General features: G+C 28.9%; 3 protein-coding genes and 1 long non-coding RNA gene across 5 annotated transcripts; 1 reads left to right on the plus strand and 3 right to left on the minus strand.

The window, feature by feature from the left end:
- Positions 1-4,754: 4,754 nt before the first annotated feature.
- LOC107448340 (uncharacterized) lies at positions 4,755-29,120 on the minus strand. Of its 2 annotated transcripts, none has more exons than XM_016063496.5 (5): positions 28,982-29,120; positions 22,897-22,950; positions 15,941-15,978; positions 11,003-12,289; positions 4,755-10,115 (listed from the first exon to the last, which is right to left on the minus strand). In XM_016063496.5, exons 2-5 carry the CDS (start codon positions 22,934-22,936, stop codon positions 7,143-7,145), a joined length of 4,338 nt encoding a protein of 1,445 aa, XP_015918982.3. In that variant the 5' UTR covers positions 22,937-22,950; positions 28,982-29,120; the 3' UTR covers positions 4,755-7,142. The 2 variants fall into 2 exon arrangements, with proteins under 2 accessions (XP_015918982.3, XP_042909423.2); XM_043053489.3 differs by lacking the exon at positions 28,982-29,120 and adding an exon at positions 23,597-23,736.
- A 21,258-nt stretch (positions 29,121-50,378) lies between these two features.
- On the minus strand, positions 50,379-53,634 carry LOC107448307 (activator of 90 kDa heat shock protein ATPase homolog 1). The gene has a single exon (XM_016063450.4). It carries the CDS (start codon positions 53,632-53,634, stop codon positions 52,621-52,623), a length of 1,014 nt encoding a protein of 337 aa, XP_015918936.1. The 3' UTR covers positions 50,379-52,620.
- A 199-nt stretch (positions 53,635-53,833) lies between these two features.
- On the plus strand, positions 53,834-79,361 carry nudC (nuclear distribution C, dynein complex regulator). Its single transcript, XM_016063451.4, has 10 exons — positions 53,834-54,311; positions 57,258-57,335; positions 59,057-59,263; positions 62,364-62,438; positions 63,807-63,917; positions 66,175-66,243; positions 67,260-67,385; positions 71,522-71,605; positions 77,252-77,370; positions 79,151-79,361. Exons 1-10 carry the CDS (start codon positions 54,240-54,242, stop codon positions 79,200-79,202), a joined length of 993 nt encoding a protein of 330 aa, XP_015918937.2. The 5' UTR covers positions 53,834-54,239; the 3' UTR covers positions 79,203-79,361.
- An 11,882-nt stretch (positions 79,362-91,243) lies between these two features.
- On the minus strand, positions 91,244-95,075 carry LOC147816682 (uncharacterized). Its single transcript, XR_015428737.1, has 3 exons — positions 94,842-95,075; positions 91,855-92,019; positions 91,244-91,314 (listed from the first exon to the last, which is right to left on the minus strand). It is a non-coding gene; the product is annotated as an uncharacterized LOC147816682 (long non-coding RNA).
- Positions 95,076-144,179: the final 49,104 nt, after the last annotated feature.

Consider the following 144,179-nt stretch of genomic DNA (forward strand, 5'->3'; position numbering starts at 1 on the left):
ATAGCACACTGGCTGATGGAATTATTCAAAATTCAAATATTAGGAGTGCTGATGAGCCATTAAAGGCTTTATAAGTTCGATCCCATGATACATTGGGGTCAAGATTTGATGGAGTTTTGAACAGGTTAGAACGTTCTAAACCATTCTTTGCTTTTTTGTTTATTTTTTACAAACCGCATAATAGAATATGCTGTCTAGAAAAAAGTATAGTTAATTATTATTGTAAATATTTCTTAAATTACTCTGTAATAATAAAAATTAATAATTAATTCTTCATTTTTTTACAGTCTAAAAAGGCATAGAGTCTGAGAAGACATTTGTATATACGTTGATGATTTATATTGTTATTATTTATTCTTATTTATTCATATATATCCTGAGTTGCACTGTGCGCCCAAAATTTTTTGTACATAATAAAACCCTTTCGGCCAATTGATTTTGTTTTTCTTAGAAGTTGTTGTGATTTTAGTTTTTACTACTTTTTTAATGGTTTATCAATAAAAGTAATTCATATTTCTTCCTCAAAGAGGGTTCGTATAATGTACCTGGAAAAAATTAAAAAGTGGCAGTAATATTCATATACTTTTTTTTAATATTATTATGTTTGCAGCTACCAGAATATTTCATTTTCTCTAAGTAAATATATTTAGGTCCGAAGGTGACTGATCTGCAATTTTGATTCGACAGTCAAAACTAATATCAAGAAATTTTTAGCTTTTTTGTAACGAAATTGATACCAGTTATTTATTTTTTCCAGGTGAGTACGAACCCTTTCAAATAGTATAACTTTCACAAATCCTAAAATAGATGGAATTGAAATATAATGAAATAAGATTTTACTAATTTTCATAACTCAGTAACTATATTTGTAATAATACATGTGTTACAGAAATACACACATTTTGAAGAAGATGATATGTAATTGTTACTGTGAATGGCCGAAATTTGTGGTTTTTGACTTCCACCGGTGAATTTTGAGAATCACGCAGTCACTTTGATTAATGTCTGAAATATATACTAGGTCTAATTATATACCACTGCCCGGTATATCCTACACTGATGTTTATTTGAAGGTTCAGTGCCACTACCCGGTGCACCGAGCACTGATGCTATATATAGCACTATATATTATGCGAGATCTCTAGCAACAAATTCAATCGCCACAAAAGTTCCTTTTTTAAGTTTATAGAATTTTCATAACTTCCAAATATCATGAATTTCGGGATTCTTAAATCAGTTTGAAAGTGTGTCTTTATTTCCAAAAACTTTTTTCGTCAGTCCTTTTTTTGAAGTCCTAGTCACTAGTTCTAGTCATAAAAGTAATTTCAAGTATAGTTCGCTTATATATTATTTTAATTTTTGTTTGACGCAGTTTAATCAAACGAACTTCTGCCTCTTTGCAGTCTTAAAAACCCAATATTTACATTAAGTTAAGCAAAATTTAAGTTTTGGCTCGTGGCGAAACCTGCCAAATACAAAATATAAAAAAACTAATTAATTAATAACCTTTACGTGCTTATGGTGATGGCTTTACCTTCTTTATGGCTTTACCTTCTGTGTCGTAAAACACAGTGTTATATCGTGTCTTTGGGTCCTATCTCAGTGTTGCAAAAAATCAGCTTTCTTGAAAACTTTATTAAATGTAAATCACTTTCATCATTTTTTTAAAATTAAATATCAAAATCTAAAGTACATTTTTCTGTACTAAAGATGGTTTTTCACATTCCAAATGAATGAAAAAAATATAAATTTTTATATACATAATGTTTTCAGATACATTAAAAGTGATGCCATTATTTTTTTTTTAATTTTAATTTCTCATGGACATTTTTTAAGCCTGTGTTCATTCCTAGTAAACTTCTTAAGTAATACAATAGCGAAAAATAAAAGAAAAAGAGCAAGAGAGAGACCCCAAACCTTTTAACCCTTGATAATAACTATAAAGGAGTCTAACAAACTTATGACATTTTTAAAAATTTGAGATGTTACCCAAACACAACTAACATCTTTGAAGATTGTAAGCATTAGATTTTTTTAACATTCATCTATATTTCAATAAAAAAATTTAAGAGTATAAGAGAAGTTTAGAATATTAAGAGTACATTTTCTTTTTGTTAAACAAAGTAGCATTACTTAATTACGTTACTTTATTTAACATAAAGCTTAAGGTTTATAAATAAAAGAAACTTTGTTTGCAAATAAAGAAAATGTAAAAATATCCGTGCTCTTAATTCTAAGTCTATAAACGGAATGTCTAGTTACAATGTAACGCGGATTTAAGTTTTGTTATCCAAAGTAGCAGTGCTGATATATAAATTACACAAAAGGCTCGATTAGTAACACTGTCCAAGAAAAAGATAACTTGAAATGTAATTAATAACACCTTATCTGTTAACTACAATGCAGAACTATGGGGACACAGGAAACACAAAAAAATCGTCCCCCTTCTTTTATATTCACTCAAATCAACTGTTTACTAAACACATTTTCGTGAAAATACCAACCCACGTTAAACAGGATTCTGCGAACAAGATTTATTTAAACGCGTTTGACTAAATTTAGTAAACCAAAGCGTTACGGTGAAATTTTAAAAATAGTAACTCTTAAAAGAAATTTGAAATGAAAAGTTCGAAATGATGGTTGAATAACCTTTTGGAGGTTGACAACAGAAAAGGGTGACATTATAGTTAACCCGTTTCTCCCGAATTCGGACGATTCTTCCTTTCACTTATGGCTTATAATAGCAGCAAAGGTCACCAAGACCATCTCTCTTAAACTGACCTTCTTTTGTTCTTTTCCTAACCTTTTCGTTTTCAAATAGCCATGGCTGGGAGCACAAATTCGAGTGACCCATAGACTTTTGAAACTAGTGTTTTTAGTCTACGAAATGTTTGACTTTCTATTCTTCCGTAAAACAGAAAGGGTTACGGAAGTTATCGAGTTATGCTACACGGTAGTTATCGAGAAAAGCTTCCTATCAAAGCTAAAACAGAATTTTTGAGAACTGTTAAAAAATTTATTTTTGAAGGACATTAGATTTGGAGGAGGGGTTGAAGAATTAGAGTATTTAAATACAGCAGTGCATTAATTATATAATTTAAGTTGAGATGTTATGCCTGATAATTTTTAATGGTTACCAAACTGTTTGCCGAAGGTGGCTGGTATAGTCTAATCGTTTAAAGAACTTTTCTGTGGTTCCGCACGAAAAGGTTAAGTAAAACGTTCGAATATACTCTTTGTTTGATTAAATGGAACTGTAAGTTAGCAACAATCAAAATATATTTTTGTTAATATTCGAAAAAGAAAGAATAGTCCGCAGTTTAATTTACAACAATGGTTAATTCTAAACCAATGAAAATTTTTTAATTCTTTACACATCTCGCATGGATTTATTGAAATTTGTAAAGAATTTTAGGGCCGAGGGAGTCAAATGCTCCCTGTAGTCTATGTCCGAATTTAGGACATTAACACTGAGTTGATTCTGGAGTTATAAGAAATTCGACGTAATTTTCCGCCTGAGAGTGAAGAAAACAAAAAATACTAAGTAAAAACAAATGAAAAATCATAATGCCCAACTATCTAAGCTAAAAGACTTTTTGGGCTACTTGCAATCGCAACCAAAGCGAAAGAGTCAAAATTTTATGCATGTTATTTTAATTCCAAAAAATTAAATGCGTAAAAAAAAATTCTATTTCAAAGTGTTGGAAAGCTTAATCTTTATAGCATCTGCATTAACAGCTTTTTTGTAAATTAAATTATTTTAGTTGTCATGCGGGCTTTGTTAAAATTAAAAAAAAATCTAATATTGGAAATTTAGGATGTATCGTAGCTTATTGATTTGTGAAGAAAAAGCAATTTCCGTATTATGGATTGACTAAAAAAAATACATCACCGTATTAGGTAATAAATAAAATTTCATAGATTTGAAAATTGAGTATTTGGCTGTAACTTATTATGTTTGAGGATTTCTTTGGATACCTTATTGAGTGCATAAATTTAAACATTTATTTCCATGGTGCTTTTAATATAAATTTTTAGAATCCGTATCAAAAACAATGTCGGGAAAGCCCAGTTAAAGATAGGGTCACTAATTTATATTTAAGCGAAGAAAAAATAATATTTAAAATAGAGGAAGGAGAAATTAAATACATCGAAGCTTTGTTTGGTGGAAAAAAGTTGGAATCGTATCGAAATATCGCTTTTCATAACATGTACGTATTATAGATTTTTATGGAGGATTTTTTTATTTCCTATAAATTTTCTCCGTCAATACAATAGGTTTTGATGCTATTAATCTCATTTCCCTCGTTGCTGTTTTGTCACACATTGATAATGATTAATATTGATTGATTGATATTGATAATATTAATTTTCCTTATTTCTTGCTAAAAAATTATTTGAAAACATGCTTATATTTTTGGCTTTAATTTAGATAAAGATGTGATTCGATGGTGTTGTCAGCTACTGATGAGTTACAACACTTTTTATTATATATATATATATATCTTTTCGTATTATTATATATTGCATATATTTTTAATAATTCCAGAATTTCAAATTTTTTGGAATTTTTTTTAATTAATCACTATATAGTTTACCACCCTATAATAAACTGCAATAGAATAAAACATTTTAGAATGTTTTCAAAAATCAAGATAGAGAAAGAGACTTTTTAAATTCGTCGAGTAACTAAGTTTGTTGATTTGGGAGAGTTCGCAAACTTCTCGTGCCACAATGCAAAGAGACAACAATTCTTTCTTAATTTTAATGATTTTAATGATGTAAAAAACTAAAATAACATTTCATGTTCACTTTAAGAATACAAAAATGAACTTCATTTGTGTCACACATGATAATGCTCTTGTTAACATTCTGCTTATAAGTCGCACTTGAGACTAGTAGCAGATTGTTACTAAAAATATTCATACACACTTCAAAGCTTCACTTTGAGGGGAATGACATTTTATTTTAATAATTTTTAATTTATGAGGGTTTCCAAAAGGTTACTAACATAATTTATTTGCATTTTATTGCTAATAAAGTTTTAGAACAATATAACTAAAACTAAAACACAAGACAAACTAAACACAAGACAAAAAAAGTACAAATATTTAAATTTAAAAAAAACTCAGAAATTTCGTAATAAATTCCGATTAACACAGAAAATTTCCCCTCTCCCGTTTCTAAAAGGTTCATTTCTCTACGTTTCTCGCCTTAGGTGTGATAAAAATGGATCAAAAGAGAATATTACTATTATTTTTATGCAAAATAAAAAGCATGAAAGCGAGATGTAAGAGTCTTGTCTGAGAGAAACGCATTGCAGGTGCACACTAACTTTTGTGTTAAGCTGTAATTTAATTAACTCTTGTTAGAAACTACTGTCTGCCAAAATGGATCAGATGATATTCCCTAACACTTATATGCAGTAGGCAAATTGAAAGATCCAGCGCTTTTCGAAGTTCGTCATCATTTTTCAATGCGTCAGGCTAATGGAAAAAGTCTAAATGGTTTTCTAATAAGCCTGATAATTATAAGGCTTATTAATTTTAACCCGTATGCATTTAGGCTTATAAAAAATATATGAAAATTAATTCAACTCAATAGGCTAAATTTGTTTAGACTAATTGCAATAAGCTTTACATTATGCCGGCGCTTTGAGTAGAGAAAAAAATAATATATCTGACTAATTTATAAATGAATAAAGCAATTTGAATCAGCTAAAAATTGTTTTTTATCAGCCTATTGCAAATAACCTGAAATAAATCCAGCTAATTGATCAATAAATAAATGAAGTTTTAGCCTAAAAGTAACTAGGGTAATTGCTATAAGCCTAAAAACTGTTTAGGCTGATTGGAAAATACTGGAGACTATTCCAATCAATCTGGCAAATAAGAAAATGACGATGATGCTTTGCAACGAACCGGATTTTCTAATTAGCCAACTATATATGCAACAAAAAAGAAATACAAGATTAGCTCAACCCTTAAACCAACTATTTTTAAACGATATTTCGTATTATTCTAATTTAAAATAATGCATAATGATACCACCCATTAGCAGTACTTTGTGATAAATGAATTCATTATTATTTCTTAAGTGATGTTTAAAAGTTATTCCAGAAAATAAAACACAACATAACAGCTGAAACATACAAACAAGTAAGAATACAAGGAACATTCAAAGAAAGATGGCTTTAAAATGACAGACATAAAAAATGTTCATATCACTGCAGTTATTGAGCTTGGCTCCAAATGTCATACACAGAGCCTGATGATATGTAGGCCAATTCTCGTGCTTTTGGCGATAAATAAATGGCGAGAACGAGGCGTAAAGGTGACAAGTTCATTAGCTCTGATGTTAAGCAAACTAAGATTTCCTTATCGAGTCGTTGGATAATTATGAATAATTATTATGAATTTCATGTGAAGATATATCTCAAGTTAAAATTTTTGATGGTCCCATCAAAAAATTTTGATGATTTATGCTAATTTCAATACGATTCATGATGGTCACCATCATCCAACATTTTCCATTATTCGATCACGGTTTTTGATATGCCAACAAGCTTCCATCATTCCATGAAGAAAAATGTTACTTTAATACTATGATGGTCAACCATCAAGAGAAGTTTGATTCTCATGGACCAACAATCCATGATGATCCGTGATGGTCCTTGATAATTTTAACTAGACATTTCCATGATGGCTTAATGGGGATTCTTGTTGGTTCTCAGGAATATATCATCAAAACAATTAAGTTTTTTTTTCATGTTGGCTCATCATAAATCAATCCGAATAAATAAATTGAGGTGATGGTGGTTCATGTTCGTTCCAAGATTTGATTTCTAAGAAACTATGATGGAAATTTCGGCTGGTTCAACATGAACAAACCATAAAAACAAGTTGCTATTCTTATGTTGGACCATTATAAATCAGTCCATACATTGGGGTGATGGTTACTTATATTGGTTACCATCAAGAAATATAATCGTTCATGATGGTTATTACGAAGATTATGTTGGTCCATCAATAGAAAACCATCAAAAATTTTGACTTGGGATGTCATTCTAACTTCACCTGTTACTGAAACTGTTTCTTAGACTATTTCTTGGTCAGAGAATTGGCCTGATAGATTATATTAAATTAATATTTCTTTAGGATTGGTCTCCACCCATTATAGCTCGATGAAGATCTTGTTGGAGTTTGGGAATTTTGGTTGTATAGAACTGTATCTTCTGGACCAATCATTTGCATATTTAGTCTTAAATTATTTAACCTGGGTTGCCTCGCCTCATTTTGTGCATTTGCTGAACCTTGCTGGGGTACTGATAGTTCATCTTGAACAACCTGTGCAATTTCTTGCAAGGAAGGCGTTTCGTTTAAAATGATTACTTGTTGCCCATTATTCATAGTTGGATGCAAGGAAGATTTATCCTGATTTTGAATCCGCATTCTGCTATCGGAAATGATGGTTGCTGGTTTTTCTCCTATGGGTCTTAGGTCATCATTTATTTGGACTTGTTGATCGTTAGTTTGAATGTTGGAATTTCTGTCAAATTCTCTTATATTCTGTTGTTGAACAACGTTTGGAAATTGAATCAATTCTCTTTGTTGTTCGATATTTTGAGCTAAGGGCCGGAATCTTAAATTTTGCTGGGGTACATTATTATTGAACTGAGGCTGGGAAGAATACTGCTGATTTTGAGTATTTTGCTGATGTCTTCCTTGTTGATATTGCTGCTGATGTCTCGTTTGTTGATATTGTTGCTGCTGTTCTCTTTGATTAAATTGTTGTTGATTATTTAGCTGCTGTCTTGTTTGTTGATATTGTTGTTGCGAATTTTGCTGCTGTCCGCCTTGATTAAATTGCTGTTGATTATTTAGCTGCTGTCTTGTTTGTTGATGTTCTTGCTGCGTATTTTGCTGTTGTCCTCCTAGTTGAAATTGTTGTTGATGATTCTGCTGCACCCTTGTTTGTTGGAATTGTTGCTCTTGATTTTGCTGCTGTCTCGCTGGTTGAAATTGTTGCTGATGGTTTTGCTGTTGTCTCATTTGCTGATGATGTAGCTGTTGATTCTGCTGATGATATTGAATGAGCTCTGGTTGTTTCGCAAAGAGGTGTTGTTCTTGCTCTTGATGACTCTGCTGTATGTTAAAAGGAGGGAAACTTTGCTGGTTTAAAAACTGTTGAGGAACATCGTGTTGAGACTGTTCATTTTGATGCTGAAATTGCTGTTGAGATAGAATTTGTGATTGAATTTGTGACTGGTGATTATTTTCCAAATTATGTTGCTGTGGTTCAAATTGTTGATTGTTATGAAATTGTAAATTAGGTTCTCTGAAAGTGTTTTCTGATTGTTTAGGCTGTTCGAACTGGATTGGAGTGTTTTGTTGTTGCACCCTTTGAATAAGTATTTCCTGTAGCTGAGATAATTGTTTACCAGATCCTTGTTCATTAGTGGGCTGGTTTGATTGAATGCTGTTGATTGTATGAAGTTGCTTTTCTTGCACAGGTTGAAAGTTTTCCTGATTTGATTGAAGGGGAATTCCATTCTGCTGCCTGTTTTGTTGATTACCTTTAAATTCTTCTAATTGTTGTTGTCCTAACTGAGCCTGAAATAATTGTTGATTGTCTTGACTTCCGGTTGGTTTTAATGCACTTTGTTGAGTAAATGTATTTACTGTGTCGTGATTTACTTTAACCTGCAATACTTCATTTAGATTGGAATTTTTATTTACGCTATCGGTTAGCACAAATTGCGAATCTTTGTTGTCTGAAATTTTCGGTGATTCGGGAAATGTTACTTTCTCCACTGGCTCTTGTGCAGTCGTGAAACTATTCGAGTGCTCTGAATTCTTTTGGCTATCGTCAAAGAGAGTGGCGCGATTATTAAACTCACTAAGCAATTCTTCTTCGGCAAAGTTAGGAGTGATAGCTGGTACATCAATAATTTTTTGTTGAGAAAAGGATTTTTCACTATTTCGAATTAAATTAGTATTTGATTGCTTGTTGTTAGTTATTTCAGAATTTACCAAAGTGTTTTCGTTTTGCGTTTGATGGACGTTTGCATTTGGTAAGCTATCAGCTACGCGCTGGCCAACATTGGCATCTAAAGTGCCAATCTGATTAGTTTCAACTCGATCATTGACTAATGCTTGTTGAAATATCTGACCATTATCGAAATCAGTATTTTGTTGTTGAATCGTCCTCTGTTCTTCTTGAGGTATTTCTACTTCATCAGTATCATGGGAGTTGTTTTGAACATTTTGAGTCAAACCAGAGTTATTTTCTTCAAATGCAACTCCTTGGTCAAAGTCTATTTGATCTTGAAAGGCATCTTGAACTTGACCATCCAAAACTTCTTGGCCATAATAAGTTTGGTCACTATCAACGGTGCCAGTTGATTTGGGCAGGGAGCCTACATCTGCACCAATATCGGAATCTGTATTGGTTGTATCGATATCCAAAACTTCTGTGGGAAAATCTATAGGATCAACTAATACTTGCTGATCTGCTTGCTGATTATAATTTTCATTAGAAAAGCTGAAAGACTCATCTTTTCTTTCGGTTAGCAATTGATCTTCGAAATTAGGTGCAGCTGTATTGGCATAATTTTGTGATACACCTGAAAAACTGCCTGTTTCAGAATTAGGTATAGGCTGTCCAATTTGCCGCACATCGTATGCATCGAAGTTTTCATTTTGATATTCACTTTCATCTCTAGAATTGAAGCTCGATACTCCAAACGTTTGACTTGAATCTCCAAAAGAAGAGCCACTGTGTTTTTGTATCTCCGAATTAAAACTGCTTATACTTGTGGATTGTCCACTAGTTTGTGAAGATTCAACTCTTCCACTTAAATCAAATGGTTGAGAGGAGATCTGATCAACTGAAAACAACTTTTCATCTGCAATACCTTGTCCGCTTAGAATCTGAGATGGGTTAATGTCGTCAAGGTTCGCGTAGAGTTCGGCATTTAGATTATAAAAGCTGGGAGTTTCCGCGCAGTTGTAGTTGTACCACCAGTCGCATACAAAGTACTGCTGGTTGAATACTGTACCATTCGGGCAAAGGAAAGAATGTTTGGCACCATTTTCTTCGCAGAAGTGAAACACCTGTAAATTATAAAAATGATAATTACCTTTTTATTCATCTATTTTTGCAAAACGGATAAGCAAAAATACTTTTTTTTTATTAAATACTGTTCAGTCTCCTTACTAAAGCAGGATTTTGAGTCTAAAGTGGGAAATAAAATTTTTTATGTAATTGACTCGAATTTTACACTTAAGATAATATTATTAAACGTTTGACTTTAAAAAAGAGATTTATTAAGTCACTTGGGAGTTCAAAAGTTTTTACTGAAACAAGTATTTACTACATGGCCGTAATAAAGTTTTTTCTTATTGTAAAGTATCATTTTGATTTAATGGAATAAAAGGAAAGAAGGAAATTTATGGACAACCTAATAAAATTAGTGCATATTAGACTTATAATATAATTTATAATAAAAAATACTATATTACTTCAAATAATTGGGAATTTCATCCATGAAAATTCGAACATTTTAACCAAAAATTTGTAAGTAGATAGGAGGTGACTTTAAAAAAGCAATGTAAATTGAATAGTTCCTAGTCTTGTCTTAAAAAGGCAAAGAATTTTAACAATAAATTTAGATCACGATCTCTTTCTCAGTCCAGAATCTTAATCTCTCTATCATCTCGGCAAATTTTTCAAGGTACTTAAAGGATGTTAGTAATTATTCGGCAATTTTCTAAATGTTTATTTTTTTGAAGAACTTCAGCTGCTTTGTTGAGAAAATTATCGGTAGAACCATCAATGAGATGACTAGATAGTGTCTCAAAAGAAACAAAACTTATAAAAATAAACTAGTGGAGAAATATTGCGTTAGATAAAGAAAGCTAAGACCAAATACCATGGCCTGTAGTAGGCTGTAACGCAGTAGAGGAAGAAAATAGAGTTTTAAATAAGAAATGGAACTCACCTGACAAGAAGCATCCATATCACCATATATTCCTGCTGAGTATGGCTGCTGATCACAACTAAAAGATGTAAATGGCACTTGATAAAATATGGGATAATCTTCACCAGGATTACCTGGCACTACTTCCCTAAGGGATTCGATTGGATCATCAGAGCCAATGAATACTGTTTGATCATCCGAGCCGAAGTCACTGGAACCCTCACTTTTCAATGAAAATGCTTGATCTGTTGATGATCTTGAAGGTGTCTGGCTCCACCTATCTGTTCGTTCAGACAGATCCTGGGACTGATATATATCTTGGATAGGAATAGCTTGTTGCGATTGGTCATTGAAAGAAAATACTTGTTGAAATGTATCAACTGCCTTATTGACATTTTCGTTATCCAAATTTGAGACTTCCTGCTGCTGAGGATTGTCAGCAAAATCATTCGGAAAGTCTTCGTCGAGTGCTTTCTGGAATTGGGAATTGTCTTCAAACGCTGTTTGACCGGGAGCGTATTCATAGTTAAAGTTTTCTTGATTAGTGAATCCTAGTGGATCATCATTAGCGAATTGAGATTGCTGTGGGAAGTTTTGTGAAAAATCTTGGGGGACATTGATGTCTTGTTGACTAGCATCAGCCCCACCGGATACGCTTTGTCCAACCGAATCTTCAAAGTGGTCATAAAAATCATCATTTACTTGATCTGCATTTTGTTCAAAATTAGATGGAGAATCCCCACCGATATTGGAGTTCGAAAAGTATGCATACTGATCAGGAGCTTTATCATCTTGGATGTCAGGAGCAACACCAAAGTTATCTATGTTCGGTAGTCTGTCACTTGTAGGATTAATAAATGCTTTTTCATTCAATGAAGGTGAATTTTCTTGTATGGCATCAGCAGGATTATTACTCGAGATTGCACTTTTCTTAGATCCAAACGAACTTTGTGATACCTGATGGTGACTATTGGATAGAATGCTATCGGATACCCTCTTATGCGTCGGTGTTGATTGAGAATTTTGCTGAGTATGATGCTGAATTTCGGTTTCTTGTTTTGCTGATGAGTTCTCTTGAAATGTTTTAACACTCGTGGATGAATCAGAGGATGTAGAGGACGATTTAAATCTTGAACCAAATTGCGCAGTTGAAGAGTGAGGAGAGTCTGCTGGCAATAAACCGTAGACTATTTCATCAGATGACACTGGAACATTTTGTGAAGATTGTGCATTTGATTGATGGGCAGTTTTAACTTGAGACCATGTATTGCTACTTGTACCTTTATCATTTGTTTCAGGTCTTTTTGTCTAAAAATAAATTAATAAAAAGAAAGTTAACAAACTAGGGACAAAACATTTGTTGATTAGTTTAGAAAGGGAATGGTAAATGATCAATTAATATTATTTGCTAAAGGGGAAATGGTATTGATCAAGTTATTTGAGAGAGAAAGGTAACTATATCAAAACAATTTCACTGAAAAGGGAAAAAAAGCTTCATTAGCTTTTTCTTATGTTGAAAAAATTAAAAATTTGAGGTGTTTTGTAATCATGACCTTTACTATATATTTTTGGGATTGATAGTAGGGAAATACATATTCAACCAAAATACATATTCAAACAATAACAGGGAAATACATATTCAACCTTAAGACCTTTTATAAAAAACTAATTAGTACCAGCGTCAAGCTACTCTTCTTAAAGAGTATTTAATTTGAATCCATTTTTCCCTCTCATAGTTTGTTAACTTGGTAAGAGTTCATCATTTAATTTTTTTAATTTGAAAAGTGTCTAAAAGCTGCATTTTCTGAGCTCAAAAAAATTTGCATAACTTCATTGATTCGTCTAAATTAAAAGTTTTTTTAAAAAAAAAAAAAAAAAAAAAAAATTTTTTTTTTAAATGCTTAGGCTATTGGTCCATTTTAAAGCCCAAACAATTCTTTAGGGCAAGGTGATAGATATAATTTATAATTATCGCTACACAGCAACAATCAAAACAATCACAAACTACTATACACAAGAAATTAAAGAAATGTTTTAAAGATTTGAAATATTTGACATAGTTCCTGATCACTTTATATTTGGGTATTCTTGTTGGTGCTTTGTGAGTTTTATCCATTAGAAATATATTGAACAAAAATATATCTAATAGTAATGATTATAATAAGAGTTGTGAGTGGTGTTTCTTATAACTATATAATTGTTTATCCTGGTTTATTCTGAAATTTTGATTGCTGGTGAAAAGTATCAATTCAATTTCATCCCTAAATCATATTATTGCAATTGCAAAATCATATTATTGCAATTTCATCTCTAAATCATAAAAACATTTCAAAAAATTTTACTTTTCTGTTTAGGAAAGACAAGGAAAAAAAAATTTCTCATCGGTTTATTGCTGTGCATTGTTGCAATTAAAGCTCAATACAATCCTTCTTTCTAAAAGATAATTGTTAGCTAACAACCCTGCATCTTTTTTTAGTCAAAAGCGAGTTTTATTAGGAATTCATTGCACTCTTTTTAGTAACTGTTAACGTTAGATTCTTTATGACAGGTAAGCATGAGTAATGATGATATGCTCGGACGAATCAGTGAATTAGCAGTTTGAAAACTTTTAAAAACCACGTATTTTTGCTTGTAGTTACGCTTTTAACCCTTTGACACCGATGTCCCTTTTGTATATTTTTTGATGCCATAATTACAAGCAAAAATATATTTTAGTCTTTTTTAGTTAGAGAAAAAACGGTCTAATAGTAAATAAAAGGTATGCTAAAGTATCGGAATTATATTTGTACTAAAATATAAAATTCAAATAGAGCAGTTTGAGTTTTTTTTCCATTCATATTCAAAAATTTATCAATAATTGTTTGTGTTCATTAAAGGAATTCCATTGATGAATAACTGTTTCTCTTAGATCTAAACAACTGCAAGTAAGTGAAAAGTTGAAAAATTATTGTTTAGAACATTTCATATTTAAAGCAGCAAAAGACTCTTGTGTTACTTGCTGTATTTCAAGATCATAAATTATTAAAATGCTATATATAACATTTTTCATTTATTTTGATATAAGCTAATCAAAATAGTAAAAAAAAAAGTTTGAAAAATATATTTAATAAAAATTCTGGGTCAAAGGATTAAAGCGTTTTTCTATTACTTAAATTAATGTACTCTATTACTCAAACTAATTAAAATCAATGATAATTGAAATTAAAAAATGAAGTTGTATACTAAAATGCCTATTCAACAGGAAAATTGCTTGTTTGCAGTAAAATCTGACTATCATGAGGTGGCTGCGATCAGCATTATTTTCGCTTTCAAATGATGCTGAGTATAGATAAAATTTATTTTAAAGACATATTTCGCTTAATCCAATAACGTTAAATGAACAAGAACAACAAATAATAGCAAATTAAAAAAAATTGGTATTATTTTAATCCTCAAAATATATGCCATTTAATTTTATGTGAAGTGTTAATTAAGAGTATTTCTTTGACATTAATGAATTTTGGTATTTATTTTGTAATAAATAAATAAACCTGAAGAAAAAAGTTGTTTTCAAAGCTTTTTTTTAATGTGTATTTTGCTACTACATTGCTGGTTAAATGAATTACGAAACTCAAAATAGAAATTTGTGTCTTGTTATTATTGCTGAACACAGAGCAATACAATTGCAATAAAATTCTACCTTTTCTCTTAATTGTCTTTCAAAAAACCAATCAAAGCACGCACTTAAGATAATTCAACTGATCAATGAAAGGAAATAAAAAAAACTCGGTCTTTTCCTTGATTGATTTTAGACACAAAGCCATTTAAAAGGTTTTTTGCATCATCAACTTCTGACCTTTTCGCATTAAATACTCGCGTTACTTTAAAATGGCATTGCAATTTACCTGTTTTCTCGCCGCTAGCCGAATGATAAAAATAAAAATGAGCTTTACTGTGGTAAGTTAAATAAAAAAAAAATCGGATAAAACTTTTCCTATTTTTTGTTCCTCAGTAACTGCCCCCGATTTCGTTTAAAATGTGGATTTTGTCATTAAAAATTGCTTTTAAAAAAAATTATTTTTTAAATTAATAATTTAAAAGTAATTTGGTCTTTACTGAGTTGGAATGAATTGCTATTTAAAACTGTTTTTAAATGACATTAAGTTTAAGAAAACGAGCTTTATAAATTAAAAAATAATTGTTTGATTTGAAACTTATCAAGGTATGGTTGAAAATGGTAAAACGTACGAATATAAATAATATTAAAGAATGCAAACTTCTGACCTCTCGCTTGTTATATTAAGACCACATTTTTCACCTGGTAACTTCCTCTTTTATTTGCTTTGATTTTGTTAATCAAAAATCTAATACTGCCAACAAAAAGTATCTTTAGTCAATCCAAAAATGTGCTTTTGTAAATGATTCCGATAATATTTGAATAGCTAATTAACCTATTAGAAATATACCTTTGAATTGAATTTTAGTTAGCATAAATCCAGATATTATATTGAAATCCATTTAGATAAAAAAAAAGTATGATTGCCAACTGTAATTGAGTCTGTTTGGTTGCTCTCAATATGCAGAATTATCAAAGTTTCTTCAGTGTATCTGGTTTTAATAGTTTTCATATCTCCTTCTTTTCTAGTGATTCGGCAGATTATAATAGTGTTTTGTTTCTTCCTCGCTTTAACATTAAATTACGACCCTAAATGTGCAAATTTTGTTTTTACTTCATTTTTGACAAAGATTCTCAAAGTAAATACTAAAGACACTAAAAAACTTATTTTAAGTGAATTTTAAAAAAATAAGAAGAAACGGATTGTATATCGGTAAAATGCTTCGAGCAAAACGTTCATAACTCATAAATTGCAGTTCTTTCTTGCTGATACTGGGTGTGGTCAAGTAAATAAAGAGCCAATAGCAATATTGTTAAAATCTTGTATATAAAATAATTTATTAAAAATTGAAACAAATACTCACTTTTATTGATGCACAAGTGGCCAGATAGAAAATGCTCCCTAAAAAAGTAAATTTATTGGAAATAGCAGTTTTCAAAAACAAATTCAAAATTGAATTAAAAGATAGCTGCTTAGTCAAATAAGTTTAATCATTACTTCACAAAATACACAATACAGGTAAATAAAAATTCAAGAAGTACTAGTTGAAGTAGTTGTAAAACCTACTTTATCGCATACTTTCGGAATTTTTATCAATATTATTATAGGATGACGATTCATTGTATTGATTAATGAATTCAACAGTAGACTCGTATTTTAGACTGGATTATGGGGTGGTTTTAATATAAACAATAGTAAGTAACAAAACAAAAAAGAATGAAAAAAATCTAATTAACGTCTAAATGGATGTCAATCGATCAAATGTAACGTCTTCAGTGACCAATTTATTTGTCAGATGAAATCAGAACATGTTAGACCCATTTGTTTTAGCTTTTTATAATTAAGAAAGTTTAGGGGAAAGTCTTAAATTAATAAAGATTTCACAATTGTACATTAATTTTAAGACATTTTAACTTATTCAAAGGTGGATAAATTTTAGAACTTGCTTAAGGGTAACAAGAAGAAGAATGGTTCATTAAATAACCTATAATTTTACTCAATTACTCCAATAATCATACTCACAAACACTTGCATATATTATATCTTATACAAAAGTGTTTTTGAGTAAATAAGTGCATTTATAGGTCATTTCCTGTTAATAATTTGACATATTTCAATTATTTTATTGGATTAAAAGCAGTGTTATAGTTTAAAATTTCTCTTTACTTAAAAAAAAATATTGCACATCTAAATAAATTTTTTCTAAGGAACACGCTTATATGAAAATGTTACTGATGCGGACATTATGAGTTTTGGCAGCCATTTTATGCTTTTTTATTTTCCTTTATTTATTTACATTTACTAGCTCTGCATAAATCAGTATACCGCAAACTATTACTTTTTACAACTAGTACTCTTACGTCTTTATAATGAGCAAGACTTTGTGCCACTTTGCTTAAATTTGGAATTCACTTCGTAGTAATTACATAATTAATTTTGGCGACTTTCGACGTAAAGGAAAAAATTAATCGCAGTCAGGAACGTATCTTTATGACTAAAGACTAAAAAAATTTTTTTTTAGAAATTGAAAAATTTTTTTTTACATTTTGAAATGATTTTTCTATTTTTTCGCCGTGTTATTAAATTTAGTGAAAACAATTAATACTAGAATTTTGATATTTTTCAAACACATGTTCTTATGTTTGAAGAGGATCAACATATCTTACTTTGTTTAAATTTCTAACCAGTTTTGGTGTAATTAAATAGTAACGTTGCATTTTTACCAAAGAATATCAATCTACTCCAATATTTGTATTTTTTTTTTTTTTTTGCGGTGTAATTGGTAATCTGTCATAATGCTTCGTTCGGAGAAACGAAAAATTAAGGAAATCAATTTATTCTAGAACTAAAGTTCTATTTCATTTACAATTTAAGGACATTTTATTAGTTGCAAATCAACTGAACAAGTTTAACATTTAGCCAGAATTTATTATTAATATAATAGAATGATCACACTCTCACGTCCTTAGTTCTTATGCTTGAATTATATTTATGTCGTAGTTATTAAGTATAAACCAAGTTTATTAAACCAAGTCTAAGCCAAGTTTATTACACCAAGTCTGAACTAAGTTTATTAAACCAGAAATTAAATCAGCCTTTGGAATGTTTTTTGCCTTAAATGGACTCGTTTGTAGCCGTGACAACGTTAGTTTTCGAGAATACTTTTTACTAATAAATATTTCATATTTTAATTTTTTTAGATAGAGCGCTTGCCTCTTTGCGAGGTGACCAAAGTTTGAGTCTAACGATGGCTGGTCAATGCAAATTCTGCTCCCTACTCTCTCTGACCGCAGTACTGAAGTAAAATATTCTCAATAGTAGAAGGATCATGAGCTTTCATGTTAACCGTGAGAGGTTTTCGAGGTTTTTCCCTCAGTGTAAGGCAAATGCAGGTTAGTTCTATCATAAAGTCCTCCACGAAGTCTAATATGTCTCAATACTTGATACAGGAATTCCTCGTCTTCTGGTTTGAGTTAAAATTACAAAGCTACGGAACTGAACATTAAAAGTTGTTTTACACAAAAATAATTCGGCTGTTCAACGTCGGTTACAAAATAAAATTAAAAAAATTAGCCCTATTTTTTCCTTTAAATGCAAAGAATATTTTATTGTAATGGTCTAAATCTATCTTATTAAACTTATTATATCTAAAAATTATACAATTTTATTCCTTTTTCTGTATCATATCAAATACTTATACGCTAAAATTTTTTATTTAATACTAAAATTGTAATAAATTTAAAATATTCGTGTCCATATTTGTCAACCGAATGTCCCCTTTGGATAGATGCTGGCTGCAGTACCCCTCTTAGCCCTACACCACTATCTTAAAACCAAAATTATGACCATTTTTAAAACTATATTACTAGTATCCTAAAAGAAAAAAAAAATATTCTAATTTATTTTGCAATTTCATAACAATTAGAGAACATTCTTACAAAATGATACCTTTTAAAATGAAATTAATTTGTCCTGATTTTCTTACTAGAGACAACAAACAATCTGTAGATTTAATATTCTACATCTTTCATATCGAAAAAAATATAAAGACAGGCACAAACACTCGATAAAAAATTATTTCCTCAACTGTTATTTGAAAATGAAAGTTAATTTCCGTAACATTTTTGAATAAATGCAACTGTTTATTCTTCGTCCGTGCTTTCAACTTTATTAATACATCCCACGTAAAAACTGTTTTAACAGTCAGTTTGAACAATGGGAAGCAAACATGTTTGATTAAACTAGGAATTGATGGTGTTTTCATAGAAAATAGCATTTTAAGAAACGCTTATAATGTTTTTAACTTAATAAATGTAGGATAGCAAAACCCACGCTGTGAAATTAGAAACCATTTTATCGAGTGCATTTTCTATTGATGATGTAGTTTCTGAATATATTGTAAATGCATGAATTATTTATTTATCTTTTATCGTAAGTATGTAAATTCGAATTCTATAAATACGATGAAATATTGAACCCCATTAAAGTTTTGTTTGCATACAATAATATTATTCTGAAACAGGAAATCTACCAGAATTAACCGTTATATAGAACTAATTTAAACTAAAATAAAACTCGATTTTCAAATACGATTTTTTTTTTCAATTTGTAATTTTCTTTCCGTGTTTTTTTAAAACCATTTCTCGCATGCAGCAAATGAGGAACGCAGAATTTTGAATTAAAGAATAAAGATTTTAAATTCATTTAGGTATCCGACTAGTTTCGACAATTTTTTTTTTAAAATAGCAATATAAAATTTTGAAAAACTAGTCTATTTGTTTTATTATGTATAAAAACTAATAAAACTAGCAAAAAAAATTAAATGGCCATTTTTAGGTGAAAATAAGGCATTTTTTGCACGTACGCTAAACGATTTTTAAAAAAATTCTATAACCCGAAAGAAACAATGCTTTGATGATTTTATTTATAAGGATATCAACTATATTTTGAATGTTTATCTTAAAAGCATGTGCATATACTACTGATTTAGGAATCAACGTAGTTAAAAGAGCAAATTTTAAAAATTTAGCACTTGTTTTTGCGAAAGGACATTCATAAAAAATGAAATTCAACTTTTTCTCTTAGTCTGTTGTTCAAAACATGTCTGCTATTATCGTAAATTGCACTCCTGTAAAATTGTAGACAATTACTTAAAAAACAATATGAGATTTAAGGAGGGGTAAAATGTGAAAAATAATAATTTTGAGATAAATGCATTTAAAGTCTTTAACTCATTAGTCTATCCACTGTTATCACCTTGCACAAAAATTGTTATAATTTCGTAAATAATTGCAGTACAAACAAAAGTGAAGTATTTATAGAAAGCTAAAAGGACAGAGATTTTAAATTCATAATAAACTTAAGATCTTTCCTGGAACAACAGCAATGCTTCTGTGTGCTTCAATCAATGTAATGTTATTTATTAACTTTACGGTATCTATGGAATGGTATAATGCAATAATGCAATGGTATAATGCAAATAAATAATTAACAAATTAGTTGTTAGAATTAATCCTCAATTAATTAAAAAACTAAAATACAACGAGTCAAAGGTTATAAAATTATATTTTGGGAAGAGTTTTAAATAATAGGTTTAAAATAATTATAGATTCATAATAATTGGTTTAAAATAATTTGAAAGGTTAAAAAAATCACTGAAGGTTGAATATTTAAGGGACTGAACACGGTTATGTGCATTTAATACTTGATATTCAAATAATCAAGTAAGTATAATCAAGCAATATTAATTAGCTGATAGCAATTAAGAAAGTATAATGCAAAATGAAACGGTATAATATACTACAGCAATTAATGAAATCGATACAATCATTGTACATACAATCCAACGCGCCTGAACATCAGGAAATCTGATTTATTATAACTGCGTATATAAGCCGGTGAACTATGAAATCTGAATTTAATCTAAAATAAATGTTTGAAACAAACAATGCTTTTCTAGTAGAAGGAGAAAATAATTCTTGGATTGAACATGGAAAACACGTTGCTCCAATTGAGATTTGATCACTCTAGCTCAGTGGTTACCAACTAGCTGCCCACGATGCCTTTTTTTGTAGTCCGCGAACTAATATATATTAGTCGTCGTTTTTTTTGCGGACAATTTTCGTAAAAAATCTATATTGGTTTAAAACACTTTTATTTCGTTTACTTAATTTCTTCGTTTCTGTTAAATTTAACATACCAACAGTGCAAAAAAATTTATTTTTCAGGTTTTGCATCCAAGGAAATATTTATTCAAATACAAAAATTATCGTGTATGTTGCTCTTCTTTATTACGTTTTTCGTATTTTGTGAATATAATTTAGTATGTGCGTATCAGAAATTTGTTATTCTCGAAGAAATTCTCAAATTTAACTTTTTGAAACCACTCATTTTGAACGAAATTACTCATTTTGTAAATTTTAAAACGCATAAAAGAGTGAACGAATATCATCTTTTTTTTTTTTAATTCCTTGAATTGAATATCGCATGAGAGGAAAAGAAAAAGAATTAATTTCAAATGCTCGAGAATTTTTTTGTTGTTGCCATAATTCTTAAAGAGTCGAAAAAATGTTAATTTATCGCAGAATTAAATTTAAAAGAAAAATAATCCTGTCACTAAGTTTCTGATTAAGAGAGGATTCAAAATGATACGTAACAAGCATTACTTGTAATGCTTTTTATTTTGCTTTTAATATTAAAAAAACTTTGATAAAACTCTAACAGTAATATTTAATGTTCCTACAAGCATAAAAGAGTCCTACATAAAATTTTGATAAAAAAGCGGCCAGCCATTTGATTGGTGTTTTTAATTGCGGCCCCCGGCCACATGTAAGTTGGAAACCCCTGCTCTAGCTAGTTGAGAAATGGTCGAAATTTCATTTTTTTAAACGCTGATTGAGAATTGAGAAACGCTGATTGTTGGAATTTATTTGTTATCAAGCATAAAGCTCTAGACTAGGTTTAAGTACAAAAGTTGGGAAGCAGTTGGAATATTTTAATTGATGATAAATTCTTTGTAACTATAATATGAAACTAAATTTTGATTTTAATATTGAGGAAACAATTCAGGCATAAAATTCTGGATACGATTTAAAAGAAAAGTTAAAAACTGGAAAGTGGTTAATATTTTGATTAAGGATAAATTATTCTATTTGGTGATCAAATTTCAATACATTTTGCTTTTAGGTGTCAGAAAAGGATTGAATCTTGCATTGTCATTAAGCATGAAGCTTCAGCAGAGATTTAAGAGCTCTAGCTAGTTGGAAAGTGGTCGAAATTTTGATTGGTTCCATGCAGACTCGAGAGTGAATGTTGTAGGTGATAAGTGGGTGAATAATGTTGTAGGTAGCTACTTTATATTCGTCGCACTAGAGTTGCACAATGGACTATCGGCGATGATCTGGGAAACATCCCTGAGGATGATCCGAAAACATGCCATCACAATTTTATTCTTCTGCAGAAGGGATTGCACCCCCGCTTCGGTAGCCGGACGATGTGAGCGCGAAGTCGAGAATTTTACGGTAGAACAGTTTAACGAGGACCAATACCCCACACCCTCGATCCTTACGCAGGTTGATCAAAGTGGTCACCCACCCGCTTATTGTACGCAGCCAGTGATGGTTGAATTCAGTGTTCTACTGTAAACCGTGTCCTTACGAACAGTCCACAACGGGACAAAAACTGTAGCAATAATAAAAGTTACAAACATTTTACTCAAATCATTATTTGCGAAATGCTTTTTCTATTGAGATTTTAGAATATTTATGATTCAAGCCGAATGTAAAGCTTGTGAATAAAAAATATTATTTTTGTGATAAGAAGTTAAGTAATAACGCAAAATCTTATATTTAAGAGGTATGCTATGTTAAATCATATATAAAAGTTATTTTTGATCTAAAGAAAATAAGTTTCTCCACTTTTACCACTTAAACTATTTATTTGTCTAATGATTAAAAATTATTTAAATTAAATTAACTTTTTCTTTCCACACGCTTAAGTTACATATTTATATAGTTGGCGACAAATGACAAATCTATTTCCCCGTGTCGTGTTTGCTTTCATTTGATTCAGCTTAAGAAAAAGTGCATCGTAAACAATACTCTGTTTTTGTCTAAACATAAATATTTAAATTTGTCATTTATCCTTTTATTACTACCCCACACATCCCAGGATTTCAAGGTCTTTTTTTAAAAACATCATCTCAGACCTTTAAATAAAAAATTCAAATAGGCTCTTATTCATAATGACCTTAAACCTTAATTTGATTGCATTAAAATAAGGAAGGATAAAATTATATTTTTATAAATGAAAAAAACTTACCTAAAATCAAAATATTCACTTCAAATCTGAGAATATTCATTGTTCACATGAGCCCTGCCACACAAAAAAAAGAATTGAAATAAATATAGAATTAGAATGGTTGATGAAGAAACTGAATTTCAATAGATTTATAGAATTAAAATGAAGAAAAATAATTAAAATAGTTAATTCAATATTTCACGGTTTCATTATTTTTAGTAGAAACAAAGATTGAAACAAGAATATATTAAAAATTTATTTTTTTACTATTGTTATTATTCATCATTAGTATTATTCACAGTTGTCACATGGCTAATTTTTATAAGTTGTATTATCAACCAATCATAATTTTGATTCTCTTGTATCTTCTCTCTTTCGATTTAACTTTATAATTAAGAAGTTTTAAAAACAATATAAAAGACGAGGGAAGGCATGTTTTCAATACACAACTACATTACATTAAAATTTCATTCGCGTAACTTAACAAGATAGCATAAACTTTGATTTTTTTTTTTCGCAATTGTTGCTGCATCTAGTGATATTTGTCAAAATCTTTTTGTAGCTCTGATACACACTGAGCAAGGTGTTTCGAAACTTTCCCCCTTAATACGCATTCTGAGAAACCGTGTCAAAAATTGAGCTAAAATTAAATTCACGTTATGGATAAATAAATAATAATAAATAAAAGAGATAGCAAGATCTAGATTAAAATTTGACGAACCACTATTGAGGAAGGCGAGCGTGGAGCCTCAAACCTTGTTTGATTGCCGGAGAACAAGAGTATGAGGTGTACGGCGATTATCAGAAACTTTTTCAAATTTCATCATTCCATCAAACTGTGTCAGATGTTTTTAATTTCGTCATTCTCAGTAGCGATTTATCAGATTTTAATAACGTTTTTATTTTCAACTTTGCTTAACTAATTATTGTGACTTCAAACGTCGGTCAATTTCAAATTTTTAACAAGAGTCTATAAATATATATTATGAGCAGTAATGACCGAACACCCAGTATTCTTTTTTTTTTTTTTTTTAAAATCTCGCTTTCACCTAGCCTCACCGACACGGTCACATACAAACAATAATTTATAAAAAGCTTTGAGCGTTCACACGATCTTAGCAATTTACAAGTAAAAAAACTTTAATCAGAGTGTATATTTTTCTTCCACAAAATACGCAGGTTTGTAAGCCTCTATTTTATATATTGGGTTAACAAGTAAGTAATTTTATTTTTTTCGTGTGAAACAAAACGCAATTTTCCTGTACAAAAGAATGAACCTGAATCGTCAGTCAACTTCTTGCCATCTTTCTGGTAACTGCATGATCCCTTGCTCATAGACATTCTGATAATTGTCAGCAAAAAACCAAACCAAATTCGATTTGAAGTCATGGTTATTACTGAAATTATTACCACTTTCTTGTAAACTTCGAAATAAATGATAATCTGATTGATTAAGTCAATATTTAGTAATTTAGCACCAGTTGCTAAAGATGTGTGATGCCACGTGTTGTCGCGATGGAACAGGATTTGCCAATTATGACCTTTTGGCTTTGATTACTTCCTCCAATTTCATAAGCTGTTGGCAATGAACTTTAGAGTAGATAGTTCGGTTTTGGAAGCAGCTCAAAATACACAATACATTTGTATTGAGCTGTAGTGGCTCAGGGAATCGAACCCAGTTCACCGTCCAATGAGGAGAACTGGGTTCGAATCTCCGCGATGGTTGGTCGATACAAATTCCGCGCCCAACTCGCACCGATCACAGTGAAGACGTAAAATATCCTCAGTGGTGGACAGATGGGTTAGAATCCCCTTGCCGCCAGGTTGACTGTGGAAGGTTTTCGCGGTTTTCCTCTCTATGTAACGCAAATGCGGTCTTCTGGATTGGAATCAAACTTACAAGGCTACGGCTTTGAACATTAGTAGTCGTAAACCCTAAAATTGGTTCGGCTATTCAACGACGGTTACAAAATAAAATAAAATACATTTGTATTCGCGCCAAATTAACTACATGATCTTTTACTGGTTTTTATGGTATTATACTTAAACCTTGATCTTTTTCGATTAAATTTATTGTAGACGTTCCATTTTTATCACTAGCTATAATTCGTTTAAAATAAAGGACAACTACATTACGCTTGAAATGTGTATTACAAATATTGATTTGCTGCCCTAAGTGAATTTCTCTCAATTCGTGCGGAAGCCATATATCAAGTTTTTTAACAAGTCTAATCTTTCACACAGTTTTATGACGATTCGATTGAATTATGGCTTTCATTTTGCCATCATCAACTTCAGAAGGTCGACCAGATTGATAGTCTTCTTTCCGTGAAAAACCTCCAGAACGAAACTTTTTAAACCAATTCTGACATGTGCATACTGTTAAACAATCAACACCATAAACTTTCTTGGTGGGTGCCAGCCACTTTCTGTTTTTATGAAAATAAGAAAGTAAAATGTGCCGAAAATGCTTACATTTGCACTCTGTGTGAAAACTGGCCATAAACTAATAACGGACCGGGATAACATGGCTCGTAAGGCAGTCGGCCTATGTCCAAGAGGTCGTGGGTTCGATCTCCGCCTGCGAAAGACTTCCCGTGTAGTAAATGGTAACAGATGCACGTTAAATTTGTCGAGTCACAAAGTCCTCCATGTTCTCATAACAAATCATACCTCAGGGAGTACTGACCCAATAGTTTCCTTGTCTTCTGGATTGGAATCAAAATTACAAGGCTTGGGAGTTGAAGATTAGTAGTCGTAAACCCAAAATTGGATCTGTTGTTCAACGACGGTTATAAAATAAAATAAACTAACAGCTGTTAGCAAAATGACAAGGAATAGCATCCTAAGGGATTCGAATCTCGAAAGAAAAAAGAACTAACAATGACAAAGAGATGGGGGGGGGGAGAAATAATACCCTTCACTGATGCATATCAAAATTATTTTTTGCAACCCCAATGCTTTAAAGTTCGGAAAATTAAACTTTTAATAGAAGTACAGTATGAAAAAAAACTAAATCTAAATCTAATCTAAGACTAACCAAATCTAAAACTTAATCTAATGATTGGACACGTAATAAGACTCAATCTAAATGGTCCGAGAGGGTGACCTTAAATATGCTAATTTGTTAGTGCAGACGATATTTTAAGTTACGAAAATAGACACTAAAACGTATGATTTCTGATCCTGAAAATATAGGGGGTAGCCGAAATGGGGGAAATATGGTCCCAAGTGATTGGCCAAGCGGGGCTGTTTGAAATTTGAACCTTTTAATCTTAATTTTACTTTTTAGGTATTTCGCCGTATCATTTAGAACTCTTTAAACGAAGTGAAAATTTTTTGCACATGCTTTAAAAATTTATTTAAAGATAATTCCATACAGAAATATTTTTTTTAATTATAATAATCTAACGAAATGGGTCGATTAGTCTCCGTGAAATCAAATTTTAAAAAATATCAGTTTTTTGAAACTCGATCTCTCAACGAACTGTTCCAACGATTCCGTTCAGATTTTGTATTTTTTAAAATAAAATTATTATTTATCTACCAACAATTCAAAAGTTTTTCGACCATTATTAAAGAAAGCAATAAAAAATGATGAATACTTATTGAAAATTATCATTTGCGTAGAATTATCTTTGGATAAGCGAGTTTCATAATTGTGTGCAAATTTTTTTTTTAATTTGCTTACTTTGAACAGCTCTCCTCACCAAACTATTGAGACCATATTTCCTAGACTGTGGCGACCAACTATATTTTGGGGATCTGATATCATATTCCGTCGACAGAAAAAAAGGTATGTTTGTTCCGAGAAAATACGTTTTTGTGCATAATTTCGTAAATTAAAATATCGTCTGTTCGAACTAATAAGCACATTTGAGGTCATCTGATTATGAGAAAAAAAGTTTTTCAGAGTGTTTCATTTTTGTTTATTACATACATAGTCATTTATCGTCATTATTGGTCATTTATAGTCATTTGCTGACATAGTCATTTATCATACATCTATAATATATCTATCAATAGGAATTTTAACCTCTACCCTGTAGTTGAAAACTTGAAAACAATGTGTCGCATAATTACAGCCCTAAAAATGTTTTGTTATAATTTAATTCATCCTTAACCCCTTCCCCCCGAAAAAAAGGAAGTATTTATAGCATAATTTCCACCTTAAAACTATGCAGGGCTTATCATAATTACCACCCTAAAATATACAGAGTGTTCCATAATGACCATGCTAAGATGCAAATGGTGCTCTATAATGAGTAATGACCACCCTAAGTATACACGATGTTCCGCAATGATAGCCCTTAATAAACAGAGTGTTACTTAGTGATGATCCTTCACGTCTATTTTTAAAATCCTTAACAAAGCTGAAGTAAAAAAAAAGTATTACCAATGAAAAGTATAAAATTAATATTCAAGCAAGGAAAATAACGTAGTAGAAATCTAACTAAACAATACCGTGAAAGGCCGAACTGAGAACATCAAAATCTGTTTTATCACCGTAGGAAACAGAGAGGAGTTGAAAGGTGGTACTCAGAAATACGTCTGAGTTTCAGCAGGCAATGAAACTGGTTTTGACGTTTTCGACACTGATTTAACAGACTTCGATATCGGTTTCTTTAAAATGGGAGAGGGGGGGATTATGCTTTCAGTCTCAATCAAAAAAACGAGATAAGGACAGTTTCGTTTTTTCCTGCCTTTAAATTTTGACTCATGCCGAAAGTTCTGAATGCTCTTTATATTACATAATGAGTTTAAGAGGAAACAAAAACTGCATGTATATGTATATATTTTAGATATTTTGCTTGAATTTGCCTTCACGAAAATTTTGCTTTCAATTTTAAAACATTTTTTTTTAATGTCGTAAAAAGATACGCAATTTTAAATATAGTCGAAATGTTTATAATTTTTTGAATAATAATGGCAAAAAAATTAAGACAAACTAAAATATAAATCATTTTATACTATATAAATTAAAAATACTTAAAACTAAGGCATAATATATTCAATTATATCAAAAACAAAATAAAGCTTTCAAAATTTAAAGCTTTTTTAAAATGTCTAAGAAGATTCATAAACAAATTTTGTATACTTATTAAATGGCACCCCAGAACAAACAAAATTCAAAAAGAATCTATCTTTTTTTTAAAAAACAAAATCATATGTCAGTCCCCGAATACTATTTTTTTCCATAATAAATTTTAGAAAGTATTTACTAACAGCTATTGAATAATTTATTTATGAAAATTTCTTTCGCTCTAAAGAAACTAAATATGCCCTGAAACATTATTCATCATTACAATAACACATATAAATCACAAATGATGTTTCATGTGACACCTTTCTTTAACATTTCTATTAGCAGTTTCACATTACATGAACATGCTTTGATCTGACGATGCTTTGATCGATACTTTGATCTGACGATTTTCTTATTCCGTATCAGATAAATATCTGATAATCAATCATTAAATGCAATAGTAAATAAATAATATAACAGCAATTATACTATAAATTTAATTATATTATTAATATAAAGATTAACTATACATTTAATAAGCAGATTAATTATATTATGAATAAAGTTTTTAATTATATCAGCAATAAACACTTTAATAATATGATGCCGAAGATTTGAATGATTTTTTTTCCTCCGTGATCAATTTTTTTCTGATTTTTTTTCAAATTTAAAACGAAAAAGCTCAATAAATAAATAAATAATTTAAAAAAAAACTCACTGAAATTTGAAATATAACATTTTGCTTGAATAAGAAAAAAGAAGATTTTGCTTTTAAGCTTAATGTAGAAATATTTAAAAATGTAGAAAAAGACATGAAATTTTAAAGTAGGTCAAAAAATTTTTTAAAAATTTATTGAATACTTAAGAAATGCTGAAAGCGAAATATGATATAGTATATTTTAAGAAATGATGTAATTTGTTAAAAAAAATCTCAGTTCAATATGATTTTTAATAATATTTGTTTACTTTTTAATTCGTTTCTGATTACGTAAAATCATACTATATTACCTGCACCATAAAATAAATTATAATAAGGCATATTTTGAAATTCACTGCTTCCGAAATAATGGATAATCATACCTCTTGGTTTACTTTTAAAAGAATAATCCACACTTTCCAACAAAGATGCGGGAGGGAAAAAAAGAATTCTGAAAACTTCCTCTAAAGATTCATCAAGTGGATGTATCGTCTGCGGCTTTTTATTTAAAAAGAATGATGAGAGGAAGATAGTTCTATTCCATTTTTATACCTGTCTTCGATCTTTATTTCTAGGACACTCTCGCTTTCTCTTCCAGAACGAGGGGGATTGGTCAACCTCAGCCGGTTGTCCAACAAAGTTACGCTTTTTTTCTTCCTTTTTTTTTAGAAAGGGGGAAGAGGAGGATTCTTTTTAAAAACAGCTTGTAACAGTCTTGCTTTCTCTTTCGCTTTTCGTGGGTGGAATTGTCGTGCAAAAGATCCAGTTTGTGCTTACTATAAGTAGAATGCATTCTGATATTCTGAAGATTAGATTCTGTTGGAAAGCAGTTTCTGTTTCAGAAAACCAGCGAGGAGTTTTTTAAAAAAAATTATTATTATTTTTATTTATTTATTTAGTTTTCCTATCAAAAGTTAATATACGTGTATAATACGTGCATAAAAAAAAACAATATTTCTTGTCCCCAGATTTCTCAGGATAAAGAACATTATCATTATTTTCATTGAATATAATAGACCGGCTATATCATCAAAATGGATAAAATTCGCCCAAAAATAAATAAATAAATAAAATAAAATATGAAATTTTTAAAAAAAATCACTGCCAGAACAAGCATTCGAATAAAATGCAAACCGAATTTGAGATGGTTAAATGCCTTGGAAAAAGATATATTAATACGATGACCAAAAATCTAGAGGCAGAGATAGCCTGCTTGGCTGGGCCCTGGACTGACGACAGTGAGGACGGGAGTTCGAATCCAGCAGGCGAAAAATTCCCCGTGTAGTAAATGGTGATTGGTGCGCGTTAAATCTGCCTGGTCACAAAGTCCTCCATGTTCCCATAACAAATTATACCGTACTGGATCAGAGATTGATCGTTCTCTGGTTCAGGTCAAAATAACGATCTGCGTATGAATGAATGGATGTAGGAATGGGTCAACCCTATAAGTAGGTGTGTGACGTATGTATGTGGGAGATTTCGAATTCTTGGCCATAGATGGTGCTACTAGAAAACAAGAACAATCGCCCCCCACCCCTCTGCCTTAATGGCCTACGACAACAACAACAAAAATCTAGACAACAATTTTAGGTAAAAGGCAAACGAGAAAAAAAAACATTTTCATGGGAAGACCAGGGACCACCCCGGGCTGTTGTGTCAACCAAATAGAAGACAATTCCATACACTTAATTATTGTTAAGACGCATTTCCAAAATAGCCCGTTATAGGGCTAAGAAAGTATTATTATTAAAGTATTAAAAGACTTAAAATAAGGTTTTTAGATATTGTATTATTATTTTTAATGGAAATTTTAACTTTCTGTAGAATCCGTTTGGTAGTTTTTAAAAAGAAGCAATTTTATAAGTACTTGTTTTACAGACGATTTTGCGATGAATAAGTTGCTTGGGGCTGATATTACACAAGCAAGATTCTAGCAGTTTTGGACCCCCTCCTCAAAATAAAAGAATAACAAATCCCTTCCCATGTTAACGTAAAAAAAGTCTCAACACTCCCTTCATCTTTTGCTTTAACTTTGACTGTAAAAGATATAATTTTGAAAAAAAAACAACAACAATATTTCATCAAATTTGAAGTATTACTGCGTTCAAAACTCTTGATTTCTGAAACTCTTTGGAGAATATTTTTTAACTTTGCATTTCTCCCGAATTCAATTCTTTTGTTTCAAAATTTTGGTAACATGTATTTACTTTTTTTTTTATCGAAAAAAAAAATCTAAGTTAGGAAGTTTTTGTATGCATTGTTCATACCCTTCTTACCCTCTGGTCAGCAAAAATATGCAAATCATAAAACTACTCTCCCTTTAGATGCTTTTAGATTCGAAACGGAAATTTAATACGGTAGGGTTCATCCTCGAAATGTGTTGAATCATTTGATTGAAATGGGATTGAGAAACAACAAAACTAAATCCATTGCTTGTTGAAGGTTGGAGGTATTCAATTAATCGCCTCTCAACTTCATTATGCTACCTTCGATAATGAAGCAGGCTCGGTCTCGCCTTCATTTGTAGTGATTCGTTAGATTTCGATTTATTATAACTTAAATAGCAATTTTTGATTTTTAAGGCAGATTTTTTTTTTCTTCATTTCCGACGATGATTATAAAATATATATAGTGAGACCTGCCGCTACAGAGCAGCCGGTATACACTTACAGGAATGCAAATATGCCTATTATCCGACAAACATTGAAATTTCCAATTTTTATTCTGTTTTTTTTTTTTAAAAGGTGCCAATGCTGCAAATGCTTCATCAAACTGTAGCCTGGATAAATTTTGCATTCAAACCGATTTTACAAGTTAAGAAAGTTTTGATCCGGACCATTTAAAAGTTTTTTTTTTTTGTAACTTTTTAGAACAAAGTTTCCTTACATAGTTGAAGATATTAAAAATTCTGTTTTCGTAAGCAAATCACTTATGTTTTTACATATTCGAAATATTCATAACTGAAAATATTTTTAGATCTGCTTATTTGGAAGCATTAGAAACTAAAAATATTTATATTTTTGCGCATTTAGAAACATTAGAAATTAAAAATATTCATGTTTTTGTACTTAGACGTATTTGGGAACAATTAAAACAAAAAACAATCTTACCTTTGCTCATTTATTACATAAACTTTGCCAACTAATAATATTACATAACTTGCAAACTATATTACATAAACTTAAAAAACTAATACTATTTTTACTCATGTGTCATTGGAACATTAAAATCATTATTAGTTCTGAGTATTGGAAAACATTGGAAACTTAAAAGTTTTATACTTTAGCGTTTTTGGAAATATTCTAAATGAAAAAATATATTCTCTGTAACTTATTTGGAAACATTGGAAGCTAAAAATATTTATTTATTTCCCGTATTTGGAAACATTGGAAATTTAAAATATTTATAGTTTTGCGAATTAGGAAGCATATTTTATATTTCTGAAACCTTCCAAGGTTTCTGAAATATAAAATAAGAAATAAAATAATAATTAAAATAAAAATTAAAACATAAATTTAATATATAAACTAAAATATAAATTAAAGTTAATTAAACTAAAAAATTAAAATATAAATAAAAATTAATTAAACTGAAAATTTGTATGCGTTTGCACTTTAATAAACTTTGAAATTAATAATATTTTTACTCTTGTGTTATTGGAAACATTGAATGTAAAAATATTTGTACTTTTAAGCAATTTGCAACATTGGAACAAAAGAATAATAATCTTTGAATAATTGAAAAAATTGTAACTACGAATATTATTACTTTTGAATATTTCAAAACAATGGAAATCAAAACTTTTTATACTTTTGCATATTTGGAGACATTGGAAACTAAAAATTTTTATTCTTTTATTCTTATGGCGTATCTAAAAATGTTTGAAACTAAGAAAACTTGTAATTTGAGTATATAGAAACATAAGACACAAAAACATTTTTTTCCTTTGTGTTTTTGGAAACAATTTAAATTATACTTTTGAATTGAAATTTATACTTTTGCGCATTTAGATACATTGGGAAATAAAAAATATTTATCATTTCTTTCACGTATTTGAAAGTACTGGAAAGGAAAAACATTTATTTTTTGCACAATTGGATACAGTGGAAGTTTAAAATATTTATACGTAGCGTATTTGAGGACATTTGAAACTAAAAATGTTTTATATTTTTACGCACTTGAAAACATTCTAAACAAAAAAGTTTAGCTTTTTTTTACGCATTTGAAAACTCTAAAAACAAGAAATAAAAATAATATCGGCAAGATTTGGGTAATAAATAAATATTGTAACATTAATGTCCGTAGTGCATTTTTCTTTCTTTTGTTATTTCGACTTCCATAAGTTCTATTTTGTTCTGTTTATGATAATCGTTTAAAAGAACAATGCTCTTTCACCTAAAGTTATGATTATCAATTTCGGAGCGTGTATCCATCCTTCCTTCCTCTTAAATATGTATCATCATCTTCCGAAGTTTTATTAGGTATCAAGAGAAAATCTCTTTCATTCTAAATAAAGGTTTCATTCTAGGTCATCTCTTTCCCGGATATTTTTGAAGATGAGCAGATGAAATAAAATGATGTTCTTTAATCGAATATTTTCCATTTTTTTTTTTTACATTTATGAAACAGGGTCTTTGTTCATATTTCGCCGCTCTAATCACAAATTCTGTAAAATAAAATTTTTTTATTCCAAATACCATATTTATTGAATAAAAATATGATGTATTTCGGAGCACTTCTGATTGATTTCCTGCCTTTGTTTTCCTCCAATACTGTTAAAATATAGGATGATACAAATATAGGATGATATAAATATATAAATGTGTGTGGTATAATAATATAAATGGGGAAATAAGTTAAAATTAGTTTTCATAATTTGTACCAATTGCGCACTATTCCTGTAAAATGCGTCAGAATAAAAAAAAATGACATGGTGCTTCTAATTTCTACAAAACGTGAAATTAAAAAAAAAAAATGCAAAATAACTTCTTTTTTTTCTTACAACAAACGATTCCAGAAATGACGACAGCTCAAAATCGTTTTTAACTGTTTAATTGAAAAACTTTTGTTTTCGGGACAATTGTCCATCCACTCTTTCGGGATATAAAATAAATAGAATTTTATAACAACACGTATTTTGTGTGCAGCAAAATTTTAAAAATTCTTACAACAATATTTGAAAGCTAATGTACAATAACTAGAAGAAGAAAAAGAGATATCATCCAGAATAACTTATAATCTAATGATTTGATTTTCATTCATTAAGATGCAACGATAATGGTTTAAAGGACGCACTTATACATTCAAAGGTGAAAATCTCCCCCCCCTCCCTTTTTCAGTTTTCCGACATAACGACATAAGCGTAACGTGAGGGGGCACACCTTTTGTTTTTAGAAAACTGTTTGTCTATTTCAAGTTTCATAAATATATTTATATATAAATTTATATATAATAATAAATAAAAAATAAATATGCATAGATACATAAAACTTTAAAAAAAAAAAACGAATCGTTTTCTAAAAACAAAATGCGTGACCCCTTCACTCTACGTCTATGGGGAACGATTTGGCATACATGAAAACATTGAAAACTAATAGTTATACTTTAACGCAATTGAAAACATTGGGAAATAAAAATATATATCCTTTTATTGTATTTGAAAGCATTGGAAAATAAAAATATTAATTTTTCTATTTATTTTATTTTTATTTATTTATTTATTTATTTATTTGCGCATTTAAATACACTGGATCTAAGTTTTTTCAGTTTTTTGAAAGAAAAATCTCTTCAAAAAACTGATAGGGACATTCCCCTAAATTTAAACAAGCCCCCTCCATTTCATCTAACAACAAAAATAAAATAAAATGTAAAATTTTTATTTAAACAAGCCCTAATGCAGTAAGTGCTAAAATCTGCAATGTACTACGTCACAGAACAATTCATGTCCAAGAAGCGATTAAAATTTTATTCGCTGTCAATATTTTTGTTTATAGTCAATAGTTGCTGTCAATAGTTTTTGTCAATAGTTGCAATAGTTGCGTATGAATGCCTTGTCTAGGCATTCATACGCAATTTTATTAAAAATTAATTAATGCTTATTTTTCTTTCATTTTGGTTTGCGAAACAATTTATTAGTGTTTTAAGAAATGGGAATAATTTAACTAGCCCGAGATGTGTGTTTATTTTTTAATAATACTCGCAGATCACTTGCGATTTTTTAATATTAAAATATATGGTCAAGTCGCAATGTAGATCCGATAGTTAGAGAATCGAAACAAGAAAAAGTCGCGAGAAATAATAAAGCAGTTGGAAAGTTTCCAAAAAAGTCGCATTTTTGAATTTTAATTTCTTAAGAATTATTCAAGCGATATCGTATTCATTTTGAATTTCGCCATTTATAATTAAATGGTTAAAATATGTGAGAAAAAAATTGTATACTTTACAATTCAGAATTTTTTCGACCATTATTAAATGAAATATAAAATAATTAATAATTATTAAAAAAATTATTTTTATATGGGATTATCATTAGATAAATGAATTTTATAATTGTGTTCAAAAAGTTTTCAATTCTCTTTAAAAAAAAAACTTCATTCAATATGACGAAATACGCCCAAATATTGACACTATGAGGTTCAAATTTTCGAATGTTCTCCTTGATTACTGAACAATTAGGACCATATTTTTCAAATTTACTTTATTTTATAACAGGCTTTGAATAGCCGAACAATCAATGTTCAACTCCGTAGCCTTGCATTTTGAACCCAAACCCAGAACAAAACAGAAGACAAGGAAACTCCTTGATCCTCCATTGGTACAAAAAGCCTTCCTGGGAGGACTTTTTAAGGGGAACTCACCCGCATTTGCTTTACGTGGAGAGGAAAACCACGAAAACCTCCCATGGTTAGCTCCACGGCAAAGGGAGCTCTAACTCATGATCCGTCTACCACTGAGGATATTTTACGTCAACACTGTGGTCAGTGCTAGTAGGGACAGCTAGTTTTTGTATTTTTGTCAAAGATCCAAATGCTACCAAAAAAAAAAATTAGTTTATGCTGAGAAAGTTCGTTTTGTTGTCGGTTGAAGTATTTTTGAATGATAAAATTTCAAAGATATTGATTTCTTATTTTTCTTATTTTAAGGACTATTCTAGCAATTTCGTTCAAGTTTAAAAATTTACCAGTTAAAAATTACACAGTCTGAAATTAAATAAATAATTCCACATCTGAAAAATCAAAACTTTATTAAATAAAATATTATAAAGTAATAAATATATATGAGAAATAATTTTTTAAGTGAAATTATCTTTGGATAAAAAAGAAATTCATAATTGTGTGCAAAATATTTTTTGATTTTCTTAAATAGTTCCAGAGATAAGGCAAAATAGACCAAAATCGAAATTAACATGAATTGACATGCCTCTACTCTCGACTAAATTACTTTTACCATATTTTCCCGAAATTATTTTGCCATATTTTCTTACATTTTTATTTCGTGTACCATTAATATAAATATGGCACCAGATTTATATTATGGGTACCATATTTGCTACTCCTTATATTTTCATTGACAAAAATCAGAAACCAAAAAAGGTAGTTTCTAAAAAGGAAGTGAACCTTGTTGTGTGTAACCTATAGTAAGCACATATTAATTAGCACATTTGAGGACAACGTTTTAAACCTATAAAATTAGTACTTAGGTTGTGAAAATCCGTTCATTAGAACAAACGTTAATCAGGGTGAAGATCCACTCTGTAACAAGCTTTTGTTCGCCAGAAATTAGATTAACGAAACATAATTGAACAGAGCTGTTTCACCTTCGCTGATCTTATTTATAGGATTGGCGATTAAAGGAAGCTGATCGTGGATGGGTGAAAGAATTAAGGTCGAATCGTGCTTTAATGGCTAATACAACTGATGGGTGAAATGATTACTGATTTACATAAAATAAACATCAGGAAATAAAAAAAAAAAACAATAATCTTTATACAGAAGAACTTACTATTTTAAAATCTAAACTTTTTAAACATCCAAGCACGTGCGGTTAGTTGTCTCAGCAATCACCATAAAGATTACTGTTTAAATAAAGGTTGGTTCAAAACAATTATTCGCGGTAAAGGGTGTAGTTTGTCTACAATGGGTCATTCCAGTTTTGGAAATGACAAGTAACAAATTCGATCTTTGATAAATGTTGCTATAAAAATCTGAAATCGGTATTTACGAGTTTATCAATTAGGAAGCATCCGTAATTTCGCGTTCTTACTACAGAGATTGAGAAATACACGGAATATAATTTTATTGCGGCTATTTACTGCCATTTTCAGTTAACCATCAATAGAGCTATTTTTTTCCTAGTGATGTTATGTTAAATTATTCTTGTGAATAAAATTGATTTATAAATAGAAATTCCTTTAACTTATTCGTTATCATAACGCTCGAATACCCCATCTGGGGAAAAGTCTCCATGTCTTGACCTTTCCGCTTCTCTCTCCTTTTCTTCTGTTATATATATATATATATATATATATATATATATATATATATATATATATATATATATATATATATATATATATATATATATATATATATATATATATATATATATATATATATATATATATATATATATATATATATATATATATATATATATATGAAACCGACGGGTAACAGCCCGACCCAATTTAAGGTTCACGATTACTAAAGTTCAACTCCATAGCCTTGTTGAAACTAATTCAAAAGACAAGGGAACTCCTGGATCAAGTATTAGGAGAAATTTGTCTTCGTGGAGGACTCTTTGATGGAACTAACCAGCATTTACGTTAAAGTTTGAGGAAAACCACGAAAGCCTCCCATGGTTAATCTGCAAATATACTCGATAAAAAAATGATCAAATGCACGAATACCTAACTCACAATACAGAAAATAGCTTCCCAGTGTTCCTCTCTTCTAAATGCCCGTTAACCTTAACTGTTATCCTCATTTTTAATAACAAAGCAAATACCTTCATTGTTACTTTTTTTTAATATATATATATATATTATAAGTCACCAGCATTAGGCCGCAAACACCATAGAATAAAAGATAGCTTTTCATAGCCTTATAAAAGGTTAAAACACGTACCTTCATCGATGTGTCAGCAAATGATCATATTATCGAACCAGCAGATAAATGAACAAATGTATAAGCTAATAGACGAATTAGCAAATCAATGAATGTTTAGGTCATGATACTAACGAAATAATTAATTAGTGAGTTAGCATTTTAGCAATTTTTTGTAAAAAACGAACCAGTATGTTAGCGAACCAGCAAGTCAATCAAAGAAACAATGAAGGTCTGGAATGATGAATCAATTAAATAATGAATGAGCTAATCAAAAAGAGCAAATTAACGAATCATTAATTAAATAGATTAGTGAACAAATGACGAAATTTATGAATCATCGAGTTTGAATAACCGTAAAACAATAAATGCTCAAATCAATGTGTTAATGAATCCACAAATGAACAAATAAGTACTTCAACAATTCACTATTCCAATAATACAATAACTAGCATAAATAATTGAATAGCTGAATCAGTGAATAAGCTAATCAGAAAAAAGTCAGCGAAAGAATGAATTCTTTAGTCAATGAATGAGTATATCAATGAACAAATCAAATAAACTGTAAATCAATGCCCGAAAGAATCAACTAATCAAAAAGCATAGGATGGAGGAATCTTTGAGTCAATAAATCAGGTAAAATGTGACTCACTGAAACAGGGAATCAAAAAATTATTTACTTTTCCATTCGCTGATACGCTTATGTATTAACTCTTCGTCTCAGTGATCGATTGATTCGCTGAATCACAGTTTCAATGATTGAATAATTGTTTCTCTCATTCAATGATTTTCTTATTCGTTGATTCGTTATTTCATGCTAATTAGTTTATTCACTTATTTGTTGATTCCATGATTATTAATTCGCTAATTAATCGATTCTTTAACACTCTGATTCATTGCCCCGCTTATTTATCACTTCAGTCATTCATTTATTGATTAATTTATTCACTGATTCATTGGTTTCCTGATTCATTAATTACATAAATGCGATGATTTCTTGATGTATTGATTATTTTAAATATTGATTCATTGATTTTGTAATTTATTGACTCATAGTTTTATCAATTTCCACATTTATTGATTTGTTTATATGTTCATTCAATAATAAGTTGATCCCTTGATTTACTAATTTTCTCCTTATTTAAATCATTCTCTTAAGTATGCGAAAAATTTTCCTACAGGGCAGATTTATTGCTTTGCTTATTTATTAGTTCACTTATTGATTTAGTCATGAATTTATTGATTAATTTATTCACTGATTAATTGATTTTATAGTTTATTGAATATTTCATTGACTAATACATTGATTATTGTACTAATAGAAATTTATTGATTATTGTAATAACTGATTCGTTGTTTTCATGATTTATTGATTCACTGATTAATCAATTCGCTCATCTCTTGATACGCTTATCAGTTGATTCATTCATAAGTTGACCCTCTGATTTGCTCCTTATTTGATTCGGTATGTCATATTTATAAAAACTTCAAAGCAGAATGACAACAAAAAAAGAAGAAGAAACTGTGGTTACAAAAGGAAAAAATTCTTATTTATGATCTCATGGTTAAAAAGTGATCTTGCATGAAGAAAGTGAGTCTAAAGATCAAAATCTGTGTCACAGAGGTGAAGACCCTTTTTGCAATGAACATTCTTCCAGAAAACCTCAGGTTTAAGCTCCTTTACCCCCTTTAAATATATGGGTTGAAAACACTCACTACAGATACGCATCCAAAGAGTGATGAAATTATTAATTGGACCTACTCTTTTTTTTTTTTTTTTTGGTCCCTCCACAACAGTGATGGACCTTCAGGGCAAAAACTGTCGCAATCACTTCTGTATGGGAAAATGAAGGTATTCGATGTAGCAATCTCGTTTAGGGTTTTCTTTCTCTCTCTTTTACTGAGGAAAGGTGCCCTTCAAGAATAAAGTAATATTTTCTATGAAAAAACTTTTGACACTAGCAGGTGCTTACAGATTGCTATTTTCTCTTTTTGATGAAGTAGATAACACTTACGTTATATGTGTATACTGCAAACAAGATATTGTATTTTATTTATAATTTATAACCGTCGTTGAGCAGCCGACCCAATTTTCGGGTTCATGACAACTAATGTTCAACTCTGTAACCTTGTAATTTTGAACCCAATCCAGAAGACAAAAGAACTCCAGGATAAAGTATTGGGAGAAATTTTGCCTTTCATGGAGGACTGCTTAATGGAACTAAACCCACATTTGCGTTACATGGAGATGAAAACCACGAAAACCTCCCACGGTTAGACTCACGGTAAAGGGAGTCTAACCCATGATCCGTCTACCACTGAGGAAACTCACGTCAGGACTTTCACGTCAGCACTGTGGTCGGTGCTAGCAGGATGCGGATTTGTATCGACCAGCCATCGCTGAGATTCGAACCCGGTTCACCTCATTGGAAGGCGAAAGCTCTATCCCCTGAGCCATCGCGGCTCAAAACATTGTATATATGTTAATGCTAAAATGTAGAAATCAGTTATTCTAAAGATTATCTAGGGTGATCAGTTGAAGTGCCAAAAAATTGTTTAATTTCTTAAATTATTTAGGTGCTCTGCAATGCAAACAACCTAGATAATCTGTACAATACCTACAAAGCACTCGTTAAAGACAAAATAAGATTTTTACCAGAGCTCGCCTTAATTAACATAATGTTATTTATTTAGTTTTCGCTACCTAAAAAATCAAGTGACTATAATCAAACAATCAACAGATGAGTTGATAAAATCAATCATAAATCACTGAATTCTGATACAAAGTATCAAATTATTTAAAATATTATTACAATTATGGAAATTAACATTGTTACATTTATTTATTTTACCATATCTTATGAATCATGTCAGTAAATACAATTAAATAATCAACAAATTAGTTAATAGAATGGGAGAAACAAACTTTTGAACATTAGCAAAAACCGTTAATGCGCACATTAACTAGATAAATTGTAGATGAGTCTTTATTCTGCACTTTAACGTATTATCCTATTTGTACTGCAGATTAAAATATTAATGTGCATATTAACTGCTTTCGAGCTATACATACAGTTAATACATATATACAGTTAATTCCCTATAACTCGAAATATAATATCTCGATTACTATTATAATTCGATTTTTTTATGATTTACCTATCATTTTATTTTCATGATAATTATCATCGATTAATAATTTTTTTTTTAAATTCTTAATTTCTCAAGAGGACTTTATTTTTTTCATTGCTGAAAACTTTTTAAAGTTTTTACTATAGAGATTCAAACAAATTCTGAGTTTTCACTAAACAAGCGATGAAAATACATTTGTTAAACCATGTTACGTTTAGGATTCTTGACATCGCATCACCAAGCGGAGGAAAACCCAATTTCAACAGAGAGATGTGCAAAGCATTCTTAATTTTCTAGTAATTTAAACTTAATTTCGTTATATTAAATAATAAGAACTGATTTACGGTAGATCTTTCTGATTTTTTATCATATGGTCAATTTAAGAACATAATTATTTTTTATGTGAAGGCTACCATTGTGAACCGGAAAATTGTTTACTTTACAAGGGTACTCAGCCCCCCCCCCCTCGGTGTCGCTCACCAACTCCCAGAACTGCTTACTCAGTTCATTTCCGATCGCTTTGCGATCTGAACTCTTACGCTACGCTCGCTCTTCACACATTCCTTGCATGAAGTCTCCGTCATTGCTAACTGTCGCATACATTGAAAAAGTACAATATTTTTATTTAAAACAACACCAGAAAAATTAATTTTATTTTTTGAATGAACTAATGAAAATAAAATAAAATAATGAAAACATCGTTTATAATATGATTTTATATTTCATTTTATCATTATCCATATAATTTTTTAAAAAAATATTTAATTAGAACATACTAACTTTTCTTTTAAACATAATGAATTCGAAATATGAATTTATTCTTTGCCTGGACCAAGTAACTCCATGCCTGTTTTTTATTGTTCGGCAAACCACGGAACTACTTATGCAGTTCATTTAAGATCGCTTTGTGATCCGAGTTCGCTTTACTCGGTATTTCCGCCTTGATCTTGTTAATGCGCTAGGTTTTTACACTTTAATGCCTTTAAAAAATAGTATTAATTAGATTAGACGTCATCCTGCTTGCTATCGCTCATCATTCGAAAACTTTCCGAAATAGCGATGGCGGCAGTAGTAACTATTTTTAATATTGAGATAATAGCCATTATACAATTCTAAACAATAGACTTTTTTCCACTCAAACAATAAAAAGATCTGAAAAACACCTTGTCAGATTTGCAAGCGATTTACATGATTACTCATGATTTACAAATCGATTGGTTCCTGTAGAATAACCCTGAATAAATTTTACTACATCAATTTCATTCATAATTTTTTTTTTTTTTAAATTAGTTGAAAGATATAAAACGTTTGCAAAAATGAGTCTGCAATTGTTTGCCAAAAAATTATTTATGTATTTCCCTCACTTTAAAATATGAGTATGTATTTTAAAATATAAAAAAAAAGAAAAGGAAAAATAAAATTTGGATAAAAACTACCGACAAACAAGTTAAAATTGACGTCCTATATCAAACGAAAAATAAAATATTTTTAAACATATTACAATGTATTAATGTCAGATGCATAAAAAAAAAGCTTGATTGGTGACTGACGCTTCGTTATTTTCCTCGTAAGAGCAATCGCTAAGTTCTAGAATCATACCAAAAATAATAAAATTTCATAAGATTGGTCCACTTATTTTTAGTCTTAGATTACAGCTCCTATTTAAAATAATAGAATAATTGAAAGTTTTAACATTAAAACGTTTCATACTTTATTTATTTTTTTAATAAAACTTTACGTGATCCAAAATATTAGAATATTTCAATCTAAACACTATAATTCATACAAAATGAAGGAAAAAAAGTTACCTGATATTTCGTAGCTTTGCTCTTAACTTTGATCACTGCATATAAACAATCTTGAATGAATAAAAAAGTTTTTGGCAGTCTTTTTCGTCCATTTTACCCCAAATAGACTTAATGTTTAATGCTCTCAACTAATTAAGCATCATTTGAAGGATTTTTTTCTTGTGGGTATTTTCTTTACTGCCCCCATAAATTTAAAATTGGATTAAGGTCCGTTGTAATGCTGAATTGATCCAGCCATATTATAGTTCATTTTAATATATAGCATGTTAAAACTTGTTGGAAAATAAAAACATCCTCAAACAAGTCTTATTCTGACGATAGAATCGTATAAGGCATCGTGTTATATTTCAGAATTAATTCCTTTTTTGATGATGCATATTCTTCCAAGAATATTAACCCTCATGCAGTTCCATCACACTAGCTTCAGATTTTACCGAACGCTTTATGGACTCTATATAAAATGCATCTTATTTCATTCTTCAAACTCGAACGCCTTGATTGCTGTAAAACACACTAAAAGTACTTTCATCACCAAAAAATATTGTTTTCTAATCCTCCAAATTCCATAACAATATTAATTTGCACCATCTTATTCTTAAAAACTTTGGTTTTTCTGGCATAAGTGAATTTGTTCTTGTAACACGAGATTGAAGCTGGAATATATATGAAGATGCCTTCTTTTTTCTTTCCATTTCTGACAAATTACAATTATTATACACACCTGAATCAATTTTCTGTCATCTTTGGCCGAAGTTTTCGGCTAGCATTGCAACGATTATTTCTAAAATTTCCATTCTTTCGGAGTAGTTAAAGATTCTGCAAACGCTTAATTGAGAACAACTCAAACAGTTGGCTATATGTTGTTAATTATTACCTTCATGATATAAGTCATTAACTCGTGGTTTTATTGATTCTGGAATAACACGTAAATGTCTCCTTTTATAACAAATTCCAAGCATAAAACTCAGAAAGAAATAAAAGCCTTTAAAATTATCGTCTGCAACTAATTTGAAATTTCATAAGCTTCTCTTCAATTATTAAAATCAAATATCTCTCATAAAATATTTTAATAATTTGAACCAATTAAAATAAATATTTTATAATTCTGAGATCTGACGATAATTTTTTTAATTATTATCTTTTTTTTTTTTTTAAAGTATGAGCAAGTGCGAAGCTAGTATCGTCGTTAGATTGGAAATGTATTACTCATAGAAATATCGTTTGCTTTTAAAAATGCTTACAAATTTTGTGTTTCATTTTGATTTTTGTATTTCATTTGAAGAAAAAAGATTACTTTAATATTTTGAATAAGATAGGGGACCCAATGTATTTGAGGGACGGAATGAAATTATAGTCACAATTTTCTAAATTTCACACGTAAAGAAAAAAAATCTTAAATGAGCTAAATACCTGCAAAAGATTAATTACTTTCATTTCATTCTTTTTTATAACTTTCAAGAATTTAAATGAATAATAATTCGGGAAAATGTTCTCGATTTGACTGAAACATTGAGGAGGACTTTTAGAGATTTCTAAATATGTGAATCAGAATTCTCGTCTAGAACAAATAATATGGATCCGAAGTTCATCAAGAATAATTTTACCTTCTGAGACCTATAGTCCAGTATATTGGATTACATTTAATACGATTTTTTCATGTAACAAAACTAATATTTTAATTTCTTTTTTCATTTGCATGCCATCACTAAGGGATTTTAAATGTGAAAATATAATTGTTCGGAAATTTTTTTTAATTACAATGAAAAACAATTAGAAGTAAAAAATTTGATTCAAATAACCTTTTTGACAATTTTATGAAACGTAAATATCTTATCATTCAAATCTAGGGGATTTTGCTTCCTGACCGAAATGTGAAGAAATACAGTCTAAAAATATCCTACGTTATGCAGATAAATATTGGAAATAAAAATTTATCACTTTTTATTTAATAAATAAAGTTAACTAAAAAATTCAATTAAATTTAACGAATAAATTTTTTTTTTAATATAAAATATTTTATCGCATTTAGGAGTTTACTATCTAAGCTAAATGGTTCTAAGTAAAAAGTGCCAATTCTGCAATTATTTCAAGTTCGGGTCTTAGGAGGTTAATACTTATTAAGTTTAATGCAAGCTTTCCGTTTAATGCAATAATTTTCGACAGTATATTATTTAATTTAATAATAATTAATATAAACTATAAGGTAGTCATCGAAGTTTGTTACTTTTACATCAAGCCAAATTACTTAATTCTATATCAATCTTGCAAATTAATAGAAAATAGCGATTTAAGAGCTAAGTTTTATTAAACTTGAAAGTAATTTTTTTAACATAATTATTATATATATGAATTCTTATAAATCTTTTATATAGAAAGATAGTTTCGTATTATTCAATTGCTTGTTTTAAGAGTTTTGATAAATACCTTTCTTTTAAGTTAACGATACCAAAAAATTGTAACATCCTCCAAATCAGCTTCCATTAGTTTTAAGAGTAATAAAATTAAATTTCAAAAAAAATCTGTAAACCGTCAAATGTGTTGTCTCAAATTACTTATTCAAAACCACAAATCGCATAACTACATTGTTTTACAGTGTTGAGGAAATAGATATTGAAGTTCCAAAAATTATCAAGTATTATTTCTGCTGTGCAATAAAAAATCACTGGAAGCTATAGAAAATTCAAAATTGAGGTTTTAATATATTAGGCATATTGACATATTGCAAAAAAAAAAGTATTAAAAATTGTCAAATTAATATTGAAAATTAGATATTTTGCAAACCTGAGCCACTCCATCCTTTTTATACAAATAAATAAATAAAAAATTTATTCTTTCCTCAATTTAAAATATTTTTTTAGAAAAAAGAACTATATTTTTTGTCCTTTGGGGGGAAAAGGGGATGAAGTCCGTTAACTTATCGTAAAAAAGAAAATACATAAATAAACAAAAAAAAATTAGGATCTAATTTTTAAAAGCTTTGCACTCTAAGTAAAAATTTAATACTCTAGCTAGCCAGATAGTGGTCAAAATTTCGATGAGAACATGGGGTTCAATTCTGTGAGAAACGGTGAGGAAAATAATGAAACTCCTGTTGAAGTTTCAGTTAACAAAGACACAGATGAGCACTATTTAAAATTTAAGCACAGTAGGTCAGAAAGTGGCCAAAATTTTTATTTGACTTCGTGACAATCGTGTTTTTTTAACAATCAAAATCGATTCGAACCAACACTCTTAAAGTAGTAGGAATTTTGATTTATAACTGATTCATTTTAGCGATAAAATAACGTCTAATTCTGCTAGCAACAATCAGAAAATGATTCACAATTATACTGTCATCGGACATTAGACGTCAATCAAAATCTGAGCATATATGCTCAGATTTTGATAGTACTATCTATACTATATTGATATACTATCTATGATAGTATTTGATTTGGATAGTACTATCCGAAAAGAGGCCGGAATCTCGATTGCAATATTTAAACATTAAAGCCAAGAAAGCAAGTTAATAAAAACGTAGTAATTAATAAAAGGAACATTTTGACGAAAAAGTTCGGGAGCAGACCTGCTTGGTTGGATGGTAGAGGGCATCATTAGATAGATGTTCGAGAAAAACCCGGTCATCATATTCGATTTCACTTTCCCGGTCCTATAAATTGGCCCCTTACCTGGCCTTCAAAACACCTTAAAGGCCCCAGCTCAATAGACGGTCTCTGAAATTCAAAATTAAAGCAGTAAAAAAGCTGTCCTAATCGAAAGCCACAAAACTAGGACACTTAGAAAGTACTCACGAAAAAAGAATATATCCACAGGGGTGCGGGGTCTAATTTTCGTTGCTGATCACGTAACGTCGCCAAATTTTTCAATAATGCTTATGCAACGGAGAAAGTTATCGGCCTCTCTGTACGGGAACAATACATAATGTTAATATAATAGAGCTTATGCAATAAAATGATTTGTCTTTCTATGTGTAGAAAAAAAAACTATGTAATTATCGTCCATAAAAAAAAGACTATAAATACAGTTGTAAAAAAATTAACTCAAGATAATAGTAGGTAAGCGTATGGGCCTCCTTTACACTCTACAAAATGTTAATGAGAACCCCCGCCCAAAAGAAACTGAGAATGCAAAATGAAACTATAATTTTGTGTTGATTAACTTGCGCGACAAAACGAAAACATCCTTAGTAGTAGAATGAGTTTAAATTATTTATTTTGGTTTAGTGAGTTTTAACAGAAGTTACACACTTTTTATTTGCGCACACTCTACGCCAAATAAACAAAAAGATCACCCTAAATAAATTTTGATCGGATCTTCATGTTCTAGGACTCCATCTTAATGGTTTGAGAGGACGACCTCAAATATGGTAACTAATTAGCGCAGACGATATTTTAAATTACGAAATCAGACACAACGTACTTTTTTTTCCTGACGAATTGGGATTTCTGACCCCCGAAATAAGCATCATCCAACTAGGAAATATGGTCGTCCAAAATAGTTTGGTCAGAGGAGAGGACGTTAAATCTGTCGGGTCACAAAATCCTCCATGTTCCCATAACTAATTATACCTCTGGGAGAACTGGATAGGATCGTTCTCTAGTTCAGGTCAAAATTGGTGCGCCGCAGAAGTCTTAATTGTTTGCCATAGATGGAATTGCATCCGTCAGTGCTTTAATAGCCTATGACAACAACATAAAGTACCTCAAATTTCCAAGCTCTCTCTCTTGACAAAAATATAGCAATCGTTTTTGCCGGATTGCGAGTACTCTTCAGATTTCGATGGTCGAATCAACCAATAAAAAAAAAATTAATTAGGGATGGTTCATGTTTGTGTTGGATTTCGTAACTCTACTAAGGGTTAGCAAAAACTAATTAGCTTATTTGGGGTCATCCCCGGAACCTTTAAGATTGGCTCTTCATTCGTAAAAATATAATTATTAGAACAAAAATTCAAGGTGCTGAATTTTTTCTTCAGTTCATTAAATCTCTTTCCAGACGGATATAATCGCTCTGCTACACAGAAGATTAATAATAGAAAAATTGTAGCTAAAGACATTCTTAGTACTGTTTTTAAGTTCCTTAGAACAGAAAACACTTTTTAAAAACCACCCCTTTAAAAAAGAAGCACCTTTAAGGGCTTTAAAAAAACGAAAATAAGCATTTTTAAAAACGCTGCGCACCATGTTATTTACACAATTTCTTTTGATGTACTGTTAATATTTCCTCTTAAAAATTGGCTATAAAGTTAAAGTTGTGTGCAGTAACAATTTATTCCGCTGTATGCTTATTTGAAACTAAATATCAAAGCTAAGTCAATAAGTATGGCAGTTAGAAGCATAGGTTTCTGTAATACTTCTACATGTTAGTTTCACTTAATTTTATTTTAGGTAATTTAAGCGCCGTAAATTTTTACCCATTTTCATTAAAAAATTTGCCATAATGCTTCTTGAGATTAAATAAGTTTATAGTAAAAATTTATTATAACCTATATTGTCTCGTGTAATTGAAAAAACTAAACAAGTGCTTCATGAAAAATTTTGAGAAAAATGGCAGAACAAGTAATTTCCTTCTATTGATACAAATACTAAAGTAGAATTTCAAAAAATTGATCAAACAATTTTTTTTTAATTGCAGAAATTGTAAAATTGAGATTTATTAACATACTATATATAAAATCTCAATTTTAAATTTTTTGTTCGTTACTTTGATTTTTCTATAGCACTGTATAGTTTGTCTAAAGTAAGAACTCCCCTAGCCATTCACCTGGACCCATGGAAGTGACTATAGTAACGAAGCATAATTATTTAAAGTAGGGGTGTGGGGTCATTGTTTAAGACAGGTTTGGGCTCGTGTCTGCGAGAAAGTGGGAACCTTTTTCTTTGGTCTATTGTGTTACCACTAGAGTGAAGAGAAGTTACCCTCTCTGAAATGCACTATTCTTGTTTCCATAGCAGCAGACAGCCTCAGACTTCGTGGCGGGGTAAGTTCTTGCCATAGACAAACTGTAGTATGTATGTATAGTGTCTAATTGGTACGCCTTCATCAGTAGAATGGCAATCAAAATAGGGGAATGCCAGTAGTCAATTCTTCAGAAGAAAGTTAAGTGTGTAGGGCTTCAGCTGTAAATATTGCATCCTACTTTCTTTATTAACAATTATATAATTTTTTTTTTCTGATTTAGACATTTCATTTTTAATTTATGAAATTGCATGAGCATAGGTAATTTTTATTCCCAACATATTAAACAGGTTTAAAACAAGTTTTTAAAACCTAAAAACCATGCCAAGAACTGCATGTGAAATAGGTTTTTTGCAAGTCAAATATGTTTTAAATATTGCAAATTTTAAAAATAAATACACAAAACTTTACTAATTTTAAAGACCAGTACTAAAGTAATTTTCATTAATGCATTAATATGCAATAGATTGGGTGTAATATTTTTTGCTACTAAAGAACCTTAATTGAATATGCTTTTTAAATTACCAATTTGAATAATAAATATTGTATTAATTTTTATATATTTGTAACAGAATTTAAATTTGATGATAATTCTTTTTAGAAATTTAAAGATTATTCATAGAATATACAAAAATTAAGAGAATTTTGGGGTACAATGCAATCATGTAATGCCTATAGTTGCCACAAACTCCCATGATAATAGCATTTAAAATTCATAAAATATAGTGCACTTGCTTTTCAAAAAAATTCAACAGTTTCATTACAATGAAATAGGTTCTAAATGCTGGAAAATAGCAATTAACAATTCTTTATTCAATAAATTTAATTTACAAGATTGCCATTTAATGATAACTACATGCAGAAAACATCAATGCAGTAACTTATATTAAAATTACTTAATCATAAAATTTATAATGCTCATTGAATACTTAATCATAAAATTTATAATGCTTAATTTATAATGTTTTGAACAGTGAATTAAATATCAAAAGAATTTATAACAATTTGATAAGCATATTAATAATGATATAAAGTAAATTTAGATGAAACTTGTAAAAGCAATTCAAATTAAAAAGTTCTGAAACAAACAATCCTCAAAGAACACTTCCTGTAGAAGATAAGATCACAAATATGACTTTTCTACTTTTATAAGAATTTTGACAAATAAATTCAGAAAATGAAACTTTGTATACAGAACTGCCATGCATAATTTTTTGTAACATACATAGTACAAAGAAAAAGCTATTTTTAAGCCAGTATTGAAGGAATTTATTTTGCATGGAATGAAATGTACGGTAGATTAAGTAGGAAAATACAGAAAAAATGTCGATTTTAAAAATAACTTGAATGACAATAATTTGTATTTTAAAGTAGATTTTTTTAAGCAATTTAAAAACAATATTAGTAAGACTAGTTTTGTCTGGCAGAGACTTTTTTTCAAATTTTTGCAAGATCTTTGGTATATCAAGTATTTTCTACCATACATGTCATAAAATTTGAAATATATATATTTTTTTAAAGAAAAGTTAATCTTGTATTATGAGTATTTCCATGTTGCATTAAAATACTTAACATTTAATTAAAAATAATAATTTAAAAGTTTGAGACTGCTGCAAAATTGCTGCCAAAACATCCAATTAAAATACAATTATAAACATGTCTTTATTATTTTTTCAGAACAAATTTTGAAATAATTTCATTGTTGAAGACAGGAAACAAATCTGTGCTTTTTAAAATACTTTGCCATTAGATAATATATATATATATTAAAAAAAAAATAAAAGAACTAAAAATTTATTGTCAAAGTTCTCCATAATTTTCAACCTAAGACAAACTCATCAATAAAACAATTATGTATTACATAACATATTAATTTCATTTATAAAACTAAGAGAAAAATATTAAGTACCTGTTGTAGAGTAATATAAATTAACTTAATAACATAAAAATGAAATAGCAAATAACTAAGTCATTATTTTTATGGAAAAGCAATTTATAACTGCTTTAATATTTTATATAACAATACAAACATATAAGCAACACTGATATATTAAAATTATTTAAAGTAGAAGAATAAATATTCAGTTACAATCTGACTGTTACTATCACTCCATTTTATTTTTTAAAAACATTGATTCAAATTATTAAAAAGTTAGAAATGAAAAAATTAGCTTTACTTTTCAAGAGAATAAGTGTAGTGAAAGTAAAAGTTATAAACCACTCTAAAGTACCTATTAAAAAAAATAAAAAGTTTTATAAACAAGTTTATATAACATTTTAAAATACAATAAATTGCATTACAAACAGAAAAACTTTTATTTACTATCAGAAAGAGATGTTTAAAGAATTTTTTTTCGAAAAAAGTAATATTGCCTAGTAGCTTAATTCATTACTTAACAGTTATCCATGCAAAAAAATTTGCAAAACATTTTAAAATAACATTACTGATTAATTGTAAGTGGTTTATATAATCTTTTAACTAATTGAATTGGTGCAAAACGTTCACTAACAGTGATTTAATTTTGTCCATTCCAGTAGCAAAGAAGCAACAACAATACAAATTTAGCTTCTCAGAAAGATTAATACTCATCAGGGGTCTGTCCAGGCCGAATTTACTACCGTTTAGCAGTACCTTCAAAAATTCAACTTTAGGAAAAACGGTAGTTTCACAAATTCAATTTTAGGAAAAAGGGTAGGTTTTACAAAATACTTTTTCTTAAAATGTTATTTTTGTATCCCTTAAACAACGATAAATCCATATTTTTGTGTTGATTTTTTTTAATATAATCTTTAATTTTTCACAAATTATGTCTAAATTTTCACAAAATAGGTACCTCTCAGAAAAACCTAGACACACCCCTGCTCATTCATTAGCAAGATAACAGACAAAAATATTAGAATACAAAATTGAGGTGTCCTTTAGATTAGAAACTGCATCTTGGAGTTTTTACTGTTCTTAAAAACTTCTATTTTCTATCGCTTTGACCTTGATTTCTTATTAAAAAATCACTCAAATAAGATGGACACACAAATATAAATTTTTAATGACAATTATAAATTTTTTTGCCTAAAAATGATCTTAAAGTGTTAAGAATGATGGTAGCATTTAATAAGATTAAGGAGTACTGCAAAATGATGTGCAGATTCAAAACAATATTAGTCTTATGAAACCGAATTTATGAAGTCACCATAAGAAAAACCTGATTTTAAAATTATAAAAGAAATGTAGAATATTACACACATTGCATATTTTTTCTTTCATCATTAAGATTTTTCTATGTTTCATTTCAAAAATAAAATTCACCAGGGTCAAATAAAAAACTAGCTAACACATTGTTGACACAGCTTGGCAATTGTCAGCAAGTTTTGCCTGATACCAGGCTAAAGAATAACTACGGGGAAACAAAACAAAGATGTAATTTTGGTTACAGTGAAGAACTGGATGCATCTTGATTTGGACACAGAATTGAATTGAAAATATAATTTTAGGTTATTCTTTATTAAACTATTAAAATTTCCTCTGAAAAAACTTAGTCGATAAAATAATTTTCCAAACACTAACTTCAGCCAACCGAGCATTTTGCAAAGGGCCCGAATATTCGTAACATCCTTAATTTTCATTTAATATCTTGACTAAAAAAAAAGAAAAAAAAAGAAGAGCTAATTTAAATCAAAAATTCGTGTTTATAAAGTAAGAATTTTTCTACACCCTGGTTAGAGTTGGGAGTCTTAAAATTTCACAAAAAAAAATTCTTCGTGGATAAAATAATTTTCCAAACATTACGAATATTTCGTAAAGAGGCCAAATGCCGAATATTCGTTACACCTTTAACTTTCATTCATTATCTCAGTTTTTTAAAAAAAGAGCTGATTTAAAGCAAAAATTCATACTTATAAAATAAATACAGGTTTTTTCTACACCCTGGTTAAAGTAGGGAGTTAACCATAAGAATTTGTGACAATATGACAAACATTAACTGATGTTATATAAATTATTTGAATGGAAACCATAGAGAAGCATCAAAATAAAAGTGCTCCAAAACCTAAAGTCCTCTTCATACTCTCCCAGTAAAACCTCTTCCAACCTTCACGGGTATTATCTAATTCAGTCTTTGGTACTCCTACTTGAGTGACAATCACCTCAGTACAGTCCAACTTCTGATTGATATCAATCACAACATCCGAGAAGTGTCCTTCAGGCCAGGATTTGAACCTCCATTTCTGTTGTATTGTTTTATTAGGAACCAGTTTCACAAAATGGCCATGGACATTTCCATCAAAAAACTCAAACTTGCCATCGACTTCGGGTTCGAGGACACAATTCCCTTGGGTGAATGCCTGAACCAACTCCTTAACCGTCAGAGCTCGGTAGAATTCATCGGCGGTGCATTTAAAAGTTTCGGTTGTTTGCAGCTCACCGGTTTCCATTGGTTTCGTCGTTTTTGGGGACTTCACAGAGATCGCTTCGTTGTTGTTAGATTTTTTCACAACTTTCTTTTCGTCAGACGCAGCGGAACTATCTTTGGTGGGTAAGATGAGACCCTGAGAAAATTCTTCCTTCAAGCAGTTGATGTACTTAGCCAATTTCTCCCTTATAATCTCAGCTCCGTTTGTTCGCATGACATCTTTCAAGATATCGGACTCGGAACCGGTGGTTTCAAGTTGCACAGTGATATCTACATCTTTAACATCGTGGTGTTCTTCGCTCAAATTGGGTACTTCAACGGTGCCTTTGACGGTAGATTCACCATTCACGAGACTACCAGACCACTTTAGAGTTAATACCCATTCATAGAAGAAAATGAGTTTAGCTTTGCGATTATTCACCACTGCATCACCCTCGCATTTTGACAATTCGGTTATCTCGCACTTGCCGAAATCGGTTTCAATCTTAATTCCTTCGAGAAGCTCTTTTAATTTATCTTTGGACCAGTGCGATGCATTTTTTTCCGTCCAGTGCCAATTATTTACATTTTTTGCATCAGGCCTTTCTTCAACCAACCATCGTGGGTCTCCTTCTCCCCATTTAGCCATACTCGATAGTTAAAAAAGTTAGCAAATTACTAAGTAAACGATTTAAATACCTCAGAATTTATATGAAGACACTCTTACGAAAGAAAAATTAACTTTTATCTTTCGAAAAACGCGATGAACAAGAAATAAATAACAAAACCCGGCTTAAGAGCAGAATTCTAGAGAAAATACGTTGCCATACCATTCTAGAAAGTTCTTTTTAATGTTTCAATTACGATTCTATCGATGAATGTATAGTAAAAGTAATGTATTTCTTTAAATTACATTTTCCATTAAAATAGTGAAATTACCAAGATTTGATTTGAAACTACAAAACTCAATTTTTAAAATTAATCTATGCATTGATAGCAGAATTGATTTTTCTTCTCATTCTGCCCTTTTCTTCTAAAGTATTCTTAATTTTATGAGGTTTTTTTGTTGGCAGCAGCGTAACTTTCCACTAGCAGAATCTTGAAATTTCGATCTGTTATTATTGGAGATTTTCGATATTTATGTTTATTTTGAATTTAATATAATAAATACATCTAGTAAACAGAACGTAAGTAGGCTAGCTGAATTTAAAGATTGTGTTTTTATAACCAAAAGTTGCACATAAACTATTTATCATGAGTGATGAAGATAAGTTTGACGGCATTTTGCTGGCTATGGCACAACAGCATGAAGGTGGTGTGCCTCAAGTAAGAAACTCAAGAAAATTAATTATTCTCTAAAAGATAAACTTATTATTAACTAAAAGCTTTTTTATCAAATTACTATATAGATTAATTAAGCATGATTTCCGTAAGCAAACTTATATCGACATCAATTTTGCGTTTTGAAGATTATCCTTTTCAGGCGGCATATAATATTTGATGTTATTACAATACTGATAAAATTATTAAAACCCATTTCATGTTGGAGCAATCTGTAAAATGAAATTAACATTCCAGTGTAAGATCTGGTCAACTGCAATAACCAATTTATTAGAACAATTCACAAAATTTTTATCTGCATCATTGAGGCCTTTCACAAAAAACTAACCCTTTTTCAAATCCCATTTTAATAAAATGTATTATTGATGCTTTATTTTTTTTTAATGTTTTATTGTTATGTTATGCGTTTTTAAAAAGTGCTTAGTTTTGGTTTACATTTTTTAAAACTCCTAAAGGTGCTTTTTTTTTTAATTTGGGGTTTGTAAAAAGTGCATAATTTTCTATCTTTTAAAAATAGATTTTTCCTTGATTGTCGTTCTAAATTACAAAAAAATCATGATTTTCCCAATTTTTTCTGAATTATTTTATTTCATCATGATTATGTGAAGTTTGTGAAAATGGTTTTTAATTTTATTGATTTTATGTTCATAAATAAAGAACTTGAAACGATAGAAATTTTTTTTATTACTACGCAGACCCTAATTATGTTTTTTTTTTTTGGAAAGTGATTAAAAATATTTCTTCAGTTGCTTTAAAGGTGCTTATTTTTCGTTGAAAAATCTGGCTACGCACCCTGCAAGACAAAAGATAATTTTCATTTGTATGAGGAAAGTTGCTTCTTTTGTGTATGATTTTTTGTACAATGTTATTCTTGGTGATTTCAGTTAGTGCGAACTAGGGCTAGAGAAAGATTAATGAATTTATTACGCATGCTAAATAATTGTTAAGTTTTGGCAACTTCGAGGCAATGGTACTCGTGAAAATTTAAACAAAAGAAGGAAAAAAAAAGATATCTTAGTACCAGGGTTGGCAGGTTTTTGACATATGACAGTTTTTGACAAGTTTAAACCATGGTTTAAACCGTCACGTCAAAAACCTCATTGTCGAAAATGTCAAAAACCTATATTCATATGTGAAATTTAATTAATACATAAAATTTATATATTTTTTAAAGGATAGTGTTTCTAAATGTGTTCTAGAAAAAATAAATTTAAAATTTTGAAGAAACACTTATATTTTGAATAGTAACCAAAATCTTGTACTTTTGAAAACTCACATCTTTTGTAATATTATGTATTCATTTTCATGTGTTATTGAAAATCTGCAGTGATATTATTAAGAAATTTATTTATAACCAAATTTAGTGTATAGTATAAAAATTAGACATTTTTAAAGATAAACATTAGCAGTTTTGTACATTAGACATCTTCTTTTAAAGAAAAATCTTTTTAATATTTTTTTAAATCTTCTTAATAATCTTTTTAACATAAGACAATACAAATTTAAGTGCTTTCTGTTAAATACACAGAGTAGTTAGTGTCGATTTACAGTATATTCAGCCTATTCATTTTGCTGAATATGATATAGTTTTGTTGAATATCTAAATATTCGGCTGTTGAATAATTACTTCTTGCTTTCAAGATATGCATTATTTGTATTCTTAATACGAGTGGAGAAAAAAAAATAAAGAGATAAAAATTGATTTAAAATGATAAGTGTAATAATTATAAATAAATATAATAAACAATATGAATTATATATAACATTATTCATAAATAATTACTTTTAAATTCAAATTAACATACTGGATAATAAAGATATTCGGTATAACATTAAAAATTTTTTTTTATACACTTGTATCTTGTATCAAGTTTGTATTTATACAACATAACTTGTAAGTTCCTTATAAATATTAGTTATATGTTCCTTATATGTCAAAAATGCATAGTAATAAACTTTTAATTTTCTTAAGTATCAAAAAGAAAAAAATTTTTTTTTTAATATAAATATTTAAACAATTTTTGTGCAAAATTTTTCTGCACATGCATTTGAATATAAATTTCTGAGATTTTAAATCTGTTATTTTACCTTAATTTTAATTAAAAAAATTTTAAAACCTGCTGATTACCTATAGTATAATTAAATTTCAATATAATGCATGGCAACTGTTGGTAGTTTTGAAGTTTATATATTTTCTTGGCAAACTTCAGTTTTTGACATTTTGACGGTTTAAACCAGTATTATACCCTTGTCATGTCAAAAACCACTTTTTGACGTCAAAAACCCAACCCTGCTTAGTACTCATATTTATTCGCCCTAGGCAAGCCATTTTATTTTATTTTCAATTTCTTCCAAGTTGAAGAGGCGGGGGTCTTCAGTTAGCGCAAGCAAGTAAGTACCAATATGCAGGGGTCTGTCTAGGTTTTTCTGAGAGGCCTATTTTGTGAAAATTTTGACATAATTTCTGAAAATTAAAAATCATCTTATTTTTAATTTTCATAAATTATCAATTTCAAAAAATCAACACAAAAATATTGTAAAAATATGGATTTATTGTCTCTTACTAGACACAAAAATAAAATTTTAAGAAAAAGTATTTTGTGCAACTACTGTTTTTTCTAAACTTGAATTTGTGAAGGTACCGCTAAACTGTAGTAAATTTGGCTTGGACAGACCCCTGATATGGCTTATAAATAATACTTATACAGACCCCTATTTTATAAATCAAGATTGCATTTTTTCAATAATATGTTAAGATATTTAATAAATAATAATTATTAATTTTGTAAGATCTAACATTTTAGTAGTTTAGTTATTCTAGCTTTAAATCACTAAAATATTTTTTTTTTTAACGTACGGTTCATATTTGAAATTCATCAAATCAAATGATTTAATTTTTCAATAAATAATTCTATTATTTCTCAATTGCAGTTATTGGAAACCATTTTCAGTTTTTTACTCCGAAAAACAGATTTCTTCACTGGTGGTGCACCAGGTGCTTGTAGAAAAGTAAGTTTATTTGGTGAATAAGTTATTCATTTTACTTATAAAATCTTTTTACTTTTTTCCTTAATATAGCTTTTGATATTAACTTGATTATTAATTCAAAGTTCTATATTATATTTATTAATAGTTTTAATTAAGATAACAGTATAGGAAACTGGTTGAAATTATTGTATTTTTATTTTATATTCAAGATAAATAAAATATTATATATATATTATTAATATTGGATTAAATATTGTAAGTATATCAAATTTGACTAAATATTCTATGCACATAATATTTAGACACGCCAAATAATTAGTATTGGGCTAGTTAAATGCTAACTGTTTGGTTTGTTGTTGGCTGAGCATCAAAGTAATTAGAGCAGATTTTATGCAAACACAATTTAAGTAGTAGATAAATGTATCGGTCTACGGTAAGAACCCCCATCACAAAGTCTGAGGTTGTCTGCTGAAATAAGAATAATGCATTTCAGGGAGCTTTTCTTTACCATAAGGCAAACACAATAGAAAAAATATTCTCTTTTTTTTCACCAAACCAAAACCTGTCCTAAACTACTATTTCTCAACAACCCCCACAACCCTATTTGGAGCCAGGTGAATGGCTTGAGGAGTTCTTACTTTAGACAGGACCCCACGTGTAGCATTCATTACCAGCTGGTGCAGTGGAATAAAAAACACAAATTATTATGTAAGAAGAGTTTACATGTATGTAGATGACGCAGTCAATTTGGGCGTGCATAGTGGCACAACCCTTTAACTAAGTAAATTAAAAAATATGATTTTTAAAAATGACCATTTCATTTCAATATGTATGTCTTTATATTAGTTCATAAAGTTTAATTTTCAAGATTGAATTTTGGCTAAAAGAATCTTATAGCTCAAAAATCAATTTCTGCTTATTAAAGTTAATGTTAACTCTTAGAAGTTTCTTAAATATGTTCTAAATTTCATATCAACTTTATTCAAAATGTGTTATATCAAATTTTGTTTAACAAATTTTTACTTTGACCATATTGATAATGAAATTATAATTAACTTGTCAATTGTTTTAAATTTGACCAATCTTCTTTCTTTTATTTATTTATTTTCATTCACTCAAGATTTCAAATAGTTTTAGCGTGTAATTGTTTAAATTTAAAAATATTTCAAAATTTTTTTTTTAAATACTGTGACTAGTATTTTAAATTTAAGACATTAATAACTATTAATTAATTAATAATTCTTAAATATAAATTAATTATTGTTTTAAAAATATGTTAATACATGGTCATTTATTATAATTTAAAAGTAATTAAATAAACATTAAGAATATTTTATATATTTTTCATGATTATTATTTTAGAAATAAAATTAAATCATTCCATTAGTTTTAAAAGAAGAAATTGAGTATTACTATTGATAATTTATTCAAAATATCACTTCTATTTTTTTTTTAATTAAAAGTTTTGCAAATTTCCTCTATCCCTTTAATCAACCCTGTAAAAAATTATATAAATCAACCCTTTAAAAAAATGATAGGCTTTGTCTAATTTTAATTTGGAATTTTTCACAATCTTCAAAAATAACCTGCCTAAGTGAACTACAAATAACTGTTTTAATCTATTGAATTTCTTTAGATGTGGATAATAATAAGTAATATGATAATTTTAATGGTTTCAACAATTTTATCTGGAAACTGTTACTAGTACCTGTGTAAAAGTAAAGTTTTTTTTTCTCTACTAGATGCTTTTAGAAAAATTTTCAAAATTTGAAAGTATGGCTTTAGAGGAATCTAGGAAAAAAGAAGCAGAGAAAGAAGAAGCCGAAAGGAAAAGGAAAGAGCGCCTCACTCGCAAAAAGGAAGAGGAAGAAAAAATGCAAGTGGATGACAATCGAGTGACAGAGTTAACAGACGAAGAAGCAGAAAAACTACAAAAAGAAATGGATGAAGTATTTATAAATGATTTATTTGTTTATAATTTCTATCTCAATATCATCCTTACAAAAGTAGTCTTTAAATTCAATAAACAAAATGTTTTTTTTTTTTTTCCCCTCATTCAATTTTTCTCCAAACAGTAACTTTTTTGTCCTTAAGCAATATTTCTCAATAAAATATAAATTTTTATTATTTAATGACATGTTTTGCCTAAAATACTCACAAAGAGTAGAAAATATTTGGATCAGACACATTTTGTATTTAAATTATATTTCTAAAAAGATATATAACTTCCAGGTTACAAAGAACACTCTTCTCTACAGAACAGTAAATTTTTATTTCATTACCTTTATTCATTTTTATTTCATACTTTGGGTCAAGCTTAATTAAACTTTAAAAATCTGTGTGTAACTTTATTGAATGTAATTAATGTTCTTCTAATTTTCTTCTCAGAAATTTCAGGCTGGTAAAAAAAATTAATTTGTACAAAATGTAATAATAATTATAAAATATGGATAGTTTAATTAAAGAAATTAAAATAATTTTTCATCTCTTAAGTACTGTTATGTATCTTTAATTACTGTTATTGTAATCACTGTCTCTTTCTGCAATATATTTAACGAGATAGTAATTACTATAGATACTTTATTTTCTAAAAACTTTTAATGTGTTTGGTTGTGTTATTATATATTTAGTTTGTCAGATTTCAAACAATAATAACAAGAAACATTTTTATATGACAATAACATTGTTTGTAAACATATGAATGCCAGTATAAAACTCAAGAGCAAAATTATGACTATTATATTATTGAGATAAAGTTAAAATTATCTACTTCTAAGTGTTATGATAGCTAAGAATGCATTCTGTTTTGAGTTCCAACTATAGTTTGATTTAGAAAATTAAAATATTAACATTGTAAAATAAAACTGATTATCTAAAAAAAGAAGAAAATTGAGACATAGCTTTATTTGTCTTAAATTTTTTAAATTATGAAATGGAAATTTTTGTTGATATATTTTATGTATTTTGATTGAATTTTTTTGATATATTGTAATTAATATTTTTAAGAATTGTATTGTTTTGAATATTTGCTCAATTATTTTAAACTTTTGCACTCCACTGACCCCTATGAGGTAACGTTCAAAATACACCACTTTGAAATTTAAAAGTTTTGTATTTTAATATTTCGTTATGACATTATTTTATGATTATTAGTTATTATATAGTAATATGGCATCATATATTTTAAATGCATTAGCGCTTACATTTAAATAATTTGTAAAAAGCAACAAAGCTCATATTTAAGTAGGTTTTGTTAAGAAATGAGAAAAAAGAAGTTGATTTACTAACCTTTTTTTTCTTTCTTCCTGTTATTACTACAATTATTATAACTTCGTACATTTTTAAAAAAAAATTTCTCAAATTCATTTGCCATTTTTAAGCAAATAATCTTGATTACATGCTAAAAAGTTAAGCAAAAATTTTTAATACATTTTTGAAATTTTCATTTTGTGGAAATATATTATATTTTAAAGAGCATACATATTTTAATGTACCAGAAATGGAGCCCTCTTTGTATTTTACCAAAATATTTTAATCTCAATGGTATCACAGAATATTAATTTTATAAGAAAATTCTGTAATTTAATTAATGATCTATCGGCAAAGTGAAAATAAAATGTATGCCATGTTTAGTTAAAAGTTACATAATAGTCTCTTCTGGTTCTGTTTCACTCATGAAATGTCTATAAACTTCAACAAGCTTTTTTGGGACCCAAACTATTTCGCAGTTTGGACTAAACAAGTCCACACGTAGAAAATCTGCATTCGACAGCTGCTGAGCTTGCTGGGCATCCAGCTAACTAAAACATAAAATGAACAAATTCTTTTGTATTCTCCACCACACATTTTTATTAAATAATAAGTGCGGATACACATTTGATCTTTTATTCTGAAACATAGAACTAGAATTAGCCATTCAGTATTTTTCTTATATACCCCATCCTCTGCCTCTTTCCTCATGTATTGGGAAAATCTTTTTAAAATTCAGTTTACTAGCTAAAAAATGGAAAGGTGTACGGGCTTGATCACACCTCTTTTAAATAATTTTTTCATATGGAGTAGTTAAAATTCACATTGGAGTTCAAATTCACATTGTCTGTTTGGTTTAAGTTCTGGTTCTGTGTTACTTTTCAAATTAAAAGTTTTGTGTGGTTGATAAATAACAATTAAATGCCTTATAATTTTTTGTTTGCTGATAGTGGTCAAACCTAAATTGTATATACTGAAGAGGGGGGGGGGGGTTGGGAAGCTATTGGGTTAAAAAGAATATTGGGTGTTTTTTCTAATAGGACTGTCTTTTAGTTATCACCAAACTATATTTTAAAATATTTATAGGACATAGTTTAAATAAAATTGATTGAAATTTAAAACATTTTTGGCTATATCTCATATAAATGAAAAAACAATAATAATTTGTTTGTTAAGCTTTTTAAAAAAAATATATGTATTTAACTTCCAATATTAACACCTTATGCTGTTAAAGATTTTCATAAAATTATATACTAATGATATTATATACCAAAAAAATTAAATCCCAATAAAACTTTTATGGGTTTCGCTTTTTTTTTTTTGAGGTGGTTTTTTTTCCAGCCCTAGCAACAACTACGGGTTGGTAACCTCTGTCTTAGATCGTTGTTTTGTTAAAAAAAAAAAAAAATTATGTTCAACGTGTACATTTTAGTTGTTTAAGACAATTATATTGCGAGTTTAAGTTAAAAATTTTATACTTAAATTTTCAACAAATGGGAAAAATTAAATTATATAGCGTTATAAAAATCTTCTTATTGTGGTTAAAAAAATTCATTAATTCTAATTTTTGGATAAGTAGCAATTAGGAAAAAGCTGCTGTTAGGTTTATATTGAGATCATGTGAAATTAAAAAAATAAAAGGCAATGCATTTGTTTTTATTGTAATTGTCATTTTCTTTAAAGAGAAATATTTATTATTCTTTAGTGAACTTGTTTTCTGAATTCTGACTAGTATTATTTATGACTAAAAAAATTATGAGTCTGTGAGTGTTTAATTAATTAATTAATTTATTTTTTAAGAAAAAAGCAAAAGCTCTTGCTAAGAATTCTGAAGTTGTAGAAAATGGTGAAAAAGAAAATTCCTCTGACAATAAGGTAAGCTTTTAATTATTTTAACCAATTTTTAGTTAAGAATATTCTAGGTACTGTTGGTTGGCTAATAGCATTTTTGGGTTTTTAGGTTTTTAAAAATTTGGTAATAAAATAAAACTTTTAAATTGTAAACGAATTTCCGATAGTATTTAGAATTGTATTTGTTATAAAATTGTTTATATATAATTTTTTAAATTAATCATTTGTTCTATTTACATTTTATTGGAATGGTCAGATTTAATTTTTAACATTTAAAATTTTGCACTAAAAAGACAAATGTATTCTCGTTCTCGTGAATAGTTTGATACCAATTGACCATGAATCATTCATTTTTTTTTATTGTAAGAACTATGGAGATTATAAAGCTTTTATGCACCACTATAAGTATACCAATTACTGTAATTTTTATAAATATTTTTTTTAAAAATTATTAACTGAAATCAGAATTTATAATACTTTCATCAAAGATTGATTAAAATCATGAGGCAGGAAATAACTATGATGATGTATGATGGCAGGAATAACTAATGATTATGTAATTTATCATTAAAGAGACTTTGAGTAAAATATATATATATATATATATATTTGCTTTTCTTAAATTTGGTTTATGCTTTTCAGTACTATTCCCATTATAGCAACCATTAAAACCGCTGATAAATAAAATTGTGTTTGTGAATCCATTGTTGCTTTGTAATTTAAACCTCCTATTAACCCCCAACTTAACTGTTCATTCCTATATAGTAACTGAATATTTAAGTTTCAAAGAAATTATTTAAAACAGTTTCTTCAATATTATTGTACATTAAATCTGGAGCATCTGAAATTCCCTCTACATAAAAAATGACAAGCCATCCTAAATTCACATCCAAGTATTTGTGATCGATGATCATAACACTAGTTAAATATAGATTAATTCACACTAGTTATAAAAGTGTATATTACACTGTTGTGTAGACATAACATAAAGTACCTTATGCAGTCAATTTGATTTTTAAAAAAAAATGGAATGGCATAATCTGTGCAAATTTCTTTTCAAATGGTACAAAAAAACTTAGCAATTTGAATTTTAATATTTGAAAATTTTATGTACTATTTTTGTAAAATGTTAGTTCTAGATTCTTGTATATTTTATTTCAAAATAATAGAACTACAATTTATACTTGGCATCTCTTACATATTATATTAATATTTTTTCTGGTAGAATAATAAATGTGATTAGAGATAAAAGTAAACTTATAAATAATTATGTCCCACTTCCAATCAGTTACAATGAAATCATATTGTTTTTAATAGTGATGTTTTAATGTATTTTTACCTTTAGTACTACAATGTTTTTCACTGACTTTTTTTTAAATTCTTTTTATTAAGGCCTCAGATGATGAAGAGGATGAAGCAGACAAAGGAAAAGTCAAACCTAATGCTGGAAATGGGTGTGATTTACCGAATTATAGATGGGTACAGACTCTCTCTGAAGTAGAGGTGTGTAATTTTGTTTTCTGTACTTGTGTTGGCATTTAAAGAAGAGGTAGAAACTTGTATACTATGTAGTACTTGTGTCTTGGTATTTGAAATAGAGGTTCAAAATGTAGAGAAAGCATAGAAAAAAATTACAGAATAATGAAAAAAAAAAAAAAAAGATTATTATTTATGTTTGAAAAAACATATAGTAAAGATCCTGGGGGGGGATATAATATATTTTTAATTTGTATATATTGAGTGCTCCTCACACTATTGTATTGATATATTTTGCTTTGGCTATGTTAATACAATATTAGAAAGCACTCCTTTCTGCAAAGATAATCGTGTGAGCTGATGAAGTGATTAAATATTTTTTTCTCTGGATTTTTATTAATTTTTTAAAAATATTTTTTTTTCATTATTCTCTAATTTTTTCCACGTTTTCTCTACATTTTTAACTTATTTTATGAGTTCTATATACTTGCCGCTTATGTGGAGTAAATAAAACTTTTTGGTTTTCTTCTTTTTGTATTTATTGTGCTATATATATGCATTAAAAAACCATTTATTCGGTTTCGAGAAAACCGGGAAAAGTTAGCTCGTTTTTAACTCCATTTTGTACTAGAATGATTGAGGGAGCAGTGGAAATTTTACTTATCCTTAAAGTTGAGTAAAGGGAGATATGGGGTGATATTTTTCTCCCCATTTTCATGTTCACAGAAGAAATGTTTCATTTTCTTCTGTGTGTCCGAAACAGTCAGTGGTTTTCTGGTAAGTTGTTGTCAATCATACTTACAGGCCCTGTGGCAAAATTTTTTCAGGCTTTCTGCGACATACCCCTCTAGTACTAATATCTTTCTACAAGATACTCTTAAAAGTAACAAATATACATGTTACTAATTTAAAGTAACAGAAGCATCAAAGAAAAAAAAACTTTTTTAATTGAATATGTAATATTTTTTTTATTTTAATATTATGTCAAAATTTTTGTATTTTGTAGGAGGAAAAGACACTAATCATTTTTTTCGTCTATTGTAAATCATCATCACATTAAAAAAAATCGGGAAATCCGTAGCAGTAACTACCGGGGAAAAAAAGATTGACGGCAAAATTACGCGAATCGGACTGTTCAGAAATAGATTACTAAATGCGTGTTTTCATTTTGAGATTCAGTTGTTGTAATAAATAATAAAGTATTAAAAATATTTGATTTTGAGCTATGTGGAAATCAATAATACTAATTGCATAAAAAAATAGAGCAAAAATTTCTGCAGAAAAGAAAACCAGAACTTTTTTACTTTATTACTCTTTATTTTTCATTATTCTCAAATTAAGAACAGAAAAATCACAAGCATTTTTTGCCCACTCTGATAACGAGAAAAGTATCTTTTGAAAATAATTTTGAAGAAAAGAAAAAATCCTTCGAAAATTACTGCAGAAAAGAAAAACTTTAGTTTTTTACTTCCCAAATGAATAATGATTCTGCAAGAACTCTGTAACGTTCTGCGACAATGTCGCTGTGTCGCCTCGATTCTGCCACCGGGCATACAGGAGTGATATGCTGATTTCGTTTTCTCTTTTGTTTACGAAGGGGTGGGGGAAATGCATTGCACATGCATATCAGAGAACAGAAGACGAAAGAGAAGTAAAACGAAAAATATATCCCTATACTTTACTAATAAAAGATTTTTAAAAAAAGTGAAATGGAAATATTAATTTTGAATACAAAAACAATTTAAATATGGTGATTTTTTTTTTCTAAAAGAAAGTAGGAATATAGTTTAGCTTAATTTAATCATTAAAAAAAAATAATCAGAAGAAACTTGAGGAGTTAAGGAACTTGAAACTTCTGCCTCAAAAGTATTGATGTATTAGAAATTTTTTTTAATCCACTTAGTTGCACAATTTTTGTTATCCTCGATTTATTATGACAAATTGTTTTATAAATGCGAATAATGCATTATTATTACAATTAATACTTTATATGCTTGTATTATTATATTACTTTTAATGCTTAGACTATCTGAAAAAAAAATTTGATTTTTGCTTTATTTACCTTAAACTAACTCTTTAATGTGCAAAGCATGCATTGTTTTGTTACAAGTGAATAATTCTGCTCTATAGGTCATTTCCATGGTGTAAAACGAAAAAAGTGCTGTTGCTATGTCATTTTCTCACAGTGAAAATGTTTTGTATTATTTCTCCATCTTTAAAGGATATTGTTTATAATAACTGTCTTTAAAATATTTTATTTATAATATGTTTTAACTGTTTTTAGTTGAAAGTTCCTGTACCTGCCAACTTCAAGATTAAAGCAAGAGATGTAGTTGTTGATATTGCAAAAAAAGTAATTGCTTTCCTCCATTCATTTAAAATCTTTTTCATTATCATTTATCTTAAAGAATCACAATCTGTGAATATCTTGTTTTTAATTAACATATTAGCAAGATTATGTTATCTCTCAAAATGATTATAATTCAATTTGTACTGTTAGGTTTTCAGCAGTTTTATTTTCTTTGTTAAATACAAATTGGTTAATTTCTTTCGCAGCGTTAAAAAGAAAAAACTGCATCTGTAAGTTCAGAAATAGCTTGGACTAATATCTAGATTGTTACAAATATTACTTTTAAGGCGTTTCTTTGCTTAGATCTAGTGTTAATAAGCTTTTACCAATTTTATTCAGATAAATATGAAATAAAATAGATTATATTTTGATGCATTTAAAAATTATATACACTGTTACATGTTTACAACTGCTACTTAATATTTAACATGAATTAACAGCATGCCCGTCATATTGACTAAACTTGTTACCTGTCTGGTACTGTGTTTTACAATGTGTGCTAATATTACTACAGTTATTTCAGACAAAATAAATTTTATTACTTCTAATTTTGTTAAAATTTCTAACAAAGTTATTTATATATATTTTGAATAAGCAATATTCAAATTTTTTTTAAAAATAAGCTAGATTTTATAATTATTTATTATTTCTTTTATGTTTTCCACCAATAAGTATTAAACAATCTCATCTTTTATAAATCATAACATTGTGGAAAAAGTATTATTGAATTTCTTTAAAAAAATTATGAGTTAATATAATTAGTATAAGGATATAATATATAATTAGCATAAAAAAGGCTAAATGTGAAATTGGATATGTGACTCATACAAAAATAAGAAATATAATGAAATTGTATTAAAAATTGAATTAACAATATATTTTTATGAATCATACAAGATTTTCAATGTTTTTTTAAATTTTTTCCCCTGTTAAAAGGGAATAAAATGGAAAGGAATATCTTAATTCTATAACATTTGCTTAAATTCACATTGAGTGTATTTACATCCTTACCATTCTAGCACCTAAAAGTTGGACTTAAAGGTCATCCTCCTATAATCGATGGGGAGTTATTTAATAACATAAAAGTAGAAGAGTGTTGCTGGATTATGGAAGATAGTAAGACTATTGCAATTACCTTAGAAAAAGTGAGTTCTATTCTCTCTTAGATTTTATCTTCAAAACAACAATTTTTAATTTAAGTATTTTAAAACTTAGTGACTTTGTTTAACTTGCAATCTTATTTATTGACAGGAAGTCACTATCATTACAATTTATAATTTTTTAAGCTTAAGTGAATGATGATTTAAAAGCTTGTAGCCATGAAATCTTTCATTGCTGAAGATAGTTATTTTTTAATTATCATCTTCATAATTAATCCTTGTAGCCTTCTTTCATAGTTGTTAAAGCATTGAGTTATCATTGTCAAGGGCTGATATTCTACATGTGGAGACAATTTAAAGACCACACTACTTCAGAATGTTTAGATACGAACCTATCTGAGAAGTGAAGGTGATTAGTGTGAAATTTTAACCATATTGCCATCAGCCTTCTTCACGATAACCAGCCTTGCCTGACACAGGCTATTACGAGATGTAAATATGCATGTACACGCATTGATGCATGTACATGTACCTGAAACACATTCCTCTCCTTCCTTTAATATATTTCATACCTATTGTATTGAAATAGGATTGTAGTAATTTAAATAAGCACATTTAGGTGTACTTTACTTGCTCAAATTTCGTCGCAAATCCGAATGGCTTTTGATAAATTTTTTTGGATCATTGCTACCTCGTGGTTTTTTAAACTTCAATATTTTTAGCATAAAATTATTACGGGTCACAAGTATTAAATCTCTGTGCTTTACTTGTGTTGATTTTATTGCAAGTCCAAATTATTTTTCCATTGTTATTTTGGTAGTTATTCCTAAACGTCTCTACATGGTTTTAAAAGCCCCGGTATTTTTACTACGCTGTTATTATGACGCTTAAATTTTGAATCTCGCATCACTTTTCTACATGCCTTATTTTTGTTGATCTTAGTTTAAATGCAAATAATGTTTTGATAGTTTTTTATTTAAAAAATTTCTGGTATTTTTGATATGCTTTGTTATTATGACTCACAAGTTTTGAATAGTGTAATAAAATAATCATTTTTTGACTTGATTTATGTAGATTTTAACATAAAAATAAGAGGTTTTCAATTTTGTTCTTTTTTTATTGATTTGTTGCTATGCTTATCCACATTTTTTCCAAATTCCTCATATTTTTAATATTAATATATTCGCAAGTTTTGAATCACATATTAAGATAATTATTTTTTGACATTTGTTCCAATTTTAATATAAATCTAACAGGTTTTCCAATCATTATTTTGGCAGTTGCAACTACAAATTTCCTTGTGGTGTTGAAAATCGCACAACATAATATTATTACAACTCAAGAAATCCGATTCTATTTCAAATTTTTTGTAGCTTAAAACGAGCTTTTTTTAAAAACGTATGTATATCTATTTAAGATTTGTCAAACCTCTTATAATTTATTTAAAATAAAAATTTTAAAATTGAAGTATATTCAATACTAAATATTTAATCTTATTTGCTCTGCAAATTTTTTTTTTTTAATTTAAATCATTTTAAACCCTATAAACTTTCTTTAAACTTAAATATTTGACTTACATTTATTTTACTCAATGAAATATTTTTTTTATTGTTAAGATTTATGTTGAAATGAACTTTTATATTATGTAATGTGATAAAAAAGTGTAAATATGTAAAATGATTTAAAATTGTATATTTTAAAAAAGTATGTTATGTAATGTGTGAACATAACTTTTTCCCTTCTGTTTTTATTTATTTCAATTAATCTGTTAGATAGAAAAACTTATCTTTTAAACAAACAGGTTAGTAAAACATATTTTTGCAAGAATTTTTTTTTTATTACAATTAATTTTTGAGAAAAAAGTATAGTATGCTTTAAGCTTGTTTTGGCTGTAGATTCAGGTCTGTATAGCTTTGAAAATTTTCTTCAGACCTGGTAGTGAAATATGGTAAGCACTTGGAAACATTTAAAATACAGTACAGAACCCGTTATCCGGAAATCAGAAAACCGGAAAACCAAAAAACCGGAACGAAATTCGATAAATTTTCCCGCAATTTTTAAAAAAAAAATTTTTTTTCATCATAAGATTTTAGGATTTTTCTTTCTTTTTTGAAAGATTTTTACCTTACCATCATTTCAGAAATAATCATTAGTGTATTACTTCATCGTTTTTTCTTATTTTCAAGATTATTTCCAAATATTTTTTTTTATTTTATTAGTTGGGTTTAACACTAAAAAAAGGGCTTTTTGTAGCTATTCAGAAAACCGGAAAAATCAGTTATCCGGAATAGCGATAGTCCCGATCGTTCCGGATAATCGGTTCTCTACTGTACTACTCTTTCTTTCGTCCATGCTTTGATTTTTTTTTTTAATAATAAAAATACCCTAACCTGAACCCTTGGTTCTGAACTGTTTGACATAAGGTATGCAAAGGTTTAAAATGTAATAACACTACTTTGTCAGGGTTACCACTCCACAGGGAAAACCTGGAAAATACAGGGAATTTACAAATCACCTAAAATAACAGAGAATTTTAAGTTTTATCTTTAGAAACTGGTTTAAGTTTTATCTTTAGAAATTCAGGGAATTTTGTTTCTTATTTTCATATTTTTAAAAATGGTAACTACTCAAAGTGCAATCTATCTATGCTATATTCCCTGTGGCGGAATCGCAGTGACATGGCAACATTGTCACAGAATGTTAAGAGTTCTTGCGGAGAGATTTTTCTTTTGAAATTTTTTTATTTAGTTTTCTTTTCTACAGAAATGTACACGTAATGTTTGAACCATGCATTTAGAGAATCACTTTTTGACGCACATAATTTACACCGGTAGTATCATAAATCAATGTAACGTTTCGATTGTATTTTGGGTAGTTATTGATATTGGTTTTCACATGGTTTTTAAATATCTCGATATAATTCACACTATATGGAAAATTCTAATTGTGCATTTGAGTATTTACTTTTTAAGGCAATGATTATATCTAATTTTTGGCAGCTATTGATTTGTTAATAGTTTTTAAATCAAGTATTTTTATGCGATATTACAATTACAGTACAGAACCCGTTATCCGGAAATCAGAAGACCGGAAAGCCAAAAAACCGGAGCGAAATTCGATACATTTTCCCGCCATTTTTTAAACAAAATTTTTTTTTCCTTATAAGATTTTAGGATTTTTCTTTCTTTTTTGAAAGATGTTCACCCTACCATCATTTTGGAAATAATCATTAGTGTATTACTTCATCGTTTTTTCTTCTTTTTAAGATTATTTCCCCTCCCCCCCCCCCAAAAAAAATTTTTTTTAGTTGGGTTTAACAATAAAAAAACGGCTTTTTGTAGCGATTCAGAAAACCGGAAAAATCAGTTATCCGGAATAGGGATGGTCCCGATCGTTCCGGATAATCGGTTCCCTACTGTAGTTATTATGCATTTGAGTAACCCCTTTTTGAGGAGTCCAATTCGTGTGATTTCTTCGTCAACCTTTTTTCTGATAACAGATTACATGATTCTTATTTTTTTTAAATTGTGATGATTATTTACAAAATGCGAAGAAGGAAATAATTTGTGCGACGCCCCCACCCCCCTAAAAAAATGCGAGAATATCACCCATAATATTGGAATAAAAAATTATTACTTGTTCAATTTTAAAAAAATTATATTTTTTTTTTGGAAACACAGTGTTTTTGTCATTTTAAATTAGTAACGTGTATGTTATTATTAAAAGTATCTTGCAGAAAGATAGTGTTAGAAAGTTTTGTCGCAGAAAGCTCAAAAAAATTCTGCCACAGGGGCTTTATTAAACTAGTTCATTTACTACAGCATTATTTGTTTTAAGTATATTGGGCTGTTCCTTTTTTCCATAAGTTTTTTCAGCAATTATTACTAGTACAGTTTTCCCAATGCAGTTCATATGAGAGCACAGTGATTGTTGTGTTTCCTCTTAATATATTGTGTATAATATGTACAGAGAATATTTGTTTCCAGATTTGAATGGCAACCCTGACTACCCTCTCTTACCCCCAGGCTTTGTTTTTTTTAAAGTAAAATAAATATCTTAATCTGAACCCTCAATTCCAAATCCTTTGACTTGAGCTATACAAATGTTTAAAATGTAGTAACACTATTGAAATAAATGTTGAGTAAACTTAATGACATATTGATTACTTTTCATGATTTCAGATCAATAAAATGGAATGGTGGAATAAACTAGTTTTAACTGATCCTGAAATCAACACCAAGAAAGTTAATCCTGAACCATCTAAGGTATTTATTACTTACTCTTATTTCTTTTGTGGCAGTAAGAGCGCATAATTGACCATTTTGATCAGCCTGTGTTGGTACCGAGGGTGTGCGGTATCGGTCCTTGTTAAACCATATTTTGAGAAATGCTTAACATCAATAATATCTATGGTTTATTTAATACTATAGACATATAAATTTTTGAAAAAGTAGCCTCTGTTAAAAAGCCTTTTACTGGCCACCGAATACTAACAAATTTGATTTTGCCCTACAGTTACTGAACTTAATAATGTAATTTTTTGTTTAACAAAATCTATTTAATTGCGCTTTTGGTTTTATGCATTTATGTCACACTTTTTACATTCCCATTACTTTTTCTTCCTTATGCCAATTTTTTTAAATATATATTTCATGGTGTGTAACATTTTTTAAAGGTGCTTATTTTTGTGTTTTAAAAGCCTTTAAGGGTGCTTTTTTTGCTAGGTGTTTTTAAAAAGTGCTCAATTTTCCCTTTGAAAATTTCATATTTTTCTTTACAATGTGAATTTACGTCATGTATTATGCAAAAGTGTGCTTTTCACATAGTTCTATTAAATTTTTCACACTTCATTCAACCACAATCTATTTCAGTGTGCCGTCGGTTCATAGCGCGTGAAAGTGCCAATAATTTTACAGGTTTGATGAAATGCTTGCGAGTCCGCATGTGCGTGTAGTGAGTTGAGTTCGGTGAAATTATTTCTTGCGAGACATTCTCAATTTCAAGCTTCCTTTTTCCAACCTCTGAAATCGAACCGAAAAATATGTTGATCATTTTTTTAATGGCTAATGTAACCAAGAAAAAAATTCTTTGTCAAAAACTAGTTATTTTATCATGATTATGTAAAGTCTTTCAAAATCATTTCGCATTTTGTTAACTGTATTGCAATAGATAGTGCTTAAAAATATTTTTGAGTGCTTAAAAGGTGCTAATTCAGGGAGAACGGGAAAAACCTGGAAAATACAGGGAATTTAAAAATCACCTAAAATAACAGGGAAAATGCAGGAAATTTGGATTTTTTCTTTACAAACTGGGAAAATACAGGGAATTTTGTTTCTTTTGTCTTTTAAAAAATGGTGACTACTCAAAGCGTAATCTATAGGATATTTCAGCTGTACTAAACTATTTCATTTACTATAGCATTATTTAAGAATGCTGTTTTCTAGCAAGTAAAACTAATATATATAGTTTGCCCAATATAGCTCACACAAGAGCTCAGTAATTGTTGTTTCCTCTTAAAATATCACATATAATATGTACAGTCCGCAAAAAAAAAAGATATCACCCTGAATAACTTTTGTTCTAATGATCGGATTTTCACGAACTAATTGTCAATCTTAATGGTTTCTGGGGGTGACCTCAAATATGCTAATTAATTACTGCTAACTATTAATTAAGTTACGAAATCAGACACAAAAACGTACTTTCTCTGAATAAACATATATTTTTTTTTACATATTTGGTTTCTTAATCTTCAAAATATAGGGGGTAGCCGCAATCTGGGAAATGTGGTCCCCATAGTTTGGGCAGGAGAGCGATTCAAAGTTTGGACCCCTTAATGTTAAATTCACTTTTTGCGTTTTTAGTCATATTTTAAAAGCTAATTAAGCAATTAAAAAAAAAATTACACCCACTCATAAAACTCATTTACCCAAAGATAATTTCTTGAAAAAAATAATTTTTAATAATTAATTATTATTTTTTATTAATTAATTAAATTGAGGAAGAAAAATTTTTGAATTATAAGGTATGAATTTTTTTATACCATATTAATTCTACATATGTTTCAATTGAAAAATCTAAATTTTCAACTGTTTTTATTTATTAGGAGCTGAGAAAAATTAAAATTAATTATTTTTAAAAAAATAATTTGGCGACAATGAAAAAATATTTAAATGGGGCGATTAATATTAAAATGTGATCAACTTTCGAGAAACTTGACTTCGCGTGCGTAGCGTAAAATTTCATTCATATTTTTTTTGCCAATAATCGTTTGCTAATCTTTTTATTTTTATATCTTTCAAACTATAAAATACAATGTTTCTTCATAATTTTTTTGCAATTTAGGGAAGAAATTTGAATAAAACATTTTGAATTAAAAACACTTTATTCAAGGAGTGTGTAGTTTCATAAAAGCATGCTTCTGATAGAATATGATTATACACCAAATTGTGCTTATTTAATGTGATTATTTTTTTATTTTGTTTTTCAATAACTGATACAATTTCAATAATATACACGCGTATGCATAGAATTCAAATAACATATTTATCAATTTCTTGAATATATATTTTATGAATATTAATAAAATTACGTTGTCAGCATTTTTAATTATCTTAAAACTTCTTTACATCTTATATATCGCCTTAATCTTAAAATAAATTTGTAAATTACCTATCTGCGCGTGTTTCACAGAATTATTTTTCTAACTTCTTAATTGAATTTGAATGCAAAATCTTATTTTTTATTCTACCATATACACCGAAGAGCCATTATATTATGACCACGCTCAATCTATAACAATGAGCTTGCCCAGGTTTTCATGGTTTCTCTCCCAGGAACAACGTTTACATGGGGCACATTGGGACCCCATGTAAATGTAAACATTACCATGTATGTAAACATTAATTTTTCCTGCGGGGGATGGTGTTTACCAACACGATAATGCACCTTGTCATAAGGATCGAATCGTCATGGATTGGTTCGAGGAACATTCCAGTGACTTTCAAATCATGTCTTGGCCCCCAAATTCACCCGACCTTAATCCAATAGACCATTTGTGGTCCTACTTGGAAAACCAAATTCGTGCTGCCACGCTACCCCCTCGCAATGTGAGGGAATTGCAGGACCAGTTGGTGAGCGCTTGGAACCAAATACCTCAAACTACCTATCAGCACATTGTGGAATCAATGCCACGGAGGGTGCTAGCAGTTTTGAGGGCTTAATGTGATCCTACATGTTATTAGCAGGGTGGTCATAATGTAATGGCTCTTCGGTGTATATTATTTTCCAGTAATATACTAATCAATAGTTTTAGTTCATTAGTTTATGTTTTCCTTTTAAATAAAATTACTTTTCAAATTATTGCTAAGTTCTTAGTGAAAGAAAACTTAGAATTGTTGCCAGCTATCTCAGAATTAAATCTTGTTAAGAAATTAAAAATATTCTACTGATCACACACAATAACATTTGATGCAGAACAGCTGACTATTTACTAAGAATACTATTGTTTACGAAAAATGAAGATAAATTATTAATTTTCTTTTTTTTTTTTATTGTTTCTTATTTATTCGAGTAATGAAAAGTAAATGCGTACGTGTGCACAACAGATTGTTTTTTTTTAAAAATGAACGAAGAACTATGGACATACAATTTTATTTCGACAGTGAAAGTTATTCTTGTGCGCTTACTTAAAGAAAGTTACCCTTTTGCTTTAAAGTGTTGAAAATATTTGCTTTAAAAGTTGTTTATATGATTTCTCAACTTTTGCACAGTTCAACGAAATATTGCTATATCAGAAAAATGTTCGATATGCCTTGTTTTGTTAAACAACCACTAAAATAAAAAATTGTCAAAAGATTCGAAAAACGTGCTATTTTTAAAATCATCATCTCAAAAATAGTTCTTTTCCTCCATTTGACTTTTTTCTTCTTAAATAACTTATAATCATAGTTTTAACACACGTTTTGAAGAAATTATGAATAAAAAATTTTCCTAATATTTTGTAAGAAAAAAAAACGAAAATAATTGTTTCATTGAACCAGAGTAGTTAATTGTTTTCGTAATATTCGGCCTTAACTATTTAACTTAGATTGTTTGGACTAGGGGTCACTTCATGCATGTCTTTCGAGATTGAAATTTCAGTGATAAAATGTAAAAATTACAAGAATGCGTAAGGTGGTTTCAACTAACAAAAAAAAAGGAGAAAATCGTTGGCAAACGAAGTTATCTCATGAAAAGAGTGTCAGAGTTAACAAAATATTGTAAAAACTGTAACAATCGTTACTCTTGTTTAATAAAGGGTATTCTAAACCTAATTTTCTTTTAATCATATTTTTTAAAGAACTAACGAAAGGAGTGTGCAAATAACATCAACTCTTTTTACTGCAAACTAAGTTTACTTAATATCATTTGCAAATCTTATGAAGTGTAAATTATTGTATTGATATATTTTGCTTTGGTTATATTGATGCTAGATACTATATATACTTTGGCTTTCTAGTACAGGCTTCCTAGTATATATATACTTTGGTTATATATATACTAGAAAGCACTCTTTTTTGCGGATATAATCGTGTGAGCTGATGAAAAGATTATAACATTTATTTTCCGGATATTTGTAGAATTTTGTTTTCCTTTTTTCGGAATTTTTTCCCCGGTTTCTTGTTATTTTATTTTATTATTATTTTTCTTTTTCTATTTTTTATTGTTCTGTAATTTTCCCCATGTTTTCTCTACATTTTGAACTTATTTTATGAGTTCTATTTACTTGCAGCTTATGCGCAATAAACAAAACTTTTTGTTTTTCTTAATTTTCATTGTGTTTTTTTATGTATTTATTTATTATGATATATATATATATATATATATATATATATATATATATATATATATATATATATATATATATATATATATATATATATATAAATGCTTTTAAAATGCCATATAACATTTACTAAGTTTTACAATTTTATCGAAAATAAATATCGTTAATTCTATAAAATTTTGTGATTATGCATCAGAATAGCTATATTTTTTCGGGTCCTCATTTGCTTGATCATTTTTTTTCTTCTTTCCCTTACCTAAGAAACTCGACGTGAGGTGCTAAAGCAACTAACCCTACAACTCTTCATAAATTTATAATAGCTTATGAAAATTTGGTTTTAATTCAAAACTGTCACACAAATGACGTTAAAACAGCTTTAAAAAAATAAATAATGTCAGAAAAAAAGTTCAACGTCAAGATTCTAAAATCTTGGAGAATCAAAAATAATTTATTAATTGATTTAAATTTCCTTTTTTAAAGGAGATTAAAAAAACAAAAACAATTTGTTTTCGTTGCCCAGAAAGCCATTCGAAAAATTCTTTTGGTTGCTTAGCAACGAGAAGCACTATGTTTTCCCGTCTTGTCAATCATTTAGTTTCTTTATGGTTGTTATAAGTAATTTCTCCTTCTATGGCGAGGTAATTTGGCATATTTTTAAATCTTCGCCAGATATATAAATCCTTATTGCGACCCAAGTTACAACCCATTTTTTTCGAAATTTTGTCTACCCCCCCCCCTATTTTAAGGGTCAGGATTCCAAATATGTAAAAAAAAATATATGTTTATTCAGAGAAAGTACGTTTTTGTGTCTGATTTCGTAACTTAATTAATAGTTAGCACTAATTAATTAGCATATTTGAGGTCACCCCCAGGAACCATTAAGATTGACACTTAGTTCGTGAAAATCCGATCATTAGAACGAAAGTTATTCAGGGTGATATCTTTTTTTTTTTTGCGGACTGTACTGGGAAAACACAGGGAATTTTTTTTTCAGATTTGAGTGGCAACCCTGTTATTTTTTGTTGAAAGATTTGGCTATGCATCTTGTATTTTGTTTCTGATCCTTAATTATTATTTTTTTCAGCTGTCAGATTTAGATTTAGAGACAAGAGGGATGGTTGAAAAAATGATGTATGATCAAAGGCAAAAGGAAATGGGATTACCTACTTCCGAAGAACAGAAAAAACAGGATGTTCTTAAAAAGTAAGCTCTTTTTTTTTTTTTTTAAAATCTTGTATCTCAAAAGTAGGTTTTTCATTCTAACCAAGGTTGGCAAGTTTTAGACAATTGATAGTTTTAACCATCTTGTCAAAAACCAGAAATTTTGGGGTCATGATAATTATTAGCTATTATAAATATTTACAATTATAAGTGATCAATCAATTATATTTAATTAATTTGGCATTATGGTCTTTTTGTTTTGACAATTGTCAAAAACCCAAATTTTGGTGCAGAAAATATTAAATAATTATTAATAAAAATGTATGAAATTGCAATTTTTCCAATTTATTAATTTATTTAATTCTTGAAAATAATTCAGAAACATTAATCTTATAAATAAATACTGAAACAATCATCTTATTCATTATATGTAAAATCAATTTTCATTTACTCCCATCTTAACTCCTCCTTTCCCTAAACATGCTGTAAAAAAATATAAATGAAAAAAATCTTCTTTTCTCCAAGCTCATTTTTAATGGTTTGGCAATTTTTTACAGTCTCCCTGACTGAATTAGTACCTTTACTCCACTAACTTTGTTTTTTAGCTCCAGTTACTTATTTTTATTTCAAGTAGAATTAGCTAAATTTATTATTGCTTATTATGAAAGGAAAAAACATCATTGGTACTAATAGCATGGAAATTTTTTATGCTCCTCCTAAGTACTCAGTACCATTAGATTACCATTTTACAAAAAATAAATAAAAAAATTAAGTAAAATAGTTTTGAAACCCCTCTTTACTCCAAGCTCATTTTTAACATCATTGGTATCAATAATGATGGTATGGCGATTTTTACAATCTAACTGACTGAATAAGTACCTTTACTTCATTAACTATGTTTTTTAGCACCAGTAACTTATTTTTTATTTCAGTTAGAATTACAAAAATTTATTACTACTTATTATTTATCAAAGTAAAAAACATCATTGGTACTAACTAATAATATGGAAATTTCTTATGCTCGTCCTAGGTAACTTAGTACCATTTTGCCGTTAGTTTTATTTTTTAGCATAAAGCTTCAGTTTTTTTTATTATTATATTATTTTTTATTTCAATTAATACTTATTACCGAAATAAGTCATTGGTGCCAGTAATAGTATGGCAACTTTTTACAATCTTGCAAATTAATTTCTTTTAAACAAATAAGTATTATTTCTCCATTAATTTTTCTTTTATGTGCATATTTTTTTTATTTCAAAAATATTTGATTTTAAATTCTTTATTTTTACAGAAATATATTTTTAATGTATATAACAAGAAGCAAAATAAACATGTGATTTTCATATAACTTTAGTAATAGTGACCTTACTAAATAGTGACAGTCTCCCTATGTTACTATCTTTATGTTGATCATTGAGATTAGATGACATAATGAGGAGAAAAAACAGTACAATTCATAATTTTAAGATTCATTTATTATTTCATTTTTAGGGGTAACAAAATTACTTAAATAAAGTTATTGTGCTTGTTTTGCTTATTGTGTTATGCTATGGTCATTAAAGTCTCAGGCTTTATGAATTTCTGAAGTTAGCAGGTTTGTCAATGTTTCTGAAATTATAAGTATGACTCACAGACAAACTATTCATTTTATTATTTTTGAACTATAAAAAAAGAATTACAACTTTCTGCAATATTAGTCATAGTATACATTTTTCTCATGAAGAGAATTTAAATTTGCATCTTCATGGTCTACTTTTGAAATATTTATTATTATTTTATTTATTTATTTTTTTTCTGTTTCTTTTTTATTTTTATTTTGCAGGTTTATGGAAGCTCATCCGGAAATGGACTTTTCAAAATGCAAGTTCTCGTGATTAAAGCTTGTTTATATATTTGCATTCAATTTTTGTACAGTTAGTTGGAACTTCAAGTTTTCACAAAATTGTGATTTATGTAATGTAGTCAACAAGAATGTTAGTCATAATTCTATGCACATATGTTTTCTTTTTGATAAATAAACTGATGCAACAGTATTAAGTTTGTTTGTAATTAATACAAATCATACATATATTCAATATGCATGTTTTGTTGGTTAATGATAAAAAAGAGAACAAAAATGCTACAAAGTGTTCACCCATTTAAAAATGTTTCGTTTACAGAATTTTATAAAATAATATTAAGTCATTCATATTAGATTCTTTTTAAACTAGCGCAGTAGGTCAAAAAATTTATAAACACTGAGGTTAAAAATAAATTATTTTAAATTAAAAATTAGGTTTTGACTAATCTTGAAAACATTTCTTTTTTTAAATTAAGATTTTGGCAAGTGATCTTAAAAACATTTATGTATTTTTGAAATCATGTTACACATTCTTAAACAGCACTGAAATAATTAAAAAAAAAACACTGTAAAAACCTCAGTTTCTATGAAAATACAAGTTTGAACAATGTTCTGCAACATTAAAATACCTTTTTCTCTTTAGCATTCAACTTTTGGCAGCCTTGAAATGTTATAGCTCGTTATAGTACAACACTAGTAAAATGCTAATAACAAGAGCGATTAATTCTGAATTACTTTTGATTGACTTATGAAATAACAGATAATTTTAAAATTATGTGGTAAATAAAACTGCTCTTTTACTTTACATCAATCTTGTAATTTTTTATGCTAACCTATCATTAAAATAAAATACTTCAAATGTATAAAAACATGACAAAATCTTTGTAATATATTAATAATTTAGCAGATAAAATATAAAACAGTAAATTTACTTTTAAATTGATATTTATTATGCTGTTTACAAATAAAAACTTTCAACTGAAATCTTTTCTTGCATGTTAAAAACAATTGCACAAAAAAATCACGAAAATTATTAAATATCAAATAGGATTAATCCCCTTTTTAACTCAAGGAAAATAAAGAGGAGTTTAATTTTATGCCTCTAATACTGAGACGCTAGATTGGACTTTAAACCTTTACAACGTAATTTTAAATGCAATGAATGAGATTATAAAGTACGTCACCTACTGAAGGCGAAAATTTAATTGTTGAGATTTTGTGCACATAAAAACCAACTGAGACAAAAAACACTACAAAATAACAGAAAATGTAAGCGATTACCAAGTATGTGTGCAAATCAAATCAATCAAAAATATTTTTTTTCTTTTCATCATGTGGTTTTCAAATCAAAGTATTAGCTTAAAAAAGAACATTTTTGGATTAGTGAGCCAGTTGAACTAAGGTTCATTATTGTGGCATCCATTCTTAGTGGATCGGTTTTATTTGCATTTCGTCTTTTGAAACACACAGAATGATGAGGATCTATCATATATACAGATTTATTTTATATTCTGGATTATTGTTCTCAATATTTAAATAAAATAAAAACTAAGTTCAGCTTTTATTTCTGGAGTCCGATTGCTTCCTTCATCCACACTCCATGGTTATTATGTATATATACAGTAGAGTTAAAATGAGGAAATTCGAAGTCAATATTCAGTATTACAACATGGCCCTATATCTCTCCTTAATATTGACCCATAGTATTCAAACTGAACCTCGTATTATATTACTGGACATTATTTTATCCTTCCAGAGGAAATAATTATAGGACTAATAGGGCCGTATAGTTTACTATGTATGTATATATATAATAGTGTGTTTAATAGCGTTAAAATGAGGAAATTCGTCTTCAAAAAACCTTTAAAACGAGGCGATTCGAAGTCATTTTTCAATATTAACGCAAGGCCCTATATCAGACCTTAATATTGACCCATAATATTTTGATTGGACTGCGTATTTTATTACCAGGTAATAGTGTACCCTACCAGAGGAAATATATATAGGCCTCATAGGGGTACACAATGTGGCCCTGTAGTTCACTATGTACGCATATCTAAGATAGTGCATTCAATTGTTTTAAAATGAGGAAATTCGTCTTTTAAAAACCTTTAAAACGAGGCGATTCAAAGTCAGTTTTCAATTCTAACGCAAGGCCCTATATCAGACCTTAATATTGACCCATAATATTTGAATTAGATCACGCATTTTATTACCGGGTAATAGTGTACCTTACTAGAGGAAATATAGGCCTCATAAGGGTACAGAATGTGGCCCTATTTCCCACATGCAAGACCCTCCAGAATATCGAAAAACACATAAAAAAATAATATAATTTAAAATAAGCAACAAAAAAAAAGAAAATTTTTTGAAATTTGTCCGTCCCTGGGATTCGAACCCAGGACCCCTCCCTCCAGCAGCGAACTTGCTTGTTTGGTGGCCTACCTTCCAGTTCACGGTGATACGTGAAGCCTACCACAGTTTCGCCTCAAAAGCTCTCTTCTCTCATCTTCGCAATATACCTTTAGGGGCCCACTGTGACCCCCCTAATTGGCCTATAAAAATTCTCTTCAGCAGGCTTGTTTAGACCATAGACCCCTAATTAGGGACCGAGTTTGAAAACTATACCTTGATATTAATGGGAACTAGGGGGTCTTGAAATTTGAACCTCTCTCCAGCCATTTTATTTTTTTATTCTTTTTTTATTATTATTCCATTACGCTTTCTTTGCTGGATTTCACACACAGACAACACTCCATGCATGCTAGAATATCCAAAATGTTACAAAAGAAGTCAAAAAAGAGCAAATAGACTGATTTCAATGGATTTTTCCAGTTTTTTCCAATTTTCCCAATAAAAAAAATTATTTCCTACATGCAGAACCCTCCAGAATATCGAAAAACACGTAAAAAAATAATATGATTTAAAATAAACAAAAAAAAGCAAATTTTTTGAAAATTTGTCCGTCCCTGGGATTCGAACCCAGGACCCCTCCCTCCAGCAGCGAACTTGCTTGTCTGGTGGCCTACCTTCCAGTCCACGGTGATACGTGAAGCCTTCCACAGTTTTGCTTCAAAAGCTCTCTCCTCTCATCTTCGCATCATACCTTTAGGGGCCCACTGTGACCTCCCTAATTGGCCTATAAAAATTCTCTTTGGCAGCCTTGTTTGGACCATTGATCCCTACTTAGGGTCCGAGTTAGAAAATTACACCTTGATATTAAAGGGAGCTAGGGGGTCTTGAAATTTGAACCTTTCTCGAGCCGTTTAATTTTTTTATTCTTTTTTTTTATTATTCCATTACGCTTTGTTTGCTGGATTTCACACACAGAAAACACCTCATGCATGCTAAAATATCCAAAATGTTACAAAAAAAGTCGAAAAAGAGCAAATAGACTGATTTCAATGGATTTTTCCAGTTTTTTTCCCATTTTCCCAATAAAAAAAATTATTACCTCAATGCAGGGCCTTCCAGAATATCGAAAAACACATAAAAAAAAAAAAATTTAAAATAAACAAAAAAAAAAAAAAAATTGTTGAAAAATTGCCGGTCACTGGGATTCGAACCTTTGACCCCTCCCTCCAGCTGCGAACTTGCCTGAAAATTGAATATTTAAAACCTAAACAGAGTGAAACAGTATTTAAACATGCGAACTTTTCATACGGCCTTATTTGTATTTTTTAAGTTGCTTTTAGCTTTTTTAAATCTGATGATTTTATACCAAATTGAGGTTTGCATTAATTATCTTAATTACATGCAGATTGTAGGGCAAATCACGAAAAAGATTCCTTAAAAAAGTTTAGAGTATCTAAAAGAGATTATAATGCACATGCACGAGGTTTTGTATATTTCTTTTTCCTAAGATTGATGTATGTTCAAGAATATTGTATGATTCACTTTTTAAAGAATTGCTTTCTTTGGATAAAGATAATTTGCAAATATCATCCCGATATTTCTATACATTCTGAAACAGATATTCGCCATAAAATGTCACTCAACATGCTGTTCCCTCACCTTTGCATCTGCTGTTGCATCACCTTTTTCCCTCATTCACGTCTGGCGAGTCTTGAAAATGAGAGCCTATTTTTGAGCACGCTAACTATTTGCTTCAAACGTCGCCAATCTCAGGGCTCGCCAAACGTGAATGACTCGTGACGTGAATTTTTGAACTCTCGAAACAGGTCGACTTTTATTTAGATCTTCATATTTTATTAAGTTATTGAAGTTTTATTTTCCGTTTCAGTTTCTTGGGATTGTTCAGTTTGTAACACCGTATATCGTAATAAATTAAAATACTTAATGAGATATTAAAATAATTTGCGGTTTAGATAATGGTTATGATTTTTACAAGGGGGTCTATATTTTGCAACGTTGCTGAGTTGAGTTGTTTTCATCCTGCTGCCAAGTTGAGTTGAGTTGTTTATCTTCTGCTGCCAAGTTGAGTTGAGTTGTTTCCATTCTGCTACTGAGTTGAGTTGTTTGCCTCCTGTTGCTGAGCTAAGTTGAGTTGTTTCCCTCCTGCTGCCAAGTTGAATTGAGTTGTTTGCCTCTTGTTGCTGAGTTGAGTTGTTTGCCTCCTGTTGCTGGATTGAGTTGATTTTCTTCTGCTGCTGAGTTGAGTTGTTTTCATCCTGCTGCTAAGTTGAGTTGAGTTGTTTGCCTCCTGTTTCTGAGTTGAATTGAGTTGTTTCTCACCTGCTGCTGAGTTGAGTTGTTTCTCTCCTGCTGCAAAGCTGAGTTGAGTTGTTTGCCCACTGTTGCTGAGTTGAGTTGTTTAACTCCTGTTGATAAGTTGAGTTGAGTTGTATCCATACTGCTGTGAAATTGAGGTGAGTTGTTTCGTTCCTGCTGCCAAGTTGAGTATAGTTGTTTGCCTCCTGTTGCTGAGTTGAGTTGAGATGTTTGCCTCCTGTTGCTGAGTTGAATGGGGCACGGGCATTGATTGTAAACAAACAATCAATTGCGGGTGTCTGGGTGGCGAGGTTGTCATAGACTTAACATAGCGAAGTTTAAAAATAAAGTGTTTTTAACTAATATTCTGAATTTATTTAGAATATTACATATATTTTTCGAAAGATAGTGTACTGAACTTTAAATAGTGATGCAGTTTTAATTGAAAATTTCCTTTTAAATGCAGCAATTTGAGGATATATATTTGGTCACTTTGTTTACGTATTTCGTGTGATTTGTAATGTTATGTCACAACTTGATTAGAAATAAATGTGTAGAATACCTGCATTAAAATGAATATTATTATTTAGGATTTAGTGCTTTATTTATGTGTGTATGTTTTTATTTATTTGAAAACTGATATATATTAAACACAGTTTTGAGTATATCATAGTCAATCAATCTTATTAATTCATGTTATTTTTCTTAATGGTATTTTTATTTTGAATGGTACTTCTAATTCTTATTTTATTAGAAAACTTGTCTTCTGAACATTGAATTGGGATAGATTTATGATTCACTTATTCCATTTTTATTTAGTAAATTGTGGATTCCACTAGGATCACCATGTTGTTGCATGTTGTTTACTTCTTACATGTTATTTATGTTGTGTTTGCTACTCTAATATACTTACTACACATGTATCAAAATACTGTACATACTAAAATTAATATTATTATTAAAGATCTTGTATTTTTTTGTGTTTTTTAATTCATTAAAGCAGATTAAATACAAAAAATGTTTTTTGTACATGAGTGTCTCAGAAAATAACATTTTAAATGAATAAAAAATCATGTTCTGATCCTATTTAAGAGTATTTACATTAGTGTTTAAAGCTTTTCTTAGTTAAACAATGGTTAATTGTATGAGAATAAGTTTTTATTCACATTAAAATGTGAATCATATATATAAATTTTAGAAAGTATATATAATGTTCTGTCACACATTTAATACTAAAAGTTATTGAATCACATATATTTATTTAGCAAATTTTATCTTAAATATAATACTGGGGAGTGATCTGCCTCCTCGCCGTGCACACTTGTAACATATTTCTATGGCTAAAAAATCTATTACTACTGGCATGTGTTCTTACGCTTGACATGGATGATCATCACATTTTCCATTGAAATACTCTTTGTGAGATTATTGTTTCCAAGTGGCACTAAAAACCAAAGGGACAAATCATTTATTTTGTGATTTTTTTTTGTGTGATAAATCATTTGCATTACAAGTTATTTAAAATTTGTTATTCTTTTTACCTCTCATTAAGCAACATAAACAATTTTGATTAAACCTTTCTTGAAACATGAAGGATATTTCTTTGTAAGTAAAACTAAACAGCATTTGAATTATTTAAGTAGAATATAACTAAAACTCTCAAAATAAAATATAAACAAATAACTAAAACTTTCAACTGTTTTTAATTTAAAACACTTGAAACTAAAAAAAAATACACTTATAATTAACATACTTATTAGACATATGAATGAAACTAAATATATTTTGCTTTATGTAATGGCAAAATTAAAATGGAAGTCGATTGTTAGCCTGACAGCAATGAGCAACTCAAAGGTGTTTGAACTAGACATCGCCGATTAATATTCACTATGATGACTACTAAGCTGTGTACATAGAAATTTCTTTTTTTAAATTTTCCATTCTTAGAAAGTCTTTAAGCGGCAATTTGATTAAATTTGTTTATATTTTCATTATTTATCTATTTCAATGAAACTATTTTTTTTTAAAGAAAGAAAGTGAGAGAAGCTATTATTTAATTGGAGTAATTATTATTAAATATAGATAGCTTTATCATGACATATTCTAATACAATAATTTTGATGTTTTCTAATTAAAAAATACAAAAATTTTGATATTTAAAAAGGGAGACAGTGTTGCTTTATAAGTATTTTATCAAAATGGTATTTTATAATGCTTTTACCCCTGTATGATTTTGCATAGCTACCTAAGTTATGTTATAACCTATGCTAACACTTTAATGTGTGAACCTTTTCGTTTAACAATTTCGTTGATGTATAAAGTAGCAAGAATAAAACAAATTGAATAAATTTTCAAAACATAGTAGTAAACTTGACATTTAGTGATAATCGATGCACTTTTATTTATTTTATATAATGCCCAGGTCAATTGCAATAGAAATCATCATGATTGATACAGGTTCAATTCTAACAAAATAATATATAAGTCATCTCTGATAGAGTTAGCTATATAGGAAAAAAATTCAGGTAAAGAAGAGTCAATTACTATATAGAATATATAATACAATAAGTTTTACATTATTTCACTGATATCAACAGGGTGCTCTACAAATGGGGAGCTAAAATTTGTAAGTAAAACAGACACTATATCCTTAGAAGAGCAAATAACAGGTATGCATTTAGCATGTGATTTGCACATGCACGAGGCGTGCCTCTTACATGTAGTTTTTAAACAGTCACTCGTATATGTAAAACATTTGAATATAATGTTGGTTAATGAACTCACCGCTAAGCCTCATGGTCCTGAGATAGAGAAGCGGATTCATAAATTATAGTTTTTAAAGAAATATTTATCACCCAATACAAACTATAAGAAAAACTGCAAGAAATATTAGATTTTCACATGCTTATGTCAAAGCTGAGATAAGTTTTTACCTGAAATTATATGCATTGAAATAAGATAAGTGGCAATGAATTAAAAAAAGAAAAAAATAACCTTAACATATTATTTAAAAACAAGAAGAAGAAAAAAATAAAGCATTTAAGCAGGATATTTATTATATATTTTTCTCAAACCTCTTCTTTATGTACTTCATGGATATTCAACTAATTATTTAAATAATAATTTTCAAAGAAAAATTATTATTTCAACATAATTGGGTTATAAAATATTATATAGCTTAAATTCTGAAAGCAAGAATAGAAATTATTTTACAATAAACCTTTAATTATTAAATAAATTTCTTTACATTTTTGTCTTTCCCTCCTTTATTTACAATTGATGCATTATACTGGCTGGAAAGCATACAAATCCTACACTAAATTCAATGTTGTTTAATAGACAGTTTAGGACAAACATGCATAATGACTAGTAAATTTTAAGAAAATTTAAGGAAAACAAATCAATATAAACATACGCACCTTCATACTATGCTATAACCGTGTTGTGGAGTACCTTAAAGTCAGACTTAATTTTGAAAGAAGTCTTCATGAGTGTCCTTAAGGATTTGATGCGGCTTAGAAGGGGCAATAGGCGGAAAGATACTTGATATTAAATAAGAAACAAGTTTCCTCACTAAAGCCCCACTGAGCCATTCTGCATCCTTTGAAGATCCAATAGAATAATATTTTTCATTTCATCATGTCTTGCTTTAAATAATTCCATCTGCTTCTTCACAATTTCTTTTGAATTGCTTTCTCCATACAAAGTTGCATCCTAAATTGAAAGGAAACAAGTATGAGGGAGAATTATGAAACAGGCATTATACGTAATCTACTAAATAATGTCTGAAGTAAAAAATGATCAACTATTTCTAATATGAATCATAACAAACATTATCTTTAAGGGGAGAGCCTACTAACTTAAAAATAAGAATTTTTTTTTTATAAATATCATCAAAATCTAACTAAAACATTTGATACATAGAATAAATTAATTCTACTCTTAATAGACAAAATAATTAAATAATAATGTGTATTCGTGAAAATATCAGCAAAATCCTTATTGGAAGCTCTGCCACCCAGAAGTTCATTAATAAAAACAAATAAATTTTAATGTATATTAAAAATTTTTTGTTTATTATTTTGCTCTGTTTATGAAACAAGCATTATATTTTATCTACTTATTTATCTACTTAATTAATCTACTTAAGTAAAAAATAGAAAACTATTTTTAATATGAATCATAACATATTATTGTTAGAGAGAGCATGCTCAACCACATAATAAAAGACTTCTTTCACAAATATTAACAAAACCTAATTAAAACATTTGAAAATATTTAGTATATATGTTTAGAATAAATTAATTCTACTCTTAATAAACAAAATAATTAAATAATAATGAGTATTTGTGAAAATAACATCTAAATCCTCTGCCACCCAGAAGCTCAACCACACAAATCAAGACTACTTTCACAAATTTTATCAAAACCTGATTAAAACATTTTAAGAAGCTTAGTACATTTAAAGAAAATAACTAAGTTAAAAAACAAAAGAATTAAATAATAATGTGTGTTACTAAAAATATCAAAAAATCCATTCACTCAAAGCTGCCACCTGGAAGTTTATTTACAAAAACAAAGCAATTTAAACACTGTAGCAAATTTTTTGATCCCTATTTTGCCTTATTTATTATACAGGCATTATGCTTAATTAATATCTAATGCAAAAAACCAGAACTGTTTCTTATATGAATCAAAACAAACATCTGTAAGGAGAGGGCACAAACTAAAAAAACTAAAAAAACTGAAAAAACTAAAAAAAACTGAAAAAACTAAATAAACTAAAAAAACTAAATATTATTTAGTTTATTTAGTTTTTTTAGTTTATAAAAAACTAAAGTTTATTTAGTTTTTCAGTTTTTTTAAGTGTTTTTTTTAGTGTTTTTTTAGTGTTTTTTTTTTTGTTTTTTTTCTTCAGATTTTTAAAGTTTTTTTTTAGTTTTTTTAAGTTTTTTTAAAGTTTTTTTTTAGTTTTTTTTTTAGTTTTTTTAAAATTTTTATTTTATTTTATAACCGTCACAGAGCAGCCGACCCAATTTTATGGATTTACGACTGCTAATGTTCAACTCCGTTGCCTTATAATTTTGATCTCAATCCAGAAGACAAGGAAACTCCTGAATCGAGTATTGGGAGAAATTTTGCTTTGGTGGAGGACTTTTTGATGGAATTAACTAAAACTAAAAACACTAAATAAACTAAATAAACTAAAAAAACTAAATAAACTAAAAAAACTAAAAAAAACTAAATAAACTAAAAAAACTAAATATAGTTTTTTTAGTTTATTTAGTTTATCAAAAATACTTAGTTTTTTTAAGTTTTTTTAGTTTATTTAGATTAGTTTATTTAGTTTATTTAGCCTATTTAGCTTATTTAGTTTATTAAGTTTATTTAGTTTTTTAGTTTATTTAGTTTATAAAAAACTGAAGTTTATTTAGTTTATTAGTGTTTTTTTTAGTGTTTTTTTATTTTTTTTTTAGTTTTTTTAAGTTTTTTTAAAGTTTTTTTTTTAGTTTTTTTTTTAGTATTTTTTGAGCTTTTTTTTAATTTTTTTTTTATTTTATAACCGTCACAGAGCAGCCGACCCAATTTTATGGATTTACGACTGCTAATGTTCAACTCCGTTGCCTTGTAATTTTGATCTCAATCCAGAAGACAAGGGAACTCCTGGATCGAGTATTGGGAGAAATTTTGCTTTGGTGGAGGACTTTTTGATGGAATTAATACGCATTTGCACCCGCATGGAGAGGAAATCCACGAAAGCCAATTACGGTTAGCCTGACGGCTAGGGGACTCTATCCGTCAGCATACCCAAGATCCGTCTACTACTGAGGATATTTCACGTCAGCACTGCGGTCGGTGCAAGCCGGATGCAGGTTCGTATCGACCAACCATTGCTGAGATTCGAACCCGGCACACTTCATCGGAAAGAGATCGCTGAGCATCGAGAGTCATCCTGAGCATCGAGACTCATAACAGAATGTTTTTTATTTTATTTTATTTTATTTTCATTTTTAATTTTTAGTTTTTTTTTAAGTTTTTTTTAGTTTTTTTAGTTTTTATAGTTTTTATAGTTTAAAAACTTAAAAAAAAACACTAAAAAAACACTAAAAAACACTAAAAAGACACTAAAAAAAACACTAAAAAAACACAAAAAAACACTAAAAACAACACTGAAGAAAACACTAAATAAACTATATAAACTAAATAAACTAAATAAACTAAAAAAAATAAAAAAACTAAATAAACTAAATAAACTTAATAAACTAAATAAACTAAAAAAACTAAATAAACTAAATAGACTAAATAAACTAAATATAGTTTTTTTATTTTTTTTTAGTTTTTTTAGTTTATTTAGTTTATTGAGTTTATTTAGTTTTTTCAGTTTATTTAGTTTATTTAGTTTAGCTTATTTAGTTTATTTAGTTTTTTTATTTTATTTAGTTTATAAAAAACTAAAGTTTATTTAGTTTATTTAGTTTTTCAGTGTTTTTTTTAGTGTTTTCTTAAGTGTTTTTTTAGTGTTTTTTTTAGTGTTTTTTCTTGTTTTTTTTTTTAGTTTTTTAAGAGATGCTCTCGATGCTCAGCGATCTCTTTCCGATGAAGTGAGCCGGGTTCGAATCTCAGCAATGGTTGGTCGATACGAATCTGCATCCGGCTTGCACCGACCGCAGTGCTGACGTGAAATATCCTCAGTAGTAGACGGATCTCGGGTATGCTGACGGATAGAGTCCCCTAGCCGTCAGGCTAACCGTAGGTGGCTTTCGTGGATTTCCTCTCCATGCTATATTTAGTTTATTTAGTTTTTCAGTGTTTTTTTAGTGTTAAACTGTAATGTATCAAAATAATTTTTTTTTCTTCATTAGAGTAATAAAACTAATAACATGTTTATCATTAATAGTCTATTAATACTAATATAGGAGGGAGGATAAATAGTGATTTTATGTCTCAGCTTGATTAAACAATTTTTAAAAAGCTTTTGAGCCAATCACTTGAATGCTCCTTAATTCTTAGAATTTAAATTCTTATTTGCCATTCAATTCAATTCAATGATCTTCATACAGTTGGTGCTAAAACATTAATTTCTAAATAAATAAATTTATCAATATATGGGAAACTAAACAGCCAATTGCATTTAATGTAAAAGAAAAAAAATTGGTAAAAAAGTGAAAAATGAAACCAAAAAATAGGAGGCAAATTTAAATATCTAGAAAATGGGGAGGGGTTTAAAAAGGTTCCTAAAATTCGGTAGTCAAAATTGAATTGAATGCTGGGCTTAACGGCACAATGACTTTAATTGTGGCATATATAATCGGCAAAATTATGAAAAATGAACTGTTATTTCTGAAACTGAAAAAATAAATTTCGAATTCCCCATACAATAACATTCTGAATATAGCATTTTACTATATTAAATTTAAACCTTACTTTAAGCTCTCCACTCAATTCTGGCAAAGCTTTCAATTTACTTTCATCCTCTATAAAAGAAAAGAAAAGAGAAAATTAAAGTTATGCAATATAAAAATCAATAGAAAAAGTGAATCAATGACATATAATTAAATAAAAAATAAAATAAGCTATAATTACAGGTTACTACAATAAATGCATAAAATATATTTGATCAAGGTTTTGCTTTAAAAAGAAATGTGGATTTGATTAAATTAAAAATGAGAAGTAAGAATATTTAAGTATGATTTTTGATCAGGTGCAGATAAATACTATGATTTATTTATAAGTATATAGTTATCTTTAAGTAAGTAAGATTTAAATAGATAAGTAAGATTTACTGATAAGAATATTACTTTGGTTATTTTATTTTTTGTGAATATCAATGTATGAGAATTGTAAACATTACCAACAAAGTAACATGAGCCATAAGTATATAGTTGTTCATTAGGTACATCCTTAGTACTAAATATAATATCTATGTAATCTCAAATAGTAAATTGCTATGAGAAATTTTCAAGTGAAAATAAATTCTGATTTTTCAATTCGCAATGACTAATTATTAAACTTACTTGCAACAGGATCTTAGAGCATTGATACATAAGAGCGGTAAGTATTCATAACAGCAACAGGATCATTAATGGATGCTGATACACTCATTACTGGTATCCTTGCCATGTTTAAGGACTCCGGAAAAAGCTATTCAATGATAAAACTCACCTCCAGTTTTAACAATTCTATAAAAAAAATTTAAATAATTTTAAGAATTTGCATAAATTGTAAGGACTGTAATTATTCACAGGCAAAATTAGTAAACATGCATTAGAAATTTTTAAAAAAAAACAGAGATTATTCTGTTTTATAAGAACAAGAAATGTTATATTAGCTTTCACTTAATGCCACTTAAAGCTTCAGTTTCTAGCTGAGTTATATTCTATAAAATAATATAAATACAGTTGAAGCTCAATATAATGACTCAGCTGGTCCAAACAAAAGCGAAAGAGATAACATGTGTTTGCTATATCGTGTTTATACCTATGTAGTGGACATATTTACTAATATTTTACACTAGATACCTTTTTAAAAAAGTAGAGTTTCAGTTATTTTGAGATTTCGAATCCAAAATCAAAACAATATATGACTACAAACTCATATTGCTTTAGGAACTGTAGATTTAATTTTTGCCTTTTACATGCTTACACTTTCAGATCTGGTCATTTTAAGATAATTTGATAAGAATAGGTAATCGTGGTGAGTTTGTTTTTATAATGTTTAGTACAACACATGCTGAAACTTTAGACAAAACAAATATGTTAATTAGTTCAATGGCACTTTTAATGGATAACAAAAAAAAATTGCAACTTTATTATCATTGTGTTACAAATTAAAACATTCTGATGCAAGCCAGTGAATTAAATTTGTAAGTTTTGTTATTCGCCAAAACGAAACGAACTTTAATTGTTTTAAATTTATTTTAAGTTAGAAGAATGAAGAGATCTCAAACAGTAAATAATGAATTTGAAGGCAAAAAGAAGACTTTAAAAAATAATTAGCTTAATGACACCGTTGGAGAGATAACCAAGTAAATAAATTTCTACAATAAAAAATTAAAATAAGTCTTTACATTCACATGGTCAAATCATCAAATTCGTTTTGGAAATTAAAATAGACTTTCGATTCATTCAATTTCATTAAACTTTCTTAAGCTTAGACAAAATATTTTTTTAAGCTAAAATTTTTTATTTTATAATATTTAGACACAGTATTTATTGTTTAGGCCTTTATTGTGAGTACACAAACATATAATTTTATTATGTTATTATGTTTATAATCTATGTATAAACATATATTGTGTAAATAATTTATGTATGCAGCTAACCACTGTAGGTGCATAATCCTTTACCCTTAAAAATTTTTTGATTATTTATATACATTTTTATTTAAAGCATAAAACACTAATGAAAATAATTACGAAACGAAATTACAAAATAACGAAAGAAACAGTTATTTTTTTTAAAAAGAAGAAGAAAATAAGCAACACCTATATGGAAATAAGATATCAGAAGATTGTTAAGATGTTCGCAGACCCCTCTTCCATGCAGTGATATTGCAATTCAGTGGAGCTGTGACTGAGTTCGTGCAGAGGTACCACATTTGCTGCCTGAAGCAAGTAGCGTAAAGACGTTTTAAAACATAAAGCTTAGCTCAATCCTTGTTTTTTTTCAACTCATTATTAGTATAGCCAGTTGTCATTGTCTAGATGATGCCACAAGATGTTCCATAGTTGGAAGACTCAAGGCAGGCCAATCAAAGGCTACTTGTTGTAGGGAACTCAAGAGTTTCGAGAATTGTGCATTCCTTCGACTGTGATTCACAAAAAAAGACCACCTCACATGGTGCTGAGAACATACTTAGGGGGTAGGTTCTCATTAGTGACAAGTCTAGATTTAGTCAACAACTTAGAAAAGCACATGTATAAATTAGTGACTTTTCACTTGCACCCAGTAAAGCGAAAAGTACCGTTAGTTATACTCCAACAGCCATCAATTTGGTTAAACTTAATTTGTTTACTCTCATATAAGATTTATCAATTATGTAATATTTTCACACAGATTAACTAAGAAAACAGAATTTTATTTATAATTATTAGTTAAGTTTCTATATAGTAATAATGAAGGGAATATTTCCATATCGTGATCTGTCATGCCGGCTATAATCACCAAGGTAGCAAATTTATTTTAAACTAAAAGAAATAAACAAGTAGAAGCTTGTCTGAGGATGGCTATGAGTAATATCCTTTTAGTAGGCCCCCTTTTATAAAATTTTTTAGTTTCGTGAGGGCCATTGCCTGAAAGCTGCCAAAGCTTGGAATTTGTTTGGCTATAGATCACGATACAGAAATCTTCCAACAATGAGCTTCTTGATACAGCAAGGTATAATAAACTTACTGCAATAAGTGATTAAGGTAATAAAAGTTTAATAGGGTTGAAAAAAAATAGCAGGGGTCTGTCTAGGTTTTTCTGAGAGGTACCTATTTTGTGAAGATTTAGATATAAATTGTGAAAATTAAAAATTATATTAAAAAATCAACACAAAAATATGGATTTATCGCTTCTTACGGGATACAAAAATAAAATTTTAAGAAAAAGTATGCCTAAAGTTGAATTTGTGAAGGTACCTCTAAACGGTACTTAGTAAATTTGGCCTGGACAGACCCCTGACTAAGGTTAACCAATTTTAAAAAGGAAGGGGAAAAAAGGAATTAAAAAGATTATAGAAAAACAGTCATTGCAGCAACTTAGACTCATTGAAATTGTATAATTATAAAGATAAAGCAACTGCATTTATACCAGCACAGGGTTTGATAAACTTCCACGGCCCAAATGTAAAAAAATGCTACACAAAATTAATTTCTTCGAAAAATATCATTAGCATTTAGAAGTAAAATGCAAAATTGCTGAGCTTTTAAATAAATAATTCTAAACATGATTATGTTGAAAAATTAAAAAAACGTTATTGCGCTTATTATTATGAGAAATAAAAATAAAAAAGAACTCACACCATTCTTTAATTAACATTGACTAATGCTGATGCACATACAGGAATATTTCAAACTATTTCATTAAATAATCAAGGGTATGCTAACGCGAAATGTTCAACCAAGTCTGTTGTTTGTTTACGAACAGATTTCATGATTATGTAAAGGATCCGGTTGCCCATTTCTGCAAATGTTATTGACCAGTTCAAATGGAAATACTAAATTTGTTGTTGTTGCTCATTTACGTCGCACTAGAGCTGCACAATGGGCTATTGGCGACGGTCAGGGAGACATCCCTGAGAATGATCCGAAGGCATGCCATCACAATTTTGATCCTCTGCAGAGGGGATGGCTCCCCCGCTTCGGTAGCCCGACGACCTGCCGCGAAGTCGAGCACTTTACGGTAGAACAGTTTAACGAGGACCAAATCCTCACACCCTCGGTCCCTACGCAGGCTGATCCAAATGCACACTGACCGTAGCCAGTGATGCTTGACTTCGATGATCTGCTGGGAACCGTGTCTTAACGATCAGTCCACTGCGGGACATAAATTTGTAGCAAGCCATTGTCACTACATGCAAAAATGAATCTCATAATTTTCACCAATATCATGCGAAAGAAAATCTGATTCGCACACAGTGTTGCGGCGGCGAACAACTGAATCACCTACACGAATTCCGAGCTTCGTGGTTCCACATTGTTCTTCACTCTTTATCTGCACGAACTTATTGCTTCTTGGCTCCTTGTTGGTTCGGGTTGCTTACGGCAGCATTGCTGTAAAATATTATTCACACTGAATACGAAAAATTCGAAAATGTGAATGGCTCAAATTTTAAAGTCATCTGCGGTGACCAGCTTTGCATCGTGGTTCAACGCTTCCTCTGATTTCTCAGCATTAGAATTTTATTGTTGTTGTTGTAGTTCATTTACGTCGCACTAGAGCTGCACAATGGGCTATTTATTTATTTATATTTATAACAGTCGTTGAAAAGCCGACCCAATTCTTTTGGGTTTACGACTACTAATGCTCAACTCCGTAACCTTGTAATTTTAAACCAATCCAGAAGACAAGGAAACTCCTGGATTAGTACTCCCAGAGGTACGATTTGTCGTGGGAACATGGAGGACTTTGAGACTCGACAGATTTAACGTGCAGCAGTCACCATTTACTACACCGGGAGTCTTCGGCCGGTGAGGATCGAACCTACGACGTCTTGGACATGGCTCCAGTGCCCTACCAAACAGGCTATCCCGGCCTACGGAATGGGCTATTGGCGACGGTCTGGGAAACATCCCTGAAGATGATCCGAAGACATGCCATCACAATTTTGATCATGGATATTGCTCGAAAAATTCATTCAGCGTTGTTTAAAAAATTATTAATAGCATTTCAAAGTAATTTGAAACATTAGGTAATTAATTTTTAATGAGATTTATTAATATAAAGTATTAAGTTTCCCGAGAGTTAGTTTTTGAGAAAAAGTGAAAATGACTTCTCCCATAGACTATCATAGATGTAGATTATTGCTTACAAAGATGCAAACAGTCTTAAATCTACTAATAGAGACAGCCTCATTGAAATGTATAGTTTGTCTGTGGTAAGAACTTCCCCCACCACATATTCTGAGGCTGTCTGCTGCTATGGAAACAAGAATAGAGCATTTCAGGGAGAGTACGAACGCACACAGTTCTAACACTGTAGAACGAAGAAAAAGATTCTTTTCTTTCTCAAATCCGAGCTAAAACCTGTCTTATATAATGACCCCACATTCCTACTTGAAATAATTATACCTCGTTACCATAGTCACCGTCACGGGTCCAGACAAATGGCTTGGGGAGTAGGGGAGAGTGGGGTCAATTGTAACATTTTTTACTTAACTATTTTTAACTAACAAAAATCCAATATATTATTAGTATTAATTGACAGACGAGTAAAGTAGTCTATCTCTACTAGAAAAAAAAACCTTATTTTAAATGTTATTACATTAGTTATTAACAATTTTTGACAGTCGTGCACTTGTTACAATTGTCCCCACTTACGGGGTCAATTGTAACAGTTCATAAATTCAACTAAAGCATAGTTAATTATACGTATTATCATAGTTGTAATATACTTTTTTATTGATCAAAATAGTAGTGATATTTTAGGACTAAAAATAATAATGAGCAGAGACCTAAAGGGTTAAACTTTTAACTTTAAAGGGTTAAAAATTTTAATTTATGCTGTGAAAGGTGACAAATAAAATAATGCACACGCAACATAATATAAATGATATAGGAGACTATTGGTGGTTCTTAAAGAGTTAAGTAATGGTTTGTAAACATAAGATTATTTATTTTCAGGTGTTACAATCGTCCCTTTACTTATTGTTACAATCGTCCTCAAGACATCATTTCAGCTTCATTTGTTATAAACAATGCTAGTTAATTAACAAAACTAATCTTTTATTTTATTTTTTTTGAAATGTAAATTAAGGTGTCCACTTACATATTCGGTTAATAGTTTTTATTTGTTTAAACAAAATTACTTTGTTACAATATAATATTCTAATACCAAAAAAAGTACTTACGTAGCATGAAAATATCTTTTCTGATGCAACTCTTTCAAAAGTACATAAAAATGGTTGCCAGGAAGGGATTTATTAAATACACATGTAGATTTATTAAATACACCTTGTGCGCCACCTAGGAACCAAATCTAGAACCCGACACTCGAAATATTTACTCTGTTACAATCGTACCCTGTTACAATTGACCCCACTCTCCCCTACTTACTTTAGACAAACTATAAAGAATTTGTTTTCCGGAAACTTTTGAAGTTTTTCGGAAGTTAAAGCCGTTCTTATAATTTATATATTTCAGTTAACGGGTCACAAAAAAAAAGGCTTCACGGGCCTGATGCAGCCCACGGGCCGCCAGTTAACCACTGCTCTAAGACATTCTGAATGGCATTTTCTTTTCAGCTGTCATTTTTAAATGTGTTTTTCGATATTTTGAATACATAAATTCCTTTTCGGGAAATGGTGAATAGTGCGTAAAAAAGGAAAAATCCCGGAAAATTAATGTATTTATATTATTTTATATTTTTGCAATATATTCGATAGTTTAGCATGCGAAAGGTGTTTCTTATATAAAAACAAGTGTATTTCTTTGTTAAAGAACAATCTACAGTTCAGATATAAAAGGTTTTGGGCCCATTGTGGGTCTCCTAATTGCTCTTTAAAAATTTCCATTGGTACGATTATTTGGCCAATGGTTCTTTATTTTCTGTTCGAGATTGAACTTTATAGCTTAATATTAAAGGCAATTACATGGTTTTCAAGTTTGCGAGCATACCCGGTCCGTTTGGGTCCCTTTTTCGGCAATTATATGCATTATTCGCATCTTTAACAAAGAAAGATACTTGTTTTATATGTAGAACGCATTTTATTCAAGCTAAAATATCGAATATATTGAAAAAATAATATAAAATAAAATAAATAAATAATCCGCGGTTTTTCCTTTCTTTTACACATCATTAGCTATTTCCCGAATAATAAAAAAAATATTTTTTATGTAGAGAACCCTTTAAAATATCGAAAAATACATTAAAAAATAACATAATTTTTTAAAAAAAATTAAAAATTCAGCGCTACACGAATTCGAACCCGTGACACTCCGCTCAACGAATTTTACTCCCTCAAAGCCCTACTGACCATGACCCACCATACACGGTGTTCCCACGGATAATTAGCTTAAAGAACCCTCTCCCGGCCACTTACATAAAAAGGTTTTGGGTTCATTGTGGATCCCCTAATTGCCCTATAAAAATTTCCATTAATACGATTATTCGGCCTATGGTTCTCTATTTTCGGTCCGAGATGGAACATTATAGCTTAATATTAAAGGAAGTTACATGGTTTTGAAGTTTGCGAGCAGACCGGTCCGTTTGGGTCCCTTTTTTTATTTCGGCCATTATATACATTATTCGCATCTTCAACAAAGAGACAGCATCTAGATAATTTATTTTATTTTAACTTCTTTTTCAATATATTCTATATTTTAGAGTGAATAAAATGCGTTTTACATATAAAAACGGTTATCTTTCTTTGTTAAAGATGCAAGTATTGTATATAAAATCCGAAAAGGGGACCGAAGTGTACTGGATTGGTATGCACACGTCAAAACCACGTAATTCCCTTTAATATTAAGCTAAAATTTTTAAACTCTGCTCGAAAGTTTGGTACCATGGGCCGAACAATCGTACCAAAGGAAATTTTTTATATAGCAATTAGGGGCCCACAATGGGGCAAAAACCTTATTAGTTGACTAACCGGGAGGCATGTAAACTCTATTTACACATATAGTATCCCCAAGAGATTTTGATCGCGCTGATTGGCTTTCTCGGCATTGGCTTCTGTGACGCCTTTTTGAGCTCCTCCCCAATAACATTTCTCCATAGTTTGTCCCCAAAATGTAAATCAATCATAAATCAGTTCCAGTATATTTCTCATACTAATTTTATGACAAATGTTAAAGTTTTGTCCAAAAAATTAAACAGAGTTATTAATTGTATTTTAATAATAACACATTTATTTAAATCTAATTTGCTTTAAATTTTATTCTAATATTTTTTAATATTAATGCTATGAATTTTAGGTGAATGCAAGGTGAACTATCATGTTTTGGTAAAACATCAAATTAGTATAATAATATTTATTAAACATAAATTAAAGTTTCATTAGTTAGCTTTTATGTAATATATATATATATATATATAAGAATTGATTAATATTCAAATTGAATAGCATTGTGAATATCCTTATGCACTTAGAAATTAAAATCTCTTACTTAAATTTATTAAGTATGATTGCAGAACCACTCAGTTAAGTTTGAAATTATTATATGAGATTTTAAAATGCATATGAATAAATTTTTAAAATTATGTTTGAAAAAGATCTCATCATATCTTAGAGGATGATATTCTAAAATGTTAAAAAAATGTAAAAATTGTAGAATTTTTTGAAGAACTCCTTTCACATTTCTCCTGCGCCACTTTCATAAACGCACTGCACTGTGGGGACAAACAAATAATTTCCTGCACTTAAATAATAAAAAAATATCTATACAATCCAATAGAAATGTACTAGAATTAAAAGAGGGAATATTTTGTAAATTTATTCTTTAATTACTCATGGTATTAATTTAATGGAGAATTCATAATCATTTACTTTTATTTTGATGGGAATTATGCAATCAAAAATTAATAAAATAAACATCTTAAAAGACAATTGCTTGATTTCTTAAATGTCAATTAATAGTTTTTCGGTATTATAAAACATTTAACAAAAAAGAAAAATAAGAAAAGAAACATTAAAAATAAGTTATAAATAGGTAGGCATAATGCATATCTATTAGTTTTAATTTATAATAATAGATGGCGCCACTAATAAATCTTAAATTAAACGTTCTATAATTTAATTTTAGTAATCCACAAGAAATAAATAAAATATTAACTTAATTCGATGAACATTAATTTAATTAAATAATTATCAAGTGAAAACTATTCTGTTTTCATTTTATAGTGAGTATAAGAATTAAGTAAGGCAATTAAATTCGATTTCTAAGTTATTCAATAAATTGGAGGGATATTAGCTTCATAAGAATTCATGTATGTAATAATCATAAACGTAACGAAAAAAGCATTTTCCATAAAAATTGAATAAAAATTTTTTCTTAAAATAATTAAACTAGTTGTTTACCTACAAACAAATCTTTGTCCACGAGGTTTGGAAGTTCTAGAATTCTATTTCGCCTTGGTAAGTTCCCCAAATTCCATTACCCACAATCCCAAATTCCATTACCCATGGTATTTGAGGAAATATTTTTTACTTCATTTTTAAATGAAGAAGGCAGTTTCTCTGTTGAAAAAACTGACATTTCAAGTTTGTACACAAAAGCTGGAGTATAGAAATCAATCTATGCTGAAAATAACAAGCATGGCAAAATGAAATAGTCATACGTCACAGATGGCGTTGCCGAGAAAGTCAATCAGCGAGCTCAAAATCTCTTGGGGGTTCTATGTGTGTAAAGAGAGTTTACATGCAACCGGCATAGTTCACCTTTAACTAAATATTTGTTTCAACACAACAGGTGATTTCTTTAAGCTTAATGTTAGTAGCAGCATCGTGTGAGGCATGGCGTGGTTTTGAGTGCAACGGGCTAGTAAGCAAAGAAATTTGTAGACGTAGGGGTCTGGGATTCGATACCGGTCAAGGTTTAATTTTTAATTTTTTTATTTATTTTATTCTATATTATTTTTTTTTTACATCTTTTTGAATATTATAACTTGAATAAAGTGTTCTATATATTAAAATTATTTTCTTTCATTGGGAAAGAGAAAATAATATCGAAATTGATTTTGACTCCCCAGAAGGTCAACATATATTGTTGACCTTTGATCTTAAATATCTTTAAACAAGAATTACGAAAGATTATATGTTCTTACTACAGCCCTGCACCAATTTTTTATCCTCTGAAAGGTTTTACAGATAGAATATAATATGATACAGCTAGGGTTGGGTTTTCGACGGTCAGGAACTGGTTTTACATAATGCGTCAAAAACCAGTCGAAAAGTGTTAAATTCGGTACCCTAAGCCACTGCGTCTCCTTATTGATGTATTTTACAATAAGAGAACATTTTTCATTTCAAACATTCAATAACGCCACACTTTATTGATGTAATTTATTTTTTATTTTATAACCGTTGTTGAATAGCCGAACAATAGTTTGACTCTATGACTACCAATGCTCAACTCCTTAGCCTTGTAATTTTCAACCCAATCCAAAAGACAAGATGACTCCTGGAGAAATTTAATTTCATGAAAGACTTTTTGATGGATCTAACCCGCATTTGCGTTACATGGAGTGAAAAAAAAATCCCGCAAGCCTCCCATGATTAGCCTGACGGCCAGGGGATTCTAGCGCATGATCCGTCTAACACTGAGGATTTTTTCAGTTAGCACTGCGGTTGAGGCGAGTCGGGTGCGGTATTCGTATCGGTCAGCCATCTCAAGGATTTAAATCCTCTTCGGGTGACAAGCGCTCTACAGCCACCACGGCTCTTTATTGACGCATTTTATTTTACAACCGTCAATTAACACCCGACCCATTTTGGAGTTTACGGCTACCAACTCCGTAGCCTTGTAATTTTGAACCCAACAGAAAACAAGTCAACTCCTGGATCCTGGAATTGGGAGAAATTTGCCTTGGTGAATGACTTTTTGTTTGAACTAACCCGCATTTGCGTTACATGGGAAGAAAAATCACGAAAATATACCCTGGTCAGTCTGACTTTAAGGGGACTCTAACCCATGGTCCGTCTACCACTGAGGATATATTAGGTCAGCACTGTGAACGGTGCAAGCCAGATGCGGAATTCGTATCGGCCAGTCATCGCTGGGATTCGAACCCGGTTCAACTCATATAGTTCGAATCCCGCCGTAACCCTGGATGTATTCTTTGTGATGTCTTTCTCTGAATTGTTCTATTTGTAGTTTCTACTTGACAATGACTTATAAGCCTATATATTGAGCACACAAGTCAGCAAATGTATGTAATTTCAATAAAATCAAATCAACTCATATAGAAATCTGATTTGAATGGTTTTTCTTTTGTTCACACTCAAGTTTATCCGATCTTTAGATAACGTCTTGTAACACTGAAATATCAAAATGATTAAGAAGAAAACTTTATTAATGAGAAATAGTTTTTTGTAATACTGATGAATCAGGTAGTAAATTAAAAGAAAAGCTATAACTAAAAGAAAAATTTAAAAAAATAAATAAATTGTAAGTGTTATATTTTATTCAATAATTTTAAGAATTGAAAATAACACTATTTCGAAAATAGGGATCTGTATAAAATCGTACCTTTTAATTGTATGCATTACGTTTTTAACTCTACGATTTCAATGCGTAGTAAAATATTTCGCTCTTGTGTTCTGATTTAAGTTAGTATTTTCTTAAAATAGTAAAGTATTTCGCCACTTATTTTAATACACTTCAGGATACTAGATGTAAAAATTCTATGTGAGACTTATTTCAAACTTTTTAAATTGGCGAATTTTCATTTGGCGACTTTAGTTCGGCAAATTCCAGAAAATCAATTAGGAGAAACAATATAACAACCTTAGAAAATCAAAGCAGTATTCTCTTTCCTCTGGTGAGTAAATTTTAAGTTGATTGTGTAATTTGTTGTTGAAAGGCAAGGGTTTAAGTCTTATTTTTTATAAAGACTCGCGATCTATCAAGTAAGTTTACTTTTTTGTTGCTACATTTATTATAGATTTTTAAAAATACGTATTTCTATTCTTTTACTTCATTTCGATTGTTTTTATCAATCGTTTTATTTTTAAGGATTTCGATAGTTTTTTTATTTATATTAAATTGTTCGAAGTTAAGAGAAAGACCTTATACTTTATAAAGGACTGTTTGTTGAATGGTTATCAAGTATTGAAGTTTATTAAGTAAAATTTTTATAATACTATTTTAAGAAAGATAGTCAATCAAATCAAATGTCGCGATTCGCATTTACGAGACTTAGAATCCACTTATGGTGATTTCTATTTACAAGATTTAAAAGTAACACATTGTAATTTTCATCAAATATTCAGAAATTGCACACCACGAATTGTTTCAAAATAGCGCATCACAATTTATATTGATCTGATTTTAAAGAAAAACTTTGATTCGAACTTGGGCTGTTTTAAAAATCAAACATTACGATTTGTAATTACGCGAATTTAATAGCGAAAATTTCGTTTTTCATACCCGCAATTTAAAAATCGCATATCACGATTCATATTCACGCAATTTAACTTTAATAATTGAGTTTTCATGGATTGAAAAAGCTTAAATTTTGGCATTTTGCCTACTTATAATTCAAAATATATTTGTACCATTTTTGTTCTTTATTCATGGATTCAGATAATTAAAAAAGATTTCAAGACATTTTTGGATCATTTTTCTGAAGCTATTATTATTTATTATTATTACTATTCAAGTATTCTCGGAATCTGTCAAAAATTGGAATATCATATATTATTATGAATTTGATAATATTGTAATAAAATTACAATATTATGAAATTTGCAATTACAATATTATTATTATTATCTTAATTACTTAAAATAAAATGGCTCATTTACTTTAATTGCTTAAAATATTTTCATGAATTTAATTCATTTATACTTTAATTCTTAAAATTTCCCAAAATAAGATTTAAAATATATCAATTCCTCATTTATAAAAATTATAATTATAATTTACAATTTTCCATTAGCAGAATTTGGAGATACTCAATGATTCTATATGTCTCCTGCGTAAACTTGTTTTCCCTTTAAAATTTCGGGTATCACCCCTCTTATATACTGATGGTGAATTTTTATATTCAAATTTTTCTATTTTTAAAAATAATTTGTGATAAAAACAATAAATAACAGTTGAGATAATATTAATTTATTTAAAAGATTAAAATATATTTTTATTTAATTTGTAACTCTTTTCCAAAATTGTTTTAGAAAAATTTTATTTTATATTTAGCTAATGTCAATCTTTGACTCGAAATTTATTTATTTTGATCCCTTAAAATTCTATTTCTACAGTCTTCCATTGAATATTGAATTGATTGAGATTAATAATTATTGAATTGATATATTTAATAATAAATGGTTAATTTTATCTACCAAATATAAAACGCTGTGTAACTGCGTAAATTATTCCAGAAACTGGAAATCACCGTTGAGATAAAGCTATAATTTTACGGAGACAAAGTGAGACAAAGAACTGTTTTACTGAGACAAAATGCCATTTCTGCTGAGACCTTTTCTTATTTGCTGTATCATCCCTGAATGGTGTATACTTTTCTGTATTCGCTTTTAACGAAGAGTCTAGAAAAAAATTAAGGGTGGTTCTCACAAAACACCCTGTATATGAAAGCTTTTTCTCTAAACCAATTTACTCGACATTAAGAGTGATTTAAGGTAAAAACTAACATATATTTTATTAGCCGTCTCGAAATAAATGTCTTATTATTGCATTTAGTAGAGTTAATAGAAGTCAGGTAAATTTCCAAAAACGAAGCCTGTAATTTCCAAAATGTACGCTGCCTATCCTGTCATACAATTAAAAAACAACGTAAGTGCTTCACAATAGGATTTCAATAATAGCGACTTTACAACTATATACACTGCTAATGCTTACAAAACTGAAACAAAATTTCAGAAAACTGATAAAAATATTTTACAATTTATAAGTTTTATTTCTTTCATTTTCTTCCTCTCTCTTGATCTGAATTTTGTTTTTTTAAATCTTAAATCACATTTCTTACACAATAACGACAATTATGTATCTCGAATATTTTAATATTTGTTTGTTCCAAACTATGTATTTTTTTCAATTTGGAACTTAACATATTATGGAACTTAACTGTAAAAAATAATGTTAATCTACTGTAAAAAAATAATAAATTTTCTAAAATTTTCATCAAAGAAACTTCCTTTAAAAATCTTTTTTTTTTTTCATTTTTCATTTTTAACCATATATTATTGTAATTATTTATGAAAATTTTGGCATTTGTGTTAATGTTTTAGGGATGCTAACTTACTGTTTTGTGGGTTGACGTTTCCCAGGGGTAGTAAAACTCTTTTCATTCATAATTCTTACTTTAGTAAATTGATTTAATGTTACGATATAACTTAGTCTTTCTAAACGTTTTTTAATTTATTTTATTGCGAGATATTTTGTGTTTTCTTCATCTGCTTCTAGTTGACAGGAAAGAAGAAAATATCTAAATGTGTTTTTACACATCTTATTTGGTGTGACAGCCAAAGGTGGGCCAAAGCCTTCAGTTGAAGATTCCGTTGGACAATTTATTCTTTGACCTAGAGTATTTTTTCCCCAACCCTCTAAAATCTGATTCCACATATTTGGGCCATCACCGTTGTGGTCACTTTTTTATGTATTTACGTATATAACTTTGATTAAGGAAAAAGCTGTTCCCTTTAAATAAGTTACATTTTCCCTCATATATTTTGTGCTTGGCTTAAATACACAGTGAATAATCAACACTGAACTGATAATTTATGTTTCACTTGTGAATAAGTATTGGTTTTTTTTTAGGAATTCCTTTGGTGGAATTTGTTGTGTGGCCTGACGGAACTGAATATGGCGTGAAAGGGGCTCCGCGAAACCCTCAACGATGCCTTATCTACAGCTATTGGATTAGTTAACTGAGCACTCAGGGTAAGTACTCTTTGTTACTACTTGTTATATTCATTTTATGTTAAAAGAAATTAATTATAGTGCTATCAATTGTTTAACACCCAATCTTAACATTAATGTGAAAAAAATGTAGAACTTATTCATAAAAATTTACCAGAAGAGGAGGCAAGGGGGATAAAACTCTTTTTTAAATTCGTGAAATATTTAGAAATTAAACTTTTATTAGAGTATCAAATAGAGATCAATCATTTCTATTACTTTGGTTTTTGAGCCACGATATCTCAGACGATAGAGCGTTTTCGCCATCCCATGAGGCGAACTGGGTTCGAATCCCAGTCGATACGAATTCCGCATCTGACTTGCACCGACCACAGTGTTGACGTGTAATATCCTCAGTGGTAGAAGGATCATGGGTTTGAGTCCCTTTGCCGTTAGGCTTGTTCTTTCAATAATTGATACAATTTCAATAATATATAAGCGTATGGATTGATTTGGAATAATATGTTTATCAATTTCTTCAATATATATTTAATAATTATAAATACGAATACTTAGTCAACATTTTTAAACATCTCTCAGCATCTTTTATATCGTCTTAATCTTAAAACAAATTTGTTAATTATCTGCTTGCACGTGTTTCGCAGAACTATTTTGCGAACTATTTAATTAAATTTTAACATTTCTCAAAATCTTATTTTTTACGCTACCACGCATATTATTTTCTCATTTATATGCTAATAAATTGTTTTGGGAATTTAGTTTGTTTTTCCTTTAAAGTAAAATTCCTTTTGAAATTATTGTCAAGTTTTAATTAAAAGAAAACTTAAAATTATTGCCAGCTAGCTGAGATCTTGTTAAGAAATTAAAAATATTCTGCTGATTAAAATTATACGAAGCAGAACAGCTGACTAATTACGAAGCATACTATTTTCTTGCTTCGATATGCCTTGTTTTGTTAAACAGCAAAAATTGAAAATTGTAAAAAGATTCCAAAACTGTGCTATTTTTAGAATCATCTCAAATTTTTTTTTTATTTTTTAACTTTATAATTTCCTTAATGCTAAAATAAGATATATTAGGAGATTTCTGAATAACAAATTATTTTATAGATACATCTAATATGTTTAGCAAATAGTTTTATTATGCAATTCTTAGAAGTTATAAATATAAATTGTTCTTTTATTTTGCCGTAAAAAAGCAAAAATGTTAATATTTCTTTTATGCTCAATTGAATCGTGACAATGATTTATTTTAAGCCCAGAATTGAAATCTGTTTGGACGTAACATTTAATTGCTTGGAGCAGTTGGAAATATTTAAACTTATTAAAATTGTTAGAAATTAAACATATTCTTTAATTTTGTTAAAAGCTGCAGAAAAATGAGGAAAAGTAGTGAAAAGTCCCGTTTACCATCATATTTATAATTCATACATTTACTCGTATAACTTGAGTTATTTTATAAAAAATAAATAAAATGAAGGTTAAAACAAAAATTCTATTGAAATATGTCTTTAAAAGTATACACTAAATCATATTTAGAATAGATTTTGGATCGTTGAATAAAAAATATATTTCCCAAAAATTTTGAATTTGATGGAGAAGTTAACTTGTTTGAAATAATTCACTTCTAATTTCTTAACTTTGTCATCTAGTTGCATTTGACTTTTGAAATTTTACTTGTAGATGGAATTGTCTAACAACCTAAAATTTTTTTTTCATAGCAGCAGTCAAAAAATTTATAAATAAAAAAAAATTTAATGTAAAATAAATAAAAATCAAATCAAATCATTTAATAAAAAAAAAATATTGCTTGAATTTTTTACGCAGTTTGATAAATTATATATTGCTATGTTTTTTTCAATCTAAGATTCATAACCATTATCCTACTTAAAACTAATTTTAATATCACACTAAATAATATAATTTAATACACTTTGTCATTAAATGAAAATTCCAATGAAACTAAAGTGAGAATATAAAAATTTCATTATCTTCCAAAAATATGAAAATGTGAATAAAAGTCGACACGTAGTAAGCAAATGTTTAGTTGACATTACAATCTTTGAATTAAATGTTTAGCTAGCTGAAGAGACTGAAGGACTCATTTAGACTAAAGGAACACGGTATAGAAATCCCTTTTCAAGAATACGATAAATCTATTGCTGCACATCTTGGGGATAAATTTAATCTCGATAATGCCAAAATTCTAACCATCCCTGCCACATGAGCTCATCGTGATACCCGGGAATCTCGTTTTGTTCATATGAATGCCGATTATCTTGTAAACCGATATTAGTTCTCACACAATCTCTGAGTAGAGCGTGGAAATGCATTTTGCTATGATTTGCCTATGTCTGCATTTGCGGTTTTTCTAGTTTTTCTTTTATTTAATTATTTATTTTCTATTTCACTTTTGGGGCACTGCGGTTTCTCCAGTTTTATTTTCCACTTTTATATGTTTTCTCATTGCTACTTCACATTTCTGCTTTATATATACCAAGCATAATGGATCTCTCTTGATCATTATTTTGATCAAATCGTTATGCTGGAAGAAGCAAACATTTGTAAATTATTATTTCAACAGGGTTCATGCTGTCCTTAAAACATTTAAAATACTGTGACACCTATATTGAAATAAAAGTTATTTTTAATTTTAAAATTAAAATTTCAAAACTTAAGATTTTTACCAGATATTTGAATTCGTTTATTGAAATTTATTTTTTTTTATATTTGTAAGCTTAGTATTATCTAGTTTTAGTATTATCTAGTTTTGCTGCCACCATTACATTTTCTTAAATACCTTACGAATTCTGTTTTAAAAGGAGACTATATTGTATGAAATGTATGTATGCAATGATGGTAAGAAGCGTGAAATAAGTTTGCAATAAAAGGAAAAAAGCAAAGAAATTATAGTAGCAATATTTGGTGATCGTAACTGTTGAACATGTTGAGTGACATTTTCGGATGAATTTACGAAAACCTACTTCAGAAAGGACGCTATTTTCAAATTATCTTTATCTAAACAAAGCCACGTAACTCATATATTTGTTGGTAGAATAAAATGATTCTTTAAAAAAAATGAATCATACAATATTCTCAAAAATATATTTTTTAATCTTTTTAAAATGTCACATAACATTCACTAATTACTTCAATTATAATAAAAAAGAAATATCGCCGTAGAGAAATGTAAAAAAAAAAAAAAGAAATATACATTAAAAGTTAAGAATATGCGTTATAATTTTTTCTAGATATTTTACAGTTTTTACGGGATCCTTTTCGAGATTTGCCGTACATCACTGCATATAATTAAAATAATGCACATTCAGTTTTAGTATAAAATCTTCGTATTTAAAGAAGCTAAAAACAATTTCAATACAAATGGTACCTTATAAAAATTTCACGTGTTCAAATACTGAAATCTTGGAAAATTGTAAATAATTTATAAATCAATTCAAATTTTATTTTTAAAGGAGATTCAAACGAAAGCAACCTTTACTTTTTGGGCAGTAATAAATTAAAAACAAATCTGTTGCCTAGTAACTTTAAGATATTTTTCTATGAACTATTTTTAAAAGAAAAAAAAAGCATTTCCGACCCGAGCTAGCATAAAACGAAGAATAGCTCCAGTTTTTATTTCATTCATTTTCTATTCTCTTAACTTGGTTGCTTAGAAACGGAGTATTTCTCTATATTATATTTCTAATTCTGCTATGGTGATAATTCTTGCCATCTTTTTGGGACGACGCCAAATATAAAAAATTTCATTACAGCCCTAAATTTTGATCCAATTTTTTCAAAATTTTGTCTACCCCTCTATTTTGAGGGGGGGGGGGGTAGATTTCTAGGCGGTTTCTTTAATTATTTATGTTCAGGACGTATTCAATGCTATTTTAACCAATGACAGCAAAACTTTTATACATACACATACATTTTCTGACGTATTTTCCCTCTCATCGCGTTGTTTTTTCATATTAGAAAATCGAAGCTTCGAAATTTAAGATTTTACAGTTTAACGCTCTTTAATAAGGAAATTTGGTGAGTTCTATGTTTCTTTAACTATTTGATAGATTTAACGATGTTAAGTTTGAAATAAAAAAAATCTGGTAACAAATCTTAGGCGTGTTTAGATGAAATTGAAATTTTGTAAAATTGAACATTTTAATTTCCAAGAAAATAAATAATATTTTTATTTATGGCAATTAAGTTAAATTTTGTATTTATTCAATTTAATTAGTTTTAGCACTGTTTCGCAATAAAAACTATGCATTGATATAATTTTAAATAAATGCTAAACTCGTTTTTATCAAAATCTAAAATGCAACTGAAATATTACACCTTTGTTTTAGTGCTCTGCTTTAAATTTAAACATTGAGATTTTTTAAATGCAGTTGTTTACACGTGTAATTAATTAATACAGCAGCTACTCATATTGAAGAAATGAAATTTTATTTGGAATTTTTAGGTTTCAGGACAATGCGATAATTGTTTTAAAATTTCAATTGTAGGTTTTAGCAATTGCAAGCATACTCAGTATTACAAGCATACTTCATATTATTAATGTATTAACATTTTTAGGATTCAAGAATAAAAAGCAAATTTTTTTTCTCCTTTTTTTAAAAACTGAGTTATGAGTTTTGACTCTCTGAAATTGTAATTGCATTTGTTACATTAAAGTGTTTTCTTTATTTTTTTTTTTGTTGATCGAAATCGAAGGCGGTTTTCTAATGCAGCAATTCCCAATTTTTTCGTCTGTGGAACCCTCAATAATTGACCTTCTTTTGGCGGAACGCCGAGACTAAATGAATAAATTTATTTAGCATTTTTAAAAACATATAAATTAACGAAAGACTTTTAAATATTAAAAAAATATTTAGTGAATGAAATCTTTTCTCTTTATCGTTTTATCAGAATTAGTCTAAAAATGGAGTTTTTAACGTCTGATGGTTGAATTCACCGTTCTAGAGTAGCATCTAGGATAAGTCTTAATTTGATTTCAATGCACGCATAGACTGAAAATGAAAAAGCTGGAATATGGTTTCCGTTAAAATGAAAACGGAAAAATAAAAAGAGAGAAATAAACGTTGAGGCTGGTTATCAAGAAAACAGACTTCTTTATTGTGGAATTTGGTTAATTTTAATCGATGCGAAATAGTAAAATAATTTTTCAAAAATACATATACTTTTCATAATTCATACCGAGGAACCATAGGGTTCCTCGGAACATAATTTGGGAACTGCTGTTCTCGTCGATTCAGATAATAGTTAATCAACAAATAATTCATTGAGCTTCTTCTTTCCGCTTGCCCTTCCTATCCCTCCATCCTTTAAAGTTTTGCGTTTATAATTCCACATCTAATTTTAAACACTAGACAGTAGACTTAGACAGTATTTTAAAAATACATTTTCCCACTGTTTTCTTATATTTTTCATTAAGTAAAGTTTAAAATTCAGCTAAGTACTAAATAATGATTTAACCCATTAATGCCTAACCACAAATAGTGGTCTATCTATGAAAACTACTTGGGTGAAAAAAAGTTATAGAGCACTTTTATCTACACTGCATCAAGTGGATATTTCATTCTGTTGCCAACCACTTAAGCTTAAGAGAAGAACTATTCGATGAACTGAGATCGAAACATAAATATTTTTACATAATTAATGTAGAGAACTATCTAGTTTCTACAAAATAATTCGTGAAATCGAGACGCTTGTGCTACCACTTTTTCTTTTTTGAATACTTTCAAAAGGACGCCAAGCACAAATAAGTTAAACCGCCAGATATTTTAAGAAAAAAATCTTTGATTTTAATTTTACTGTTACAGGAGTAATAGGAATTTTTCTTACTAAATTTATGTTATTTCGTGAGCAATTATTTTTAATATAATAAGGGTTCTTACCTTATCTCAAGGAATATTCTAAGAAGTAACGTTTTTCTCATGACGTTACAGATCAATTCAGAGGTTTCTGCTACCTGCATCGGTATGAAGAAATATATAAGTAACAAAGTTAAGTACTGTTGCTAGAAACATACGTGAATGTATACAAAACATACATAGAATACTTACAAAAATTTAATCATAAAAGAAATCGCACAAAAAAAACCTAGTTATAAACTAAAATTTAGAAATATATTTGCAGTATTAATATAAAATGTTTTTTTGAACATAGTGTTTTAATCTAAGGAATTGGTACAGAATTTTCATTTTCCCGAAACATTCCATATTATTTACTGAAGTATAAAACAAAATTGCATGAAAATATTTTTTTTTCTTATACTGCAAAATTCGAATAATTTTAATGATTTTTAAAATGTTGCTGTATGAGTGTTGTAATTTTAATTTATTGCACTTTGAAAGAAGTAGAAATATGATTTTGCTCCCTTCTAACTTATTAACACAGCAATATATTTACTAAGAATTTTAAAACTGTAAAATTATAAACATGACTTAAATAATCTCATATTAATGTAACAAGTAAATTTTTATCCTGATTTCTCTTTAAAAACATTGAACAACTCTTAAAAATGAAGGAAATATTTTAAGAAAGCTTCTCGAAATAAAGTAATTTTTAGAATATTATAAAATATTCTCAATAATTTCATACTTATTAAAATTAATAATTAAGTGCACATGGGATGCAATTTTTTTTTATCCCATTTGTCATATTTAGTTGCCCAGTGGTCGATTGCCACTATTAATTTTTTTCCTTTAAGACAAGTTATTCTAAAGTTGCTAAAACGAAATACAATATTTCCGCCGAGGTAATGAGATATCTATAATTGAAAATTTTATATGCCTTGTCCTTAATGAGTTTTGTTTCTGAAGTTTTAATTTCAAACAAAGTAAAAAAATTTAATGTTTTCCTCTTACTTGGCATATTTTAGATTCGTCTAGTCTCAACTTGTTTTGAAAGCTGGCCTACAAGTTAATGCCATACTCTGATGTTAACGGAATATTATGGATAAGTACCTTTTGTATTAATTCTTATTAATTGTATTTAAATGTCACAGGGCTGCTAGGAGTCACTAAAATCTAGTTAAATTATGCGAACAATGCTTATTTAGATTTTACTTTATAACCGGCGTTGAGAAGCCGACCCATTTTTGACAATACGACTATCTAAGTTCAACTCCGTCGTGTTGCACTTCTGTACCTAACCCAGAAGACAAGGATTCTATAAACCTTTGGTTTTTGATTTTTCTTTTGTGTACAGTTCTTTAAGACATGAGTGATTGTGACTGATATATATATATATAAATTTTTTTCTCAAATAAAGCAATCTCAAGTATAATGGCAGATAAGATTTTACTTTTTCACTTCTTTACATTTGATGTTTTGTTGTGTAAATATTTTATTATGTAAGTTTTTTTTTTTTTCCTTTTTTGTTCATCTTTTTAAGGAACCTTAAGATTTAATGTAACTTTTATTTAATGCATAACATCGGATTGATTTTTTAAACAAAGTATTCTTAACGGGAAAAATATTTGAAATGAGGCATAATTACAAAATGATAAATCTGTACTTCTATTAATTTTTAACTTGGTTCCATATTAGAATTAAATAAATAAAAACTTTGAAGACATCAAATAGGTTTTTTAAGCAACATATTAATTTCAATACCAAATTAATTTTATATTTTTATAACAAATTTTTACATAAGAAATTTCACCAAAATTTGTGTTTGGTTACAGAAAAAAATACACTTTGCCTTTTTCATTTAAGAGTGTATAAAAGAAAAAAAATAGTATAGATATTAAAATATTTAAACATCTTTTTCGTTAATTATAATTATTTTTAAAGCAACTTCACATTTAATCTGCTTTTTTGTAAGCACAAAGTGATTTATAGCAAAATTGATAGCTGGATATTGCTTAGATAATCTGGTAATTTTAGAATATTACATCAACAACTTTTCTCTTCAGGTATCTGACTGGGTGAAAATCAGCAATTACGATAAAAAAAATTTTGATTTTATTTTGTTATTCATATTTAAACTCTTGTTCATTAGCTTTCCCAAACCCTTAAAAGTTTAATCTCCAATTTTTAGAAATGAAGTTATTTTTTCGTATGTTGTGAGGTGAAACCAAACCAAAATTAAACTCACGAAAATGAAACTAAAATATTTTGCTTTGAGTATTGGAACCTTTATTTATTTCAATAAATTATATATATATATATATATATATATATATATATATATATATATATATATATATATATATATATATATATATATATATATATATATATATATATATATATATATATATATATATATATATATATATATATATATATATATATATATATATATATATATATATATATATATATATATATATATATATATATATATATATATATATATATATATATATATATATATATATATATATATATATATATATATATATCCGGAGAACATTGGTTTTGAGAAAATTTTCTTACTCTAACACACATTAACAAAAAATAGTTTATTAAAGAATTCTTCAAATTTTAAATGTAGATTTTGTATAAATTCAACGTTGTTTTTAAGTAAAAGCTATTTCATTGTTTTTTTTTAATATTAGGATTTTAGTTCAAAACATAGGTAGCCATATTATTGATCTGTAAAAAAAAATATTTTAAATTTATGCTTTACAATTTGTTGTGGAGCAGTTAGCGTGATATGAAAAATTTGTAGTTTTTAAGCTCAAACTTGCCCTTATTTTGAAAAATTATTTTACGAATTTTTAAACTTTCAAATTTTAGCTTGCTAACCAAACATAAAATTAAAATTTTAATCGAGTCTTTTTTAAAAAAAAAATTTCGCCGAAACCGGCCGAATATCTTAAATTTGAATTTTAATAGTTATAAAAAGTTTTTTTCGTACTCAATATAAAAAACAAGTATATTTGAACTTCGACTTATAACACTACACACAATGTACTATTTAAAATACCTGGAGTAATGTTTTAACACAAAAAATAAATTTTGAGGTAGTTTACAAGGGTGTAGATGTTGCCCTTTCAAAAGTATAAAAATGAAGTAATTTAGTTTTCAAAGATAAAAATAATAGTTTAATTTCTAGCAGGACTTAAGCCTCTGAACAAGGCTTTATTTCAATACATTTATTCAAATCCAGTGTTTCACTTGTAATAATTCACTTGTAACCTCTGAGCAAGGCTTTACGTATACATATATTCAAATTCAGTGTTTCACTTGTAATAATTCACTTGTAACCTCTGAGCAAGGCTTTACATATACATATATTCAAATTCAGTGTTTCACTTGTAATAATTCACTTGTAACCTCTGAGCAAGGCTTTACATATACATATATTCAAATTCAGTGTTTCACTTGTAATAATTCACTTGTAACCTCTGAGCAAGGCTTTACGTATACATATATTCAAATTCAGTGTTTCACTTGTAATAATTCACTTGTAACCTCTGAGCAAGGCTTTACATATACATATATTCAAATTCAGTGTTTCACTTGTAATAATTTAAAATAGAATACTAGAAATACTTCTTTCTTTGCTAATATTTTTGAAATTCCTTTTTCAAGTTCTCCCTTCGTTATTTTGTTTGTACTATTGAACTTGTTCTTTTCTTCCGAAAAAAAAAGAATATTTGCAATTTATTGCTGTTTTACTATAAAAAGATATAGTTGGGTTAATTAACAGACGTAGTCAAAAGAGAAAAAAAAACACTAGTGATTGTTTAGTTTTTCCTTTCTTTCCAATTAGTATTTTAGACAACGAGCACATTGTTCGTTATTGGTCCTCTACAAGATGCATACGGAATCGTTCAGATATTTTCTTTTAAAAATTCTTAACATTTGTTTTATTAGTATTTCTGTAATAAAAGGTAAATATTTTTCAAGATAAACTCGTTAGTAGTTTTATTCATGTGTCAAAAATCGATCCACATATTTCGCACTGAGACGGCTCAATTTTATTATTTTTGTTTTATTGTAGTTGTCGATTAGAAAATGCTATTTTAAATATTAATAAGAAGTATAATGACATTATTTTAATTAATGGTACCTCACTAGCAGCCCTGTTAACTTTTGTTCCTTGTAATTGTTTTAATGTAATGCATACCGTTGTGCAATGTTCACAAACCGGTTTAGTTATTAATGCATATAGTGTTCTGCCCCAAAAGTAAGGAGACCATAATATTCTATGGTCACCCATCGCATGGAAAGCGTACATAAGTTGTATGGTTTCTAAGTACGAAGCGCATGTTGGGTGGGATTGATGGATGAAACGTTAGGTTGGGATTGATGGATGGAACATTGGATTGGGACTGATGGACGAACTGGGTGGATTTGATGCTGGGCAGTCTTATAAGAGGTCGCTATAATGCTGGAGAAACATTTTGTGGTAAATTCTTACATTATTAATTTTCAACATAGAACGTTCAGATAAATTAAGAGTATAACTTGAAGTTTCAAGTGCGGAAATGTTTTTTTTTCTTTCGAAATATCAAAATAAGAATTATGGCAGAATTTACTGCGTAATCCTGAATAATTATTCTTACAGAATTTGTTTGCATTTTGATATTTTTTTTAAAAAAAAATCAGCGTTTTATAACTTGTTTGACTCATAGTTTATTCTGAATTCTTTTTCTATACTATAAATTTTATATTACCCACGTAAATAAAACAGAATTTTTCATAAAGCGTTTCTCCAGCAGTAGTGCGCCCTCTTATGGATAAAATGTGATTTGGCTCGAACTTGGAAATGATCAGGATCTCGCAGTTGCTGAGGGCTTAAAAGTCTTTTTGTTTGTCTCAGCATGATTCAAGAGAAAAAAAAAATCAACGTCACGCCAACAAGTTCTGCACCAAGTTTCAGCAACTTCTGTGTGGACACGTTCAGATGGTATCCTGTCTCGTTCTTTCGTTTTAAGTGGTATATTATGACCAAATGTGATCTGGATCACACGGTAAATAAGAAACACTCCAGTATACACAAAAAAAAAAAAAAAAAAAAACACGAGAATGTGAAGCGAATACAAGTTACTTTGAACTCATAACAGGACTCATTGCTGATGAAGTAAGGCTTTGAGGAATGAAACTCATCGAATCATTCTTGGCATAAAGTATCATTTCTCGCTGTTGGTGAAGAAAAATATGATAAATCTTCTGCCTGATATGTATCGCCCAATTTTTTTTTAATTATCTAACCAATCTTATAAATTTTGAGATAGTATGCGGAAAGAAAAAAAAAGGCCCAAATGCATAAACTTAGTTTTATAGAAATGAAAGATGCAAGAATTTTATTTTACCACACTCACAAATAAGAAAGATACAGCAGAAATATGAAAAATACAGTTTGTGACAAAAAACCAAACTTGTGGTATAGAAAAAAATTATTAGCTATAATAAATATGAAGTGATTATAAAAGTGCATATAAAATTACACACGGTCACGGTTAGCGATCGGTTTACGACTTCCTGTCAAGAACTCGTACTAAAAATTAAACAGATTTGTAAGAAACAGGGTTTGAAAAATCCCAGCCCACCTAGGTTTTTCATCAGAAACATGGGGTTTATTGGGTTTTCGATGAAAACCAAGTTTTTTTTCAAAAATTCTTTTTTATAGTTTTAGATTGTTACGCTATTATTTTTATTTCTTAAGGATAAGCAGATTGTTGCATAAAAATTTGAATCTACTCAATTAAAAGATCCTCTGTTTTTAATTTTTGTTCAAATTTTTGGTTGCTTTAAAATTCATGTTTTTCGTTAAAATGTTTATTTACATTATGTAAAGTTTCCTAATAATAGGTTTGGCTAAAAATGATTTTGTTTAAGTTCATCATAAAAGTAAATGTAACACATTTGCTGGTCTAGTAGCGAAATATAAAAATTTGTTGAAACAATTTTTTCAATATTTTTGACAAATTTCTTCATTTACTCTTTTTTTTTAAATATACATGAAAAAAATTGGAAATCTTAATTTCTGCACTTAATTTTACAACTAAATTTCAATGAAGTCATTAAAAACTGAATGCAGATTAGTTTCATATGCTAACTTTAACAATCTGATTGACATTAAAAAGTTCTTAATTTTTAAAAAAGTACTTAATTTTTTCAGAAAAAAGTCCTTAAAAGTGCTTAATTTCTGATTTGTTGAAAGAGTGGGAACCCTTTTATATAATGCAAAAACCTAACACCTTGCTTAGAAATGTTGTACCTTCAAATAACAAAGTATTAAATTACATCATGTCTAAAAACTAACCTTGCTAGCAAATTACCTTCAAATAACAAAGTATTAAATTACACATTTCTCGAAATTAAGGACGTTTATCCCTATTATGTTGTATCTGTAGTCCAACTCAAAAGACCAAGTACTGAGACAAACTTCTCTTTGAGGAAGTATTTGGTAAAACTAACGAGCTTAGCTTGGAATGTAGGGCTTATTACTTCTCCAGTGTGCCAGACGACTAAGTAATTTAATTCTTCAACTGATTCCCAATGAGAAATTTTTGTCAGCATTTGTGCTTTTACCAATAATCTAAATAATCTTCACTTATTATTTTACTCATTTAAATTTTCCTTATTTTTTTTAACTATATACACCAAAAAATTCGACCTACAGAATTGACTTTTGCCATTTTGAGAAATATCATGGCTAAAGAAACACAAATGCTTTCAATAATTGCTAACTTAAATTTAATACTTATGTTTATTTTATCCTATACAGACTTCGTCCAGTTACTTAGACCGCTTAATTGTATCGACCAGAAATATTCCTAGTTGCCAGTATAATGATATTTAGTTGCGAAATTTTTAATCAATTTGTTTAACAATTTGGAAAATTTTTTTGATGCCAATTTGCTCATTAAATTCTCTCTACTGTGTAGACACGATTGACTTAAAAAAAAACCATGCTCACTGTTTACTTGGACAACGGGGTCATTTGTTATATATTTTTCCTGTACATTTTTTTCCCTCTTAAAGCAAAATGGCGGTATAACCTTTTTGTATTATTAATAAAAGGTTTTCTGTTATTCGTTTCATGACAAGCGTAAAAAAATGCATAAACAAGGTTGACTGAGGTTGTTTACTCTCTGGACTACCGTATCTTTCTCCCGTGAGCATCAACTTATATTTAAAAAGAAAAAAAAATGGTTTTGCAGGTGCATACTAGGGAAATATGTGAAGTCGGTTATTTGTAAACATTGCACACTGGTGTTCATGTTATTATTAGGTTGTCTTTAAAGTATTGAGCCTTTTGCGAACACAGTTTTAATTTCGAAAATCTGTGACTCGGCATCTTTTATACTAATTAATAACTGACTGTTGCGTTTAATAAATGTGTCCGAAATATTCATATTTTTATCACCAAACGTAAGCATGGAAGATAAGAAAATTTTACTCATAATTGAGCCAAATTTTACAATTTTATTCTTAAAATGGCTGCTAATGCTGTGGCACTATTTGGAGTGGTGTGTTACTGTCAGTCTCTTTCTCTTTCAAAACTCAGTGGCGTGACAGCTCATAGAGGGCCAAGGCCTTCTGTGCCCATCTCAGTTTTCTTGACCTTGGGCTCTGGAGTGCAGGAGCATAGATATTCTGTTTAGGTGGTCAACCGAACGTGAAGCCCCCAGTGTTTAGTTTCCAAGCATGCTTGGTACTCATTTATCGACCCACTGAAGGGATGAAAGGCTGAGTCAACCTTGCCCGGCCCGAGGATCGAACCCAGGACCTGTGGCACGGGAAGCGGGTTGTAAGACTACCAATGTTCAATTCTGTAGCCTTTTAATTTTGAACCCAACCCAGAACACAAAAGAAGTCCTGGATCAAGTATTGGGAGAAGTTTACTTTCGTGGAGGAATTTTTGATGAAACTAACCCTCATTAGCGTTGCATGGAGTAGAAAGCCACGAAAACTTCTCGTGGTTCGCCTGATGGCTAGGAAACTCTAAACCATGATCCATCTACCACTGAAAATATTTTACATCAGCCCGCTGGTTGGCACGAGCTGGGTGCAGAATTCGAATCGACCAGCCATCAATGGGATTCGAACCCGGGTCACCTCATTGGAAGGCAAGATGTGATATTTAAAATCGATGTTATGTAAAAACTGGAATTGAAGGAGCGTTGGCAGATCAAAGCTTCGGACCGAAGAAGATTCTTCAGCCACGCCAAAGTGGTCCGAACATCTGTAAACTTATATAATTCGATATTGTTAGATCAAGAAAAGGTTTCTATTTTTCAGAATGAGTTAAGAAGTCATTTCCCGTGAAAGAATATTTTTTGACTGTTTTTGCTATGTTGTGTATCCATTAGAATTTAGTAGAAACATTGAAGTTGTTACACGTTACTGTGTTAAAGAGTGATTGTAATTAATAATTTTCTGTATCGAGATGGAACTGGTACACTTTGAGCTTCTTAAGGCTTCGTCTTCAATCATATGATTTGACTATTCACTTTTACTGATCATCTAGCCTAGGGGGCGAAGTTTTTACAGCTCGCCATTCATGATAATTTTAAGAGAGTAAGTTTTGTCTTTCAAACTGCCATGGTTTTCCCTGAGTTTGCTGTTGACAAATATGGTGAGCAAGAGTTTTAAAAAAGATTATTAAAACATGCGCAAAGATGTACATCTCAAAAAGACTGAAATCTATGTTATTAGATGTGATGAACATGTTTTTAGCATCTTGGGTTTTCCTCGTAAAGAAAAAGAATTCTTGAATTTGGGATGGAAAACAGGTGGAAATTGAATCCAAATATATTTTATGATTAAGTGAAATTTGTGTTGTTAGAGTGGGTAGAATCCTAGTTCACTTCACGAACGTAGACTCAGAATCTGGAGAAGTTTGACAATTGTTAATTTGATAGATCTTGATTTGAGATTTTGAAGGACAAAAAAATGCAATTGTTTCATTTTGTAGCAAGTGTAATTCATTTTCACAAAATGGCCAAAAGGAGTCACTCGAAATTTGACAGCTCTCCGATCTCAAGAGCTTAAATTCTGCTTGAGCTATGTGTCTAACGAAAATAAAAGTTTCGATTGCTTGGTTACAAATAGCAGAACTCTAATTACTAATGATAATTCAACTTCAATCGCTATTGAGGACGGAAATTTTCAGCCGAAACTCTGCTGTATAGTATAACAAGTATCCATGGTTTTTCTGATTGCACCAAAAATGATTCATCGCCAGTCAAATCAATTACCATTTAACATTTTGACCATTTTTTTACATAAACTGACAGACACATCAAAGTATTTACACTAGTGAGCCTACTAATTAAATCAAGGGTTAATCTGGATTTTCCAACGTAAGGAGCGAAGATTTACGAGTTCTTTCATGCAGAACCTCTCGTTACCGTTGAAGAAATGATGTTACTTATGCCACTTGCCAGTTAGCAAGCCTGCTTGAAATCAAGTGATTTTCTAAGACAGAGAGTGTGTTTGTTTTTTTCAGTGGCGCCATCTATGGCCAAGAACGTCGTGAACACGTGCCCGACGTCCTACCAATCAGGCTATTCCGCCATCAAAGAATGATTAATAACGACCATTACAAGGAAGTAATGACAAAAAGTATTAACGCAGAGTTAAAAAGTTTTCCATTCAAAGATGTAATTTTTTAACTAGAATAATCTCACCATAATTTCAAAAAATGAGGAATTACTTTGTCGAAAACAATGTGGTTGACTAAGAACGACCTTAAACCTCCTCGGATCTTGATAGATAGAAAATCTAGGGCTATCCCACGAGAAAGCACTCAAAATCACGGATTGCAGAACAAAAAATAACATTCTTCGATTCAAATATGATATTTGAATTTCGAAAACTGTAAAACCTTAGAATCTAGGAAAAAACGAGAAAATTTGATTCTGTAGTCTAAGGGAAGACGTTAAATGTAAAGAACAAAATGTTTTTATATTTCTAATAAATTGCTATTATTCAAAATGTGTTTGATTCAATTCATAAGCTCGCTACTTAAATAAAAATATGATAAGCGTCTCAAAGTGACACGATTTTTCTACTCTCCATATTTTCCCACCCTCTGTAACCAGGGTTACGAAAAATCCTGCATTTTCCCTATGGTAGTACATTTCAGTAACAAGTGGGACAAAGGAAGATTTGCAGATACCATGGTAACGGAAAGTGCGGATGGTGGTAAAGTCGCATAACCTTGACTGTTTTCTCATATAATTTCCTAGTGCTCAATACTTTAAAGACAACCCAATATTTTTGTATTCTTATATTTATTGCAAAACTTTTAAAGCGTTTAAGTAGACTAATATATTTTATATAAATTTTATTAAAATTATTTTTAAATTGTATAAATGAATAGTGATGAGAATGATTGAATTTTCAAGTTCAAGTAGTTTTTTTAATCTTCCTCCTTTCACATTCTTATGTTTTTTAGTGTTTGAATTTCTTAATCATGAAATTTAAAAAGATTGCCTTTTTCAAAGTACGCGCGAATGTTCATGTGTACCTTTGTAGTCAATCAAAGCATATTTATCTTAGAAATATTGTTCCTATCATGTAGCTATGCATCGTCATGTAAGGGGAAGAGAGTTTTTTAAGGTTGTAACAAGGTTTTTTAAGGTTCTTAATCCCTTTTGCGGTGGGTATTAAACTCTTAAGTTCAAAAAAAAAAAAATAAATAAATAAAAATTTAGAATATAAAAAAAAAATGTATGCCTCTTCATTGGTGTTTTTATTTAAAACGTGCTAAAAATGTTGAAATTATTAGTTTTCTTAAAGCTTCTTAAAAATTTTAATCAATTATTCTTTTTATAAGGAAACGTTTTTAAAATAATCTCTAAACTAATTTACCACAAATTTCAAGATATTTTTTCACTGTTTGATACACACCGATTCTAATATACTTATTATATTGCGTAAATAAAAGAAAGAAATTAAAAATTATTATCAGCAGTAATTGGAGGTGTTTTAATATTTAAACAAGCATTAATATTAACATTATCTATTTTTTCAAATTATTCCATCATTTGATAGCGTTAAATATTTTAGTTGCTTCCTGATAATAAAATGGTAATAATAGAGAAAAGCAAAGATTTGTTCTTATTCAGTGGGCAACTAACAAATTTTTAGCTTCGAAGTTGAATAGAGTTAAATAGATTTAATTATTAAGGATTTAAATGGGCCATATTAGCTCCCTTTCATATTTGGAATTAGATAAATGCATTTATGTACACTTTAAAATACATAATATTATGCATGTATTATTACATAGCGATGAATACATGCTTTTCATAGTTTTACTGATTATGTAGCAGATTAACTGGTTAATTAAAACAACCTGATAAATCAAAGAAAAGGAAACATCAGACATTTAAATGATCCAAAGAGTAATATAAAAATTAAATGTATAATTAATTGCGTATAATTAGAGCACCTATGTAGCACGAAAACCCTTAATAGATCTGCAACGAGAGGTAATCAGTTTTTTTTATTGTTCAGCATTTAAAATTCATTTGTGAGGCATTACTGTGTGCTTTAAAAAAAGTAAGTTCGCCTTAACTAATAAAAATTTTTTAATTTATTAATCTTTGACTTTTTACAGTCAATCTATTTAGAAATTTCATTGTTGCCCAGCGTCAGTAAAAAGTTGAAAAAGTAAAAAGGGGTTAAGAATCAATGAAGTGTTCGAAGTTTTGAGTAAAATGGAAGGGTTTACTATGAAACAATGGCAAGCCTTGCAAAATTAGAAATTAATTTGAAAAATATTAAAAAAAAGTTATCCGTAAGACCCTCTACATCGAGATTTTTAAATTAATATTTTCGTGCTTATAACTATACTCTGTAAAAATAAATTTAAAAAAATTCAATGAAATTTCTTTGCCTTTTAAAAATGTTTTTTATATTGATTGTGCAAGTTTGAAAATTGAAGAGCAAACATTTGTGGCTTGTAATGAAATTTCGAAATTAGCTCTAGAAATATTATCTATCACGCTGACGCAACTCATAAGTTAATTTTCTATAAGACTTAACCTTATAAGTTTCGTTGCTAATACAGAACATGTCATAATTTTACCATGTAGTGGATAACGTTGTTTGAAGTTTGCTTTCTGTGAGTGCTACTTCCTATTTCGTTTTTTTTCTTCCGAAATAAGCTAAAGTTTTCTTTTGACTTCTGTTAAACATAATACGAATTAAATAAAGTAACTTATCCTTTGCATCCATTGAGTCTGGTAGCAGGAACTCTGCATCACTGCAGATCATTTTTTCTTCCTCCAGATTTTTTATAAGGCTAAAAAATTGTTGAGAGGAGAATTTTTTTTTCTATTCCAAAATTTATTCAATTACTTATTTTTTTGTTAATCTGGATTTATATGAACTGAAGAAATTTAATGATTTTCTAAAATTCCAAACAAATTTTCCTTAACTAAAATTTTGGAAAACAATGATAATTCAAATGGCAAGAATAATTTTTTTTTGAAAAATATATATTTCTCAAAACTCTTATTTGGTTACAGATCCCATGTAAGATTAATTTTTAACATAAATTTTTTATCTTCGTTATACACAGATGCAAATTGTGCTTCTATGCACTTGTCAGATTACTTATACACAGATGTAAATATGTAAATTTTGCTGTTATGCACTTAGTCAGATTACTTATACACAGATGTAAATATGTAAATTTTGCTGTTATGCACTTAGTCAGATTACTTATACACAGATGTAAATATGTAAATTTTGCTGCTGTTCACTTGTCAGACTAAGCATAGTTTTTACGATAAAAGTCTCCGTCTAACTCTAGTAGGATAACAGAGAAATTTGAATTTATAAAGATAGTGATGCAGATTGTCTTCGTAATTTCTGCTACCAGGTCTTACTAATTAGATGTTATTAATTATTATTACCTTATTGTTAGATTATTACCACTAATTAGATGTTCTAAAACGGTAGATTGCTCAAGTTTATTATCAACAAATTGTGTTCGCAGCAATTCTAGAGCTTTAGTTGGGAGTGCATAGGGTAACTAAAGTGAAACTGCAGAGAATCTGTATTTGAGACAATTACAGTAATTCTTTGGAGTTTGCAGTCTTAGGAATTAAATTTAAATGTACTCCAACAAATGCGATCAGTTTATTATAACTATTCTGATATTCAAAGTTGTTTTTATGATGGCCCTGTTGTCATAGGAAATTACTCCGTTTAGAAAATAAAATACTATTTTTGTGACTGTTGTGGTTTGTAACAGTCATTCATGGCCGTTACGTTAAGATTTTCCCTTCAGCCAGTGTCCTTTATGCTAATTATGAAAATGGCGTGATATGTCGGTATTAAAAGCATATTTTTCAAACATGAAAAACTTTTCTGGTCATAATTTTGCAATACTTGAAAAGTTACACGAATTCTGTGTTATTTAAACTCGCAAAACTATGCTGAAATTGACAACTATTCTGCATGTAAGTGAAAAATAAAGCCGAATTGGCGATTAAAAAAAATCAAAACACATAATTTTCTAACTATAAATTTTTTGTTTATTTTAAAGTACACATAATTATTTTACGGTTAGTTAGTATGAATAGTTTAAAATTATAGCTTTGTGTCAAACTTAAAGCCTACAAAGTGTGGCTCTTTGTTTTGTAGGCAAAATTGAGCCGAACTATCATAATACTTACAATTTTGAAATTGAAATCATTGCCGACTTCCCATTTCATCTATTCGCATTCTCTGCATGGGAGGTTTCTTCACATCATTTTTATGTATAATTCTGTAAGCTTCAATTCAAAACTTGATATTTCTTTCAATTGCAGTTTTGAGGTAAGAATGAAAGTGGTAGTTACCGATTTTCTTTAAATAAAATTTAAGAAAACAGTGCAATATCCTAAATAATGTTCTTTAACTGAGGTTTTTCGTTGGATAATTAGCAAAAAAAAATTTTTTTTTTATCAGAATTCACGTGAATCCCAGTAAATTAGCTGAATTTGTTCTGCGTGTTAGACATGCATTATCTATAGTAATCAAAATAAACTTAACTAGATGAGTGATGTAAAAGGTTCCTGGAGAAAAAAAAATAGATTTAATATAAAGATGTTCGCTTTGTCGTTCCGTTAATTTTACAATTTACACAAAATATTAAAACTGTGAGAAGGGAGAATGGCGCAGCCATCCGTGCTTTTGTATTTCGGTATTAGAACAAGTGAAGTTCTCTCCTCCACATGCAACATAAAATGTAGCTATTTATTTCGTTGTGAAATTCTAAAATCATCGTCGGCAAGCTGCAACGATCAAGTGCTTTTAAAGAAATAATTCTGAATGCTATTTATCAACAAATAATTTTCTTTTTTTTAAATCAGAGGTCATATCTTAGTTTTCTACTTGCTATATTTTTTGTAATTAAAAGCATAAAAGCTACAAAGTTTGTTATGATAAGTGAGTATACTTTGCAACAACATACATTGAGAGTAGCAAAACTTCAAATATTTTATTTTATATTCCAAATGTGCCAATGAACTGATTTATTTTTATATTTATTTGAGACAAGCGTTCTCATTTTTGAAAAGAAATTTAGTAAATATTTATATCAGGGTTGGCAAGTTTTAACCATGGTTTTAACCGTTATGTCAAAACACTTTCTGACTAGTGTCAAAACCCCCGAATTTTGGTGTGAGGATAATTATTCGTTATTATAAATAAGAAGTATTTGTAAATGTACATACATATAAAATTACAAGTGATCAGCATTTAATTATGTTCTTGAATTATTTTGACATAAAACTCTGTTTTGACAATTACTTAAATTTTGGTGTAGAATATAAAATTACTAATAAAAATGTCTAAAATTTCAGTTTATCCAATCTGTTAATTTGTTGAATCATTGAAAATATATAGAAAAACAATCGTTTTATAAAAGCAACACTCAGCAATCATTTTATTTATTATGTTTGCAATTAATTTTCATTTACTACCATTTTAACTCCTTCTCCTAAAGCATACGATTATTAAAGAAAGAAAGTTTTGAATCTCTTTGTACTTTAAGTTAATTTTTCACTTTAGTATGAATAAAACCGAAATTCGAAACTATTCTTTCCTTTATTGCTGGCTGCCTAGACTGGAATGTCGAACTATTATAATATAATAAAATAACATGTAACTGGAAACTATCGACTCTCTATCTGGCCTCAATCATATCAGGGCTTTTGCTGATGGATCTTCTGACTCCACCTTCACCAACGGAGGTGCGGGAGGGGTACTGCTCCTACCTGATGATCAAAAACGAGAATTCGCAACTGGTGCTGGAAAAATCGCATCTAATTTTACAGCAGAATTGATAGCCATTTCTACGGCTATCGAAACGTACATCAATCTTGAACCTTCGGAGCAGCTTAGTGGTATCACCATCTTCAGCGACTGCAGGTCTGCCTTACAGGCCCTCGATCAGCAAAGGTACCTCAAGCCTTGTCCTGAATATCATAGAACAACTTGGACAACTTCAGCGTCTCCGGAAAAATTGCTTCTTGCAGTGGATTCCCGCCCATGTGAACCTAGAGTTCAATGAAATAGCTGATTCCTTGGCTAAAAATGCCAGAGATCTAAATCAAAATTCAATCCCAACCACGTTGGCAGATGCAAATGCTTATGCAAAGTCAAGACTATTCACCCCTTTAAAAATCAAAGCCCACGATCAAATAACTAATCTTGACATCGATAGGAAGACAGCCACTACTCTCATCAGACTAAGAACAAAACATCATAAAAACATGAAAATTTCTACAGATAAGACTAGAAAATATCAAAACTGTGGCAACTGTCTTAATGTGGAACTAACACCATATCATGTTTTTAACTGCCCTGCAGTCGCTGCAGGCCTTCACCTCTTAAACTACCCCACAGAAGAGGATTTGTATTCTTTTAATGCCATAGAAATAACAAAAACTATTCAAGCACACCATGAAATATGATTCTATAGAGGATACGACACCAACCAACCAACATGTAACTGGGAAATTTATTCTAATAACTGCATTAAATATTGGTAGTAATTTAATTGAAACTATGAATTGTTCGATTGAAAAAATTATTAACTCATTTAATTAAACATTTATATTTTTGCTAATTATAATTAGTTCAGTAATCGGAGAGAATTCAATGAACCTCTCTGAGAATTCTTAGAGAAAATTCTCAGAGCTTAATATGAGCTAAATTTCTCTTTGAATCAAAATTTCCCCCAAAATTTCAGCTTTTTTAAAAAAAAAACTTTCTCAAAATAGTTTTAGAAAATAAAGTTTATATATGAAAGAAAAATATTTTACACAATTCTTGAATAAACTAGGATATGTATTATAAAATAATAGAGATAAAAGTATATTGAAATAGTAGTAATTTATCAAATTAAAAAGGTACCATTTTTATTAACTTAAGGAATTCAAACTAATAAATACAGAAATTAACATATTTTTTTTTTAACAAGAAAAAGTTTTATAAAGCGACGCATTTATAACGCATTTTGTAGGAATTTTTGAGATCAAAAGATTTTCCCTGTCTGCCTGGTTTTTCTCTAAAGCTTCATTTTTACGCGGTCAGCCATATTCTGTTACCATGAATATAATTAATAATAAATATTGAGAAACAATAAAAAAAAATTTAAGTTGAGAAAGGTGATTATTGGCGAAGACTTTAATTTTGCTTAATCTAAAAAATATGCTTAAATTGTAACATAAAAAATTTAAATCACCTATTAAGATTGATGATAAATAACAACTTATAGTTTCTGGCAGTAATATAAACTGAATAGTTATAATATGGGTCTTAAAGTATTAAGAGTACCATTAGAAAAACCAGCAATAGTTTTAATTTTGGCCAAATGTTTGTATGAGATATATACTATATCATAATTATTGTAGTATATAATGCAAGTATTGTGCATGATTTAGTATCTAATAAATTGTCTCCAATGCCATAAAAGAAATTTGACCCAGGTTCTTGACGGACTTCGTCAGTTTTTGACACTTTTCGACTAGTTTCTGACGTGTCTTGTCAGAAACCAGCATTTGAAGTTAAACACCCAATTGTGATTTGTATATACAGGAATAGATTGTATCCTGTTTACTGGATAAAGGATGAATTTGAAGTGCCGAAAATATTTTGTTTATGGAATACTCAAGTATTCCTTGAGTTTTTAAGATATAGTCAGAATACTGTAGGTTTTTATCAATTGAAAATAATTTTTATGTAGCAAACACTATTTTGATGCAGGAAAATTATATATCTATATTTTTCTATCTGAAATGCATTTTATGAAAATGTTAAATGGATATAAAACGATAAGCAACCCTTTTAACATTACCTTAAACGTTACTAACCTTAGTTTTTATTTAAAAAAAAAGCCGTTTCCTCGAAACATATTTTTCAACGCAACTTTTTTCTGTTGAGTAAAGGTTAAATTTTTCTTCGACTCGTAAACTAATTTTGTAAAACTTAAACTAATGATTAGTTCAATTCCTTAATGGTAATTATTGCGCATTTTTATAAAATTCATATTACTTTTAATTTTACACTATAGTTTGTAATCTCAATTGGCCAATTTTGTAAAGCTCTTTCAAAACACGAAAGAAAACATTAACTATTTATGAATCTGTTTGGTTTGGTTTTATTTTATTTAAAGTAGAAAAATAGGCTTAAAATTGGATCAGAATATCGATCTTGGCTCACTGGTGAGGGGCATGACTTGAAGCCCCTCACCACTTGACCGATTTTTGATGTATTTTTAGAGCTACTAAAAACCAGTCTCATTCTGTTCTAAAATAATGTAAAAATAAAATTCACACGGGGTGTTTTTTGATATGAGCGATGCAGGCTATATTGTTTTCTAAATTGCTTTGGCCAGAGTCGCGAAATTTTATTCTTAAAAATCTAAACCTCATTCTAAAAAGTCCTGGCAAACGCATTTGATTATTCCAAGCATCAGACGCGACGATAATTTCGCCGCCAACCTCAAAAATCAGAAACTGCTGAAAGTGGAAGCATATAATATCTATATATTCTGCACAACTTCCCATGTTTAAGTCGAAATTTATTTTCTTATCTGGGGAACTAAACTAAGTAGAATAATACAAAATTTACCACAGGAAAATATCGGCCATATCTTAAAACGAAAGAAAAATGTGTCTTCGTTTAAATACAAAGGTATTAAAATTTCCGAAAACAAAATGGCCGGTTGAGTTAAAATCTGTCTAACTTGTAAAATTTTATACTTGTAAAATTTTGAGTCCCTAACTAGGCTGTGAATACTCAGAAGCGTATTAGAGAGTCTGATTCAGAATGTTCTAACTTAAAATCTTTTGTTGGTTTAAACTTCCTTAAATGTCCCAGTTTTCAAATTATTTAAACTTATTTCTATCACTTAATTATTTGGTGATTAAGGCAGGAGATATACTTGTTATTCTGGCTCAGAAACATCCGCTAAATGGGTTTCCCACCATTTTTCTGGGTCGTTTTTCACCGACATTTTAGGCTTAGCAAAGGCCAGTAGCATCCAAAACTTTAGGTAAACGATTGCCCTTGGTTGAAACTAACTCCCTTTTTCCCTAATAAAGTTTTCATTTGTTTCTAGTACTAATGATAAATTTATTTCATTTATTGTATTTTTAAATAATTTAACATTTCTTGAATTACAGTAATAAGTTTACTTATGAGAACAAAAAATTTAAAAGGTTCATTTCTCCTGAGAGAATCAATAAAAAATTAGTTTTATTGCAGAAGATTATATTGTTTTAGTGATTTAGTTTAATAAAGTTTTTAACCATAGTTTTTATTTCTATGACTCATTGGCTATTTACGACAGTTTACATTTGTTCTTAGCATAACCTTAAGTGTTTTCCTAAAAAATGTATTAACTTTATTCAGTACTTGTTAATTGTATAGTAATAAATAAGCTAATTATAATTATTGTAGTAAATTAATGTCATCATAATGTCCGTCGCTTTTAAAATCTGATTTTTTTTTCGTCTGCTAAATGCAGTATTATGACAACTCTTGCAGGAAAGAGTATAGATTGTAATTAACTTAATCGTTCTTTTATTCTAGTGAATCAAATCCTGAAATATTTGAAAAGTATTTAAAGGTGCTTTTTTTCATTGGAGAATTGTAAAAGTGCTTAATTTTCTTGATATTTTTCTTTGCCCTGTCGATTGTCGTCGTTAAAAAAACATGATTTTCGCAATTTTTCCTTTTATATTTATCAGAAACTAGTTATTTTATTCTTATGTATAGTCAGTGAAAATGCTTTTTGCATTTTGTTTATTTTATGCTTATAAATAAACAATATGCATAAAGAATATGCACAAAGAGTATGCAATAGAAAGAAAAATCCCTATTACGAGTATGCTTATCCTAATTCTGTTTTTTTTTTAAATTTTTTTAAGAAATGATAAAAATTTTAGAGTGCTTAAAAAGTTCTTATTTTTCGTTGAAAAACTTGGTTACGCACCCTAGATTTCAAAAATCATACTTTCAAGATACATTAATTTTAAAAAAACTTAAAAAATTAAAGAGAGAAAGAATTTTCTCTTATTTTTCAATTGTTAAAAGTAATATTAACTCTTGTTATTGGTTTCCTTTTGTAAGAACATAAAAAGTAATAAGGTTTTGTTTAACTTAATTTTTTCATGAAGGCTATTGAAGAAATCATTAATTATATAAACAAGATTTTTTAATTACTTAAAAATATATTTTTGTGATTTGTGCTAAATTTAATATTTTTGCTCTTTGAAAAAAAATATGTCGTTTTTCAATGTTTAACGAATTTAAATAAATCCTATCATTGTTCTCCTTTTGGATTTTCCTCATTCATGTTTAAGTCTGGAAAATTTTTGTATTAAATAAATTTTTCTAGCAGCGATTTTATTTTTTATAGTGTAATATTGAATGATTTTTTTAAAAGTGATCAATTGTTTAAAATTAATTTGAAATAAGTAATGTTGCCTAGTTTGAATTGTGTGTTTAGAAAAAAATTGTTATTTTAACGCTCGTAAATCTTAAAATATGATTGAAACAAAAAAAATTTTCGAAATTTTGAAAGCAAGAAAAACGTTTAACAGGAACATCACAAGTTTGCAAAACTTGCAAAATTTTTTATAGTCCAAAAAACGAATACATAGTTATTTTCGGTTAAAATCGACCAAACAAATTTCAAGATTACCAAATGATAGAAAATTTAGATACACAGTTTCATAAAATGGCTAACATGTCTAAAAGATATCGAAGTTATAATATTTTTAAAAGACTGATTTTAAAGATGTGGGAGAGATGAAAATTGGAATATGAGTCCATTTATTATTTTAAATCATTAATGATTCATTACAAAAGACAAAAAATCGTCCTTCCCACATAGCACTGATTTTTTTTCTTTCAAATTAATACAACAATGGCCTTTTAGCTTATATTTGAAAATTCTGAATAGAAACAGGGATTATTTTAGGAGCAGTTTAGGTTCGTTAACATACACGTCACAAAATTCTTAAAAATTGTTCACAGATTAATTTTTCGAAAATAGACTCTTCGCAAAAATTTTTTTTTTTAAAAAAGCAGAATTAATGTCTTTAACTCATTTTAAAACTAAATCTTAAAAGACATGGTTTTTATTTTTTCTCACAAAAACAGGACCTTTCAAAAAGTTTGAAAAATCCCTGATGAATCCCCTTTAAAATTTGCTTTTCTGTTTTATTTTATGTTTATGTATCATTACGACACCAAAGTAATCTAGAAATATTTTCCCCTCTTTTTTTTGTTGATGGATTTCCCCTATTTTTGAGTGAAACTCTCATTTGTTATATACCATTTGACTTCCCTAACTTCAATACGTTGTTTAAATACCGTTAAATTTGTCGCTGTACAGCCACTTTCGGCCCTCGTGATAAACTATACAGTAAGTTGTACAGTCAATTAGTACACGATTTGTCTCAGATTTTCCTTTTAAGAAAACATATTTAGGGAAGAAAATTGAAACTTTGTTAAAAAAAAAAAACTATCTTTCGAAGGTGCATGCTAAACACCAGGGCCGTCTAGTGTACAATAATTTCTTTAGATGAAATAAAATCTAATAAAACAAACTTCTTACTAATCAGGAATTAATGAAATTAAACTTCGTGAATTAATAAAAAAAATTTAGAGTCGGAAGTGTTTTTATAGCACAGAACATAAATATGCACATTTATGTTCTCATGAGATCTTGTTTATGCCGATAACAAAAGGTCATTATTTGATTCTATTTGGAGTAGTAATCTATAGCTCTGCCATGCAATTATAAAAACGCACTGTCGCTTTTTTTTAGTTAATTGCACGACAATTTAAAAGCTATTTTGAGTTAAGTTAAAAATAGAATCCAGTAATAAAGATTTTCTTATCTTGTGCATAAATTTAAATTGTTTTAATAATTATTAAAGGAAAAATTAATGTATTTGAATTAATTTTCTTAAGCTATTCCTGTTCATCCTACTCTATTAAAATTTCAATTTTTGCATAAAACTGCTTTTAAATATTTGTATATGATTAAAATTAATATGAGTTGTAAAATTTCGGAATTTTATTTGATTTTCTTTAAGGATTTTTTTATTTTTTGCTATTTTGAAGTGCTGTAAAATCCTAGTAAACTCCATTGTGCGAAATGGCGCTTTATTCTTGTCTCCAAACTGTTGCCAACGACGGAATGACTTATTTACATTGGAGTATAATATTGGCGTAGATAAAAGCATATGCAATTGTTACTTGAATACGGAAAATACATAAACTTACAACGAAAAAAAGGCAGTAACCTATAAAAACTGACCAATCACCATATAATTAAATTGCAAACTTTAACATCGCCAATGTCACCAAATCTATCATGCAAAGTTTACTAGGAATAAGCCTTAAGTGAAATCAATTTACTTAAAATATAGAAAACTCTTTTATTCCCTATTTGTTTTTACTAAGATGTGTTACTAGCCCATACTCTAATTGTCTGGCGCAGCATATCCTCCTTTGGATCTTGTGCCATAAAACTTCTACATTCAATCAATCAATCAGCCCATACACTAAATTCGTAAGTAAAAATGAACTGTAGGGAAATCATTGCATGTGATTAAAATTTAAAATTTAATTTCATTTTTATATATTTTCCATTTTTAAGAGCCGTCAAGTTTTACATTTAGTTTTTTTATTGTTGATGATTTAGGGTATATTGGTCAAAAAGGCATAAAAATGCAGTATAAAAATTTTTCAACTTGTTAAAGAATACGTGATTAAAACTAATAAAATGAATGAATAATTTAATAAAACGCTGCAAATAAAACGTTGCTTCTCACTTGCTCAAAAACAATAAATCGCATGAAATTTCTGAATTGAAATTAATTTCAAGAAGTCGTGAAAGAATAAAGGAAAAAGAAGTTTTTTTTTAGATTCTGCATTTAAAAATTATTAATTTCAAAGCAAAGTTATAACAAAAAAATATTAAGAGTTAGAATTGAGTTATAAATATGCTCATTAGTTTGCGTGGAACTTATTAAACAGAGTAAAACAATATAAATACTAAAATTTGTAAAAAATAATAATAAAAAAAAACATATCTAATTTTCCTTTATAAATGCGCATTAAAAGTTCGAGAGTTAATTTGCTTGTGCCATGTAAAACGTTCGGTCTGTTCCATTTAAAAATTATATACACTATTATAAAATAATTACTTATTTATAAAAAGCTTTGGAACTTATCAATTTGTTTAAAACAATTTACTCGCAACGATTTTTTTTTAAACTTTTGGGTACATAAAATTCAACTGCTCTAAATAAAGTTGTATTAAAAATTATGGGAAGAAACTAGCAATTTATTTTGGAAACTTATCGACAACAACTGATTTTCTGAAATATTTTTAATAAGGAATTATAAATTTTAATATTAGTAATTATTTCTTGTTTAGTGATATTTTTTTATCACCAAAATTTGGTGATATTTTAATTTTAAAAACCAAAAAGGCTCAGTAAGAAAACTCGCTGTACTACATGCATAGTATGTTGAAAATATTTATTTGTTATGAGATAATAATTAATAAGATTAAGTCACTAATAATTAATTTTGAAAAAAAAATCTAGTTTTGAAAAGTGAAAAATTCTATCAACAGGACTTTTCAACGTAACGTATACGTATAGAAAAGGAAATTGCCTTGATAATTTCTATTACTTATGAAGAAAAACAAATGGAAATAATACACAATTAAATTTGAAAATGTGAAAACTATTTTTCAGTATGAAAGAAAACAAAACATTCAGCTTCTAGCAAATTTATTTAAATTCTTGTGAAGAATAAGAGAGAATACAATATAAAACGCAAAATGTAATAATTCAAATAGTTTCGAATGCAAAATCACTCTCATACAATTTTAAAATCACAATATGAACAGTTGAATTTACAAGATTTCGGAAATTTTCGTTTTTCTTTGGATTCTCTTCACGCAAGGTTACGTTTGGCGATAAAAATGTCAAATTTTTATATCTTTACTGTTGTAATTTAGCAGCGAATTTTCAGGCTATGGGCTTTCTATCAGAATACCTGTAAAATTCTAAGATTTTAGCTTGTGAGTTTTTCCTTATGAGTTGAATAACAAAAAACGCAAATTTTTCTGGAAAGCAAATTTTCTATAGTTTTGGAAACAAAGAAAAAAAATTATATTAGTTCTCAAGTGCATGAATATTTTAGTAAGCTTTCCTCAAAAATCATTTTCTGCCACAGTGTTATTTATTCTTGGGTGGAGATAAGGTAGCGCGGTTTTTATTGGGGTATATATTTAGTAAGAAAAATACCAAAATATAAACGTGAAGAAATATTTTTTTTTTTGGATCACTCAGAAAATGTACAAAAATTCCTCTGAGTTAATAAAAGTTATAAATTATATGTTCCAGGCTGTTAAAAGGTTTTAAACACAAATTTGTTTGGTTTTATTTAGATTGAAATTATAGGGTATAATTCCAGGTAGAATGATTTAAAATAACTGTAATATGTAGAACCCATTGGTGTTTCGAACAATACTCTCTTTTATTTTGATAATAATAGATGGATGTGATAAAATGTACAAAAATGCCTCTTAGAAAATTAAAGCGTAAAATATATGTTCCAGGCTGTTAAAAGTTTTTAAATACCAATTTATTTGGTTTTATTAAGATTGAAATTATAGGGTTTGATTACAGGTAGAATTATTGAAAGGAACTGATAATTTATAGAACCCATTGATGTTAGTCTTTTATTTCAAAAATAATGGATAAATGTGATAAATGAACGAAATTCTTTCCTTCTAATTGTAAATTATAATTTTGAAAAAATTTATTAGGCATTATTTTTTTATAGTAGCTAAAAACTCAGTTATCAAATGTTATCATGCAGTTGAACACACAGAAAAGTTTTCTTATGCTATTAATTACAAAACTTTACTTTTTAGAGGTTCTATCTCATTTTGTTTCTATAAACTTGTCATTGGGTTTCCATGAGCAAGCACCTACGGGAAAATGTATACTTTTATTATTAATTAATCTTAATTGTTATTAACTTAATTTTACAAATCTTAATACAATAATTGTTTATTTTGGTTAGTAATTTGTTTTAAATTAAAATACTCATAATCAATGTTTGAATAATATTGAAAAATTTTCAAAATTTTTTTAATTGATTCAAAATTATTATCTTTTTTCAAATTTCTTTTAAAACTTCGGGAATATTTTCAAGAAGCATTCGAAATAAATTATAAATTTTTTAATATGCAAATATTGTTATCGTTCTCTTTTGATATAACAAATAGTTTTGAGTAAAAATATTCGAATAAAATTTACAAAAAATACAATAATATAGTAATAACATAATAATATAGTAATAATAAGATAATAATATAGTAATAATAACATAATAATATTGTCACAATAATATAGTAATAATAACATAATAATATAGTAATAATAACATAATAGCATTCTTTTATTTATCATTTCAAAATAGCAACGTACAACAAAAAATTTAAACAATTGTAATTAAATTAAAATATAGTTCTTCCTCAATTATTCACTCTTGTAGACAAGTGATAAAAAATGTAACAGTTTTACAAACAATAAAAAATTTTTTTTTAGTGTTGGTGACTTGAGTGTGTTCAAATTGTTTCGGCATAACACGTGACCTGTTGTGTAACAATATTCTAATTGTTAAGAAACACAAGAAAAAAAAATGTTTGGCAAATTGAATTGCACTTGTTTAAAGCAGGTTTCAAATGTTGTTAATACACTTTAATTTATTATATACTTATGTAAACTATTAATGATTGTTTTTAATTAAATATTGTAATGGTTTTTTTGACTTCCTCGATTTGCGTTATTAGTTTTTTAGGAAATTTACAAACAATTTAAAAAAAGATTTAAATCAATTTATTTTTAATGGATAAACATGTTTTCATCACTATACTTTTCCTAAAATTTTTAAGTGGCTTAGTTGCTTTTGTTAATTGACTTGACAAATTGTTATAATCAAAATACAGTATTATTTTAAGAAGCTTTTATATTTAAGGCTACACAGTACCCTAAAATTCGCAAAAATATGCAAAAAAATATTTTTGCATTTTTGGGTGGCTAATGTGGTTGGGAAGCAAGTTGAAAAATTTTGCATCTGAGATCTAATTAGTTTTAGAGATATTAGGATTTTTCCGAGTTGTGTCAGACTCACAATTTGACAAGCGAGGGGGCGTGGTTAATTTCGTTTTCTTTTAAATCTAATTTTAAAACTTTTTTTTTCAAAAAAAGACTTATTTTATTTCGATGATTATTAATTTTCACTTTCTCCAAAAGTTATCAAATTTCACTTTCACTTCTAGAAGCATTGTTATTTATTTATGTTCGGTGTTTGATGGATGCGTTCTAAAGTTGTGTTTTTACTAAATTTTTATTTATAAAAAGTCTTTTTTAAGACTAATATTTTTTAATTTATAAATACATTCGTAACAGAATATTTGTTATACTTGATTGATTGAATATTTATATAATTATGCTAGCTATTTCTTTAATCCTATTGCTTTGTTTGTCTAAACCAATGTTACGTGTATTTTAGCCGATACAGGTTACATATAAATTTTAAATGTGAAAAAATATAATACTATTAATATTCAAGTAAATTAGTGTTTTTGGACCAGCAATAAGTTTGTTTATAATATATTAAGAAAGTAGGACTGTACAAGCATTTTTAGTTTTGGTTTTATGGTTCTCTTTACTTTAAATGTCATTTTCTCAGAATTTCTTTTTTGTTGATGCCACTGTTTTCGATTCCCTAAGGCTTTTTTCCCTTTAAAGATAAAGCCTTGAAATTTTTTGTAGAAACTTTTATGTATATACAGACCAAAAGTTAGTATGGATTTCAGTGTGAGATGTATACATTTTTTTTAATAAAAATTTGAAGTTGGAGTTTTTAGAATTTTCGGGTTTTCCACGTGTTTAGTAACGATAAAAATAATTAAGATTCAACTAAGTATCAGAGCATCAAATCCATACTAACTTTTGTTCCTAATAATCTAAGATATTTATATTATTTAAAATAACTGAAAAATTTTGAAAATTAAAAAAGTTATAAAAATTTAAAAAAATTTAAATTAATAAAATTAAAATTTAAATTTTTTAAATTGTGGTTTGTCGATTTCCCTTTTCTTTTTGAAAATCAGTTTAATAATATAATACAAATGAAAATCTATTATTACTTTTAATATTACAGGCCTTAAAAAATTTTTTTAAAAAAGGGTACCGTGTAGCCTTAAATGATTTTCTTATTCAATATTTTTCAAGACTATAAATAAACAGCCATGAGTTTAAAACGAGAATATAAAAAAAAATCATATACTGTTGAACAGTGTTTGCAAGATTCGTGCGTATTTTTATTCTCATTAAAAAAAAAGTCATTTCAAGCATAAAGCAAATGTCTTCCCATATTTAAACTGGTCATTATGTGTATTTCTGCGATTTTATTTAATAAAACAAAGGCGAATTTACTCTTCATACTCATTAGTTTTACAATATTGAGAATCTCGTCCTTAGCCGTGATTTAGTTATTACCTCAACTGAATTCACATTTTTAAATTAATTATAAAACAACTTTTTTTTAAGTGTCAATGAGCTTGGAACTAATAGTTAGTAGGAAGCTTACTAATACAATTACCGATAGCACTAGTATATGTTTCATATATTCTATATTATAAATTTTAAAAACTCGTCAAATTGAATACTTTTGTCAGTAACATAATGCATATTGAATAGTTCATGTAATGCAAGTATCTGCTACTCGTGATCAAAAATGACATTCTTACTATCTGGCTTATTTGGGCTGTTACTAATCAATTATTATTTTTTTACTCTAACAATTTCCGTGTACCAGAACATTGTAAAAGTCATGTTTACAATAACATTTGACCCTGTTATATGATATTTATTACATAGCCGTGTATAGTAATTAGATATGCACTAAAATTTAAATTTTTAAAATTACTGTTATTGCTTTGCGTTGCACATTCCAAAATTATATCTGTAAATTACTAGGTGTTGACGCCGAAAATTGCAATTTATTTATTTTAAAAACATTTTAGCCAAAAGCAAACTTTAATTATTATTTTTATATTATAAATCTCTCGACATCAAACAAATGTTGCAGTCAATATTGAAATAGACAATTTTGTAAATATATTCTTAAGAATTTGTAAACTTCAGAAATTTTTTTATTGAAGTCGTGCAGATATCTAATTCAGGCTCTTGATTACTAGAATTGTTCCCCTCTTGAATTAAAACATTAAGTTTTAAGTAGTTTTTTAGTAATCCTCTTAATTTCTTTTATCGTATTTTAGACATTTAATGAATTTCCGAGTAATTGAAATTTATTTTACTTGTGAAATCATTAACTTTATATTACAAAATAGGTAGGCATTTCTTTTCCTATTCCATTAAAGAACTTTTATCTGTAAAAAAATGTTTAAGAATTTTTATCGAAACTAATGCAAAAGCAAATAAATTTAAATTAAATAACATTTATAATGTAATATTACAATACCTATATTTTACAAAAGTCATATTTCAGTACAAATGTTTAAAATGTTTATTTCTTTTTACTAAAAGTTAAAAAAATTAGCGCATTCATCGCGTGTGTGTAAATGAAAGATAAAGCACACCCCATCAAATAGTAATAAAAAAATAGTAAAAAAATTTAAAAAACTTTAATTCAAGTAAAACTTACAACTCAATTTTTTATTCATTTCATTCTATTAGTAGTGCACTAGTAAGTGAGTCTTGGTCTGACGGAGACTTCCATCAAAATACTTGTGGCGCTTAACGTGTTGAAAAAGAATAAAGCTTTTATTTGCGTAAAAATAACTTAAATGTCTGATTTGTAGATGTAACAAAACTTTACTCATAATTTAAAGATAGAAATTTTTAAATCGATAGATGTATATACAGTACCTTCATGAGATGCTTAAAATTTGTCTGCATTTTTTATGAACTCTCTTTATAGGTGAATTAATTTTCAAAAAATTCATCTTTATCAAGTAATGTAAACTTATTTTGGTGAATTACTAAAATAAAGAATGTGTATTGAATTACTAAGATAAAGGATGTGTATTCTTGTGCTCAAAAATCGAATACTTATTGGAGCTTGGATATTCTCTAAAAGTAAACTGTTTCAAAAATGTTAATAAATGTTTATAAGTTCCTTAAGTTATAATACTCAAGCGCTGACAAAGTATGCTGAGAGTTCCAAAATTTTAAAGATAATAAAATACCTCAGGTATGAATGATTAAAATTTTTTCTATGAAGTAAGTCGATTATTCTAAATTAAGTCTTAATGTCTTCTATCTAGTCATAATAAGTAGAAATACTAAAAAGAAATTATTTGAAAACAAATAAATAAAAATAAAGAAAAAAATAAAATAGAAAAAAATAAAATGAAGGAAAAATGAACAAATGAAGAAATTTTAATATCTGGAGCTAGGGAAGGGCATTAATTTGTCTTCCTATACTTTGTATTGATCTTCAAGTATATATTCAAGTATTTTTTTTTAAGTAAATTAGATTATTTTACTTTTTTATCTCTTTAAACAATAAATTCTATCGAAAAATTATTGAACTTACATTTTACCACGATTCTTGAGCACAAATATCTGATGTATAACTGTGAACAGATGCAATTTGGAGGAAATATATATTTGAGTATTTATAATTTAAATCATTAAAAATATTGTTCCTGCTCTCTCATATTATGATTGGAATAAACTTGTGATTTTATTTGAAAGATTGAGAGCCCCCATCCTTTTACGAACATAACGTCAAATACTTCAAATAAGCACTTAATTTTTTCGTGACAAAAGCATATCTTGTTGAATGAAAAAAAAACCCTGCAGTTTATAATTTGATAACAAGTTAGTGCGCAATATAAGATATAGTGCACACAACGCTTGCTACAAGACTGACGGTGGATGTAGCACTGTCTTGAACTGGGGAAAGAAAACAAAAATGCTCCAAAACTGTATTTTCGCTAGCTTTAAATCTGGTGATTTAAAAAAAATTAGAACCCTAACTAGATTTTTGAGCTATTGATATGAATAAGTGAACGCAACACTTCCAATGAGTCTTGGATGAAGCATGCTGCAGGATGTGGTGAATGAAAAAAAAAAAGCCTCGACTCCACATTTTGGAACTATTGACACAGGTGTTAATGCACGCAACACTTCTTCTAAGACTGATTGTGGAAAAGGAATCGCTCTAAATCTGGTAAATGAAAAAAAAATCAGAACCCAAACTAGATTTTTGAGCTATTGATATGAATTAGTGCACGAATCATTTCCAATGAGTCTTGGATGAAGCAAGCTGCAGGATGTGGTGAATGAAAAAAAAAGCCTCGACACCACATTTTGGAACTATTAACACAGGAGTCAATGCACGCAACACTTTTCCTAAGACTGACTGTGGAAAAGGAATCGCTCTAAATCTGGTGAATGAAAAAAAAAATCAGAACCCAAACTAGATTTTTGAGCCATTGATATGAATTAGTGCACGCAACACTTCCAATGAGTCTTGGATGAAGCATGCTGCAGAATGTGGTGAAAGAAAAAAAAAAAGCCTCGACTCCACATTTTGGAACTATTGACACAGGTGTTAATGCACGCAACACTTCTCCTAAGACTGACTGTGGAAAAGGAATCGCTCTAAATCTGGTAAATGAAAAAAAAAAATCAGAACCCAAACTAGATTTTTGAGCTATTGATATGAATTAGTGCACGCAACACTTCCAATGAGTCTTGGATGAAGCATGCTGCAGAATGTGGTGAAAGAAAAAAAAAAAGCCTCGACTCCACATTTTGGAACTATTGACACAGGTGTTAATGCACGCAACACTTCTCCTAAGACTGACTGTGGAAAAGGAATCGCTCTAAATCTGGTGAATGAAAAAAAAAATCAGAACCCAAACTAGATTTTTGAGCTATTGATATGAATTAGTGCACGCAACACTTCCAATGAGTCTTGGATGAAGCATGCTGCAGAATGTGGTGAAAGAAAAAAAAAAGCCTCGACTCCACATTTTGGAACTATTGACACAGGTGTTAATGCACGCAACACTTCTCCTAAGGCAGACTGTGGAAAAGGAATCGCTCTAAATCTGGTAAATGAAAAAAAAAAATCAGAACCCAAACTAGATTTTTGAGCTATTGATATGAATTAGTGCACGCAACACTTCCAATGAGTCTTGGATGAAGCATGCTGCAGAATGTGGTGAAAGAAAAAAAAAAGCCTCGACTCCACATTTTGGAACTATTGACACAGGTGTTAATGCACGCAACACTTCTCCTAAGACTGACTGTGGAAAAGGAATCGCTCTAAATCTGGGGAATGAAAAAAAAAATCAGAACCCAAACTAGATTTTTGAGCTATTGATATGAATTAGTGCACGCAACACTTCCAATGAGTCTTGGATGAAGCATGCTGTAGAATGTGGTGAAAGAAAAAAAAAAAGCCTCGACTCCACATTTTGGAACTATTGACACAGGTGTTAATGCACGCAACACTTCTCCTAAGACTGACTGTGGAAAAGAAATCGCTCTAAATCTGGTGAATGAAAAAAAAAATCAGAACCCAAACTAGATTTTTGAGCTATTGATATGAATTAGGGCACGCAACACTTCCAATGAGTCTTGGATGAAGCATGCTGCAGAATGTGGTGAATGAAAAAACAAATCCTGGACCCCACATTTTGGAACTATTGACACAGGAGTTAATGCACGCAACACTTCTTCTAAGACTGACTGTGGTAAAGGAATTGCTCTAAATCTGGTGAATGAAAAAAAAATTCAGAACCCAAATTAGATTTTTGAGCTATTGATATGAATTAGTGCACGAATCACTTCCAATGAGTCTTGGATGAAGCAAGCTGCAGGATATGGTGAATGAAAAAAAAAAAGCCTCGACTCCACATTTTGGAACTATTGACACAGGTGTTAATGCACGCAACACTTCTCCTAAGACTGACTGTGGAAAAGGAATCGCTCTAAATCTGGTAAATGAAAAAAAAATCAGAACCCAAACTAGATTTTTGCGCCATTGATATGAATTAGTGCACGCAACACTTCCAATGAGTCTAGGATGAAGCATGCTGCAGAATGTGGTTAATGAAAAAAAAAACCTCGACACCACATTTTGGAACTATTGACACAGGAGTTAATGCACGCAACACTTCTCCTAAGACTGACTGTGGAAAAAGAATCGCTCTAAATCTGGTGAATGAAAAAAAAATATAAGAACCCAAACTAGATTTTTGAGCTATTGATATGAATTAGTGCACGCAACACTTCCAATGAGTCTTGTTTGAAGCATGCTGCAGAATGTGGTGAAAGAAAAAAAAAAGCCTCGACTCCACATTTTGGAACTATTGACACAGGTGTTAATGCACGCAACACTTCTCCTAAGACTTAAGACTGACTGTGGAAAAGGAATCGCTCTAAATCTGGTAAATGAAAAAAAAAATCAGAACCCAAACTAGATTTTTGAGCTATTGATATGAATTAGTGCACGCAACACTTCCAATGAGTCTTGGATGAAGCATGCTGTAGAATGTGGTGAAAGAAAAAAAAAAAAGCCTCGAC

The sequence above is a fragment of the Parasteatoda tepidariorum genome, chromosome 1 (assembly GCF_982258835.1).
Source record: "Parasteatoda tepidariorum strain Cologne lab strain chromosome 1, Ptep-v5.0, whole genome shotgun sequence".
In the NCBI taxonomy this organism is placed as follows: Eukaryota; Metazoa; Arthropoda; class Arachnida; order Araneae; family Theridiidae; genus Parasteatoda; species Parasteatoda tepidariorum.

Bases quoted from the DNA above. Each gene is read 5' to 3' on its own strand.
- nudC (XM_016063451.4), top strand. From the start codon at position 54,240: ATGAGTGATGAAGATAAGTTTGACGGCATTTTGCTGGCTATGGCACAA. The intron at 66,244-67,259 runs GTAATTGCTTTC...TTACCATTCTAG, and splicing joins TTGTTGATATTGCAAAAAAA to CACCTAAAAGTTGGACTTAA. The intron at 67,386-71,521 runs GTGAGTTCTATT...TCATGATTTCAG, and splicing joins TTGCAATTACCTTAGAAAAA to ATCAATAAAATGGAATGGTG.
- LOC107448340 (XM_016063496.5), bottom strand. From the start codon at position 22,936: ATGAATATTCTCAGATTTGAAGTGAATATTTTGATTTTAG. The intron at 15,979-22,896 runs GTAAGTTTTTTT...TTACTTTTTTAG, and splicing joins AGTGAATATTTTGATTTTAG to GGAGCATTTTCTATCTGGCC. The intron at 12,290-15,940 runs GTGAGTATTTGT...ATTTATTTTTAG, and splicing joins CCACTTGTGCATCAATAAAA to ACAAAAAGACCTGAAACAAA.
- LOC107448307 (XM_016063450.4), bottom strand. From the start codon at position 53,634: ATGGCTAAATGGGGAGAAGGAGACCCACGATGGTTGGTTGAAGAAAGG.